We start from the raw sequence: 121896 nt of genomic DNA on the forward strand, positions 1-121896 counted from the left end.
GATCCACAGCAAAATCCGCATCATGTGCACATACCCTGAAGGGTTAATTAACTTCTTGAATGTGGTTTTGAGCACCTTAAGGGGTGCAGCATTTAGAATGGTGTCACACTTGGGTATTTTCTATCATATAGACCCCTCAAAATGACTTCAAATGTGATGTGGTCCCTAAAAAAAAATGGTGTTGTGAAAATGAGAAATCGCTGGTCAACTTTTAACCCTTATAACTCCCTAACAACAAATAAATAATTTGGTTCCAAAATTGTGCTGATGTAGACATGTGGGAAATATTATTTATTAAGAATTTTTTGTGACATATCTCCATCACTGGCATTTATCCACGGTCCTGAGGTCACTGCGGTTCAGCCCGACCTCGATGACATCACCGCTGGTGAATGATGCTGCGCGCTCAGCATCTCATTTACCAGTGGTTTTCAGCCGGGACGGTCACATCTTGGCACCATCCAGGTTTAAGACTATCTAGCCCCCCGACATGGATTACAGCGTGAGACACAATGACTGACAGGTATGGGTATATTGTTGTTTTTTTTTTATTTTTCTTTTATTACAGGAGACCGAGGGCGTCGGGGAATTAGGTGTTGCAGTAAGTATGGTTTAATTTAGAATATTAAAGGAGTCTGTGTCATTTTTTTCAAATAAAGGACTTTATTCTGGCCGTGTCTTTACCATATAACTATAGGAGTAGTGATGGATAGGTGTCTTATAGATGCTTCTCCATTACTAAGCCGTAGGCTTGATGTCAACTGACAATACAAAAGGTGACATCAACCCCACAAACATTAACCCAACTTGCCACCCCTATAGGGCAAGTGGGAAGAGCCGGACAAAGTACCAGAATTGGCCTTTTCTGGGTAGCTGCGGGCTGCTATTTTTAGACTGGGGGGGGGGGGGAAGGTTGGGGCAATATCCATGGCCCCTTACCAGCCTGAGAATACCAGCCCCCAGCTGTGAGCTTTGCCTGGTTGGTTCAAGAAAATATGGGGATCCCACGTCGGGTTTTTCATTCATTAATTTCCTTAACTCGCAGGCGGCGGCTGTGGAATACCCCGATCATCCGCTCCTGCTGTCACTGCGGCAGCAGGTGTCGGATGATGGGAGTAACAGTCACGAAAGCCCCCACCTGCTGTCACAGTTCGGACTTAATTATAACTGTCATCATTCTCTTCTGCTCGCGCCCATCGCCAGCAGAGCAGGGGGAATGATGAGCGCCCGCTTCAGCACCAGCCGCCAGGTGTCAGCGCTTACTGTAGCGCTTCTCCCCCGGCGGCCGTCCATGTGGTACTGATGCGACACAAGTGCTTGCCACTCTTGTGCCACAAGTATTACATTCACAACAAACGGACACGGATAGCTCCGGTACCGTTAATATCTGGACGTGTGAATCCGGCCTAAGTGCAGTGTTATTCCGGTGAGTGTGAGATATGACGGGACACATGAGCAGCCTCACAGCCCGGCACCATCATAGCCAGAGAACGGCCGACTCTCCAATCACCGCGCCCCCTCCGCATGTCTCAGCCTGGCCACTAGAGAGCGCTGTGGGAATGGAGCAGGGCGCGCATCTTCCGGTGCCGCTCTAGCCGCTTGGGCCTCTGCTCTTGTTGGTCGATGTTGTTAGGCGGCTGGTTTCCGGTGTTGGCTCCTTCGGTTCGGTGCAGACTCTGCCCCCGCCATGAGTAACGGTCGGACCGCGGTCATTCAGGTGACCAACCTGTCCGCCGCCGTCACCAGCGAGCAGATGCGGACACTCTTTTCCTTCCTGGGAGACGTAGAAGAGCTGCGGCTTTACCCTCCCGAGTGAGTGCGCTCCCGGCGGCTGTGTCCTGTACATTGTGATAGTCCGTTATATAGGAGCAGTGTGTGATATACAGGGCCCGGGGCGCCTCCCGCTCTGTGCTCAGGAGGAGGAGCCTGTGTGTCCGCCATGACGGATACAGGGTGGTTGCTATAGGCAACTGCGCCCAAAATGCAGTAACTATGGTAACTGCCGACTGCGTAATGTACACTCCCTCCTGCAGCTCATAATACCGCAGGGGTAATGTGCAGCTCATAATACCGCAGGAGTAACGCGCAGCTCATAATACCGCAGGGGTAATGTGCAGCTCATAATACCGCAGGGAGAAATGTGCAGCTCATAATACCGCAGGGGGTAATGTGCAGCTCATAATACCGCAGGGGTAATGTGCAGCTCATAATACCGCAGGGAGAAATGTGCAGCTCATAATACCGCAGGGGGTAATGTGCAGCTCATAATACCGCAGGGGTAATGTGCAGCTCATAATACCGCAGGGGTAATGTGCAGCTCATAATACCGCAGGGGTAATGTGCAGCTCATAATACCGCAGGAGTAATGTGCAGCTCATGATACCGCAGGGGTAATGTGCAGCTCATGATACCGCAGGGGGTAATGTGCAGCTCATAATACCGCAGGGGTAATGTGCAGCTCATAATACCGCAGGAGTAATGTGCAGCTCATGATACCGCAGGGGTAATGTGCAGCTCATAATACCGCAGGAGTAATGTGCAGCTCATAATACCGCAGGGGTAATGTGCAGCTCATAATACCGCAGGGGTAATGTGCAGCTCATAATACCGCAGGAGTAATGTGCAGCTCATGATACCGCAGGGGTAATGTGCAGCTCATGATACCGCAGGGGGTAATGTGCAGCTCATAATACCGCAGGGGTAATGTGCAGCTCATAATACCGCAGGAGTAATGTGCAGCTCATAATACCGCAGGGGGTAATGTGCAGCTCATAATACCGCAGGGGTAATGTGCAGCTCATAATACCGCAGGGGTAATGTGCAGCTCATAATACCGCAGGGGTAATGTGCAGCTCATAATACCGCAGGAGTAATGTGCAGCTCATAATACCGCAGGGGTAATGTGCAGCTCATAATACCGCAGGGGTAATGTGCAGCTCATGATACCGCAGGAGTAATGTGCAGCTCATGATACCGCAGGGGTAATGTGCAGCTCATAATACCGCAGGGGTAATGTGCAGCTCATAATACCGCAGGAGTAATGTGCAGCTCATAATACCGCAGGGGTAATGTGCAGCTCATAATACCGCAGGGGTAATGTGCAGCTCATGATACCGCAGGAGTAATGTGCAGCTCATGATACCGCAGGGGTAATGTGCAGCTCATAATACCGCAGGGGGTAATGTGCAGCTCATAATACCGCAGGGGTAATGTGCAGCTCATAATACCGCAGGAGTAATGTGCAGCTCATAATACCGCAGGGGGTAATGTGCAGCTCATAATACCGCAGGGGTAATGTGCAGCTCATAATACCGCAGGGGTAATGTGCAGCTCATAATACCGCAGGGGTAATGTGCAGCTCATAATACCGCAGGGGTAATGTGCAGCTCATAATACCGCAGGGGTAATGTGCAGCTCATAATACCGCAGGGAGAAATGTGCAGCTCATAATACCGCAGGGGGTAATGCGCAGCTCATAATACCGCAGGGGTAATGTGCAGCTCATAATACCGCAGGGGTAATGTGCAGCTCATAATACCGCAGGGGTAATGTGCATCTCATAATACCGCAGGGAGAAATGTGCAGCTCATAATACCGCAGGGGTAATGTGCAGCTCATAATACCGCAGGGAGAAATGTGCAGCTCATAATACCGCAGGGGTAATGTGCAGCTCATAATACCGCAGGGAGAAATGTGCAGCTCATAATACCGCAGGGGTAATGTGCAGCTCATAATACCGCAGGAGTAATGTGCAGCTCATAATACCGCAGGGGTAATGTGCAGCTCATAATACCGCAGGAGTAATGTGCAGCTCAATACCGCAGGGGTAATGTGCAGCTCATAATACCGCAGGAGTAATGTGCAGCTCATAATACCGCAGGAGTAATGTGCAGCTCATAATACCGCAGGAGTAATGTGCAGCTCATAATACCGCAGGAGTAATGCGCAGCTCATGATACCGCAGGGGTAATGTGCAGCTCATAATACCGCAGGGGTAATGCGCAGCTCATGATACCGCAGGAGTAATGTGTAGCTCATAATACCGCAGGGGTAATGTGCAGCTCATAATACCGCAGGGGTAATGTGCAGCTCATAATACCGCAGGAGTAATGTGTAGCTCATAATACCGCAGGGGTAATGTGCAGCTCATAATACCGCAGGGGTAATGTGCAGCTCATAATACCGCAGGGGTAATGTGCAGCTCATGATACCGCAGGAGTAATGCGCAGCTCATGATACCGCAGGGGTAATGCGCAGCTCATAATACCGCAGGGGTAATGTGCAGCTCATAATACCGCAGGAGTAATGTGCAGCTCATGATACCGCAGGGGTAATGTGCAGCTCATGATACCGCAGGGGTAATATGCAGCTCATAATACCACCGAAGTAATGTGCAGCTCATAATACCGCAGGAGTAATGCGCAGCTCATGATACCGCAGGGGTGATGCACAGCTCATAATACCGTAGAAGTAATGTGCAGCTCATAATACCACAGGAGTAATGCGCAGCTCATGATACCGCAGGGGTGATGCACAGCTCATGATACCGTAGAAGTAATGTGCAGCTCATAATACCGCAGGAGTAATGCGCAGCTCATGATACCGCAGGAGTAATGCGCAGCTCATGATACCGCAGGGGTAATGCGCAGCTCATGATACCGCAGGGGTAATGCGCAGCTCATGATACCGCAGGGGTAATGTGCAGCTCATAATACCGCAGGGGTAATGTGCAGCTCATAATACAGCAGGAGTAATGCGCAGCTCATGATACCGCAGGGGTGATGCGCAGCTCATAATACTGCAGAAGTAATGTGCAGCTCATAATACCGCAGGAGTAATGCGCAGCTCATGATACCGCAGGGGTAATGCGCAGCTCATAATACCGCAGGGGTAATGCACAGCTCATAATACCGCAGGGTGATTCGCAGCTCATAATACCGCAGGGGTAATGTGCAGCTCATAATACTGCAGGAGTAATGTGCAGCTCATGATACCGCAGGGGTAATGTGCAGCTCATAATACCGCAGGAGTAATGTGCAGCTCATAATAGCACAGGGGTAATGCGCAGCTCATAATACCGCAGGGTGATTCGCAGCTCATAATACCGCAGGGGTAATGTGCAGCTCATAATACCGCAGGAGTAATGTGCAGCTCATAATACCGCAGGAGTAATGCGCAGCTCATGATACCGCAGGGGTAATGCGCAGCTCATAATACCGCAGGGGTAATGCGCAGCTCATGATACCGCAGGGGTAATGCGCAGCTCATGATACCGCAGGGGTAATGCGCAGCTCATAATACTGCAGGAGTAATGTGCAGCTCATGATACCGCAGGGGTAATGTGCAGCTCATAATACCGCAGGAGTAATGTGCAGCTCATAATACCGCAGGGGTAATGTGCAGCTCATGATACCGCAGGGGTAATGCGCAGCTCATAATACCGCAGGGGTAATGCGCAGCTCATGATACCGCAGGGGTAATGCGCAGCTCATGATACCGCAGGGGTAATGCGCAGCTCATAATACCGCAGGGGTGATGCGCAGCTCATGATACCGCAGGGGTGATGCGCAGCTCATAATACCGCAGGGGTAATGCGCAGCTCATAATACCGCAGGGTGATTCGCAGCTCATAATACCGCAGGGGTAATGTGCAGCTCATAATACTGCAGGAGTAATGTGCAGCTCATGATACCGCAGGGGTAATGTGCAGCTCATAATACCGCAGGAGTAATGTGCAGCTCATGATACCGCAGGGGTAATGTGCAGCTCATAATACCGCAGGAGTAATGTGCAGCTCATAATACCGCAGGAGTAATGTGCAGCTCATGATACCGCAGGGGGTAATGTGCAGCTCATGATACCGCAGGGGGTAATGTGCAGCTCATGATACCGCAGGGGTAATGCGCAGCTCATGATACCGCAGGGGGTAATGTGCAGCTCATGATACCGCAGGGGGTAATGCGCAGCTCATGATACCGCAGGGGGTAATGCGCAGCTCATGATACCGCAGGGGTAATGCGCAGCTCATGATACCGCAGGAGTAATGCGCAGCTCATGATACCGCAGGGGTAATGCGCAGCTCATGATACCGCAGGGGTAATGTGCAGCTCATAATACCGCAGGGGTAACGTGCAGCTCATGATACCGCAGGGGTAACGTGCAGCTCATGATACCGCAGGGGTAATGTGCAGCTCATGATACCGCAGGGGTAATGTGCAGCTCATGATACCGCAGGGGTAATGTGCAGCTCATGATACCGCAGGGGTAATGCGCAGCTCATGATACCGCAGGGGTAATGCGCAGCTCATGATACCGCAGGGGTAATGCGCAGCTCATGATACCGCAGGAGTAATGCGCAGCTCATAATACCGCAGGAGTAATGCGCAGCTCATGATACCGCAGGGGTAATGCACAGATCATATTCCGATTCTTAATCCACACACATTATTATGGAGTTGTCCTCCCACATTGTAGCTATCACAGCTCTCACTCTGGGAAAGATTTCTACCAGATTTTGTAGATTGTGGGAAGCTTTGCTCCTTCAGCCTGAAGATCCTTTGTGAGGTCAGACGCTGGTGTTGGAGGGTCCGGGCTCACAATCCCTGTTCTAGTTCGGTGGGGTTGAGATCAGGGCACTGTGCGGCCAGGCAGGCTTTCATAACCTTCCCAACCACGCCTGTATGGACCCTGCTTTGTGCACTGCGTACAATCTTGGAGGAGGATTTTGTTTTTCTCCTCCAGTAAGATGGCGCCTCCTGCCCATGCGCAGTAGCAGCTATCGATCACCTCTATATACACATATAGCTGCTACTGCGCATATGCGGCGGGCGCCATTTTCATGTGGATTTTTTTTCAAGCTGAATAACATGAGGAAAATGTATTATTGGCACACTAACCATGTGATTGTGCTGCAGGGCAGGGGCCACGGCCAGAACCTGCTTGAAGAACTGTTTTTTGTCTCTTTCTTCAGTATGTACAGATATTCATTATGTAAACCAGGGGGCCGGTCAGTGAGGGATCAGTGACCTGTCAGCAGGCTGCATTATGAATAGCTAATGAGCGCACCACATGAAGACCCCACACAGGCCGCCACGGGGTATGGGCATATCATTAACACAAAACTGAAAATAAAGATTAACCCCTTTCTGACCTCGGACGGGATAGTACGTCCGAGATCGGATCCCCTGCTTTGATGTGGGCTCCAGTGGTGAACCCACATCAAAGCTGCGACATATCAGTTGTTTTGTACAGCTGACATGTGCCCGCAATAGCGGCGAGTGGAATTGCGATTCACCCGCAGCTATTAACTTGTTAAATGCCGCTGTCAAACGCTGACAGCGGCATTTAACTATCGCTTCCGGCCGCGCGGCTGGAAATGCCCGCATCGCCAACCCCATCACATGATCGTGGGTCAGCATTGCGTCGGCATAGTAACCAGAGGTCTCCTTGAGACCTCTATGGTTACTGATGCCGGCTTGCTGTGAGTGCCACCCTGTGGTCGGCGCTGATAGCAAGCCTGCAATTCAGCTACATAGGAGCGATCTGATGATCTCTGCTATGTAGCAGAGCCGATTAGGCTATGCCAGCTTCTAGCCTCCTATGGAGGCTATTGAAGCATGGCAAAAGTAAAAAAAAAAAAAAAAGTTTAAAAAAATATGAAATAAATAAAAAAATATAAAAGTTTAAATCACCCCCCTTTTCGCCCTATTCAAAATCAAACAATAAAAAAAAAAATCAAACATACACATATTTGGAATCGCCGCGTTCAGAATCACCCGAACTGTCAATAAAAAAAAAAGGATTTACCTGATGGCTAAACGGCGTAGCGAGAAGAGAATTCGAAACGCCAAAATTATGTTTTTTTTGATCGCCGCGACATTGCATTAAAATGCAATAACGGGCGATCAAAAGAACGTATCTGCACCGAAATGCTATCACTAAAAACGCCAGGTCGGCACGCAAAAAATAAGCCCTCAACCCGACCCCAGATCACGAAAAATGGGGACGCTACGAGTATCGGAAAATGGCGCAATCTTTTTATTTTTTTTAGCAAAGTTTTGAATTGTTTTTCACTACTTAGATAAAAAAATAGCCTAGACATGTTTGGTGTCAATTAAACCGTAATGACCTAGAGAATCATAATGGCAGGTCAGTTTTAGCATTTAGTGAACCTAGCAATAAAGCCAAACAAAAAACACGCATGGGATTGCACTTTTTTTTTTTAAATTTCACCGCACTTGGAATTTTTTCCCATTTTCTGGTACATGACATGGTAACACCAATAGTGTAGTTCAAAAGTACAACTTGTCCCGCAAAAAATAAGCCCTCCCATGGCCATATTGATGGAAAAATAAAAAAGTTATTGCTCTGGGAAGGAGGGGAGCGAAAAACGAACATGGAAAAACGGAAAATCCCAAGGTCATGAAGGGGTTAAACAACTACAAGACGGATTTCACCAACCAAAGTGTCATTGTAATCAGTATAACGGTGCCGACCTGACACTGTGTAGGTTACTGTGCACAATCGTGCTGACAGGTTCCCTTCAAATAGGAAACTATTTACCGTAATCTCATACATTTTATTAATTGATGCCATACGGATGTAAAGAGCAGACATATAGATGTCAATTCAGATGAAAAATCATCCATTTTTCCAGGATGAAAATCGTTTTTTTTATATACACTTGTGTGAATTTTTCCAAACAAAGGTAACACGGTTCGGATTAATTGTTCCTCCTTTTGTCTTCCAGCAATGCGCCCCTTGCTTTCTCCTCCAAAGTATGCTATATTAAGTTTGGCGACCCTTCGAGTGTCGGCGTGGCCCAGCATCTTACCAACACGGTTTTTATTGACAGAGCCCTCATAGTGGTCCCATGTGCAGAAGGTGAGTATTGATCTCCCACCACATACAATGTCTGTATATGATATTCTATAATTATGTGACAACTGGTCAGTGGCCGCAGTCATATGTATATGCGGATAGACATGCATTTGTAGGCTGACACGTTCCTGGAAATGTGCCTAAGTGTAACACTATGGATTGTTCTCCTGTACCCACATGCTGATATTATTATAGTCACACATGCACTGCAATAAACCCCCCATGTTTGCTGCAATGTAGGAAATAACACGTACAAGAACCATTCTACTAGACCTGTAGATGGAGGGAAATCCCTGATAGCGTCATCTGTAAGGAGTCACAGTACATAGAGATCCCCCTCCTCTCCTAAATGTTGTTTTTCTTTGACTTACCATTGTCACCCTCACATTATTTCCTGTCTATCCTACATTAATCCTCATTAGGGTGCAGTCAGATGGCTTTATAAATTGGACCAAGATTGGAACGTGGTGCCTGGACTGGCCGGAAGCCCTCCTGACCCAAGCGTGGCAGCTGCACAGAAATACATGAAGCTGTAACGCTCGGGTTGGGAGAACCGCCGATCAGTCCATGCACTGCGTTCCGATTTATGCAGCCATTTGGCTGGGGATTGTTTTAGAGCAGCCCCTGTAATACGACAGCTCAGCTCACTAGGCCCCCTTCCAACAACTGATTTTGCAGAGACCGGTTTCCATCAGATGCTCTTTTACCCTTTGCCAGCTGCTACCAGGGAGATATGAATAGCCGCCTATATACTTGGACAGACTGGAGCCGCCTGAGTGAGTGCTCGGTCCTTGCCAGTGGTCCTCTGGGATTATAGACGGTGATTACAAGCACAGCCCCCATTTATGATGTTGAAGTACCCTGTATAACATGTATTGTAGACCACAGTAAGAGTATATTATGTATGCCCTGTCATATTACAATACAGTCAGGGCTTTCCTTTTTTTCACTGGCTCAGATATTTTTCCCAAATAAAACTGTGTGAACATGTCGAAGTGCACAGCCAAAGGAGGTGTAGTAAGACGATGAGACTGGAACACTGTAGTAGATGTTAGGAAATCCGAAGAGCACATCTATACTTATAAATGCTCTAAATCATTTCAAAACAATAGTGGCCCTTGTGTCCTCCTTAGTCACCAGGTACTGGTATAGGACATCGGCTGCAGGCGGAGGGCGAGAGTCTACTTACATCTCAAATATAACGCTGCAGTGTTCAGTGAGACCTTTATCTATAGCCCTATATTAGTGTCGCAGAGCAGCCCCTGCTGCTGCAAGCCCCTGGGTCTGCAATTTTGACAATACCAAAAAAGTTAGAATTTTCATTGCATTTTGACTATTATATTGCCCTATTATGTGCTACTAAAATTAATGGTTGTTTTTTCTTTTTTTTTTTTTCTTTTTTTTTCTGTGTTTATACCTTTTTCTTTTTTTCTTTTTTTCCCCTTTCAATCACTGACATCTTATCAAAGAATGAAGTGAATTTTATTTCCGGGGTAAACAAGGGTTCTTATACGCAGTTGGTATGAGGACGTGACTGACGGCATCATGAAGTGTTGGCTCCACACCGCCGGCACCATTGTGATGTCCTCCAGTGTTGTCATTGTAGTCCGGTGATGAAAGACACGGCAGATAATCCATTTTCTGAATATCACACAACCAAGAATATGCACTGCTGAGTCTATTTCACCAATAGTCAGATTTATACATTTATTGTGCTTAAGGAAGATTTACCAAAACTGGTGCAAAGAAAAAAAAATGTAGAAGTTGTCAATAGAACGTCCTCAGATTTCAGGTTATTTTGTTGGAAAACGTTTTGAAACTTGGGAAAGAATTTGATTGGTCGTTACACCCACTTTTTCAGTGCATAAGTTTTGAGAGATCTCCGACATTGAACAGTTTAGCTTTACATCACATTTTATATGCAAAAAGTAATGTTTAGTCCTATGTAGTAGCAATAAAAAACATAGCAATTATTCTTACTTGACACTTTAAGGGGTTGCTCACTACTTTATTGATGACTTTTCTGCAGGTCAGCAATAACTGGCTGAGGTCTGACACCCAGAACCCCCATAATTCAGCTGTTCCCAGGTTGATTGGTGGCCAGATGTACATAGTAGATGGATATACATTGTACATCTGCAGCACGGCTTCCGTTCAGTTCAGTAGGAGCTGAGCTGCAGTACCTGCAGTGGCCACCAAGCAGTGTGATGGAGCTGTGCTGTTCCTGCTCTGTACACTGATTGAGCCACAGCCAAACAATGGGGGTGCTGGGTATCGGCCCACCACAGATCTGATGCCATCAGAATAGGTCACCAATTACAAACTAGTGGCAACCCCTTAAACCTAGCATAGGATTAGTTTCTGGGGTATGTTTACCCACTTCCGGTAAACGCTAGCGTGCTAGAAGCTGCTATATAAAAGTCCAGGACGGTAGTAGTGCTGGACATCTTGCAGCTGTCTGGCTTGACGATTATATTTTTTAGGATTGTTAGGTGACCTCAGGACCCACAGTGTAACACAGTGCATGAGGATTGCAGGAGAGCATGTCTGAGGCTTAAAGGGGTTGTCCAGCCTCAGGCTATGTGACTGCAGACTTGTGGATTCTCAGATCGCTTGCGCTCTGCACAGTGAGGATTCTCCGCTGCTGAATAGATGGGCGCTGCCTCTCTTGAAGCAAGTGTGCTGAGCGAGGCCGGACACACTGTAGTCGGAGCGTGGCTGGAAGGACGAAAATCGCCGACACTTCCAGTGCCGGCACCAGATAGTCCTCACAGCGTGCAGTGCGCGGGATGTGAGGATTCACAAGTCTGCAGTCAATATTGAGGAACTGCAGACTTGTAGCCTAAGGCTGGACAATCCCTTTAAACCCCTACGGAGCCACTGAACTGGTGCCTGAACGCAATGTGAAAGTACCCTTAGGAAAAACATTTCTCTGCCTGTTTAAAAACTTGTTTTACCTCACAGAAAGAATCCGCTGTGATCCCATACTGTCCTGTCTGTATACTCTCTTGCTTCCTCACCTGCCCATGAGCTGTGGTATCACCAGACCTGTACAGTCAGACACAGACATTACACAGGGGCACATTTTATAAGGTTATCTCAGGACAGGAATTTTTTTTTTTAACATATTCAATTGTGGAACCTATTTTTTTTCTAAGATTAAAATGTACTTTGTTTTTGGAAAATCCCTTTAGGGTACGTTCACACGATCCTGAATTCCCTGCGGATTTTTCAGGTCCTTTTTTGGAAAATCCGCAGTGCAAAATCAGTGCATTTTGCACTGCGGATTTTCATGCGTTTTCTTCTGCGGATTCCTCTGCGGGTTTTCACCTGCACTTTCCCATTGGTGCAGTCGGAAACCCGCTGTGGAATCCGCAGAAAGAATTGACATGGTACTTCTTTTTTTCCGCAGCGTTTCCGTGCGTTTTTTTCCGGGAAATTCAGGATCATGTGCACAGCGGGTTTCGTTTTCCATAGGGTTACATTGTACTGTACACCACATGGAAAACGGCTGCGGATCCGCAACGGCAAATCCGCTGCGGATCCGCAGCAAAAACCGCACCGTGTGAACGTAGCCTAAGTTAGAGTTCTTGAGATTGGAGTTCATGGTCTGAAGTATGACGGTCACAGTGTCTTTATGGTTTTTATTTAGGCCCAGTACACTCTACATTTGGCGTATCCTCCGTGAGCGGCTCCCAGCTTGTATGTGACCTGTATCCATAGATCTCCATTCACATCATAGAGGTTGACAGGTTTCCCTTTTGGCTGTGTTGGGTCACTGTAGCATAAGTATTTTAGTGGTAGAGAATAGCTCAGTCAGCTACACTATCACGTGCCAAGGTACGGTATATGGTGATTCATATACAATGTTTTTCATATACAATGTGAACCTATCTGCGGTGTTTCTCGCTGTATGTGGATACACTGGGTTATGTTGCATCACTCCTGTAGGAATTATACGTAAGTAGCCTATTCATGCGTGTGCCGCCAATGTATGCGCTGAACGTGATATATATAATATAAGGCATGTCCGTTATTGCAGATGCTACTGCTCTCTGATCGGTAACTGAAATCACACCTAAGACTGCGGTCGACAAAAGTATTGCTTGGTCGCCATATGGACCACAGTGCGTGTCCTGACCTGAGCTAACTGCCACATGTGTACACGGCTCCTGCTCGGGTCAGGAGGCCTTAGGTCGGTCCGGTCATATATGGACCATATATGTTTGTGTCGACATAACCTGTCAATAGTGTGAACAGAGTCTGATATTCATGGTCCCATGAGTCCTACTCCTTCTGCTCCCTACCTGTATCGCTGGAAAGTGGTAGGGTACATTATATTCAATTGGGAATACAGAAGGAAAGTTTAGCATTTTTATTACACATGCACAGGAGAAGGTAATACAAAAGAAGAAAGACAAGAACAAGGATGGCCACAAATCCGATGACTGGAGCACATTGCAGAGGGCCATTCTCCAGGATGTCCACTCAGGCTTCCCGTGTGTTCTTATATAAGTATATGAGCTGTTAGATATATGACATATTTCTCATAATGAATGACTCGTTATCACACCATATGCAGCATTTCTGTTTCTTCTGATCAGTGATTATAACCTCGTCCTGTTATATCCTATTGTGTAAGTAAAACAATGCCTCAATGTCTCCGTATTTCACCAGTGCCAGTAGCCATTGTTATAGGATCTATATAACCTGAGCTACAATCAGAACATTCATTTTCTTTTATGTCCATGTTTCCAAACAGACAGATTTTAACACTTTGGTTTTGTATGTTTTTTCTTTTTTTTTTTTTTTTTTCTTTCTTTCTTTTTTTTTTTCTTTTCTCTTTTGTGTGATTATATGTGCATTATTAGATGACTAGCCTGGAAAAGGCAGATCTGTTACACATGCCTGAGTAAGGCACTGTTTGCCGTGCCACTAAGCCAGCCGTCAAGGGAAAGCCTACATGTGAGGATGAGCTCTCGGAGTCTGACTACCGAAGATGGACGCCCTGTCTCTGTGTGTTTTTGTTTTTATTTTATTTTTTTTGTTCTTTTTTTGTTCTTTTTTTTTTTTAATCCTTTCCAACCCCTTTTCTTTTACTTTGCTATTTTTATCCCTCTTCCTATTCATACCAGGTGTTTTGTTTATGTAAACTAGCCAATGTCTCGTGTGATTAATTTCTTTGTTGCCATAAATCATACCATCCGATTATCACCAGGGTTGGTATTATGAAATGCTGCTTCTACATGACGCTAGCGTCTTTGATTCTTCCTTATTCTGGTAGTTGCTGTGACTGCACCCCAGGATCGCCTATTGATTTAGAGTGGAAATGGTTTACCTATAGTTCTACTTGTTGTTTATTTTATTCATTTTTTTTTTACGGCTGTGTCTAATCCTGCTCTTAGAGCTAACTATTATATATGAATATTATATTCATTTATCAGATTTGTTTTGCAGCACATGGTTATATACTGTAGTATAGTTGGTATTTTTTCTTGTATTTTTGTACTAGTCTTTTATCATTTATTTATTTTATTTTTATTTACTCAGGTTAGTATGATTAGCACATACTTAATGGATTTTGAAGGCTAGTGGGTAGACTAGTCTCTGCTATAACCAGGAGCACATAAATGTCGTAGATTATCAACTTTAACCATAATTATGCACCTATAGAAGACTGGGACAGATACCAAGCAAAATGCACCAGAATTGTCTTTTTAAAGGCATTCTCCAGGAATATACTGTATGATGTTGGTAACCAGTCTTTAGGATTAAAAGCCAATGAATCTTGGGGGAAAACTTGGACTGTGCGTTGTTGTAATGGACCCAGTGCTTACATCCAGCCACCACTGGAGCTGCAAGCAGCCGATTGGTGGGGGGTGTTTTATTATCTGACCCCCAACTATTTGATATTGGCCACTTATCATAATGATAGGTCATCAATATCATATGCCTGGAAAACCCCTTTAAAACGAACCTGTCATCCGGATTTTCCTAAGTAAACTACAGGCACTATTAGGTTGGCGCCGTTATACTGACTATAATGATACCTGGGTTGATGAAATCCATCTTGTGGTTGTTGTTTAATCTATATTTGCAGTTAATGACATTCTCGTGCTTCGGGGCGGCCTGTGGGAGCCTTTGTGGTCCTCTGTTCCCATATTCATATTTATGGGCTAATATGACAGGTCACTGATCCCTCGCTCACCTGCCTCCTGCTTTAAATACTGTGTTAACTGTAAACTGCAAATACAGATTACACAACAACCACAAGACGGATTTCATCAACCCAAGTATCATTTTAGTCAGTATAACGGCGAAAACCACAGTGCCTGTAGTTTACTTAGCAAAATCCTGATGACAGGTTTGCTTAAGGCTGTGTGCACACGTTCCGGATTTTTCGTGTGTTTTTTCGCTATAAAACCGCAAAACAAACGCATCCATTAAGCATCCTATTAAATAGAATGCAATCCGCAATTTTTGTGCATACGTTGCGGTTTTTTTTCTGTGAATAAAACGCATCGTGGAAAAATGCAGCATGTTTATTAATTTTGCGGATTTCCCGCTATTTAATGCATTGGGAAGCTCTGGAACAAAGCGCGAAAATCCACGCTGAATTATCTCGGTTACTACCCAATTACGCTCAGATTACACCTTATCCAAGTATGTTCGCTCATCACTAGTCTCCACCCATCAAACCTGACTGACAGCTGCAGATTGTACTGAGCAGTGGGAGAGCTCAGTGGAAGGGAGGATGCTGTGGAACGGTCAGGAGGGTAATCAATTGTAGAGCAGGAAGGAGCAGTCACGTGTGTATTAAGCATGCAATGGTTGTAATGCTTCTTTTCACCTATGGAGGCACTGCAGAGAAATGGGACACTTGCTACTAAGATTACAGCTGATCACTTGATCCCAGCAGCGTGATGCCTTCTGATCAAATTATTTTTTAGAAACTCTTCTAACATAGAAAAGGGTAATGAAAAATATATACTTCCTTGAATACTTAAAAAAAATAAGGGAATGTTATTTGATGTAATCATATTTCTTTTTAAACTTAAAAAGTTTGAGCATTGTAAACGATCAGTGGGGTGCATGTTAGATTCTACTATTGCCTCATACAGACAACATATTTTTGTATCTTTTTTTTTAATCTGTGTTTTGAATGGAATTTACCCCACAAAAGCCTTTACGTTTAGTTGAAAAAAAAACAAAAAAAAACTGCCTTTACTCACACCATTTTTGTTACTGGCAGAACATTTCCCACTTGACTAAATAGGTTCCACTGCGCTTATTAGAGGGTTCACACCCCTGTTATAGCGAGAGGAAGCCACATCTGAGTATACAGATCCTTGTGTAGTGCCTAGAGATGTGGGGAATGTAGAATTCCATGCCGTCCAATGAAACAAATCGCCCTGTGATTCCGTGCCAGCTAGGAGGCAGGGGTCCTCCTTGTGCCACCACACCTTTAGGCCACGCGCATACTGCAGTGTCCGAGGGTCTGGTGTCCTTATGAGCTCTTTGTGTAGCTTGGAATACACAGTAATATATCGCATGAACAAAAACTTTTGTGCAACTAATTTTAGAGCTACAATGTTTTTTTTTTAATTGAAAAAAAAAAGCCAAATTACAAGCAAGTCATTTGCAAGTTGCAGTCACATGCGACTTGCATTAAAGTCTGTGGCAGGTGAGGCAGAAAATCGAGAACATTTGTGGCTTTATGTGAGTCACGGTAGGTTGCAGGTGAAAATCATGAGATGTAATGTCACAATAGGACACCGTGATCTCATTGATCCACAGCTCTGTTTTCCATGTAGTCTCAGCCTCCATGTTGCGTCCCAGTATGTACTGCACAGCATACCGTCCAGAGCGCTGTTTGCCAAGGGGATCAGAGGTCAGAGTGCCGCAGTCATTCCGGAATACCCTAACTATAAGAAAACCCCTTAATGGTTACATGCCCACATGGACACCCCCTAGTATAAAAATAATCTCAATGAAATCCACTCTTTACTTGGAGGATCTTGTAAAACCCCACTAACTTGTACAGCTCTGGCAAAAATTAAGAGACCACTGCAAAATGTTCAGTCTGATTTTTTTTCTCTCTTATCGGTTTACATTTTGAGTAAAATGTAAATTGTTCTTTTATTCTATAAAACTTCTGACAACACGTCTCCGAAATTCCAAGCAATACAGTTTGTATTTTTTTTTCTGACAAAGAAAAATGGTCAAAATATAAAAAAAAAAAAAAAAAAAAAAAAAAACCCACAGTGCTTTCAAACCTCAAATAATGCAAAGAAAACAAGAATCATTTAGAAACAACAATACTAATGTTTTAACTTGGGAAGAGTTCAGAAATCAATATGTTGTGGAATAACCATGATTTTTAATCACAGTTTTCATGTGTCTTGGCATGCTTTCTTTCTCACTGCTTCTGGCGCTTCTGACTATCCATCATCCTCTTGATTACATTCCACGCTTTGTTTGATGGCTTGTGACTATCCATCATCCTCTTGATTACATTCCAGAGGTTTTCAGTGGGGTTCAGGTCTGGAGATTGGGCTGCCCATGACAGGGTTTTGATGTGGTGGGCTCTTAATTTTTGCCAGAGCTGAATTTTGACGTGCTCTGTTGGCGATTTTTCCTTACATATGCCACATCAAAATTTAAAGGTATCATTATGGTATTTCCATCTCATAAAATGATGTCCGGTTCTTTAGGATCTAGGTGGGGGCCTATTGAGCATGAGAATGAAAGGAAACCATGTTTGCCCACACTGCTGTTTTCCCCGCAGGGAGCTGCACTAGAGCCACATTGCATTGAATGGGCCTGGCTGCATTTCCATGCACAGCATGTGAACGGGGGCATCTCCATGCACGGAAACCTGCGTCCCCTTCATTTTTAGCATCAGTAGGCATCTTAGCAGTCCAGCACTGTCACTTTATAAGATGGCCATACCCTTGTAGTGTAAATTACTTGTGTAATTATCAGTTACCAAGTTCTCTATTGAGCAGTTATTGCAGAGTTTAGGCTACTTAGTAATGTGTGTTATCCATATTGTGTCTGTGCCTAATGTTGCATCTCCCATGCTTTTTCTGGCTAGAAGACTTTGCTATAGTTCTGCAATGACTTCTGAAGCAATCTGCACGTCTCGGGGTATTGCGAATACTATGATCACTACTACTTCCTCTGTGGTAGGACTGCGCCCTTCCTTAGCTGGCTTGCATGGTGTTACCTAATCGCCCATAATCACACCGATGAGCACTAAATTCATATTGATTTGTATGGAAGTTTAATTCCCACGCTACTTTGCAGTCCAGTAACCTCAATAATAATCCTACTGAGAAGGGACCATTTATGAGGACTTGTATTTTATTCTCCCTGTTTTTTTTTGTTTAGTTTTTTTCTATTTGCTTTTATTATTTCTTTTGCTTCATTTTTATTTATTACATTTGGTAACTTGCATTTTTTTGGGGATTAAACTTTAAAAAATGTTCTTCTTTTCTGTATCTGATGTTCTGTGTGCTATTAGTGATGCAGCCAACACGAACGGTTGTCATGTGTAACACAACTTTCGATCAGCGTGAAAACAGCGCCCAGGAAAATGGCTCCATGCTTGATATCGTTTGGTTCATGAACCTTAAGTTTCCAGTACAGGTGACCCATAGCTCAAAGTGTTAAATACTTGTCTATTCAGTTTTGTAAGTAAAATTCCAGTTGATGAGATTTAGTGTTTTGAAGTTTTCCCTCACTTTTATTTTATTTCCTTGTAGATCAGGGTAATTACAGAAGAGGTGAAAATACCTTGAGTTTTTATTCTTTCTTGATAAGGAAATACTAGTTCTTTTCTTTTTTTTGCTTTTGTTTGGTTTATGTAGTGGTTTAAAATCAGAAATCTTAACGAAGCTGCAGATTTCCACATAATAACATTAAGATTGTTGCCTCTACAGGTAAAATACCTGAAGAAGCCAAGGCACTTTCTCTCTTGGCTCCAGCTCCAACATTATCCAGTCTTCTCCCTGGTGCAGGTCTGCTACCTATACCTACTCCTACACCTACTCCGTCTTCTCTGGCATCTGTGAGTATTATAGGACACTCTGAGAAGGTTTGAATGGCAGATTTGCTATATATGGAAAGTTTTTTTTTTTTAAATTTGACACTTGAATAATGTACAAAATCTGATTATTCAATATTTATTTAAGGCTTATTCCCCAAATCACAAAGTGGTCTTATAATAATGTACTCATATATTTATTCATTTGTGCCAATATAACTGGGCTTTTAATCTGCCCCATATTGCACATATCACCCCCCAAATAATGTCCCCCGGGCCCTATTTACCTTCTAGTTTCCATTTTAACTGTCCTGCAGTAGTTCCAGATGATCAAGTGCAATGAAGTCTTTCAGTTGGCACCCTGTCAGCATAGCCCTTAACTGGGACATGTCTAGAGCCGATCTTCTACTGTGTGTGCTGGTAACTAAGAGGAGTGACGTACCCCAGGATGGGCTATGTATAGGAGGTTGAGAGCATAGAAGGACTGAAATGAGTAATGCAGGATGGTGCTCTGTATAGATGGACTTAAAGGAGTAATATTCTACAGGGTGGGGTTGTACATACAAGGGGTGAGAGGAAAGAAATACTGCAGAATGCGGGCTGTGTATAGAAGGGCTAATTGGAGAGATGTTTTGCAGGATGGGGCTCTGTATAAAAGGGCTAAAAGGACAGATTTAATGCAGTATGGGGCTGTTTATTGAAGGCATGAAAGGAGAGAAAAACTGCAGGGTGGGGTTGTATATAGAGGGGCTGAAAGGAGGATATACTGCAGGAGGGGGCTTTATATATAGTGGCAGAAAGGAGAATATACTGTAGTATGGGGTTGTATATAGAGGGACCAAAAGGAGAAAAATACTGTAAGATGGGGGTGCATATAGAAGTATGAGAGGAGAGATGTTCTGCAGGATGGAGTGGGTATATAGAAGGGCTTATAGGAGTGATACACTGTAGGATAGGGCTGAGAGGAGTTAAACGGTTTGGTTCCTGCTGCTTCTAGGAGGTTAACGATGTGAAATTCCAAGTTCCACTCTTGATGCATATAGCAGAAGACCGTTTTTGAACATATGCATCAACAGATGAGGATTTTCAGTTTCACTTCACTGATAAATCAGCCATAGTCAATAAACACAGCTCTGCACTGCCTATCAGGAAGAGTACAGGAGAAATCAGCTACCAATTATGTAAAACCACACAATCAAAAAACAGAGCAAGGAATTGGACTACAGTGGCATGAAAAGTTTGGGCATTCCGTGGCAAAATTACTGTTATTGTGAACAGTTTAAGCAAGTTGAAGATGAAATGATCTCTAAAAGAGCTAAAGTTAAAGATGACAAATTTCCTTTGTATTTTAGCCCCCCCTCCAAAAAAAACCAAGCAAACAAACAACAACTCGTATTTCTTTACTTTTTAAAAAAAAATTCCAAACAGGAAAATGGGCCAATACAAAAGTGTGGGCACCTTTTGAGATTTGCGTGCTCCGATAACTTTGACCAATGTTTCAGACCTTAATTACCTGTTAGGGTTATAGCTTGTTCACTATCATCGTTAGGAAAGGCTAGGTGATGCAAGTTTCCCAGTTTTATAAAAACCCAGCTTCCTCTAACCTTGTGTCAGAAACAGAAGCCTTGGGTTCCTCTATGCAGCTGCCTAGCACTCTGAAAATGGCGAAGTTCCACTAAGCAAGAGAAGGCTATAAGAAGATAGTAAAGCGTTTTCAAGTTGCCCTTTCCTCATTTCAGTTGGAAATGTAATTAAGAAATGGCAGTTAACAGGAACAGTGGAGGTCAAAATAACGTCTGGAAGACCAACCAAAATTTCAGTGAGAGTTGCTCGTAGGATTGCTAGAGAGGCAAATCGGAACTCCCTGCTTGACTTCAGAAGACCTTCAGAAAGGTTTATCAGACTCTGGAGTTGTGGTATATTGTTCTACAGTTCACAGACCCCTGCACAAATATACCGTATTTTTCGTATTATAAGACTCACTTTTCCCCAAAAAATTTTTTGGGGAAAATGGGGGTGCATCTTATAAATCGAATATACCTTACCGGTCGTGGTGGAACAGGGTGCCAGGGTCGCTGCTGGAGGAGGCAAGAGTGTTGCATTGCTGCAGGCTGGGATGAGGGGGTGTTTGGAGGTGTGACACTGCAGATGTTCGGTGGTACGGGAGCACTGCCGGCATTTTGTGAAAGCCTGGGAGCCCCTCATTTCCATGGTTTACATTGCGGTGGACTCCGGGAAAATGGCTGCCGGAGGCAGCACATGCACAGATGGAGATCTCGGCACCAAGATCTTGGGAGATGAGATCTCGTGAACTCCTGGCTTTCACAAAATGTCGACTGAGCCCCCGCACCACCAAACACTCGCAGCGTCGCACATCCGAACACCCCTTTCTCCCATGCTGGGGTCTGCAGCATCGCCCCACTCCTGCCTCCGCCAGCAGCGACCCTGGGACCCCGTTTCACCGCAGCCACCACCCCCGGTAAGCAATAAGACACGTGGATTGTAAGAAGCACCACCATTTTATTAAAAAAAAGGTTTTTTTCCTATTTTTCTCCTCAAAATTTGGGTGCGTCTTATAATCCGGTGCGTTTTATAAACCGCAAAGTAAGGTAACCTTCATGGAAGAGTCATCAGAAGAAAACCTCTCCTGCATCTTCACCATAAAATTCTGCATCAGAAGTATGCAAAAGAACATCTAAACAAGCCTGATGCATTTTGGAAACCGAGTCCTGTGAACTAATGAGGTAAAAATAGAACTTTCTGGTATGATCAAAGGTTTGTGTGTAGAAAAAACAGCGCAGAATTTCAGGAAAAAAACATCTCGCCATCCATTAAAGAAGATGTCCACTACTAGGACAGCCCCTTCTCATACCCACACTTGGCCCTGATAAAACAGCTTATTCTCTCCCGTGCCGGCGCCGTTCCCGGCAGTCCACTGGCTCTCCCTGGTGCTCCTGTGCAGTCATTGTGACACGTTAGCCTGGCACTTAATCAGCACTGGTGCCGCTGGCACCCCCTTCTGTCAAATTGAAGAGGAGGAAGTCATAGATCAGCTGGAGCCCTGCCTACCTTTTCAAGTTCAAAATCCCTCAAACAAGAATTGAAAGACTCTTGTCTGGCTGCATAAAAGCGTTAAACTGATATTTGCAAAATTGGGTGCCACTAGGTAGTAACCATGTAGGGTGCTCCAACTTTTGCATCAGCCCACTTCCTTTTTGTAATTTTTAAAATTATATATATATATAGATGTTTTGGGGGGCAAAAGTGCAAAGCACAGCTAAAGTGCAAAGCAAATATGTAATCTTTATCCCTTTCAACCCTCAAGCCTGTTTTAACCTTCATGGCCAGGCCGAATTTAACAATTTTGACCAGTGTCACTTTCTGGTAATACCTCTGGAACACTTCAACGGATTCCACTGATTTTGAGATTGTTTTCTTCACGATGTAATTCATGATAGTGGTAAAATTTGTTCGATAAGACTTGTGTTTATTTGTGAGAAAAATTCGGAAATTGGACTAAAATTTAGACAATGCTGCAATTTTCATACTTTTAATTTGTATTCCCTTAAACCAGAGAGTTGCGTCACACAAAATAGTTGATAAATAACATTTCCCACATGTCTACTTTACATCAGCACAATTTTTGAAACATAATTTTCCCACATGTCCCCACATGTGAACCCATTTTGGAAACTTGATCTGTCATGAAACTTACCTAGATGTGTGATGAGCACTTTGAACCCTCAGGTGCTTCTCAGAAATGTATAACATTGAGCCGTGAAAACAAAAAAAAATCGAATTTTTTCCACATTTTTTTCTTTAGCTCCAATTTTTTATTTTCACAATTGTAACGAGAAATTGCACCATGCAGTTTGTTGTGCAACTTCTCCTGAGTACGCCGATACTCCATATGTTGGGGAAAACTGCTGTTTGGACACACAAGCAATCTCACATGGGAAGGAGCGCTATTTGACTTTTTGAATGCAAAATTTCCTGGAATCATTAGCGGATGCCATGTTCCGGTTGCAGAGCCCCTGATGTGCCTAAACAGTGGAAACCCCCTGACAAGTTACCCCATTTTGGAAACTAGACTCTTTAAGGAATGAATTTAGTTTTGTGTTGAATCTCCAGGTGCTTCACAGAAGTTTACAATGTAGAGCCATGAAAATGAAAACTCATATTTTCCCCACATAAATGATCTTTCAGCCCCAATTTTTTTATTTTCACAAGGGTAACAGGAGAAAATGGAACCCAAAATTTGTTGTGGTTGATCAATCTCTCCTGAGTACACAAATACCCCATATGTGGGGAAAAACTACTGTTGGGCGCACTGCAGGGCTTAGAAAAAGGAGGCGTGACGTTTTGGAACGCAGACTTTGATGGAATGGTCTGCGGCTATCATGTCCCATTTGGAGAGCCCCTAATGTGCCTAAATGAAGGACCTCATTTTTTAAACTTGACCCTTCAAGGAATTTATCTAGACTTGTGGTGAGCACCTTGAAGGCACAGGTGCTACATAGATTTTGAGCGGGCATCGCTCCTGGCAGTGAGTGCCGAGTATCAGCTGAAAAGCTGGCGATTTTGCGCACAAATCCTGTGCACACGAAAGTCGTGAAGCCGTTAACTTTAGTCCTTTTAGAGATAGTGCATCTTCAACTTGCTTCACAATAGCAGCCATTTTGACCAGGGGTGCTCAATCTTTTACATGCCACTGTATACTGATGTAGCTGGCAGATGGTAAGATCGGTCAGGCAGGATATCCTACCCTTAAGGTACCGTCACACTAGACGATATCGCTAGCGATCCGTGACGTTGCAGCGTCCTCGCTAGCGATATCGTCCAGTGTGACAGGCAGCAGCGATCAGGCCCCTGCTGTGCTGTCGCTGGTCGGGGAAGAAAGTCCAGAACTTTATTTCGTCGCTGGACTCCCCGTAGACATCGCTGAGTCGGCGTGTGTGACACCGATTCAGCGATGTCTTCGCTGGTAACCAGGGTAAACATCGGGTTACTAAGCGCAGGGCCGCGCTTAGTAACCCGATGTTTACCCTGGTTACCATCGTTAAAGTAAAAAAAAAAAAAAACGCTACATACTTACCTATCGCTGTCTGTCCTCGGCGCTCTGCTTCTCTGGTCTGGCTGTGAGCGCCGAGCAGCCGGAAAGCAGAGCGGTGACGTCACTGCTCTGCTTTCCGGCCGCTGTGCTCACAGCCAGACCAGAGAAGCAGAGCGCCGAGGACAGACAGCGGTAGGTAAGTATGTAGTGTTTGTTTTTTTTTACTTTAACGATGGTAACCAGGGTAAACATCGGGTTACTAAGCGCGGCCCTGCGCTTAGTTACCCGATGTTTACCCTGGTTACCGGGGACCTCGGGATCGTTGGTCGCTGGAGAGCTGTCTGTGTGACAGCTCTCCAGCGACCAAACAGCGACGCTGCAGCGATCCGGATCGTTGTCGGTATCGCTGCAGCGTCACTTAGTGTGACGATACCTTTAGATTAGCTTGATGGTAATTCAGAGGAGTAGACTACTCAGGAGCACACTAAAAAGGGTGGAGGGGCCTGCAGCACTGAAGAGAAAAAAGTGCTGCTGGGAAATTAATTTTAGCAAATAAGAAAGGGACTGGCCATTCATCTGTTTGAAGCTGAGTGCACAAATGGACAGATGAAGATGAAAAAAGACACAAAGGTACAAGAAAGAAACCGCAAGTGAGTTGCATGCAACAGAAAATCGAACACATTTGAAGATGTTTGTGCTTCAATTTCCCGGTAAGTTGCATGTCACAATACTAAATCTTTAGATGCAATGTGACACTCCTACCTTTTGTTTCTTCACTACTTGTCAGCAAATGCTTTGTTCACTTATTTGCATATCATCAGCTCGTAATTTATCTGATCTTAGGTTCTGCGAAGAGAGAAATTGGACGTACCACTGGTAAGTAAAACTAAAAGCTAAAGTTTGAGTATGTTCAGACAGTATTTTTTATGTGGATTCTACTCCATAGCCACAATCAAAATCCGCTTAAAAAACTCATTGAGAAAACCTCCTATTTTCAAAGAGAAAATGCACATGGTGCTCTTTTTCTAAATCTATTTTTCAGCTTAAAAATACATGTCAATTCTTGAGGGCTTTCTCTATGGAAACCGCACCAAATTTGACACAAAAGTGTGTTAACATCCACGCCAAAAACAGCATTGGATTTTTTAGCCAGTAAATCCCTATGGAAACAATTCTTATGTCAACATACTCAAATTGTTATTACGATTAAAGGAATTTTCCTCTTCTCCAAAACCATCTCTTTCGCTGATCATCGGATTACTGTGGTTACAACTGTGGATTCCTTTGGCTAGTGATTACCATGATTTACTACTATCTTTCTTGAAGCCTAAGCTCTAAATAAAAAAATAAAATAAAAAAAAAAGTGACTTTCCTCAAATTACAGATGAAACCATTGCTTCTTTTACCGATTGAGTAACCTGACTTTTCATTTTGTTTGTAGCTCACTGTCCCATTCACCACTTTGGCAGCGACATTACCAACACCACTGGAACCAGTTATTCCGGCTCTTGCACCAGTTCTTCCAGCTCTAGCACCTGCCGTATCTTCACTTTCTGATTTACAGCAGCCACCTTTAATGGGAAACGTTGACCCCACAAAGGTTGATGAAATCAGGAGAACGATTTATGTTGGAAACCTAAATTCCCAGGTAGTCAGTTTCTCAAATTGTTTTGCAGCACCTTACACTAGCTACAAAAGATCTCATTATTTTTCATTAAGCCAGGAAATACAAATGGCTGAATAAAAATAATAAATGATGTCCCCATCCACTCACGATGCAAATAAATGTAAATAAACATCAATGTTTATTGATTCATCAGGTCACTACCTTCCATTGCTCCATGGTCCAGTTTTGATGCTCATGTGCCTAGTGTGCACTTTTGGCAGTGGACGGGTTAACTCTGGCTTTAGTCTTCCATCATGCAACTTCATTCTCACTGTGTGTTCTGATATCTATCTATCATAGTTAACAATCATTTTTAGCAATTTGCTACAGTTCGGGTTAAGCTTTGTTTCCCACATCCATTAATAAGCCTTCGGTGCCTATGACCCTGTTGTTTCACTTATACTTTTGCTAGGAACTAACCACTGCCTAGGGATCAACCTACAAGAACTGCTGTTTTCGAGATGCTCTGACCCGGTCGTTCAGCTATCACCTTATTATTATTATTATTATTATTATTATACTGTAAAAGCTTGATTTCATTAGTAACTGACATGCACGTTTATGATTTTCTTGATTTTTCCATGTTTTTCAGACGGCTACAGCAGAACAGCTACTAGAGTTTTTTAAACCAGTAGGAGATGTCAGATTTGTCCGGATGGCTGGAGATGAAACACAGCCGACTCGTTTTGCTTTCGTAGAATTCTCTGACCAGAACTCCGTGATAAGGGCCTTGACATTCAATGGCGTTATGTTTGGTGATAGACCTCTGAAGTAAGTAGAAGTAATCTAAATAGTTTTTCCTATCTTGACATGTAACGTGAATTTAAGGCTCAGTTCACATATTTGTTTTATACTATCCATCAAGAGGATTCCAGCATTTTTTTTTGTTTGCAAAGATTATTGCAGATTACAGTATTATTAATGACGTCAGAAAAAGCTGAATCCTTACTGAAACTGGGCATAGCTGTTATAGCCATGTTAAGAACAAAGTCGTAATGTGTGAACATAGATTAAAGTGCAGATATTACTACTATGTGGAGATGCTGTCAGCCCAAACTTTCAGTTTTATCTAAGCACAAAGAATTGTATAGGAAATAGTACCTATAAAAATTGCACTCCGGTTGCTGCCTGGGTTCTGCAGAATCTGAATTTCAAAGGGGTTGTCTCCGGATCTAACTTTAGGAACGCATCACTCCTCTTCCTCTCAGCCTCCTGCTTTGCTGTGGACAGTGCACACTTGAAAATTTACAGTTCAGACTAGCAGCATGGACATGCTGCTGGTCTGATCTGTGCTGTCACCCCGTCTGCTAACAGAGACATCTTTGCCTCTGCTGCATGGGGGAAGTGTAGGAGGACTGAGTCTGGTCATAGCAAGCAATTCGGCCAGCTTCAGAGTAGCGGAAGCAAACTGTAAAGCATAGAGCCCGATCAAGCCGCATGCTGTTTGCCTAGGTAGCCGTCCATGTTGGAACTGCATTGTAGCCAGTAATTTTGGCAATGAGCTGTAAACTAAAATTAATCTGTATTTCAGTAGTAATGAGCGAGTGTACTCGTTGCTCGGGTGATTTCTTGTAACTGCTCGGAGATCTAGTTTTCATATCGGCAGCTGAATGATTTACAGCTGCTAGCCAGCTTGAGTATATGTGGGGTTTGCCTGGTTACTAGGGAATCCCCACATGTGTTCAAGCTGGCTAGTAGCTGTAAATCATGCTGCTGAGGCGATGAAAACTAAATCTCCGAGCAGTTACAAATACTCGGAGACCACCCGAGCAATGAGTACACTCGCTCATCACTATTCTTGAGGATAGAGAGTATTTTTAACCCCTTCATGACACGTGATGTACCTGTACGTCATGGTTGAGCAGGGGTTCCCGACTAACGACGTATAGGTATATCATGGCAATCATGCCCAGCACAGGAGCTGTGCATACTCAATGGGTGCTGGGAGCTTGACTTAAGTAATGGCTGAGCTTCGGCAGTTTCAGCCGGGAGTGTTGCCTGCATATCTTCGTCTGTTTAACCCAATATCGATTGCAAGATTTAGGAGGCATTATATCAGTGATCAGAGTAATAAAAGGTAGTTCCCAAAGAGGGACTAATTAAACATTTTTTAAAATATATTATACCAATAAATACGAATATTTATTTAGACACTTATTTGGTATCACTGTGTTCGGAACTAACTGATTTCTAAAACTGTCACGCTATTTAACCCCTTCAGAAAACTCACCAAAAACAAAAAGTGGAATGAAAAATGATCAAAAAGTTGAATGTAAATTATAATGGTATAGCTGAAAACAAGCCCTAATAGAGCTCCATCAGCTGAGACCTAATAAAGCTGTAGCTCTCAGACTAAAGCAATGCAAAAACTATTCTTGTACCTGTAAAATAGTTTTTATTGTGTAAAAGCACAAAAACATTCTGAATGTGGTATTGCTGTAATCGTACTGCCCCGGGGAATATAGCAGTCGTATCACTTTTACCACACGGTGAACTGCATAAACAAAAAAGGAATATTTCTGAATTGCTGCTTTGTTCCTTCTGCCTCCCAAAAATTGGAACAGAAATTGGTCAAAAAATTTTATGCCTAAAAATTATTTGCCTTAGAATGGAAAATGGTACCAATAAAAATGTCAACTCGTTCTGCAAAAAGCAAGCCCAAATATGAGTCTGTCAGCAGTAATATAAGAGAATTGTATATCTCAAATATGGCGATGCAAAAACTTGCTTTTATAAAAAAAAAAAAAACATTTGATAGTGTGTCAGCAGCCAAATATAAAAAACTGATATGAATCTGTTATTGCTGTAATAGCACTGACCCGAAGAATGAAGTCATCTAATCATACCCACGAGGAAAGGCGTAAAAAACAAAGCCAATTCTTCACCTGCGGTTGATTTGTTCATTTTGCATCCCAATCATGGGCTCACAATTATCCTGTGCTGAGCGCTTACACCGGGGTTTCCGTGTAAATCTCTGAAATACGTGATTCAAGCCGTACCTCTGGTGGAAGATTCACTATAATGAAGCAGATGGAGGCACTGTGGACACTGGCCTATGATCCAACAGTGTCCGTCTTTTTGGGTGTGCATAAAAGTGCGGTCGGCCACAGTTTTATGCAATTCAGAAAAGAAGGACACCGCTGAAGAGAGGCCAGACGAGTCCAGAGTAAAATAGATCCTTCGGATTTCTTCTGAATCACGTCATTCAGAGATTTACTTGTGCGAATTCACAAGTTTGCAGTCATATAGAGTGACTGCAGACTTTTAGATCAAACCTGTACAACCCCTTCAAGTGGCAATTTTCCTATAGGGGCTAAATCCCCTGGAAAGCTTGCATATGTGAGTTTGGGCTAACAGACTCCATTTGAGTACATATTTCTTATTGCAAGCTTATGTAAGCTTTAGTGACCCATGCTCAACACCAGAGCTGCCACCACGAATTTCAGGGCCCCCTTGAGACTCTGCCCAGGCTCCACCCCAGGTCCGCTTCCACCACTTGACCCTTCCACAGTCCCACCACCCACTCTTGGAAAAACTCCACTTCTGCACTGCAGTCTCCTCAAAAACACATTAACAGTTCCTAGCAAACACCATATCACATACATAGTAGTCAGCTTTTTTTTGGCCAAAAGATTTTTTAAGCGTGCAACCACAACAAGGTAGACTCTTTCAGCAGGGCTCTACTCTACTCTAGCCTATTAGACTTTTCTTATCATTTCCAATACTTTTTTTATTTTTAGGGTATATTTTTATTTATTTTTCTTCAACCGAATGTGTCACAAACCTTTAAAATGACGAAAAATACCACATACAAGGTACAAATACCACCACACCATGATCAGACCACATATTACTACCACATAGTGATCAAATAATACAACATACAAGGAACAAATACCACTACACCATGACCAGACCACATATTACCACCACTTAGTGACCAAATAATACCACATACAAGGAACAAATACCACCACAGCATGACCGGACCACATGTTACCACCACATAGTGACCGAATACTACAATGCTGATGATAACAAAAAAAAAATACTAATATTACCATAAGTGCCATTATACACAGGAGCTCTGCAGGAGCTCTGCACGTAGTACACAGTGTATAGTGTCAGTGTACAGGTAGCACACTGACTCACCTGTGACGTCTCTAGTTGGTCTTTGATCTTCGCTTTTTCTTCATCCAGCGCAGACCGCCATAACTTCTTAAAACCAGGAATCGTCTCTGCAGAAAATAAGTTTATCTAGAGCACCGCTACCAGAGCACATTCTCCAACTTCTACCCTACGTCAGATGAAAAAAGTGACATAGTGCCGCCTTCCACAGTAACAGGACCCCCTCCCTATTGAAAACAGCATCCTTTAAAATAAAATCATCACAACATTAATAATATCCCTTAATTAGCCCCTACATTTATAGGCTAATGTCCCACATCCTGGCCCCCATTTGTCCCACATCCTGTACCCCACGTGTCTCATTTCTGGCCCCCATATAAACATTATATACGTTATACATATACACATACATATAAGTCCATGAATAAGGCCATGTGCACACGTTGCGGATTCCATTGCGGATTTTTCCGCAGCGGATTTGATTAAATCCGCAGTGCAAAAAGTACTGCGGATTTATCGCGGTTTTTTTGTGCGGTTTCCACTGTGGTTTTAGACACCTGCGGATTTTTAATATGGAGCAGGCGCCAAACCGCTGCGGATTCCGCACAAAGAATTGACATCCTGTGGAAAATAAACCGCAGCGTTTCAGCGCGTTTTTTTCCGCAGCATGTGCACAGCGGTTTTTGTTTTCCATAGGTTAACATTGTACTGTACACCGCATGGAAAACTGCCGCAACGTGTGCACATGGCCTTACCTAAACCACATAGTTCACACTCCATTTCAAATTGTTTAAGAGAAACCAAACAGGAAACATAGAATGTATATTGAAACAGCAAAATTGTATTAATTCATAAACAAATGGATAAAAAATGGATGCCTTATGTCAGACTAAAAAAGGCAGAGCAACAGACTAGCAACCTGTACTAGGTTAAAAATATAGGATAAACATGTCTCTCACAGGTGAAGTTTACCTACGATAAAAATTACAGACCTCTACATTCTCTGCAGGTGAGAAAACTTGCAAAATCGGCAGTGAATCAAATACTTATTTTCCCCACTTTGCATACACATCATACAAGCACATGACCTGCACATATACACATTATATACATACAGTTGTGGGCAAAAGTATTGACACCCCTGCAATTCTGTCATATAATACTCAGTTTCTTTCTGAAAATGATTGCAATCACAAATTCTTTGGTATTATTATCTTCATTTAATTTGTCTTCAATGAAAAAACACAAAAAGAATTGTCCTAAAGCCAAATTGGATATAATTCCACACCAAACATAAAAAAGGGGGTGGACAAAAGTATTGGCACTGTTCGAAAAATCATGTGATGCTTCTCTAATTTGTGTAATTAACAGCACCTGTAACTTACCTGTGGCACCTAACAGGTGTTGGCAATAACTAAATCACACTTGCAGCCAGTTGACATGGATTAACCCCTTCCCGACCTGTGGCACAGCGTATGCGTCATGAAAGTCGGTGCCAATCCGACCTGTGATGCATATGCTGTGTCACAGAATGATCGCGTCCCTGCAGATCGGGTGAAAGGGTTAACTCCAGTTTCACCCGATCTGCAGGGACAGGGGGAGTGGTAGTACAGCCCGGGGGGGAGGGGGGGGTGGCTTCACCCCCCTGTGGCTCCGATCGCTCCGATTGGCTGTTAAAAGTGAAACTGCCAATCAGAGCGATTTGTAATATTTCACGTATTAAAACTGGTGAAATATTACAATCCAGCCATGGCCGATGCTGCAATATCATCGGCCATGGCTGGAAACACTGGTCTGGGTTGGAATTAGGGTTGTGGTTAGGGTTGTGATTAGGGTTATGGCTACAGTTGGGATTAGGGTTAGGGGTGTGTTGCGGTTAGTGTTGGAGGTAGAATTGAGGGGTTTCCACTGTTTAGGCACATCAGGGGTCTCCAAACGCAACATGGCGCCACCATTGATTCCAGCCAATCTTGTATTCAAAAAGTCAAATGGTGCTCCCTCACTTCCGAGCCCCGACGTGTGCCCAAACAGTGGTTTACTCCCACATATGGGGTACCAGCATACTCAGGAGAAATTGGACCCCAGTAATTGTTGCGCAGTTTGTCCTGTTACCCGTGTGAAAATAAAAAATTGCTTGCTAAAACATCATTTTTGAGGAAAGAAAAATGATTTTTTATTTTCACGGCTCTGCGTTGTAAACGTGTGTGAAGCACTTGGGGGTTCAAAGTGGTCACCACATATCTAGATAAGTTCCTTGGGGGGTCTAGTTTCTAAAATGGGGTCACTTGTGGGGGGTTTCTACTGTTTAGGCACACCAGGGGCTCTGCAAACGCAACGTGACGCCCGCAGACCATTCCATCAAAGTCTGCATTTCAAAAGTCACTACTTCCCTTCTGAGCCCTGACGTGTGCCCAAACAGTGGTTTACCCCCACACATGGGGTATCACAGTACTCAGGAGAAACTGGACAACAAATATTGGGGTCAAATTTCTCCTGTTACCCTTGGGAAAATTAAAAAATTCTGGGCTAAAAAATTATTTTTGAGGAAAGAAAACATATTTATTACTTTCATGGCTCTGCGTTATAAACTTCTGTGAAGCACTTGGGGGTTAAAAGTGCTCACCACACATCTAGATAAGTTCCTTTTGGGGTCTAGTTTCCAAAAAGGGGTCACTTGTGGGGGGTTTCTACTGTTTAGCCACATCAGGGGCTCTGCAAACGCAACGTGACGCCCGCAGAGCATTCCATCAAAATCTGCATTTCAAAACGTCACTACTTCACTTCCGAGCCCCGGCATGTGCCCAAACAGTGGTTTACCCCCACATATGGGGTATCAGCGTACTCAGGACAAACTGGACAACAACATTTGGGGTCCAATTTCTCCTATTACCCTTGGCAAAATAGGAAATTCCAGGCTAAAAAATCATTTTTGAGGAAAGAAAAAACAGGATTTTTGGTTGCTTACCGTAAAATCTGTTTCTCGGAGCCTTCATTGGGGGACACAGGAACCATGGGGGTGTATGCTGCTGCCACTAGGAGGCTGACACTATGCAAATAAAAAGTTAGCTCCTCCTCTGCAGTGTACACCCCACCGACAGGAAGAAAGATATTCAGTTAGTGAGAAAGTAGTAGGAGAAGCAACGTGTAAAAGAGAAATAATAATATAATAATAATAAACTTTATATAGCGCCAACAAAATCCATGGCGCTTCACAGATTAACAGCTTCAAACACTCAGAGTGTTCAAAGAACTCAAACGTAGACAGTAAACAGAGCTGTTCAACTTGGGAGGGTGCTGTGTCCCCCAATGAAGGCTCCGAGAAACAGATTTTACGGTAAGCAACCAAAAATCCTGTTTTCTCTATCGCCTTTCATTGGGGGACACAGGAACCATGGGACGTCCCAAAGCAGTCCCTGGGGTGGGAAAAACAGACTTCCATCAGGTCAGAGGACTCACCATTGCCGCCTGCAGGATCCTTCTGCCCAGGCTGGAGTCCGCCGTAGTTCGGCGAAACGTGTGGATGGAAGACCAGGTTGCCGCTTTGCAAAGCTGTCTGCGAAAGCCCTGTGACGTACCGCACTGGAAGCGCCGACTGCCCGGGTAGAGTGAGCCTTCATCTCAGGAGGGGGCCCTCTGTGCTTGACCCGGTAAGCTTCCAAAATTGCCATTCTGATCGAGCGAGCAATCGTCGCCTTGGAAGCCGGCAGGCCTCTACGCACGCCATCAGGGATGGCGAAAAGAGAATCCATCTTTCGGAAAGCGGCCGTGCTAGCCAGGGAGATCCTTACTGCCCTGACAAGGTCCAGCCTGTTCAACGATCGCTCCAGAGGATGAGTCGGAGCTGGACAAAAGGAAGGTAGAACGAAGTCCTCGTTGAGGTGGAAAGATGAAAACCACCTCGAGAAAGGAAGGAAGGCGGAGGCCTGGGACCACCTTATCCTGGTGGAAAAATCAAGAAAGGAGGTCGGCAGGAAATGGCCGTCAACTCAAAAACGCGGCGGATCGAAGAGATGGACCTGAGAAAAGCCACCTTCCGAGATAGAACTGACAGGGAAAACTGCCTGAGAGGCTCAAAGGGGGGGAACCCCTAAGAACAACCAACACAACCTTTTAATCCCATGAATCCACAGAGGCCCTGAGCGGAGGGACAGCGTGGACTACTCCTTGAAGGAAGGTCTTAACCTGTGGCTGAGAAGATAAAGTCTTCTTAAAGGGAAGAAGAGCGAAGGAAACTGGCCCTTTAGGGAAGAGAGCGAAGCCCGAATCCAGTCCTGCCTGAAGGAAAACCAAATGGAAGGCAGCGAAAAGGGACATAGGTGAAAAGCGGTTGGACTCGCATCAACGAAAGTAAGCCTTCCAGGTACGATAGTAGATCCTGGAAGAAGACGAAGGCTTCCTAGCCTGGATTATAGTGTGACTCATCCGGGCCGAAAGGCCGGACGCTCTTAAAACTGTGGAGTCCACAGCCACGCCGTTAAACTGAGCGACCGATAATGCGGGTGGCAGATCGGACCCTGAGACAGCAGATTGGGTCTGTTTGGAAGGCACCAGGGGTGTCCGCGAGAAGATTGACGATGTCTGCAAACCAAGACCTCCTGGGCCAATCCGGGACGATCAGAATGACCGACACCCATCCTGCCTTGATCTTTCTCGACAGCTTGGAAAGCAAGGGGAGGGGTGGGAACCGATAGGGGAGCAGGAACTGCGACCAAGGAATGGCCAAAATGTCAACACCACTGCGAGAGAATCGCAGGACCTTGGGACGACCCGAGGGACCTTCCTGCTCAATCGGGACGCCGTGAGGACCACCTCTGGAGTCCCCCAACGAAGAGCAATCCGATAAGAGACCACCTGAAGGAACATTCTCCTGCCGCGAGGCCCTCGCGGCCGAGGAAGACGGCGGCCAAAATGTCCACGCCGGGGACCTGCCCTGAGGATCTCACCAGGACCGTTGCCTCTGTCTAGAAGAGGATCCTGGAATCTCGGCCGGAGCCAGAGAACTCCGCGTCGACCCCTGGTGGTTGACATATGCGACTGCTGTGTCATTGTCTGTCTGGATTCGAATTGGCAGGCTGCTGAGAATCCTTACCCAGTGAAGGAAAGACAGAAGGAAGATCCGGAACTCGAGGACATTGATCGGCAGAGAGGACTCCTGTGCCGACCAACAAGCATGAAAAGAACAGGTGACAAAGCCCCACACCTCCGCCGAGAAGGCTGGCGACCGTCGTCACCACCTGCCAGGAAACTGGAAGGAAGGGTATGCTGTGAAGGATCTGCTTTGGGATAAGAGCAGAGACCTCGGCCACCAGTGGAGGAACCGTTTGATCCCGGTAGAAAGACGGATTGGACGATGCAGGGAGAAGACGGACCTGTCCTCCTGTGATAGAATAGCCTGCTGAAGAAGTCTTGAATGAAACGGGCAAAGGGGAAAAAAGCTTCCGATGTTGCAACCAACCTCCTTAGGACCTTTATGGTCCATCAGAAAGGAGGGGAGCCGAGAACCCTGGAGCAACAAGACGGAACTTCTTCCTGTTGACGAGCCACCGCAACGGCTAGAGTGTCGGGAGACTTTCGGGGGCCTGAAACCGAAATTCCTGAGCCTCCATGGAAGTGATTACTGAACGAGGGAATATCCTCCTGAAGAGTCTCAGACGAAACTTCCTGTTCAGCAATTTGAGATCCGGACTGGGACGAACCTTGTCGTCCTCTTTCAGTACAAATAGGTTCGAAGAGAAGCCTGTGAACCGTTCCTGTTCAGGGACGGGAATGTTACCCCGGATTTAAGGAGGGAAACAATGGCTGTAAAGAAACCCAGGACTAGAACGGGGTCTCTTGGAGGTTGGGATTAGAGAAAACGATCCCAGGACCGTGAAATTAATCTATTTTGTCTCCAGAGGATACAAGTTCCCTGGCCCATGCGTTCTCTGTTGAGGAGACAAAGACATCCCTGGGGAACAGGAGAACGGCTGCCCAGCCTAGGAAACTGGCTGGGGCCTAGTCGTGGGTCCTGCCTAGGTGGAATCTCCAGTCCTGGACCTGGAGAATCCACCTTAGGAGTAGCGGGAACACCAGGAAGGAGTGAGTCGAAGAATACCTTCTTCTCTTAATGCGCCTGTGGCCTCTGCTGTTGCGAAACAGGAGTCAGATGCCGCGAAAACGACAAAAAAGAGGGCCGAAAGGACCGAAGTTGCCGCCTAAGAAGAGAACTGGTGCCACCAGTGGCGTCCTTGATAATTTAAGTCCAGCTTGGAACCGAAAAGACGTGGTCCTTGAAAAAGGCAGGCTCATAAGGGACTTCTTGATGACCCTTGAGCCAAACAGAGCGAGTAATCTGTGTGGTAACTTTCGCCAGCCAGTCTGGTGGAGCTCCGGCTTGAATGCCCCAACGGAGTTGTTTAGCCCCTTCGCATAGACTTCGAAACCCAAATGGAAGCGAAAGCCGGGCATAGAGATGATGCGGCAGCTTCGAAAACCGAATTCGCGAAGGATTCCATGATCTTATCGATGGAATCTGTCAGATTCGCCCCACCGGACAGCGTGAGGACTGTGTTGGTGGCAAGTCTAGCAGTCGGCGGATCCACAGAGGGAGAGGTCGTTCTCTATCGCCTCTCGTTCCGGTTGGCGATGAGATCCGGAGGAAGGAAATAGGAGACTCCAAGACGCTTGCCTCTTTGAGAACGTCTGGTCGAATTCTCTCTTTCTCTGGCCAGAAGCTCCTCGAGTCAGGATGAGGAGCGAATCCCTTGGGAGGTAGTTTAGACCGTCTAAACGAAACCGCCTGATCTGCAGGTTCCGTAGAGGGATCTTTGATGCCATAGGTCAGACTGGACGCTCCAATGAAGCTTTGAACCATATCCCTCATGCTATGGTTTGGTTCAACTTCGGCCCCAAATTATCCTCCGAGGCCTCACCTGACTCCGGGGAGGAGATCAGGGGGAAGTCGACCACAGAGAAGGACCGTGGGGTGAGATGGACCGAGAAGAGAACTCAGACCGGCGTTCCCGTCTGGATCTTTCGCGGCCTGCATGGAATACCCGGACTGAGCTACTAGCGACCCGCTGGCTACTACGGAAGGCTGCAGGGGCAACTGATCGAGCACGGACACAAGGGTCTGGGACACCCGTGCGAGATCCGCTACTGATAGAGATAGAGGGAAGGCCCAGCCTGGGGAGGAGACTTCGCTCTGAGGCGGAGCAGCAGGGGAGTCTTAGGCGGTGAACATAATGTGGGTTGCTGCGGGCCTGCCTGAGGGAAGCTTGGGGTCACAAGACGAACCCTGAAAGTGTTTCAGTAAGGCACAGGAAAAAGTAGGAGGCCGGGAGAGACCACCTTTAAAATTAACCCGAAGGGGCCCCTGAGGGAAATGTCTGGAGAGTAGGGGACGGGGGGGGGGCCTGGCAGGGGATTGAGTCAAACTGCGGTGCAGAGGTACTCACGGCAGACGCTGCGGTTTCCGGATGGAAGGCTGCTCGACTTGGAAGGTGCTCCTCAGGAACGATAGCCCCTAGGAGAACAGGCAGACACATCTGATGCACTCTCTTGTCCGATGTAGCTTGCCTGCAGGCCAGTGGGGAGATGTGAAAACGCCAGAAATTTGCGCTCTTAAGATGGGCGAAGAAAAACATTTCTGGCGCAGAAATAAGTATCTGTGGCTGCCTGGGAGTGGTGGGCGGGATTAACCGCCAGGCCAGGAGCACCAAGATGGCGACGGTGGGCGGAGCTTGCCGTGATAATCGGGCGGGAGAAAAGCCCGCCCGAGAGAGAGGAAGTGGGAGGGGACGCGGCGCCGGAAGTAGGCCCCGGAAGAAGCCGGGGCCTAAATTAGAGGCCGGTGGCCGCCAGGAAGGGCCGCGGCGGCGGGAACAGTGCGGACGCCGGGAAAAGCGGCGCGGTTGCCTGCAAGGCTGCCGTGCCGCGGCAAAAAGGGCACGGTGTGGCCAGAGGAGGAAGCCGGAAGTAGGCCCCGGTAGAAGCCGGGGCCTAAATTTGAGGCCGGTGGCCGCCGGGAAGGGCCGCGCAGCGTGTAAAGTGCCGATGCCGGGAAAAGCGGTGCGGTTGCCTGCAAGGTCGCCGCGCCGAGGCAAAAGGGCACAGTGTGGCCGGATAGGAAGCGGCGCGGTGCCAGCAAAGCCGCCGCACCAGAAGAAACGGTGCCACCGTATGCCAGCGCGCAGAATAGTGCGGCCGTAAGAGGGAATCGGTGCGGCTACCTAAGGCCGCCGCGCCGGGGCAGAAACAGTGCGACCGCAGGGGAAAAGAGGCAGCGGCTGCCACACGGCCGCCGCACCAGGCCAGAGCACAATGCGGCTGGGGGAAAAAAGGGCAGCGCGGCCGCCATAGCGCGGCTGCCACGCGAATGGGGCGAAGACCCCCGCCCCATGTGAAAGTGAAAAACCAAGTCAAGGCAGCCTGGAAAAACATCCCAAGGGACCCCCAAATGATTGCCCTGGAACTGAGGAAGGACTCAGAGGTACTTTGGATACTTACCTAAAACATCCCACGCCGTCCTTACTAACCTCATTCTGGGGAAAATATCAAGACGTCCAGGGAGCTGATGGACGTCCTCGTCTCCTCCAACCGACAGGCTCTGGTGGGCGAGTGGGTGAGGGACGGAGCCAGGACCGGACTTCTAAGCACGCTTGTGTGCTAGGATCTTGGTCCTGGTGAGGGATCTATGAGGATACGGGGTAGCAGTACACGCCGTACTCATAGTCCGCATAGTGGGACTACAGGTGTGACTGTTCACCCTGTATCCCTCCGGAAAAAACCTGAAAGGAAACGACGCACATTGAGGTAGATAAGGGTCTAATGAAAGACCCGTGTCCACCTCCTACTGACACTAAGCTAAACTGAATATCTTTCTTCCTGTCGGTGGGGTGTACACTGCAGAGGAGGAGCTAACTTTTTATTTGCATAGTGTCAGCCTCCTAGTGGCAGCAGCATACACCCCCATGGTTCCTGTGTCCCCCAATGAAAGGCGATAGAGAAATTATTTTTTATTTTCATGGCTCTGCGTTATAAACTTCTGTGATGCACCTGGGGGTTTAAAGTGCTCAATATGCATCTAGATAAGTTCTTTGGGGGGTCTAGTTTCCAAAATGGGGTGAATTGTGGGGGAGCTCCAATGTTTAGGCACACGGGCTCTCCAAACGCGACATCGTGTCCGCTAACAATTGGAGCTAATTTTCCATTCAAAAAGTCAAATGGCGCGCCTTCCCTTCCGAGCCCTGCTGTGTGCCCAAACAGTGGTTTACCCCCACATATGAGGTATCGGCGTACTCGGGAGAAATTGCCCAACAAATTTTAGGATCCATTTTATCCTATTGCCCATGTGAAAATGAAAAAATTCAGGCGAAAAGAAATTTTTTGTGAAAAAAAGGACTTTTTCATTTTTACGGATCAATTTGTGAAGCACCTGAGGGTTTAAAGTGCTCACTAGGCATCTAGATACCGTATTTTCTGGCGTATAAGACAACTGGGCGTATAAGACGACCCCCAACTTTTCCATATAAAATATGGAATTTGGGATATGCCCGCCGTATAAGATGGGGGTCATCTTATACGCCCAGTCATCTTATACGGTGTGTGGATCCCAGGGCCTGAAGGAGAGTCTCCTCTCCTCCAGACCCTGGGAACCACACGCCGAAATGCAGGATCGCTCCCTGCACACGCCGTACCCGGCGTATAAGACGACCCCCGACTTTTGGGACAATTTTTAGGGGTCAAAAAGTCATCTTATACGCCGGGAAATACGGTAAGTTCCTTGGGGGGTCCAGTTTCCAAAATGGGGTCACTTGTGGGGGAGCTCCAATGTTTAGGCACACAGGGGCTCTCCAAACGCGACATGGTGTCCGCTAACGATGGAGATAATTTTTCATTCAAAAAGTCAAATGGCGCTCCTTCCCTTCCGAGCCTTACCATGTGCCCAAACAGTGGTTTACCCCCACATGTGAGGTATCGGTGTACTCAGGAGAAATTGCCCAACAAATTTTAGGATCCATTTTATCTTGTTGCCCATGTGAAAATGAAAAAATTGAGGCTAAAAGAATTTTTTTGTGAAAAAAAGTACTTTTTCATTTTTACGGATCAATTTGTGAAGCACCTGGGGGTTTAAAGTGCTCACTATGCATCTAGATAAGTTTCTTGGGGCGTCTACTTTCCAAAATGGGGTCACTTGTGGGGGAGCTCCAATTTTTAGGCACACGGGGGCTCTCCAAACGTGACATGGTGTCCGCTAAAGAGTGGAGCCAATTTTTCATTCAAAAAGTCAAATGGCGCTCCTTCCCTTCAAAGCCCTGCCGTGCGCCCAAACAGTGATTTACCCCCACATATGAGATATCGGCGTACTCAGGACAAATTGGACAACAACTTTCGTGGTTCAGTTTCTCCTTTTACCATTGGGAAAATAAAAAAATTGTTGCTAAAATATCATTTTTGTGACTAAAAAGTTAAATGTTCATTTTTTCCTTCCATGTTGCTTCTGCTGCTGTGAAGCACCTGAAGGGTTAATAAACTTCTTGAATGTGGTTTTGTGCACCTTGAGGGGTGCAGTTTTTAGAATGGTGTCACTTTTGGGTATTTTCAGCCATATAGACCCCTCAAACTGACTTCAAATGTGAGGTGGTCCCTAAAAAAAATGGTTTTGTAAATTTCGTTGTAAAAATGAGAAATCGCTGGTCAAATTTTAACCCTTATCACTTCCTAGCAAAAAAAAATTTTGTTTCCAAAATTGTGCTGATGTAAAGTAGACATGTGGGAAATGTTATTTATTAACTATTTTGTGTCACATAACTCTCTGGTTTAACAGAATAAAAATTCAAAATGTGAAAATTGCGAAATTTTCAAACTTTTCGCCAAATTTACGTTTTTATCACAAATAAATGCAGAATTTATTTACCTAAATTTACCACTAACATGAAGCCCAATATGTCACGAAAAAACAATGTCAGAACTGCTAGGATCCGTTGAAGCGTTCCTGAGTTATTACCTCATAAAGGGACACTGGTCAGAATTGCAAAAAACGGCCAGGTCATTAAGGTCAAAATAGGCTGGGTTATGAAGGGGTTAAAGTTGACTCAACCTCTGTCCTGTGTCCTTGTGTGTACCACATTGAGCATCGAGAAAAGAAAGAAGACCAAAGAACTGTCTGAGGACTTGAGAAACCAAATTGTGAGGAAGCATGAGCAATCTCAAGGCTACAAGTCCTTCTCCAAAGACCTGAATGTTCCTGTGTCTACCGTGCGCAGTGTCATCAAGAAGTTTAAAGCCCATGGCACTGTGGCTAACCTCCCTTGATGTGGATGGAAAAGAAAAATTGACAAGAGATTTCAGCGCAAGATTGTGTGGATGCTGGATAAAGAACCTCGACTAACATCCAAACAAGTTCAAGCTGCCCTGCAGTCCGAGGGTACAAGAGTGTCAACCCGTACTATCCGTCGGCGTCTAAATGAAAAGGGACTGTATGATAGGAGACCCAGGAAGACCCCACTTCTTACCCCGAGACATATAAAAACCAGGCTGGAGTTTGCCAAACCTTACCTGAGAAAGCCTAAAACGTTTTGGAAGAATGTTCTCTGGTCAGATGAGACAAAAGTAGAGCTTTTTGGGCAAAGGCATCAACATAGAGTTTACAGGAGGAAAAAAGAGGCATTCAAAGAAAAGAACACGGTCCCTACAGTCAAACATGGCGGAGGTTCCCTGATGTTTTGGGGTTGCTTTGCTGCCTCTGGCACTGGACTGCTTGACCGTGTGCATGGCATTATGAAGTCTGAAGACTACCAACAAATTTTGCAGCATAATGTAGGGCCCAGTGTGAGAAAGCTGGGTCTCCCTCAGAGGTCATGGGTCTTCCAGCAGGACAATGACCCAAAACACACTTCAAAAAGCACTAGAAAATGGTTTGAGAGAAAGCACTGGAGACTTGGCCAGCAATGAGTCCAGACCTGAATCCCATAGAACACCTGTGGAGAGATCTAAAAATGGCAGTTTGGAGAAGACACCCTTCAAATATCAGGGACCTGGAGCAGTTTGCCAAAGAAGAATGGTCTAAAATTCCAGCAGAGCATTGTCAGAATCTCATTGATGGTTACCGGAAGCGGTTGATCGCAGTTATTTTGGCTAAAGGTTGTGCAACCAAGTATTAGGCTGAGGGTGCCAATACTTTTGTGTGGCCCATTTTTGGAGTTTTGTGTGAAATGATCAATGTTTTGCTTTTTGCTTCATTCTCTTTTATGTTTTTTTTTTCATTTAAGACAAATTAAATGAAGATAATGAATCCAAAGAATTTGTGTTTGCAATCATTTTCAGAAAGAAACTGAGTATTATCTGACAGAATTGCAGGTGTGTCAATACTTTTGCCCACAACTGTATGTACAGTCATGGCCAAAATTTTTGAGAATGACACCAAAATTATATTTTCACATGATCTGCTGCCCTCTGGTTTTTATTAGTGTTTGTCTGATGTTTATATCACATACAGAAATATAATTGCAATCATATTATGAGTACCAATAGGTTATATTGACAGTTAGAATGAGTTAATGCAGCAAGTCAATATTTGCAGTGTTGACCCTTCTTCTTCAAGACCTCTGCAATTCTCCCTGGCATGCTCTCAATCAACTTCTGGACCAAATCCTGAATGATAGCAGTCCATTCTTGCATAATCATTGCTTGCATTTTGCCAGAATTTGTTGGTTTTTGTTTGTCCACCCGTCTCTTGATGATTGACCACAAGTTCTCAATGGGATTAAGATCTGTGGAGTTTCCAGGCCATAGACCCAAAATCTCTATGTTTTGTTCCATGATCCATTTAGTTATCACCTTTGCTTTATGGCAAGGTGCTCCATCATGCTGGAAAAGGCATTGTTGGGCGCCAAACTGCTCTTGGACGGTTGGGAGAAGTTGCTCTTGGAGGACATTCTGGTACCATTCTTTATTCATCGCTGTGTTTTTAGGCAAGACTGTGAGTGAGCCGATTGCCTTGGCTGAGAAGCAACCCCACACATGAATGGTTTCAGGATGCTTTACAGTTGGCATGAGACAAGACTGGTGGTAGTGCTCACCTCTTCTTCTCCGAATAAGCTGTTTTCCAGATGTCCCAAACAATCGAAAAGGGGATTCATCAGTCCTCAGCAGTCCACTCCCTGTACCTTTTGCAGAATATCAGTCGGTCCCTGATGGTTTTTTCTGGAGAGAAGGGGCTTCTTTGCTGCCCTCCTTGAAACCAGGCCTTGCTCAGAGTCTCCGCCTCACCGTGCGTGCAGAAGCACTCACACCAGCCTGCTGCCATTCCTGAGCAAGCTCGGCACTGCTGGTAGTCCGATCCCGCAGCTGAAACAGTTTTAAGATACGGTCCTGGCGCTTGCTGGTCTTTCTTGGGCGCCCTGGAGCCTTTTTGACAACAATGGAAGCTCTTTTCTTGAAGTTCTTGATGATGCGATAGATTGTTGACTGAGGTGCAATCTTTGTAGCTGCGATACTCTTCCCTGTTAGGCCATTTTTGTGCAGTGCAATGATGGCTGCACGTGTTTCTTTAGAGATAACCATGGTTAACTGAAGAGAAACAATGATACCAAGCACCAGCCTCCTTTTAAAGTGTCCAGTGATGTCATTCTTACTTTATCATGACTGATTGATCGCCAGCCCTGTCCTCATCAACACCCACACCTGTGTTAATGGATCAAATCACTAAAACGATGTTAGCTGCTCCTTTTAAGGCAGGACTGCAATGATGTTGAAATGTGTTTTGGGGGTTAAAGTTCATTTTCTGGGCAAATATTGACTTTGCAAGTACAGTAATTGCTGTTAAGCTGATCACTCTGACATTCAGGAGTATATGCAAATTGCCATTAGTAAAAATGAAGCAGTAGACTGTGGAAAAATTATTATTTGTCTCATTCTCAAAATTTTTGTCCATGACTGTACACACACACACACACACACACACACACACACACACACACACACACACACACACACACACACACACACGTATAAACATTAGACACATGACCTGCACATACTCGCTCACTTCTTCATTAGTATTTATCCAGTGTCATCAGTGGGAGAGTTCTGACGTTGAAAATCAACAACAAGAGGGAGGGTTGTACACAGGAGACCCCCTTTCAGCCCTACACACCCTCCCTTGTGACTGCTGAGCTGCCTGTACATTACAGGAGGGAGAGGAGGTGCTGTGCAGCCACAGAGGAGAAAGATAAGTTATCTCTCTCACCTCTCCCCAGGATTCTATATATGATACTATTGCATAATCTAAGGGGGTATTCCCCACATTACCTTTATTGTTTCACCTTTCCACCTTTGCTAATCCAACTGCTTCTGCCTATTACAGCACATGAGGTTTTAGTCATTGGACGTGATTTTCAATATCATTGATTTTCTTTAGCTCAGAGACATGGGCAACAATGGAAAACTTTCTATAACCGTTCAAAATATGCTGGAAATATGACGAGCAGAAAATATTTAATTTTTTTCTTTCCCATGTAAAAAAAAAAAAATAAAAAAAAACTTAAGGCTAAGAATCGTTTTTACCCCCTTCTAGAATAAATCACTCCAATAATGCAATTGTTAAGCCTCCCGAGCTGACGCCACAAGCTGCTGCAAAGGAGCTGGAAGAAGTGATGAAGCGTGTACGAGAAGCCCAGTCCCTGATCTCAGAGGCCATCGAACCAGGTACGTCACCTGCTGCTGACTCCGGTCTCTGATATCGCTGGGTAGGCGTCCGCTATTTTCTCTTCTAAATAATGTCCGCTGTCATCGTCTGTATTGTACTTTGTTAACATTCATGGACAGGTCAACCTGACACGTTCAGATTTGTCATCTTTTAAGATGGGATGGTTTATTCCGAAAACACACTTTCAAATTCCCCAAGAGAATTTTGAATTAATGTCTTGTCAATTATTTAACACCCCCATCTGTAAGCTGCAGAGAGAATCACAGTTTTCTCTGCTAGAGATTTTGCAGAGCTCGGAATACTGAGCCTTGAACAAACCCGTCCACACTGTGGATTGGCAGCTTACTCTGTACATTGTATATTGACAGGAAGCTGCTGATCAGTGTAGGGTTCAACCAGGAGAAGGCAGCTTGTCCTCTACTGATAATCTCCTGCTGATTAAACATTGAATTTATTGAAATAGAAAGACAGCCCAGTAAGTGACATCGCTGGAATCAGGGTCTCAGCTCCTACATCATACAACAAAATACGGTATATACGCACATATACATATACAGCTTTGGCAACAAATTAAGCGACCACTGCAAAGTTTTATAAAAATCAGCTTCTCTACATGTCTGACAGCCATTCCATTCCAGTGTCAGTTGAATTCCAACCAGAGTACACCTCATTCTACTTAATGTGCTTCTGATTAGGTGATCACCTGAACCAAATCTTATTTAGCAAAGGAAAGTATAAAAAACCCTGCTGTGGTGTTCACAATCCTCTTGCAATAGGACAAGCTGGATGGCAAAACAAGTGCTAGTAATATCCCAAAAGTAATAGGAATGAAAAAAATAACTTTTAGCCATGCCGAAGGAGTTGAAAAGTCTTGAGTGAGGAAAAGAAAAAGCTCAATTCTGGCTGTACTAGCAGAGGGACACAGTGAGCATCATGTTGCCTCCATCCTTCAAATTTCTAAGATGGCAGTCAATTACAACGAGGTCAAGCAGCAGACATTTGGGACAACAAAGCTACAAACCGGCAGACTGTCTACTGACAGGGATGACCGTCATCTTATTCGAATCGCACTCATCAAGGGACCTACAAAATAAATGGCAAATGGCATCTAAGAACAGTTCGTAACAGGCTCCTAGAGGCAAGACTCAAGTCATGTAAAGCTAGAAAAAAGCCTTTCTCCTTTGCCTCATTGAGGGACACAGACCATGGGTGTTATGCTGCTGCCACTAGTAGACTGACACTAAGTTGAAACAAAAAGCGTTAGCTCTTCCTCTGCAGTATACACCCTCATGCTGGCTCCCAGACAATCAGTTCTTGCTTAGTTTCCGTAGGAGGCACACGGGCGGGTCTGCTATTCAGACCCAACTACTACAGACGAATGGGGCGACAGAGCCTTTCAAGGTTCCGATCTCCCCGAACCATCAACAGGTGAGCACGGAGAGTGTCGCCTCTCAGTATCCTCTCCTGCGACGTGCCCTTTTTTAGGGGCGACGGGTCACTTAAAGGGCACCGATCTCCCCGCACATTACGGACGAGCACATGGAGTCTCTTCCACAGCCAGGCCTAATGCCGGACTACTAGCCATGTCCACCCGGGGGCTGGAACTCTGTGGATGTACAGAGGCCCCTCTTGTGTCCGAGCAGCCCCCACTGCACCACCACTGTTAAAGCGGATGGCACAAGGAGGCGGACGGTCCCTCTCCACATCCCTGTTAAAGGGAGGGTGGATCGAGGGCTCCTTCTTTATACTTGCACCGTCCAAAACAACAGCAACAGCACTCTGAGGGACCCCTGCTGTGTACCCTGACATCTAGCACCCGCACTAAAGACGATGTCACGCTAAGGCGGCTCCGGCAAGCAGCTGGACTCTGCATCTATGCTGCAAGCAGAGCTGTCGAGCTCTGCATTTTTCCCCAAGGCCAGCAACTCCGGCAACTAACCTCAAGCATTTTGCTCCACGGTCCTTCTGGTTCCCAGCGGTGAGTACCCGGGCCCTCTCCACCTCCCCATTAAGGGATGGTGGATTGAGGATGATCCCCTTAACCCTGCACAAAACCAGCTGCAGCAGCAGGAGCATCGACCCGCCGCATACCGCTGGCTTACCTGTCACCCGGCAGCTTCTCCGGGTAAGTGCTGGGGCTGAAGGGCTCTGGGCAGCTGATCTGGGACGGCGCTGGATAGAGGGGGGTCTTCTCATTGTAGCGGCAGCCCTCCCTGCTCCTTCTGGTACCGGCACCGATAAATTTAGTCCCCGGCTTCTGCTAGGCCGCATTCAGTAGCTCTGCCCCGTCTGACACTCCCCGGCAGCTCCACCCACGTTTCTAGCGCTTCTCGCACAGGACCAGGACGAGAAGCGCCTTTCCAGATCTCGGCGCTACCTTCCCCTCCTCCAACCCTCTCATCTGAAGGGGGCCCTACTCAGCCCAGAACAGCTGCCAATCAGCAGTATCCAGGGCACATGACCTAGGTACGGGAGCTCTGCGCTATACCCCCCTCTCCCCTGCGGTATCCTTTTCACACAGGAATACTTTTTCCCAAAAGGGTCACATACAGGGGTACGATATCTCAGCCCAATGGGTCTTTAAAAAAAAAAAAAAGAAGGGCCACTGGACTATGGCAGTCTTCTTTACTTTATGTACCTCTGGCCAATCCAGTTTCCTAAGGCTCAGGCTTCGTCGCTCCGCAATGCCCGTGACCCCAAATGCGCCCAGGAGCCCTCCGTCGCCACCGAGCCCAGTGTCCTAGCTTCTCTGGCCAAAGAGATTGATTCCCTCCGTGATTCCCCCCGGGGATCGGAGTATGCGCAGGTCTGATATTGACGGATCCTCCCCCATATGAGGGCAGTCGGCTAGCAGGGGCCGATAGCAAGCTAGAAGCCTACAGGCGCCCAGGAAACGGTTCCATAACAGTACAACAATCACCTGCCTCCTTGTCCGCAAACTCTGATTCTCGCTCTCCCTCTCCAGGGTCCAGTAGTGAAAGCGAGTCGGAGCATGAATCGCATGATTACTTGAACCTGGACTGCCCAGACTTCCAAAGGACAGAGGATTTCACTAAATGGAGGAAGCTTCTGACTCCGTTCAGGACCAAGCAGTGCCTTTTAAGAGGACAAAACAACCTCATAAGGCATTTGCCGTGCACCTTGAGTCTACGACCATAATAAATCAGCACAGGGAAAGACCAGATAAACACATCACAGGTCAAAAGCATCTTAAACCAAAACCTTTTTTGACTAAGCTGAAGGAAGACTTGTCCGAATCCCCTGTAGTAGACCCTACAGTGTCTCGCCTGCTATGCAAACCCTTTCTCTCCGTACCGGATGGATCTTCCATTAAAACCCCATAGACCGCTAGATGGAACAGCTGGCTCGCTCTGTCTACGAGGCCTCAGGCTTAGCCCTCTGTCTTTCATTTGTGCGAGCTGGAGATTACGATCAAGAAAACACTATGGCTTAAGGTACCGTCACATTTAGCGACGCTCCAGCGATCCAGACAACGATCCCGATCACTGCAGCGTCGCTGTTTGGTCACTGGAGAGCTGTCACACAGACAGCTCTCCAGCGACCAACGATGCCGGTCCCCTGGTGACCAGGGTAAACATCGGGTTTCTAAGCGCAGGGCCGCGCTTAGTAACCCGATGTTTACCCTGGTTACCAGCGTAAACGTTAAAAAAACAAACACTACATACTTACATTCCGGTGTCTGTCCCCCGGCGCTGTGCTTCTCTGCACTGACTGTCGTCACCGCTGTGCTCTGCTTTCCGGCTGGCCGGCGCTCACAGTGCAGAGAAGCACTGCGCCGGGGGACAGACACCGGAATGTAAGTATGTTTACCCTGGTTACCAGTGAAGACATCGCTGAATCGGCGTCACACGCCGATTCAGCGATGTCTGCAGGAGGTCCAGCGACGAAATAAAGTGCTGGACTTTCTGCTCCTACCAACGATGGCACAGCAGCATCCTGATCGCTGCTGCCTGTCAAACTCCACGATATCGCTAGCCAGGACGCTGCAACGTCACGGATCGCTAGCGATATCGTTGAGTGTGAAGGTACCTTTAGAGAATGGAAAGCGGACTCTGAGTCCAAAAAGTCCTTGACATCTTATCAGTGTGGCCGCTTACTTGGTGAAAAGCTGTATCAGCTTATCTCTGATGCTAGAGGGGGGGGGGAGAGTAAATTTCTTTCCCAACAGAGGCTTAGGCGCCCTCTTCATGGCCAATTCCTGCTCTGCTTCCAATCCTTTCGTTATTCTCTGGGATGGTCCACTTACTCTACCCCTTTCCAGCCAGAACACGCAGGAATGGAGGATTCGAGGCCCCTCACAGATCTAACCGACAGTGGAAAACTCGCCCCAGATAGGGATCTAGGTCTCAGAGACTCTCTGCCCGCTGACTCATTTGTTCGGTCGACTCTGGCGGGGTAGGCAGCCGCCTTCTTCTGGCCCATCAAGCCTGGCTTTTACATCATCCAAGACGAATAGGTCAGAGACTTGGTGTCCTCTGGATTTCTCCTAGCGCCCCCCCTTCGTCTGTGGCAGGGGCAAATTATTTTTCCCTAGCCATAGCGGCATTGCGTCACGACGGTGTCATCTCCCACGTCCTAGAAAACAAAAGATTTCAAGATTTCTACTCAAATCTTTTTGTCGTCCCAAAAGAGGACTGGAAGGGGCGTCCCGTTCTAGACCTCAAACTCCTAAAAAAAAGTTTGTCAAGGTCTGTCATTTCCGCACGTTATCTACACGTTCAGTCCTCACTTCTATGGAAGAAGGAGAGTTCATGGCATCCATCGACATCCGCGATGTTTGCTTGCATATCCCGTTCTTTCCTCCTCACCAAAGATTCCTGCTCTTCGCCATTCTCGACCAGCACTTCCAATTTACGGCCCTGCCTTTTGGTCTCGCCACCGCTCCCACAGTGCTCACAAAAGTCATGGTGGTCATTTGGTCCATCTTACACTTTCGGGGATTGTTCGTTCTGCCCTACCTGGGTGACCTATTGGTGAAAGGGTCATCGTTCCATGATTGTTAGGACTCGGTTCACATTACTTGCGACACCCTTTCTCGCCTGGGCTGGCTCATTAAACTTGACCAGGTCATCGCCTGTCCCAGCACAGCAGATATCTTTCTTATGGATAATCCTGGATTCCCCTCGAGGTCTGTTGCTGCTTCCTCGAGACAAGGTCCTGGCCCTTCAACAAAGGTCCGAGCCCTTCAACAAGGAGCCCGCGCCCTTAACCACTCATCCCGTCATTCTATCCGGATTGCCATGAGGACACTGGCGAAAGATGGTGGCAGCAACAGAAGCGGTCTTTTTTCGTTCAGCTGCATCTCCGCCCACTGCAGCATCAACCCGTTCCCCCTCTATCACCGGGGTCGCTTGCCCCGTTAGTCAGGCAACCTCTCTGGTGGTGGACTTTGAGGTTTTCTCTCTTCCAACGAAAATCCTTTCTCCCGATTTATTGGCTTTAATGGCTAGTAGTGACTACCGTGGCCAGTCTCCTTGGCTGGGGAGTAGTCTTCGTCACCTCAGGGACGCAGGTCAACTCGGGAGTCGAGCCTTCCGGTTAATGTCCGGGAAATCCGAGCAATCAGGATAGCCCTGCAGCAGTCCCATTATCTCCTGGTGGGTCACCCCATCTGAATTCAATTGCACAAAGCCACGGCTGTCGCATGTATGAGTCGTTGAAGGGGATACCCGCAATAGGGTGGCCATGCACGAGGAAGCACATAGTCTTCAATGGGCAGAGAGGGAGCACTCTGTATTTTTAGCGGTCCATATCCCACGCCTTAAAACAAAACCTGAGCAGCAGTTTATCCTAGGTGTCAAGTCTCGCTTTGGGGCAGTGGGAAGTCTTTCGACAGATAGCCTTCGAACCATTGCAGGATCTCTGTCAACGTCGTCTTTTTCTTGTCGCAGTGATGTCTATTAGACAAGTCTCAGAGCTAGCCACTCTGTCCAGTCGAGTTCCTTTCCTGATATTCCTCCAGGACACGGTGGTCATTGAATCGTTCTCTGTTTTCCCAAGGTGGTCTAGTTTTTCCACTTTAACGAGGACTTTGTCCTTCTCTCTTTTTGTCCAGCACTGTTACATCGAGTGGAATGAGCTCTTCACACCCTAGACGTAGTACGGGCTCTCAGAAGGTGCATCTCTAAGACGCCGAACTTCGGTAGGTCAACGCCCTATCCGTGTTTCCTGAGGGTCTCAGGCAGGGTTTAGCCGCTTCAGGGCCACAATACCAAATGGATTAACTTGGCTATTCAGAAGTCCTACCGCATTAGAGATTAGCCTATCCCAGCGGGGATTAAGGCACACTTACTCTGTCGGTGGACGCTTTTTTTGAGCCGTTCAGCATCAGGCGTCGACAGAACAGGTTTGCTAGGCTGCGACTTGGTACAGCCTATGCTCTCAGACTTTTGCACATGCAGCCCTTCGCAGACGTAGTTTGCCAGCGGCGGTAGCGCAACTTTAGTCAGTTGGGACATGGGGGTCTCCAGACCTGAACCCCATTGAAAACCTCTGGAATGTAATCAAGAGGATGATGGATAGTCACAAGCCATCACACAAAGAACAACTGATTACATTTTTGTACCAGGAGTGGCATAAGGTCACCCAAAAGTAGTGTGAAAGACTGGTGGAAAGCATGCCAAGATGCATGAAAGCGGTGATTAAAAATCATGGTTATTCCACAAAATATTGATTTCTGAACTCTTCCTGAGTTAAAACATTAGTATTGTTATTTCTAAATGATTCTGAACTCGTTTTCTCTGCATTATTTGAGGTCTGCAAGCAATGCAATTTTTTCTTACTTTGATCATTTCTCATCTTCTGAAAATAAAAACAAAATTTTATTGCTTGGAAATTCGAAGACATGTTGTCAGTAGTTTATAGAATAAAAGAACAATTTACATTTTATTCCAAAATATACCTATAAAGAGAAAAATCAGACGAACTGAACATTTTGCAATGGTCTAATTTTTTGCTAGAGCTGTACACATACACACACACACACACACACACACACACACACACACACAGACACACCACACATGCTGTACACATGTATATACACACCCCCCGCAAATACATACACATGTATATACGCACCCTGCACGTACAGTTCATACAAGTCTATTTCCTCTAGGCTCCCACAGTTGGAGGGCCTTTAAGGTACTGTTACACTAAACGACTTTCCAACGATCACGAACAGCGATACGACCTGGCCGTGATCGTTGGTAAGTCGTTGTGTGGTCGCTGGGGAGCTGTCACACAGACCGCTCTCTCCAGCGACCAACGATCAGGGGAAAGACTTCGGCATCGTTGAAACTGTCTTAAACGATGCTGAAGTTCCCCTGCAGCACCCGGGTAACCAGGGTAAACATCGGGTTACTAAGTGCAGGGCCGCGCTTAGTAACCCGATATTTACCCTGGTTACCATTGTAAAAGTTAAAAAAAAAAAAAACACACTACATACTCACATTCCAATGTCTGTCACGTCCCCCGCCGTCAGCTTCCCTGCACTGACTGTGTCAGCGGCGCCGGCCATAAAGCAGAGCACAGCGGTGACGTCACCGCTGTGCTCTGCTTTACGGCCGGCACTGACACAGTCAGTGTGGGAAGCTGATGGCGGGGGACGTGACAGACATAAGAATGTGAGTATGTACTGTTTTTTTTTTTTTTAAACTTTTACAATGATAACCAGGGTAAATATCGGGTTACTAAGCGCGGCCCTGCACTTAGTAACCCGATATTTACCCTGGTTACAAGGGAACACATCGCTGGATCGGCGTCACACACGCCAATCCAGCGATGACAGCGGGTGATCAGCGACCAAAAAAAGGTCCTGATCATTCCCCACGACCAACGATCTCCCAGCAGGGGCCTGATCGTTGGTCGCTGTCACACATAACGAGATCGTTAGCAGGATCGTTGCTACGTCACAAAAAGTGTGACATTGCAACGATATCGTTAACAATATCGTTATGTGTGAAGGTACCTTTAGTGTCATCAAGGTCACATGAGTTCAGAAAAAAATCACTGCACACGTACAAGAAAAATAATGCTTCAGGTGAGTATTTATTTGATGCTGGTAGGTGAAGCCACAATGTAAAGACATTTGAGCCAATTAATGGCCTATATCATATAGTCGCCTTTTTAAATAAGCATCATGGGAAAACCAGGTAAGTCGTGTCACCGCAATGAAATATGTTATAGCGCATATTAAGCCCCGGTAGAGTCAATGCCCAGTGTAAGCAATGGGTTCAGGAGGAGCCGGTCTCCAGGGAATACGGGCTTGTCATGTGTGGCGCAGTGGAAGATTCAGACACTCCTGTGTCTTTGCAGTGAATGAATAGTCCATTGCAGATGCTTTGGCATCCATGATTATGCCCACTCCTAAGACTTGTGCCCATCACCGTTAAAAAAAAGAAACGAAAAGTGAGACGAGTGTCATGCGATTTTCCTGGGGCAACAATGCAATTTTTATTACCTAGCATCCAAATGCGATCCGATTGCAATGCGATTTTAACATGAGCTTTTACATAGAGAAATGCTCTTATAAACACACAGTTTTTCCAGGGAAATATTAGGTCTATAATTATTAGACCTACTATATATTGGGATAGGATCTTGAAATGGGAATACCCCCCTTTAACCCCTCTGTGACCTTAGACGTACTATCCCTTCGAGGTGCCCTGGGCTTATCTGACCCTGGACGGGATAGTACGTCATAGCCGATCGGCCGCGCTCACGGGGGGAGCGTGGCCGATCGCGGCCGGGTGTCAGCTGCTCATCGCAGCTGACATCCGGCACTATGTGCCAGGAGCGGTCACGGACCGCCCCCGGTACATTAACCCCTGGCACACCGCGATCAAACATGATCGCGATGTGCCGGCGGTGCAGGGAAGCACCGCGCAGGGAGGGGGCTCCCTGCGGGCTTCCCTGAGACCCCCGGAGCAACGCGATGTGATCGCGTTGCTGCGAGGGTCTTACCTCCCTCCCTGCTTCCTCCAGCCCCGGATCCAAGATGGCCGCGGATCCGGGTCCTGCAGGGAGGGAGGTGGCTTCACAGAGCCTGCTCAGAGCAGGCACTGTGAAGGCTGCAGCGCTGCATGTCAGATCAGCGATCTGACAGAGTGCTGTGCAAACTGTCAGATCACTGATCTGTGATGTCCCACCCTGGGACAAAGTAAAAAAGTAAAAAAAAAATTTTCCAAATGTGTAAAAAAAAAATAAAAAAAAATATTCCAAAATAATGAAAAAAAAAAAAAAATATTATTCCCATAAATACATTTCTTCATCTAAATAAAAAAAAGCCCAATAAAAGTACACATATTTAGTATCGCCGCGTCCGTAACGACCCGACCTATAAAACTGTCCCACTAGTTAACCCCTTCAGTAAACACCGTAAGAAAAAAAAAAAACGAGGCAAAAAACAACGCTTTATTATCATACCGCCGAACAAAAAGTGGAATAACACGCGATCAAAAGGACAGATATAAATAACCATGGTACCGCTGAAAGCGTCATATTGTCCCGCAAAAAACGAGCCGCCATACAGCATCATCAGCAAAAAAATAAAAAAGTTATAGTCCTGAGAATAAAGCGATGCAAAAATAATTATTTTTTCTGTAAAATAGTTTTTATCGTATAAAAGTGCCAAACCATAAAAAAATGATATAAATGAGGTATCGCTGTAATCGTACTGACCCGAAGAATAAAACTGATTTATCAATTTTACCAAACGCGGAACGGTATAAACGCCTCCCCCAATAGAAATTCATCAATAGCTGTTTTTTGGTCATTCTTCCTCACAAAAATCGGAATAAAAAGCGATCAAAAAATGTCACGTGCCCGAAAATGTTTTCAATAAAAACGTCAACTCGTCCCGCAAAAAACAAGACCTCACATGACTCTGTGGACCAAAATATGGAAAAATTATAGCTCTCAAAATGTGGTATTGCAAAAAATATTTTTTGCAATAAAAAGGGTCTTTCAGTGTGTGACGGCTGCCAATCATAAAAATCCGCTAAAAAACTCGCTATAAAAGTAAATCAAACCCCCCTTCATCACCCCCTTAGTTAGGGAAAAATAAAAAAAAATGTATTTATTTCCATTTTCCCATTAGGGCTAGGGTTAGGGCTAGGGTTAGGGCTAGGGTTAGGGTTAGGGCTAGGGTTAGGGCTAGGGTTAGGGTTAGGGTTAGGGTTGGGGCTACAGTTAGGGTTGGGGCTAAAGTTAGGGTTCGGGTTTAGATTACATTTACAGTTGGGAATAGGGTTGGGATTAGGGTTAGGGGTGTGTCAGGGTTAGAGGTGTGGTTAGGGTTACCGTTGGAATTAGGGTTAGGGGTGTGTTTAGATTAGGGTTTCAGTTATAATTGGGGGGTTTCCACTGTTTCGGCACATCAGGGGCTCTCCAAACACGACATGGCGTCCGATCTCAATTCCAGCCAATTCTGCGTTGAAAAAGTAAAACAGTGCTCCTTCCCTTCCGAGCTCTCCTGTGTGCCCAAACAGGGGTTTACCCTCACATATGGGGTATCAGCGTACTCAGGACAAATTGGACAACAACTTTTGTGGACCAATTTCTCCTGTTACCCTTGGGAAAATACAAAACTGGGGGCTAAAAAATAATTTTTGTGGGAAAACAAAAAGATTTTTTATTTTCACGGCTCTGCGTTATAAACTGTAGTGAAACACTTGGGGGTTCAAAGTTCTCACAACACATCTAGATAAGTTCATTGAGGGGTCTAGTTTCCAATATGGGGTCACTTGTGGGGGGTTTCTACTGTTTAGGTACATTAGGGGCTCTGCAAACGCAATGTGACGCCTGCAGACCAATCCATCTAAGTCTGCATTCCAAATGATGCTCCTTCCCTTCCGAGCCCTCCCATGCGCCCAAACGGTGGTTCCCCCCCACATATCGGGTATCAGCGTACTCAGGACAAATTGGACAACAACATTTAGGGTCCAATTTCTCCTGCTAACCTTGGAAAAATACAAAACTGGGGGCTAAAATATAATTTTTGTGGAAAAAAAAAAATTTTTTATTTGCACGGCTCTGCGTTATAAACTGTAGTGAAATACTTGGGGGTTCAAAGCTCTCACAACACATCAAGATGAGTTCCTTAGGGGGTCTACTTTCCAAAATGGTGTCACTTGTGGGGGGTTTCTACTGTTTAGGTACATTAGGGGCTCTGCAAACGCAATGTGACGCCTGCAGACCATTCCATCTAAGTCTGCATTCCAAATGGCGCTCCTTCCCTTCCGAGCCCTCCCATGCGCCCAAACGGTGGTTCCCCCCCCCCACATATGGGGTATCAGCGTACTCAAATTGGACAACAACTTTTGGGGTCCAATTTCTCCTGTTACCCTAGGGAAAATACAAAACTGGGGGCTAAAAAATAATTTTTGTGGGAAAAAAATTTTGTTTTATTTTTATGGCTCTGCATTATAAACTTCTGTGAAGCCCTTGGTGGGTCAAAGTGCTCACCACACATCCAGATAAGTTCCTTAGGGGGTCTACTTTCCAAAATGGTGTCACTTGTGGGGGGTTTCAATGTTTAGGCACATCAGTGGCTCTCCAAGCGCAACATGGCGTCCCATCTCAATTCCTGTCAATTTTGCATTGAAAAGTCAAACGGCACTCCTTCCCTTCCGAGCTCTCCCATGCGCTCAAACAGTGGTTTACTGCCACATATGGGGTATCAGCGTACTCAGGACAAATTGGACAACAACTTTTGAGGTCCAATTTCTTCTCTTACCCTTGGAAAAATAAAAAATTGGGGGCAAAAATATAATTTTTGTGAAAAAATATGATTTTTTATTTTTACGGTTCTGCATTATAAACTTCTGTGAAGCACTTGGTGGGTCAAAGTGCTCACCACACATCCAGATATGTTCCTTAGGGGGTCTACTTTCCAAAATGGTGTCACTTGTGGGGGGTTTCAATGTTTAGGCACATCAGTGGCTCTCCAAACGCAACATGGCGTCCCATCTCAATTCCTGTCAATTTTGCATTGAAAAGTCAAACGGCGCTCCTTCCCTTCCGAGCTCTTCCATGCGCCCAAACAGTGGTTTACTGCCACATATGGGGTATCAGCGTACTCAGGACAAATTGGACAACAACTTTTGGGGTCCATTTTCTCCTGTTACCCTTGGTAAAATAAAACAAATTGGAGCTGAAGTAAATGTTTTGTGTAAAAAAGTTAAATGTTCATTTTTATTTAAACATTCCAAAAATTCCTATTAAACACCTGAAGGGTTAATAAACTTCTTGAATGTGGTTTTGAGCACCTTGAGGGGTGCAGTTTTTAGAATGGTGTCACACTTGGGCATTTTCTATCATATAGACCCCTCAAAATGACTTCAAATGAGACGTGGTCCCTAAAAAAAAATGGTGTTGTAAAAATGAGAAATTGCTGGTCAACTTTTAACCCTTATAACTCCCTAACAAAAAAAAAATTTGGTTCCAAAATTATGCTGATGTAAAGTAGACATGTGGGAAATGTTACTTATTAAGTATTTTGTGTGACATATCTCTGTGATTTAATTGCATAAAAATTCCAAGTTTGAAAATTGCGAAATTTTCAAAATTTTCGCCAAATTTCCGTTTTTTTTCACAAATAAACGCAGGTACTATCAAAGAAATTTTACCACTATCATGAAGTACAATATGTCACGAGAAAACAATGTCAGAATCACTAGGATCTGTTGAAGCGTTTCGGAGTTATAACCTCATAAAGGGACAGTGGTCAGAATTGTAATAATTGGCCTGGTCATTGACGTGCAAACCACCCTTGGGGGTAAAGGGGTTAAGAGCCTAAAAAAGCCCTGGTAGGAGAATCGCAAGATTTTTATTTTTTATTCATATTGTGATATGCAAAAATATATAGGTAATTTTCTCATACTCCCTTCCCTTTATGGTTCTGTCAAAAAGTTCAGGTCTCAGTTTCTTGGGTCACAGGAAGGACATTAATGAAAATGGCAGTCAAATCTGAATTTCCAAGTGCTTTTAAATTGGAAGAGATTGGCTCTTGTGTATGTTAAAAAACAAAAAAAAAAAAACAAAACCTCAGTGTGTGAATAAGGGCAGACAAAAAGACCGGGTCCCAACCAGTGGACACCAGTCTGGGAAAGCCTATAAATGTAATTTCTCTATCGCCTTTCATTGGGGGACACAGGAACCATGGGTGTATGCTGCTGCCACTAGGAGGCTGACACTATGCAAATAAAAAGTTAGCTCCTCCTCTGCAGTGTACACCCTACCGACAGGAAGTAGGATCTTCAGTTTAGCTTAGTGTCAGTAGGAGGTGGACACGGGTCTTTCATTAGACCCTTATCTACCTCAATGTGCGTCGTTCCTTTTCAGGTTTTCCGGAGGGATACAGGGTGAGCAGTCACACCTGTACTCCCACAATGCGGACTATGAGTACGGCGTGTACTGCCACCCCGTATCCTCATAGATCCCTCTCCAGGACCAAGATCCTAGCACACAAGCGTGCTGAGAAGTCCGGTCCTGGCTCCGTCCCCCACCCACTCGCCCACCAGAGTCTGTCGGTTGGAGGAGACGAGGACGTCCATCACAGCTCCGTGGACGTCTCAATCCCCTCAGGTTAGTAACTGCGTGGGATGTCTAAGGTGAGTATTTCCCCTAAATCTCCAGATCTTCCCCCCTTACTCTCTCGCTGTGTGGGGGAGTAGTAGTCCCTAGATGCGCTGCTCTATCCTCTATGGCGGCGCTGATCTCATTTTAAAAGGAATCCCAGGGGCAGCAAGACGTGCAGTAGCTCTGCACTACAGGTTATCCCCTTCTTCGGGGCCGCAGTGTCCTCCCTGCGGTCGCGCTGCGGCTGCAATGTCACTTTTCTGGCGGCGTCGGCACCGCTCCCCCCGGCGGCCGCCCTGCAGGCTTCGGCGCCGCAATCCTCTTTCCGGCGGCGCCGGCCTCTAATTTAGGTCCCGGCTTCTGCCGGGGCCTACTTCGGCGCCGCCTTCCGACCTCCCTGCGGCCCTGGCAGGCTGCCGTGCTGCTCTGCGGCACATTGTTGCGGGGCCGCGATCTCTTTTTCCGGCGGCGGCGGCCTCTAATTTAGGTCCCGGCTTCAGCCGAGGCCTACTTCGGCGCCGCCTTCCGACTATTCCGTCCTCCCTGCGGCCCTGGCAGGCTACCGCGCTGCTCTGCGGCACATTGTTCCGGGGCCGCGATCTCTTTTTCCGGCGGCGGCGGCCTCTAATTTAGGTCCCGGCTTCAGCCGAGGCCTACTTCGGCGCCGCCTTCCGACTATTCCGTCCTCCCTGCGGCCCTGGCAGGCTACCGCGCTGCTCTGCGGCACATTGTTCCGGGGCCGCGATCTTTTTCCAGCGGCGCCGGCCTCTAATTTAGGTCCCGGCTTCCGCCGGGGCCTACTTCCGGTACCGCGCTCCTCAACTTCCGCTTGCTTTGGGCGGGCTTTCTCCCGCTCGACAAACTGTGCCCTGCAATCTCCGCCCACCGGTGTCATCTGGGCGGACTCCGCTCCTTCCTCCACGTCGCAGCTGAGCACAGGGCAGGAGATTTCACACGCGCATTTTCACTGAGAGCGTTCATTTCTGGGGGCACAGCACATCTTCTGTGCGGATTACAACCAGAGGCCGCAGGGCAGCAGCTCCATCTTTCTGTTCCACTGTTGTTCTTCAGGCCTGCAGCAAGTTCCGAACAAGAGTGCCCCAGATATGTCTACCTGTTCTCCTAGGGGCTATCGTTCCTGAGGAGCATCTTCCAAGCCGTGCAGCCTTCCATCTGGACACCGCAGCGCCTGCCGTGAGTACCTCTGCACCGCAGTTTGACTCAAACCCCAGCCCCCCCCCCCCCCAATCCTCTGTCTCAGGGGCCGGAGTCACTTTTTCCTGTGTCTTAGTGAAACACTTTATGTTCCCTGCTGCTCCGCCTCAGAGCGAAGTCCCCACCCCAGGCTGGGCCTCCCCTCTGTCTCTATCAGTAGCGGATCTCACACGGGTGTCCCAGACCCTTGTGTCCATGCTCGATCTGTTGCCCCTGCAGACTTCCGTAGTAGCCAGCGGGTCGCAAGAATCTCTGTCCGAGTCTTCCAATACAGGCCGCGAAAGATCCAGATGGGAACGCCGGTCTGAGTTCTCTTCTCGGTTCATCTCGCCCCACGGTCCTTCTCTGTGGTCGAGTTTCCCCTTATCCTCCCCCTCTCGGAGGGAGAGGCTTTTTATGATGTACCTTCGGAGGATAATTTGGGGCCGGAGTCGGACCATATCATAACATGAGGGATATGGTTCAAAGCCTCATTGGAGCGTCCAATCTGACCTGTGGCATCTAAGATTCCTCTACGGAACCCGCAGATCAGGCGGTTTCGTTTAGACGGTCTAAACTACCTCCCAAGGGATTCGTTCCTCATCCTGAATCGAGGAGCTTCTGGCCAGAGAAAGGGAGAATTCGACCAGACGTTCTCAAAGAGACAAGCGTCTTGGAGTCTCATATCTCTTTCCTCCGGATCTCATCGCCAACCGGTATGAGAGGCGATGGAGAACGACCTCTCCCTCTGTGGATTCGCCGACTGCTAGACTTGCCACTAAGACAGTCCTCACGCTGTCCGGTGGGGCGACTCTGACAGATTCCATCGATAGAATCATGGAATTCTTCGTGAATTTCGGCATCATCCCTATGCCCGGCTTTCGCTTCCACTTTGATTTCGAAGTCGGTATCCGAAAGGGCTAAAACAACTCCGTTGGGACATTCAAGCCGGAGCTCCACCAGACTGGCTGGCGGAAGCTGCCACCCAGATTACTCACGCAGGGGTATAATTTGTTTCCCTGGACGTCGCGTCTTCTGCCGCTCAGACACCCAGTAATGTTGTTGCCAGCTGTCGCTCTGTTTGGCTCAAGAGCCATCAAAGAAGTCCCTTACGAGCCTGCCCTTTTCAAGGATCACGTCCTTTTGGTTCCAAGCTGGACCAAATTATTAAGGACGCCACTGACGGCACCAGTTCTCTTCTTAGGCGGCAACTTCGGTCCTTTCGGCCTCTTTTTTTCGTCGTTTCGCGGCATCAGATTCCCTTTCGCAACAGAGGCCACAGGCACGTTAAGAGAAGAAGGTATTCTTCGACTCACTACTTCCTGGCGTTCCCGCTAGTCCTAAGGTGGATTCTCCAGGTCCAGGACTGGAAGTTCCACCTAGGCATGACCCACGACTAGACCCCAGCCCGTTTCTCAGGCTGGGCAGCCGTCTTCTGTTTCTAAGGGACGTCTGGGTCTCCTCAGTAGAGGACGCATGGGCCAGGGCACTTGTATCCTCTAGATACAAAATCTTCATTTCCGGCCCTGGGATCGTTTTCTTCAAATTCCAACCTCCAAGAGACCCCGCTCTAGTCCCGGGTCTCTTTACAGCCATTGTTTCCCTCATTAAATCCGGGGTAATCGTTCCCATCCCAGAACAGGAACAGTTCAACGTTTCACAGGCTTCTCTTCGAATCTTTTTGTACTGACAGAGGACGACAACGTTCGTCCCAGTCTGGATCTCGAATTGCTGAACAGGAAGTTTTGTCGGAGACCTTCAGGATGATATTCCCTCGTTCAGTAATCGCTTCCATGTAGGCTCAGGAATTTCGGTTTCAGGCGCCCGAAAGTCTATCCATCTTTCCCGACACTCTAGCCGTTGCGGGTGGCTCGCCAACAGGAAGAATTTCCGTCTTGTTCAGCGCCTCGTAGCTCCGGGCATATTCTTCGACGCTTGTCGGACCAGTCTCTTCCTTCCCAAAGACAGGATATTCCTCCTTTTGTCAGGAAGTTCGCTTGCTCCCCTCCTTTCCGATGGGCCTTAAAGGTCCTAAGGAGGTTGGTTGCAACATCGGAAGCAATTTTCCCTTCGCCCGTCTCATTCAAGACTTCTTCAGCAGGCTATGCTATCACAGGGGACAGGTCTGTCTTCTCCCTGCATCGTCCGATCCGGCTTTCTCCTGGGTCAGACGGTTCCTCGACTGGTGGCCGAGGTCACTTCTTTTATCCCACAGCAGATCCTTCACAGCATTTCCTTCCTTCCAGTTCCCTGGCAGGTGGTGACGATGGACGCCAGCCCGCTCGGCGGAGGCGCGGGGCTTTGTCACCTGTTCTTTTCAGGGTTGTAGGTCGGCGCAGGAGTCCTCTTTGCCGATCATTGTCCTCGAGTTCATCTTTCTGTCTTCCTTCACTGGGTAAGGATTCTCAGCAGCCTGCCAATTCGAATCCAGACAGACAATGACACAGCTGTGGCATATGTCTACCACCAGGGGTGGACTCGGCGTTCTCTGGCCTCGGCCGAGATTCCAGGATCCTCCTTTGGACAGAGGCAACGGTCCTGGGTAGCTCCGCAGTGCATGTCCCCGGTGTGGACATTTAGGCCGCCGACTTCCTCAGCCGCGAGGGCCTTGCGGCAGGGGAATGGTCCTTACTTCAGGAGGTTTCCTTTCATATTGCTCTTCGATGGGGGACTCCAGAGGTGGTCCTCATGGAGTCCCGATGGAACAGGAAGGTCCCTCGGGTCATCCCAAGGTCCCGCGATCCTCTCGCAGTGGTGTTGACACTCTGGCCATTCCTTGGTCGCAGTTCGTGCTCCCCTATCGGTTCCCTTGCTTTCCAAGCTGTCGAAAAGATCAAGGCGGGATAGGTGCCGGTCATTCTGATCGTCCCGGATTGGCCCAGGAGGTCTTGGTTTGCGGACATCGTCAATCTTCTCACGGACACCCCTGGTGCCTTCCAAACAGACCCGATCTGCTGTCTCAGGGTCCGATCTGCTGTCTCAGGGTCCGATCTGCCACCCGAATTATCGGTCGCTCAGTTTAACGGCATGGCTGTGGACTCCACAGTTGTGAGAGCGTCCGGCCTTTCGGACCGGATGGGTCACACTATAATCCAGGCTAGGAAGCCTTCGTCTTCTTCCAGGATCTACTTTTCGTACCTGGAAGGCTTACTTTCGTTGATGCGAGTCCAACCGCTTGTCACTATGTCCTTTTCCCTGCCTTCCATGTGGTTTTCCTTCAGGCAGGACTGGATTCGGGCTTTGCTCTCAGTTCTCTAAAGGGCCAGGTTCCTGCGCTCTTCTTCCCTTTAAGAAGACGTTCTCTTCTCAGCCACAGGCTAAGACCTTCCTTCGAGGAGTAGCCCACGCTGTCCCTCCGTACAGGGCCTCTGTGGATTCATGGGCTTTAAGGGTTGTGCTGGTTGTTCTTAGGGGTTCCCCCTTTGAGCCTCTCAGGGAGTTTTCCCTGTCAGTTCTATCTCGGAAGGTGGCTCTCATCAGGGCCATCTCTTCGATCTGCCACGTTTTTGAGTTGGCGGCCATTTCTTGCCGACCTCCTTTCTCGATTTTCTTCCACCAGGACAAGGTGGTCCCAGGCCTCCGCCTTCCTTCCTTTAACGAGGTGGTTTTCATCTTTCCACCTCAACGAGGACATTGTTTCTACCTTTTGTCCAGCTCCGACTCACCCTCTGGAGCGATCGTTGAACAGTCCGGACCTCGTCAGGGCAGTGAGGATCTCCCTGGCTAGCACGGCCGCTTTCCGAAAGATGGATTCTCTTTTCGCCATCCCTGATGGCGTGCGTAGAGGCCTGCCGGCTTCCAAGGCGACTATTGCCTGCTCGATCAGAATGGCAATTTTAGAAGCTTACCGGGTCAAGAGCAGAGTGCCCCCTCCTGGGATTAAGGCTCACTCTACCCTACCCGGGCGGTCGGCGCTTCCAGTGCGGTACGTCACAAGGCTTTCGCCGACTGCTTTGCAAAGCGGCAACCTGGTCTTCCATCCACACGTTTTGCCGAACTACAAGGTCCGTACCTATGCTTCGGCGGACGCCAGCCTGGGCAGAAGGATCCTGCAGGCGGCAGTGGTGAGTCCTCGGACCTGATGGAAGTCCGTTTTTTCCCACCCCAGGGACTGCTTTGGGACGTCCCATGGTTCCTGTGTCCCCCAATGAAAGGCGATAGAGAAAACAGGATTTTTGGTTGCTTACCGTAAAATCTGTTTCTCGGAGCCTTCATTGGGGGACACAGCACCCTCCCAAGTTGAACATTTCTGTTTACTGTATATGTTTGAGTTCTTTGAACACTCTTTGAGTGTTTGAATCTGTTAATTTGTGGAGCGCCGTGGAATTTGTTGGCGCTCTGTAGATAAAGTTTATTATTATTATATTATTATTCTTTCTCTTTTACACGTTGCTTCTCCTACTGCTTTCTCACTAACTGAAGATCCTACTTCCTGTCGGTAGGGTGTACACTGCAGAGGAGGAGCTAACTTTTTATTTGCATAGTGTCAGCCTCCTAGTGGCAGCAGCATACACCCATGGTTCCTGTGTCCCCCAATGAAGGCTCCGAGAAACAGATTTTACGGTAAGCAACCAAAAATCCTGTTTTTCAGCTCAGGAGAGGGAGGCCACACCCCGGCTTGCACAAAATGCAAAAATACAAAGAAAAAACATATGTTTACCAACTCAAACTAATCTCAATTTTTGTGTTTTTTCTTTGTATTTTTATATAAGACAGCGTAGGACCATCCCGATCAGATTCACCTTGTCGACGGTGGAATGGCTTTTATGCTATTTTTGATCAAAAACAGTATTACTAAGAACTGTGTTATTTAAATGCACTTTTGCTTTTTACTTATTTAGTTACAGCAGGGTTTTTACTCATTTTGTTTCTTGTAGGTTTTGTATGTTTTATGGCCAATATGAACATGCGTTTATGTGCTGCATGTATACCAACTCAAACTAAGCTCAATTTTTGTGTTTTAAGAAGCTTGTAGATTGCTTGTGAGACCCCCCCCCAACAATTGCTCAAGCCACAAGTAAAGGTACCTTCACACTAAACGACGCTGCAGCGATCCAGACAACGATCCGGATCGCTGCAGCGTCGCTGTTTGGTCGCTGGAGAGCTGTCACACAGACAGCTCTCCAGCGACCAACGATCCCGGTAACCAGGGTAAACATCGGGTTACTAAGCGCAGGGCCGCGCTTAGTAACCCGATGTTTACCCTGGTTACCATCCTAAAAGTTAAAAAAAACAAACGCTTCATACTTACCTTCTGCTGTCTGTCCCCGGCGCTCTGCTTCTTTGTACTGGCTGTGAGCACAGCGGCCGGAAAGCAGAGCGGTGACGTCACCGCTCTGCTTTCCGGCCGCTGTGCTCACAGTGAGTGCAGGAAAGCACAGCGCCGGGGACAGACAGCGGGAGGTAAGTATGAAGCGTTTGTTTTTTTTAACTTTTAGGATGGTATCCAGGGTAAACATCGGGTTACTAAGCGCGGCCCTGCGCTTAGTAACCCGATGTTTACCCTGGTTACCAGCGAAGACATCGCTGAATCGGTGTCACACACGCCGATTCAGCGATGTCAGCGTGAGAGCCAGCGACCAAAGAAAGTTCTGGCCCAACCAGACCAACGACATCACAGCAGGATTCTGATCGCTGCTGCCTGTCATACTGGATGATATCGCTAGCGAGGACGCTGCAACGTCACGGATCGCTAGCGATATCGTTTAGTGTGAAGGTACCTTTAGAATCTCTCACCGCTTGTAGGAGCGCACACCGTTATATGGGCTTAGAATGATTGAGTCCATACAATGCTGTGCCAGCCCTCTTCTAGGAGCTGAACGTCTCTATTCGGAGATTTGATTGATTGACAGAGCTCTCGGAGATCTACAGGGTAAAAATATATGTAAAAAAATATCAAAATGTATATTAGCTATGCTTTGTTCTGGTTGCACACAATACGGTGATTTCCATGCCGTCTGGAAAAATCGACAGCAGTGATGTACAAAAATTACTTTTTTTTTTCTCTCCTTGTTTCCTCTGCAGAAACATGATTGGCTTTAATAACGGTCAGTCAAGCAGACATTATACTGATGAGAATATTGCCACTGACACTTGCAGGGGTGGATGGGACACTGGACCGTCTAGGGCTGGTATTTGTAGCTTACTGCTAATTGCATTATAAGTGTACAGGACTGGGAACAGACTGCCATTTTCAGCACTCATAGCATGACTGCAATGTGAGTTGGGTGCTTTTTTTTAATCTTTATATTTAGTTATGTTATTATAATAGATGCCCTAGAAAGGGTATATTATGTGCTGCTTGTTAGTAGACATATACCAGCATGACAATATGGCTGCATGTGGATGATACAGTATGCATATGCCAGTGTGTTATCAGTACACAATAACCTATGTTATGAAGGTAGGTCCCTGAAAAATACCAATTTGTGACAGCCATATTTCGTCTTCTGCTTGGACTGCACTGATGGTAATGTATTCTGGGATTACTCTTGCTCGTATCAGCACTAGTGATGGGCGAACCCATGGATTTCCGAGTTCAGCTGAACTCATCACTGAAAGTGCGCTTGCAGCACCTCATTGTTTTCCTGGTCTTCAGCCTGGGCAGTGGCATCATGGCACTATATCGCAGCGATGGATTACGACGTGGGACAGTATTGCTAGTCTTCACTTCGGACAGGTAAGGGATATCGTTTATTATTATTAGTAGTAGTAGTATTTTTTTTATAGGGGACAAGGGCTTCAATGGATTGGGCGTAAAGTGAGTACAACTTTTATTTTTATTTCAATTAAAGGACCTTTCTTTGGCTGTTTATTTTTTACGGTCTAACTATAGGGTTAGTAATGGTGCATCTTATAGAGGCCTCTCCATTACTAATCCCTGCGCTTGATCTCAGTGGCCATAAAATAGCTGAAATTAACTCCACAACAATTACCCCACTTGCCGCTGCACCAGGGCAAGTTGGAAGAGCTGGGTAAAGCACCAGAATTGGTGCATCTAATGTGCCTTTTCTGGAGCTGCTGTGGTCTGCTATTTTCTCCTTCGCCACATTGGGGGACACAGAACCATGGGTGTATGCTGCTGTCACTAGGAGGCTGACACTAAGTTGAGACAAAAACAGTTAGCTCCTCCCCCGCAGTATACACCCTCATGCTGGCTTCCAGAGACCCAGTTCAAGCTTAGTGTCCGTAGGAGGCACACTGGGTCTGCTATTCACACCAGAACTTTTTCGGATTTCTAATTCCTTTTGGACGAAGGGGCGACGGAAACCTTTCAAGGCTCCGATCTCCCCGAACCAACAACAGGCGAGCACAGGAGTATTACCTCTCCGTATCCTCTCCTGCGACGTGGGATGCCACTGCCTGAGCTGATTTTAGGGGCGACGGGCCCCTTCAAGGGCACCGATCTCCCCCCCTCTCTATCAGACGAGCACTGGAGTGGTACCTCCAGTATCCTCTTCTGCAGCCAGGCCATATTGCTGGACATTTTGCCCTGCCCACCAGGTTTTACCCTCGGCTGTTCAGAGGCACCTTTTCCATCGTGGCGTCCGTGCAGCCCCCACTACATCACCACTGTAAAAGCGGATGATGGAAGGAGGCTGACGGTTCCTCTCCACCCCCCTTTCAGGGCGATGGTGGATGGAGGCTCCCCAACCCTGCACCGTCCTCATTACCCCAGGCGCAGCTCTGACCTGCTGAACCATCCCCTTCATATCAGGGTAAGTGCACCAGCAGGGGTCGTTTTTCCGGCGGCATACGAGGACTCCATAGCGGCAGGGTCCCCACAGATCTCCGCGGCACATTTCCCGGCGGTCCGCAGGTGCGCGCCGGCCGAAGCCATAAACTTAGTCCTCGGCTTCGGCCTTGTGTAGGCCGCGTCCCGGTAAGCTCCGCCCACCGCCTGCATCATTCCGCCAGCTCCGCCCCCAGTCCTGGCGCTTCTCGCTCCGTGCGAGACTACCTCCCAGCTCTCGGCAGCCATCTTCTTTCCCACTGCAAGCAGCTCTGCCGCCCTCTGCACGTGTCGCCCTGGATGCCGGTTTACTCAGCGCCATCATCTTCAGATTGCGGGACACAGGACCTGGGTAAGGAGACGGCACTATGTGCTTCCCTGCAGCTTTACCCCACATCGCTTCCATAGCAGTGTTTTTTTTCACTTATATTGGGGTACATCATGTCGCAGTCAAAGGCTAAAAAGACTGCGAGGCTCCTCTCCCTCGGCCTCAAAGCTCCCCTCTCTTCTCGGCCTGTGATACCCAATATGCCCAAGAGCCATCCGCCGCTACCGACTTCAGTGTATCTAGCCCCCCTGAATCCCTCCATGACTTCTCTGGGGAGCGCGGCACTCATCTACCTGGGTTAAGAGACCCCTCCATTATAGGGGAATCATCGGCCAGCAGGGGCCGCTCTCACCTGAAGGAGGTACGGACATCCAAAAAACGGATCCGCACTACCTGTCCTGAGCATTCACCACGCCATTCAGCCTCTGGTAGCTCCACTTCTCGCTCACCCTCTCCAGGGGTTCGCAGCGATCATGACTCTTGAGCAGGGGTGGGCAATTAATTTTGCCATGGGGCCGCATGAGAAATTGGGATGGTTTTAGAGGGCCGGACTAATATAATTAACTCATTTTCACCCATACTGTAGTATACATATGCTATCTTTTCATAAACAAACAGACAGGGATGGCTCTGTTTTTGGAGTAATGCAGCCATGTTTTCCTAATCTTGGACAACCCCTTTAAGACTGTACTAAAACAGCAAATCCACCCACTGTAACATAAAAGCACTATGGATTTTCCAGTTGGGGTCTGATCACTGCTTAAAAAAGGGAAACCTACCCCCAGTGACTGGATGACAAGGTAAAATGCTTAAAGGGGCCCGTCAGCGCGTCTTTACAGCTGGCAGTAGGAATATTGCTGTGGAATAGCTTTTTGTCCCCAATAACAATACACCTTTTGTATAGCAATCCAACGGACCCATATTGAGAAATCTAGTATAGACGTCACATGCAAATCAGGCTGGACGTGCACTGGGGGCGTGTCACTGCAGCAGTATTGTCTTTTAAGTGCATTGACATTCCACAGTGCACTTTTTGCATGATTTGCATATGGTTTCTATGCAAGATTTCTCAAGATTAGCACATTGGATCATTACAAAAAAAGTCTCATTTTTTATGGGGGGACAAGCACTGACACATTTACACCACTGCTTCCGTATTTAAAAGAAAAAACATCCAGGAAGTTCCCTTTTAAAGGGGTTGGCCCGTGAAGAGCAATTATGACCCCTCTACAGGAAAAGAGCTGTCTGTCTGATCACAGGAGGGATCGTCTGCTCACAAGATCCTGCGCCCAAGTGGTCGAACACATACTGTATGTGCAATGGCTATGGGGCTGACAGGAGCCCCAAGTGCTGAGGTATCTGTAACAGCCTCATAGTGTCCTGGGGGACCACCCAAACACTGAAATGGGGTCTCCGCACCCCCCGAGATCACACGCAGCACTAGATGTACAGAGTTTGTATCTGTTATATAGAACACACAATGCATGATACAAAGCAGGAGCTTTCTATACAGGTGCACAGGCATGGAGCCCTCCTATCCCCCCACACAGAGACAGCAACTGCCCCCCAGTCACCCCTGCTGGCAGGCTGCCCCGAGCCTTGCATGCACCCCTCCTCTCCCACCTGCAGCCCCCATGACCGGCCCAGGACTCCCCTCTTCTGCAGCTCTTACTTGCTCTTGTGTGCAGACTCGACATGTTGACTTCTGGGATGCGGGGGGAGGGCAGAAGATTGAGAAGGAAACAGGAACCTGGCGGCGCTGCTGCTGCATCCTCCTGCACAAGGGAACATGGCTTCTCATCACCCGCAGCTCTGCTCACACAGCACAGGGGAACATGGCTCCTCATCACCCTCAGCTCTGCAAGCGCAGTTCCGACAGCGTGTCGCCTTCACTCCAGCCGCCAGTGGTCTTCAGAAGCGGCTGGCCGAGCGGTGCCGGGGGCGGCTGTCAGAAGTGACAGCTAGCTGGCGGGCCGTTTAAAATCATCAGGCGGGCCGGATGCGGCCCGCGGGCCGCATCTTGCCCAGGTCTGCTCTTGAGTATAAATCTAAGGCATCCTTGGACCCGGATTCTCCGGAGTTTCAAGCGACTGTGGATTCCGTCATTGAAGCTGTCAATCATGCGCTAAAGGTTGATGATGACCCTAATTTGGCTCCGAATCATGTGGTTTCTTTTACAAGAACCAAGTGATCCCATAGGGTGTTCGCCTCTCATCCGGACTTTCTGGAGATAGTCAGGCGACACAGGGAGCGACCGGATAAGCGCTTTACGGGTAAAAAGACCCTGGGAACGAAGTATCCCTTTTCCGCAGATCTTGTCAAAGATTGGCCGGAACCTCCATTAGTAGATCCTCCGGTATCGCGTTTGGCTACCAAAACGCTTTTGTCAGTACCTGATGGTGCTTCAATTAAAAATCCCACAGAATGCTAAATAGATTCCATGGCTCGCTCAGTGTATGAGGCCTCGGGTTCCTCGCTATTCCCTTCCTTCGCTGTGGCATGGGTTGCAAAAGCAATGGTTTTCTGGGCAGATGCCCTTGCAAAATCCATTCAGGACCAGACTCTTCTGTCTGTGGCGGCGGATCTCGCCAAACAAATCGCTATGGCTGGAGACTGTGATGTACGCGTCTTTAGACGCAGCAGACTGTGCGGCAATTGCTGCCTCAAATGCCGTCACCATTAGAAGAGCACTATGGCTTAGAGAGTGGCGCGCGGATTCTTCTTCTAAAAAGTCTCTGATTTCTTTGCCTTTTCAGAGTGGACGTCTGTTTGGAGAAAAACTAGACCAACTTATTTCCGATGCTACAGGAGGGAAAAGCAAATTCCTCCCGCAGCACAGGCCTAAGGCTACGTTCACATTTGCGTTGTGCGCCGCTGCGTCGGCAACACAACGCAAATAAAAACGCACGCAAAAACGCTGCGTTTTGCGACCCATGCGTCATTTTTTGCTGAAATTTGTACGCAAGAAAAATGCAACTTGTTGCGTTTTCTGTGCCCGACGCTTGTGGCAAAAAAAACGCATGCGTCGCACAACGCAGCACAACGCAGCACAACGCATGTCCATGCATCCCCCATGTTAAATATAGGGGCGCATGACGCATGCGTCGCCCGACGCAAACACGCAAAACGCTAATGTGAACGTAGCCTAAAACTGCTTTTCATCGTCAGCAACATTTTCGCTTTCGGCCCTTTCGCAGTAGCCCTTTCTGGTCCTCCTCCACAGCCTCGTCCAGATCAGAACGTTCTCCACGTACAGACAGAGACTCTCGGCCGTCATACAGGCCAAATCAGTCCTGGCGAGGTAAGCCTAGGCAACCCAGAACTAGGGGATCCAGGCCCTCCAGATTTCCTTCACAATGACTGAAGGAGTCTTCCGATCGACACCACCAAAGTAGGCGGACGCCTGCTTCCTTTCTGGCTTTCCGTCATTCACGACAAATGGGTCAGAGACCTGGTGTCTTCCGGTTACAAAATAGAACTCATCGCCTCCCCTCCAGCTTGGTTTTTTCCCTCTCGTCTTCCAAGTTCAGGAGCTCAGTCTCACGCGCTTCACCGCGCCATCGAATCTCTCCGCCAAAGCGGGGTCATTGTTCCGATTCCAGAACACGAGAGATTCAGAGGTTTTTACTCAAACCTTTTCGTCGTTCCAAAAAAGGACGGGACGGTGCGCCCCATTTTGGATCTAAAGCTCCTAAACATATGCAAAGGTCTGGCATTTCAGGATGGAACGTCTCCGGTCAGTCATCTCCTCAATGGAGAGAGGAGAATTTTTAGCATCAATAGACATCAAAGATGCTTATCTCCATATCCCAGTCTTTCCGCCACATCAAAGGTTCCTGCGTTTTGCCATCCAAGAGGACCATTTCCAGTTCACGGCCTTACCCTTCGGCCTTGCCACCGCGCCCAGGGTATTCACAAAGATCATGGCGGCAGTCATAGCCATTCTTCATTCCCGAGGAGTGGTCGTGTTGCCATACTTAGGACGTACCTTTTGATCAGGAGGTAGTCTATCAGGCCTGCGAAGCAAGCGTCCGTATTACCTTGAATACCCTTTCACGCCTTGGCTGGCTAATCAACTTAGACAAGTCCTCCCCTTTTCCATCCTGACGAATCTCCTTCCTAGGCATGATCCTGGACACGTACAAGGGGCTGGTACTACTTCCTCGGTCCAAGGCCCAAGCGCTTCAACAGGGAACCCGGACACTTTGTCGTCCCTTCCCTCTTTCCATTCATTTTGCCATGAGGATCCTGGGGAAAATGATGGCCGCAATGGAAGCGGTTCCCTTCGCCCAACTGCATCTCTGTCCCTTACAGTAGGCTCTACGGGACAATTGGGACAGGAGTCCCTTATCCCTCGTTCGGCCATGTCCTCTGCCCCCGCGGATCAGGCAAGCGCTCAAATGGTGGACTTTGGAGTCAACTCTCAGCCAGGGAAGGTCTTTTCTCCCAATTCACTGGCTGGTGGTAACTACCGATGCCAGTCTCCTCGGTTGGGGAGTGGTATTTCGCCACCACACTGCCCAGGGACGTTGGACGATTCGAGAGTCGAGACTTCCGATAAACATCTTGGAGATTCGAGCGATCAGTTTTGCCCTTAGACATTTCCACTTCCTCTTTGCGGGTCACCCAATTCGGATTCAATCAGACAACGTCACAGCTGTGGCGTACATAAACCATCAGGGGAGTACCTGCAGCAGGGCGGCGATGTGGATTTCTGCAGTGCACATTCCAGGCGTCGAGAACTGGGCGGCGGACTTCCTCAGCCATCAGGGTCTCGCCTCGGGGGAGTGGGAACTCCATCGGAGGTCTTCCAGCAGATTTGTCTTCGCTGGGGGACTCCGGACGTGGATCTGATGGCGTCCAGACTGAATGCAAAGGTTCCCAACTTCATAGCGCGTTCTCGGTATCCTCGGGGTGGACGCACTGATATTCCCATGGCATCAGTTCCATCTCCCATATGCTTTTCCTCCGCTTCTTTTACTACCGAAGGTAATCCGGAAAATCAAGATGGAGGGGGTTCCTTTGATCCTAGTCGCCCCGGATTGGCCATGTCGCGTGGTACGCAGTGCTCGTTCAACTCGTATCCGACGTTCCCTGGCGGCTACCAGATCGCCCAGACCTGCTTCGCCAAGGGCCGGTCTACCACCAGAACTCAGAGGCCCTACGTTTAACGGCGTGGCTGTTGAAACCTGGATCCTAACTCAAGCTGGTTTCTCACAGCAAGTCATTGCCACCATGATTAGCGCTTGCAAGACGTCTTACGCTCGCATTTATCACCGCACCTGGAAAGCCTTCTTATGTTGCAGAGTCCGTGGACGTCCTCCTCTCGCCTTTTCTATTCCCTCCATTCTGGAATTTCTCCAGTCTGGCTTGGATTCCGGTCTGGCGCTCAGTTCTCTCAAGGGTCAGATCTCGGCATTATCCGCGTTGTTCCAACGTAGGTTTGCTGCTAACCTGCAGGTCAGGACTTTCGTTCAGGGGGTCTCTCACGTGGTACCCCCCTATAGAATGCCGTTAGAGACTTGGGATCTCAATTTGGTTCTGAGTGTTCTTCAGGAGTTCCCTTTTGAACCTCTGCAGGATGCTTCGTTGATTGTCCTCTCCTGGAAGGTCGCCTTCCTTGTGGCAGTAACCTCTATCAGGCGAGTCTGAGTTGGCCACCCTCTCTTGCCGGGCGCCCTTCCTTTCCTTCCACCAAGATAAAGTAGTTCTACGTCCATCTCTGTCTTTTCTTCCCAAGGTGGTTTCATCCTTCCACCTTAATGAAGATCTCGTTCTTCCCTCCTTTTGCCCACAGCCAAGACAGGGTTGAAAAGGCCCTTCACTCCTCGGACGTGGTAAGGGCCCTCAGGAGGTACGTTTCTAGGACTGCCCAGTTCCGCAGGTCTGACTCCCTCTTTGTGCTCCCAGAGGGTCACAGAAAGGGTTTAGCCGCTTCTAAAGCCACAATAGCCAGATGGATTCGATCAGCTATTCAAGAATCTTATTGGATCAGGGGCAGACCTATCCCGGCGGGGATTAAGGCACACTCAACTAGGTCGGTGGGTGCTTCCTGGGCCATTCGGCACCAGGCATCGGCAGAGCAGGTTTGCAAGGCCGCAGCAGGGTCCAGCCTGCATACCTTCACGAAGCACTACAATGTCCACACTCAATCTTCTGCGGATGCGGCCCTTGGCAGACGTGTTCTGCAAGCGGCTGTTGCACATTTATAGTCAGATGTAACACGGAGTTATTGGGTTACATTGTTTCCCACCCAGGGACTGCTTTGGGTCATCCCATGGTTCTGTGTCCCCCAATGTGGTGAAGGAGAAATAGGGATTTTTGTGTACTCGCCGTAAAATCCTTTTCTCCAAGCCACTCATTGAGGGACACAGCTCCCACCCTGTTAGCCTTATGGCTTGTTTTCTTTTTGGCTCTTTGCTTATGCTTATGTTGTACTCTAATATTGTTATGTTTATATGTTGTTAATAATCTCCTACTGCTTTTACACTGAACTGGGTCTCTGGAAGCCAGCATGAGGGTGTATACTGCAGGGGAGGAGTTAACTTTTTTGTCTCAACTTAGTGTCAGCCTCCTAGTGACAGCAGCATAACACCCATGGTTCTGTGTCCCCCAATGAGTGGCTCGGAGAAAAGGATTTTACGGTGAGTACACAAAAATCCCTATTTTTTAGGCTCGGTGGGCCAATATCCATGGTCCCTTACAAGTCTGAGAATATCAGCCCCCAACTGTCTGCTTTAGTTTGTCTGGTTGTGAAAATTAAGGGGACCTCACGCCTTTGTTTTTTATTATTTAATTAAATAATTAAAACCCCTCTGTTTTTGATAACCAGCCATGACAAAGCTGACATCTGAGTTTGCAGCCTGCAGCTGGCAGTTTTGTCTGCTCTGGTTATCAAGAATAGACCCCGCATAATTTAAAAAATATATATTTTTAGCACAGGCGCCGGCTGATGAATACTCCCATCAGCTGTGCCTGCTCTCGCTGTTACCACTAACCGGAAACTGATATTCTTGTACTCAGTATTAGGTCGGCCTTAAAGGCTATGTACACTGTTGCACTCATTTTATTTTTTTTTTTTTTTATTTATTTGGCTTTTAAGTTCAGAAATTATTTAATTTTCTAAACAGCTTTTATTGAGAATCCCAGCCCTTAATTATTTATTTTTTTGCTGCAGAGTATGTCTAATTTCTCCACATAGCTAGTTGTCCTTCTGCATCAGTCGTAGATCGGAAGGTTTGCAAAACTTGGCTCTTTCTACTCTTGCCTTCTTCTGCCAATGTTCATGTTCACAGACCGCACTTGGATCAGAAGACCCGTTACGACTGCCAAATCTACCTGCTCGTATATGTCTATGAGGCAATTATTTCAGGTCCGAATACCTGGTGGTTCAGCTGGGTCTTCCGATCCGAGCTGTACACAGACAGTGTAAAAACGGTCTCGGATATACCAACCAGGAGGAGTGAAAGTACATACAAAGTGTGGAAAGTATGCAAGTCTTCTGAAAAGACAGATAACCCAACTGAAGTTTGTGTGAGGACACACACAAGGCAATGTGGCGAAGGGAGTGATTACAGAGACTCTGTATGAGTGGTAGGTCGAGAGGGAAATCACACATTTCACAGCCTTAGGCTACTTTCACATTTGCGTCGGTACGCGGCTGTCGCAAAGCATCGTCGCGACGTACCGACGGACGTTGTGCAAATTCGGCACAACGTGGGTAGCGGATGCAGTTTTTCAACATATCCGCTGCCCATTCTAAGTCCCGGAGAGGAGGGGGTGGAGTTCCAGCCAGGCATGCGCGGTAGGAAGTGGCGGATCTGACGTACGAAAAAACGTTACATTGAACGTTTTTTCATGCTGACGGTCTGCCAAAACACAACGCATCCAGTGCACGACAGACGCGACGGATGGCCATCCGTCACAATCTGTCGCTAATATAAGTCTATGGGAAAATGCAGGATCCTGCAAATTTTTTTGCAGGATCCTGCATTCTCAAAAAACGACGGATTGTGACGGAAGCTGAAAAACGCAAGTGTGAAAGTAGCCTTCGTTTACATTAGCACAGAGGAGAACGGACTCATCATGGGCTGTAGCAGGTGAAAGGAATGAAGCTGAGCTGACAAAAGTACATGACACAGGCCTCACATGCAGCATGTATTAGGGTATGTGCACATGTTCAGGATTTCTTGCAGAAATTTCCTGACAAAAACCAGGCATTTCTGCCAGAAATCCGCATGCGTTTTTATGCATTTTTTGTGTGTTTTTTTGCGCGTTTTTTTGCCAATGCATTAAATAGTGGGAAAAACGCAAAAAAATCCGCAAAATTAATGAACATGCTGCTTTTTTTTACCGCGATGCGTTTTTTTCGCGGAAAAAAGCGCATCATGTGCACAAAAATTGCAGAATGCATTCTAAATTATAGGATGCATATGTATGCGTTTTTATCGCGCAAAAAACGCGAAAAATCCAGAACGTGTACACATAGCCTTACCGGGAGAGATACGTCCACATGAGACAAGTCTTAAAGTGGAAACGGGCTACAAACTGCATGTCTGGAAATCTGCCCATGAATGAAAGAATAGATGGCACCCTTAGACTTTCTGACACTTTTTAAACTCAATGCAGCTATTAACAAATGGGAACAGACAACCTTGATAAAGGGGTTCTCCACTGCCGCTAAGTTTTGCATCAGGAGGTGACTGGTGTCAGCAGATGACCACCAGGAAATGTACATGATGGTTGCATATCGTGTGTTAGTCCTAGTGACTGAATAAAACATGTGAATGATACCTGTCATGCATGACTCCTGTCAAGCGCCTGTCAATTCCACATAATGAACGCTGCTCACCACCCAATGCAGAAGTAAGCCGGAGTATCTCCTCTGCATCGGGAGGTGTAGCCCAAAGCTGCAGGATGGAGGCTAAAAGTTCCACTACGCAGTGTATTGTAGCTAGTACACTCCCTGACAGAAGTTATGTCGCTTAAACCATGTTATGTTAATAAAAGCTTATAACCTGACGTTAAATTCATCCATTGGGTGTATAAATTATTCTTTTGAAAGCTGAAACCCTCCGGAATGTGGTTTAGGTTAAGAAAATAAATTGGCATCAATGCAGAAATATTGATCAGCTAATGGACACAGAATGGTCAGATTTTAGAAAGACAAAAGTGTTGTCGCCAACAGAAAGTAATGTGATATTCAAACAAATAATTAACTTAAAATGCAAATATATGTTGTATAACATTGGTGAATGAAGCTGTGGTGCTATTAATCATATTTAATATTTTGTGTGACTTCCATGAGCTTGAAGGACTGCTTCCATGCTGTTTAACAATAATTCATACAATTTATTAATGAAGTCATCAGGAATAGCAAAGAATGCAGTCTTACATGCCTCCCAGAGTTCATCTAGATTCTTTGGTTTGGTCTTCCAAGCTTCCTCTTTCATCCTACCCCAAACGTGCTCAATGATGTTCATGTCTGGTGACTGGGCTGGTCAGACCTTGAGCACCTTGATTTTTTTTTTTGCCAGGAGGAACTTTGTTGTAGAGATGGAGCACCATCCTGCTGTAGAATTTGACCCCTTTTATGATTTGGAATATAAGAGGTAGCTAATACTTCTTGATATTTTAGGCTATTGATATTGCCTTCCACCTTGCAAATGTTTCGCACACCCCCATACTGAATGTAACCCCAGACCATGATCTTTCCACCACCAAATTTAACTGTTTTCTGGGTGTATTTTGGATCCATACGGGCTCCAGTAGGTCTCCTGCAGTATTTGCGGAGCTGGAGGTGTAATTCTACTGAAGAATCATCAGAGAAATCCACCTTCTGCCACTTTTCCAGCGTCCATCTGTTTAGCAGGCTTTGGGACTTTGCAAATGCCACATGGTTTTTATTTGCCTTTTGTTTAGTGCTGGCTTCTGGGCACTGATTCGACCATGGAGGCCATTTCGAAACAGAATCCTTCAAACTGTTCTAGTTAACACAGGGACTTGAGGTGACCAGGCCTGTTGGAGCTCTGCTGCAGTGGAATAGGGGCTTGCTTTGGATTTTCTTACCAACAAACGTTCCTCCTGAGCAGTTGTCTTGCGGGATCTGCCGGACCTGGGCTTGTCAAACACATCTCCAGTCTCTTAAAATCTTTTTTTAATTGTATGTACTTGACGCTGAGACACATCAAAGGTGCCAGCCACTTCTGCAGTGGATCTTGTCTTCAGCCTCTTGATAATCCAGGTTTTGGGCGCAGGGTGGATTTTTGGCATGTTGTCAGAGCTCAAGTTGCAGTTCAAGTGAAGGTCTGGGGTGCTGGGTTTCTTTTTATACACACACTAATTTACCGATCATGTACTGAGCACAGGTGAGGATGTAAACTAGGATTGGGTGCATTATATGACCAGGCGACAAAACTTTTGTCTTGCCAAAATCTGACCATTCTGTGTCCATTAACTGATCAATATTTCTGCATTGATGCCAATTTATTTTCTTAACCTAAACCACATTTCGGAGTGTTTCAACTTTCAAAAGAATAATTTATACAACCAATGGATGAATTTAACGTCGGGTTATAAGCTTTTATTTACATAACATGGATAAGCGACATAACTTCTGTGAGGGAGTGTAGTTTGTGCTAAACTCACAAGCTAATGAGCATATCTAGTTTCCCTATTTTTCTCGTTTGCAGTATTCTCATGTTCCTGATATTATGGTATGTCTTTTCTTAAAGGGAACCTGTCACCCCGTTTTTGAAAGATGAGATATAAATAGTGTGAAATAGGGGCAGAGCTGGGCTTTACATTAGTGTCCTTTTGGTGCCTTTATTCCCCCGGGATGCTGCTGAAATACCTTTGTGAAGTGTCCGTTTTGTCCTGTCAGTCAAGTTGGTCAGGTCGAATGGGCGTTGTAAAATAGCGGTTCCTCCCCCACCTCATGCGATTCCCTGCGAAGTTTAGTTCCGCCGTTGGCGTTATGTTTAGCGCTTGCGCAGTGAATTTGCCTCCGGCGCCTGCGCATTATGTTTTGCCCATCTGTGGGCAAAGCATAATTGACATCATTGCGCATGCGCGGGCCTTCACTTTAGCCGGGGTGCCCCGGAAGTTGTCATATCGGCAAAGTGTTATTCTGGATGCCGTATCTCATCCCACACTGCGAGCGTAAGGCAGGCGAGCGATCTTGGCACAAAACTTACGCTCGCAGTGTGGGATGAGATACGGCATCCAGAATAACACTTTGCCGATATGACAACTTCCGGGGCACCCCGGCTAAAGTGAAGGCCCGCGCATGCGCAATGATGTCAATTATGCTTTGCCCACAGATGGGCAAAACATAATGCGCAGGCGCCGGAGGCAAATTCACTGCGCAGGCGCTAAGAAAAAGCGCGATCTGTGCTATTCACAGATCGCGTTTACGAAAGACAAGCCGAGAATCAGGGGGAGGAACCGCTATTTTACAACGCCCATTCGACCTGACCAACTTGACTGACAGGACAAAACGGACACTTCACAAAGGTATTTCAGCAGCATCCCGGGGGAATAAAGGCACCAAAAGGACACTAATGTAAAGCCCAGCTCTGCCCCTATTTCACACTATTTATATCTCATCTTTCAAAAACGGGGTGACAGGTTCCCTTTAATTAAGGTGCTTTATTTTATTTTCAACAGAAACCGGGTTACCCATTGAAAATACAAAGAATCCCTCCAGAACTCGATCCCGTTCTCATTCCAAGTCCAGATCTAGTTGGAAACGGTCACACTCAAAGCACAGGTAACAGCATGTGTCGCTTTGGTGATTTTTGGGATACATTGTGGGATGTATAGCTGGGTATTCCTAATGTCAGTTATTTTCTTCTACTGTTTTTGTGACTGTCGTAGCAGTGACTAGACATCCGAAACCAGTGCAACACAGCCAGCTGTGGAAACATCACATAGCTGATGTCCAATGCTTGTCCATCCCAAAACCAATATGTGCTTGGCTCTACTGATCATGCATGTGTGCTCAGTAGAAAAATAAGGAGATTCCATTTTTCTTATTTTTTAGGCCTTTTATAACCATGACATGAATTTTTTAGCTGTTTAACAGGTCAGTATTGTTTCAGAAGCAGGTCACAGAACCGTTCACGGTCAAGGCATAAAGAACGCAGGAGATCCAAAAGTCCCCATAAGAAACATTCTATTTCAAGAGACAGACGCAAGTCAAAAAGCAGATCGCGTTCAAGGTATGAACAAACTTGATAAGAATTAGAATTTAGATCTCCGTTTATGATTCTATTAATGCACCATTAGTACAAGGAGAACATCCCATTGAATGGAAAGAGTGACCATCAGGACAAGCTGGGTTGTAACCTGATGAAGTTGGATGACTTTGAAACGCTTTGATAATGAATTCACATCAAGTGTGTGTCTCCTGAATTTCTCTTTTGGATCTTCAGCAGCAGCTGCAGAGGAACCACATATTCTTTGTACTGCTGTCTATGTGGAGATCACAGTAGCTCATCTGCGGGCTCCCAGTGGGATGGAGATAATAGAGAGACCGCGGAGGGGAAAACCGTTAAAAATGCGGGACACAAGTCTTATTATGACCAGAAATGGTGTTTTCTCTATCGCTTCATTGGGTAACACGGGAAACCATGGGAGTATGCTGCTGCCACTAGGAAGCTGACACTATGCACAAAAAAATTAGCTCCTCGGCAGTGTACACCCCACCAACTGGCACTAGGTTAATCAGTTTTTACCTCAGTGTCCGTAGGAGGTGGACACGGGTCTTTTACTAGAGCTATATCTACCTTGGTTTTTGTTGTTTTCCAGTAATGTCTCCCTCTTTTATTTTTGAGATGGACCTTCTCCTTTACCTCTGGAGGAATACAGTGTGAACAGTCACACTGTACTCCCACGTAGAGACTGAGTACGGTGGGAACTGCCACCCTGTATCCTCATATGTTTAGCCAGCAGGCCCCCAACCCCTAACACAGAAGAGTGTGTACGTGATCTGGATTTTGGTCCTGGCCCCTGTCTCCTACACACTTGCCCACCAGAACCTGGTCCCACATCCCCAAGAGGCTCGGATGTCTAATGAAGTCTTGTCGTCTGGATGGAGAGGTACATCTCCTTTTTCTCCTTCGCCTCATTGGGGAACACAGACCGTGGGTGTATGCTGCCGCCAATAGGAGGCTGACACTAAGTGATACAAAAAAAAGTTAGCTCCTCCCCTGCAGTATATACCCTCCTGCTGGCTCTCAGCTAACCAGTTCTTGCTTAGTGTCTGTAGGAGGCACATGGGTCTGTTTCAGACCCCAACGTTTTTTCATCCGGGCAGACTTTACTATCAGGGAAAGTCGTCCCGTTCTCCTCTGCGATATTCTCACTCTGACGAGTCTTCGGAGCTAGCTTCTCTGCTCTTTCAGACTTTTTTCCCTTATTACCTTCGAGGCAAGGTTGTCCTCAGGCCATCTCCATCCCTTGTTACCAAGGTGGTACTGTATTACCACTGTTATGAGGGCATAGTTCTTCCCTCATCTCTTTTGGCTCCAGTCCACAAAATGGAATAAGATCCCCCATATTCTGGACGAAGTGAGTGCTCTGAGTAGGTACGTCTTGAGGACAGCGTCCTTCTGAAGGTTGGACATTTTATTTGGGCTTCCTGACGGTAGAGGAAGGCTTCCTGTCATTTTCAGGAAGGGTTTAGCCGTTTCATCGACCATGATAACATGGTGAATTCTTTTCACCATCCAGGAGTCCTTCCGTGCTAGATGTCAGCCTATCTCCCTGTCTATCAAGGGTTCTAGGCACCAGGCGTCAGCAAGGCACGCCTGCAAGCTTGCGGATTCATCCAGTCCGCATGCATTCTTGAAGCACTATAATTCCCACACTTCCACAGATGTGAGTCTGGGCAGGCGGACTCTGCAGGCCGCGGTGGCGCACTTGTAAGTAGCGGTTACACAGGGCATGATCTATTGTTGTCCCCACCCAGGGACTGCTTTGGGACGTCCCACGGTCTGTGTCCCCCAATGAGGCGAAGGAAAAATAGGGATTTTTGTGTACTCACCGTAAAATCCTTTTCTCCGAGCCATTCATTGGGGGACACAGCTCCCACCCTGTTATTAGCTTATGCTTGTATTTTTAGAATATGACATGCTATACGCTCATATATTGTTATTGATCTCCTACTGCTTTTGCACCGAACTGGTTAGCTGAGAGCCAGCAGGAGGGTATATACTGCAGGGGAGGAGCTAACTTTTTTTTGTATCACTTAGTGTCAGCCTCCTATTGGCAGCAGCATACACCCACGGTCTGTGTCCCCCAATGAATGGCTCGGAGAAAAGGATTTTACGGTGAGTACACAAAAATCCCTATTTCCTCTCTCTGCCAGGTTCTGGTCCAGAGGTGATGGAGGAGAAGATTCAGATAAAGAAGAAGGTGAAGATTATGAAGACATGGATGAAGATAGAGGAAGATGGAAGAACATGATGGAAGAGATCTTCCTGTCCCCCATTCCTTTAATTTAGGGTTTTTTAGTTAGATATTGGAACAGGTTTTTTCCCTAGGGCCTTTTGTTTAGGTATAGACCTTTTTGGTCTATATGGGGCCTGTTTCTCTTTTATATCTGCGAGATTGGTGGTGCAGGGTTACCTTACAGGTAATGTCTGGGCCTCTGCGCCACACTCCCGAGCCTCAGAGGATGCTGTTGCTACTCTAGGCCCCGGTTTCAGCGCGGTCTAGTCCCCGCAGCTAGGTCTGCTCCCTTCATCTTGGGACAAGCTTTTCTCCTGCCCGTCAGTAGCATGCCTCCTCTTCCTGTTTCCAGCGGTTAGCTCCGCCCCCTCCTCCGAGCATCTCTGATGGCCTTTGGCTCCCGCCCATCGGTGTTAGTGTTACTCTCCCTCCCCTTAGTGTCGGCGGTTAGCTCCGCCCCCCTCCCGGCCTCATTGAGCAGGCTTTTTCAGTCACGCCCCCTCCTCACCCATCGGTAGCATGGAAATATGCACGCTGGGCTTCTCGGACCTTTCCCGGCGCCTGCGCACTGCAGTACCCACCTCCCTGGGCACTGCTTCATGTGCTGCTCAGGCGTCCAGCAATATAGTGGCCATCCAACGGACCATTGCCTTAAGGCGTGGCAAGCAGACTGATCTTCAAAAAAGTCCCTTACCAACTTGCCTCTCCATGGTTTCCGTCTATTTGGCTCCAAGCTTGACCAAATTATTAAAGAAACCACTGGAGGGACGAGCTCTCTCCTTCCTCAGGCCAAACCTCGCCATCCTCCTTTAAAGCATAAGTTTCAGTACTTTCGGCCCTTTCTCTTCGATGGAGGATTTCTCCCTCCAAGCGAGGCCACAGGCTTGCCAGGATAGGAAAAGGGCTTCCTTTAAACTCACCCCCTACTGGCATCCCAGTGACACGCAGGATAGATTCCCTAGAACCAGACCTGGCAGATCTTCCTCTGCATGATTCATCTCCAGATCCCAGGGAAACTCCCAGGCTGGATAGCCGCCTCTGGTTTTTCATGGACGTCTGGTTTGCGTCAGTGGAGGACGCATTGGTCAGGGAGGTTGTATCTTTAGGATATAAAATATCTTTTGTTTCGTAGCCCCGAGAGCAATTCTTCGAATCCCGTCCTCCAAGAGATGCTTCTCTTTTTCCGGGGTTCTGCGCGTCCTTTGCCTCCCTTTTCAGTTCAGGAGTCATCACTCCCATCCCAGCCCAGAAACTGTTTCACAGGGTTTTATTTAAACCTATTTGTCGTGCTGAAGAAGGACGGCGTGGTTCTACCCATCCTGGATAAAATAAGGGTCCGTCTGTGACATTTCAGGATGGATTCCCTACGTTCATTAATTGCTACCATGGAGTCGCAGGAGTTCATGTGCCCCATAGACATCCAAGACATCTATCTCCATGTCCTTATTTTCTCAGGGCATCAGAGATTCCTGCATTTTGCGGTGCGGCAGGACCATTTTCAGTTTGTCACCCTGCTGTTCGGGCTTGCTACCGCTCCCAGGGTCTTCACAAAGATCATGGCAGCGATAATGGCAATTCTACAGCTCAGAGGTCTAGTGCTCATCCTGTACCTCACCGACATTCTCATCAAGGCTCTGTCCTTTTACCAGGCCCAGGAAAGTCTGTCCATCGTTCTCGAAACAGTGTCTCGACTCGGCTGGCTAATCAACAGGGCAATGTCTCGCCTTGTCCCGACTCAGTGCCTCATTTTTCTAGGCACGCTGTTCAACACCCATCAGACAAGGCTTTTTCTTCCCAAGGTGAAACCCCTTTCAGCAGGGGGGTTCGCTCTCTGCAGGGTCCTCAGCCTCCATCTTTCCGCTCAGCCATGGCGGTCCAGGGAAGTTTGGTGGCAGCGTTGGAAGCAACTCCTTTTGGCCAATTCTGCTCCAGACCGCTTCAGCAAGCCATCCTATCGCAGTGGAAGAACTCTGCGAACTCAGACTCTCTGGATCGTCTGGTTGGGTTCTCCACCCGAGTCAAGAAGTCTCTCAGTTGGTGGCTGTCATCCCCTCTCATCTTCCAGGGTCAGTCTTTCCTTCCCGTTCACTGGCAGGTGGTGACGAAGGACACCAGCCTTCTTGGCTGGGGTGCTGTCTTTCGCAACCTGACCGTCCGGGGACCTTCGTCGGCAGAAGAATCTTGCCTGCCGGTCAACATCCTCAAGATAACGGCCATTCTTCTGTTCCTCCAATGGGAGAGGGTTCTCAGGGGCCTACCAATTCGATTTCAGACAAACAGTGCCATGGTGGTGTCATACAGGTCCTTCTCAAAAAATTAGCATATAGTGTTAAATTTCATTATTTACCATAATGTAATGATTACAATTAAACTTTCATATATTATAGATTCATTATCCACCAACTGAAATTTGTCAGGTCTTTTATTGTTTTAATACTGATGATTTTGGCATACAACTCCTGATAACCCAAAAAACCTGTCTCAATAAATTAGCATATCAAGAAAAGGTTCTCTAAACGACCTATTACCCTAATCTTCTGAATCAACTAATTAACTCTAAACACATGCAAAAGATAGCTGAGGCTTTTATAAACTCCCTGCCTGGTTCATTACTCAAAACCCCCATCATGGGTAAGACTAGCGACCTGACAGATGTCAAGAAGGCCATCATTGACACCCTCAAGCAAGAGGGTAAGACTCAGAAAGAAATTTCTCAACAAATAGGCTGTTCCCAGAGTGCTGTATCAAGGCACCTCAATGGTAAGTCTGTTGGAAGGAAACAATGTGGCAGAAAACGCTGTACAACGAGAAGAGGAGACCGGACCCTGAGGAAGATTGTGAAGAAGGACCGATTCCAGACCTTGGGGAACCTGAGGAAGCAGTGGACTGAGTCTGGTGTGGAAACATCCAGAGCCACCGTGCACAGGCGTGTGCAGGAAATGGGCTACAGGTGCCGCATTCCCCAGGTAAAGCCACTTTTGAACCATAAACAGCGGCAGAGGCGCCTGACCTGGGCTACAGAGAAGCAGCACTGGACTGTTGCTAAGTGGTCCCAAGTACTTTTTTCTGATGAAAGCAAATTTTGCATGTCATTCGGAAATCAAGGTGCCAGAGTCTGGAGGAAGACTGGGGAGAAGGAAATGCCAAAATGCCTGAAGTCCAGTGTCAAGTACCCTGTTGTGAATTCTGTGGCTGAATTCACTCCTGTGGTCACAAGTGGTACTGCGGCTTCTGAGCTTCCTCCCTCAGGTGTTCTGGTGAGCTCGTTGGCTGCTTTGTTATTTAACTCCACCTGATTCTGTCTTCCTTGCTCCTTGTCAATGTTCCAGTGTTGGACCTGAGCTTCTGGATCTTTCCTGTGGCCTGCTGCTCTGCTTAGATAAGTGCTTCTTTGCTTTTGTTGCTACTTTTTCTGTCCAGCTTGTCTATTCGTTTTTGCTGGAAGCTCTGAGACGCAAAGGGTGCACCGCCGTGCCGTTAGTTCGGCACGGTGGGTCTTTTTGCCTCCTTAGCGTGGTTTTTTGCTTTAGGGTTTTTTGTAGACTGCAAAGTTCTCTTTGCTATCCTCGCTCTATCTAGAATATCGGGCCTCACTTTGCTGAATCTATTTCATCCCTACGTTTGTCTTTTCATCTTGCTAACAGTCATTATATGTGGGGGGCTGCCTTTTCCTTTGGGGTATTTCTCTGAGGCAAGTCAGGCTTGTTTTTCTATCTTCAGGCTAGTCAGCTCCTCAGGCTGTGCCGAGTTGCATAGTAGTGACAGGCACAATCCACAGCTGCCTTTAGTTGTGTTTAGGATAGGTTCAGGTATTGCGGTCTACAGAGATTCCACGTCTCAGAGCTCGTTCTATTGTTTTTGGGTTATTGTCAGATCACTGTATGTGCTCTGATTGCTGGCACACTGTGTCACTGGATTGCCTACATAACAGTACCCACAGTCAGTGATGGTGTGGGGTGCCATGTCAGCTGCTGGTGTTGGTCCACTGTGTTTCATCAAGGGCAGGGTCAATGCAGCTAGCTATCAGGAGATTTTGGAGCACTTCATGCTTCCATCGGCTGAAATGCTTTATGGAGATGAAGATTTCATTTTTCAGCACGACCTGGCACCTGCTCACAGTGCCAAAGCCACTGGTAAATGGTTTACTGACCATGGTATTACTGTGCTCAATTGGCCTGCCAACTCTCCTGACCTGAACCCCATAGAGAATCTGTGGGATATTGTGAAGAGAAAGTTGAGAGACGCAAGACCCAACACTCTGGATGAGCTTAAGGCCGCTATTGAAGCATCCTGGGCCTCCATAACATCTCAGCAGTGTCACAGGCTGATTGCCTCCATGCCACGCCGCATTGAAGCAGTCATTTCTGCCAAAGGATTCCCGACCAAGTATTGAGTGCATAACTGAACATTATTATTTGATGGTTTTTTTGTTTGTTATTAAAAAACACTTTTATTTGATTGGATGGGTGAAATATGCTAATTTATTGAGACAGGTTTTTTGGGTTATCAGGAGTTGTATGCCAAAATCATCAGTATTAAAACAATAAAAGACCTGACAAATTTCAGTTGGTGGATAATGAATCTATAATATATGAAAGTTTAATTGTAATCATTACATTATGGTAAATAATGAAATTTAACACTATATGCTAATTTTTTGAGAAGGACCTGTATGTTTATCACCAGGGAGGAACTTGGAGTCCCGTGGCGATGGCCGAGGTATCCAATATCCAAGATATTTGCAGTGCATATCCCCGGCGTGGACAACTGGACCACCAACTTTCTCAACCGCGAGTGTCACGTGACAGGAGAGTGGTCTCTACATTAGGAACTCTTCCATCAGATTTCCCATCGATGGGCCACTCCGGATCTAGGCATCATGGCATCCCGGCTGAACAGGAAGGTTCCACAGTTCTTTTCCAGGTCCCGCTATCATCTCTCGGTGGGCGCCAATGCTCTGGCAATACGCTGGTCACAGTTTTCCCTTGCCTATCTGTTCCCTCCCTCTCCTTCCCAGGCTGTTGAAAAAGATCAAGGCGGAAGGGGTGCCTGTCATTTTGATAGCACCGGATTGGCCCACGTGGTCTTGGTTCGCAGAGGTCGTCGGTCTTCTCGTGGACTCCCCCTGGATGCTCCCAGACATATCGGACTTTCTGCCCCAACGCCGATCTTGCACCAGAAATCTCGGTCACTCGATTTAACGGCATGGCTGTTGAAACCACAGTTCTGGTTTTTCAGATCGTGTGATTCAGACTATGAGCCGGGCTAGGAAGCCGTTGTCGTCTCGGGTCTATTATTGGACCTGGAAAGCCTATTTCCGTTGGTGGGAGTCCAATCACATCGCGCCTATGTCCTTTTCTCTCCCTTCTATTCTGGCATTTTTTCAGGCGGGACTTGATGCTGGTTTTGCTCTTTGTTTGCTAAAGGGCCAGGTGTCAGTGCTTTCCATCCTTTTTCAGAAGAACTTATTCTCCCGTTACCAGGTTAGAACTTTTCTCCAGGGAGTAGCGCACGCCGCACCCCTGTACCGGACACCTGTGGACCCCGGGAGCTCAATTTAGTTTTGGAGGCCCTTAGGAGCTCTTCCTTTGAACCACTTCGAGATGTCTCTCTATCTGTTCTGTCTTGGAAGGTGGTGTTTCTTGTGGCTATCACCTCCATTAGGCGTGCCTCAGAGTTGGCGGCTTTCTTGTCGCCCCCTTTCTACCAGGACAAGGTGGTTTTGTGGCCTCTACCTTCTTTCCTTCCTAAGGTGGTGTCCGTCTTTCACCTAAATGAGGATATTGTCCTCCCTTCGTTTTGCCGGCTCAGACTCATCTTCTGGAGCGTTCACTGAATAGGTTAGACATGGTCAGGGCAGTAGGGGTCTATCTGGCTAGGACCACCCTATTTCGGAAGACAAACTCTTTGTCATTCCTGAGAGTGCGCGTAGAGGCCTCCGGCCTCTAAGGCAACGATTGCTCCCTAGATCCGGACAGCAATATTGGAGGCATACCAAGTCACGAACAGACCGCCTCCCCCTGGGAGTAAGGCACACTCTACCTGGGCAGTGGGCGCCTCCTGGGCGATACACCATAGGGCATCCGCCCGGCAACCCGGTCCTCCATCCACATGTTCGCCAAATTTTACAGGGTCCATACCTATGCTTCAGTGGACGCTAGGCTAGTTAGAGGGATCTTGCAGGTGGCAGTGGTTAATTCTCCGAACTGAACGGAGTTTCTGCTGTTCCCTCCCCAGGGACTGCTTTGGGATGTCCCATGGTTTCTGTGTCCCCCAACTAAGCGATAGAGAAAACAGGATTTTTGGTTACTCACTAAAAAATCTGTTTTTCGGAGCCTTCATTGGGGGACACAGCACCCTCCCAAGTTTTACAGCTCTGGTTCCTGTGTTACGTTACAGTCTTGAGTTGTTGTTTTGTTTTTATTTTATTTGTTGCTTCTCCTACTGCTTTCTCACTAACTGAACAACCTAGTGCCAGTCGGTGGGGTGTACGCTGCAGAGGAGGAACTAGTTTTTTTGTGCATAGTGTCAGCCTCTTAGTGGCAGCAGCATACTCCCATGGTCTCCTGTGTCCCCCAATGAAGGCTCTGAGAAACAGATTTTACGGCCAGTAACCAAAAATCCTGTTATGCCTCATGTGCACACACAAAACTGCTTATTCTGAAAAGTTACTTGATAGTACAGTAACCCTTTAATATCTTTATTCCATCAGCGCTTTCATATGCTTCATTATCTGAAAGAATATAGACCAATATGTGTGTCCGGTTTTGTTTTTATTTTTTTCTCACGCTATGTCGTGTGATATTTTATATCTAGGAGCAAAACGTTTTTCCATATGATTCTGTCATTGCATTATTTTTCTTTATTTTTTTCCCTCTAAAATATTGCTTTTAATGTACACTAGATGGCAGTATTGAGGAGAAAATAAAATATGCCATTTTGTAGTGCACTAATTAGCATAACTTATGACTGATATTTTCCATGTGTAACATATCGTCCTTTCCTATTTCTACAAGGGAGTATGTGAGAGGAGGGTGGAAAGTTTAATTTTCATTCATACTTTAACATTATTTTACTCTTGTTTCCTATAGGGAGAAAAAGAGAGACAAAGACCGGAGCAAAGCTAGGGAAAAGGAAAGAACAAAAGAAAAAAATGATAGAAGAAAGAGGGATAAGCAGTCTAGGAGTCCCTCAAAAAGCCACACTTCCACCAGAAAGTCTCGCAGCGTTAGCAGGTCGGACTTGCTTACATATTCCTCCAATGTGTTTTCCATATGGCGGTAGTGGGATGGCTGTATAGGTCTTCAAGAAAACAATCCTTTTTTTTATTGTTGAAAAAATTTGATGTACCAGAGAAATCTAGTGTAGAAATTCTATGCTAATTAGGTTGGAAGTGCACTGAGGGTGTGTCACACCACTTGGACCACTTACTTAGAGGCTAAGAGAAAGAGATTTTACGGTGAGTACACAAAAATCTCCTTTTTTCTTGGACACCCCCAGTGCACTTAGAGTCAGGCTTCTACACTACATGTCACACGACCGGCACATACGACGTCAGAATAATCACAATAGCACGTCTCATGAAAACATTAAGGATACAATCAGAATGGGATTGACTAAAATCCATGGGTGCCACAGAAATTTTTGGTGACAATTATACTTTCACCTGTCTCCTTAATTTTCTGCTATAATGTTTGTATTTTTACGGGAAAGAAATATATCTTGGTACCGTGTTAGCCAGTGGATAGAAAAATATTTAGAATTGAGAGTCCTCAGTGGTTGATACCTTTTAATGGCTAACTGAAAAGATGGTAACAAATTGCAAGCTTTCGAGACTACACAGGTCTCTTCATCAGGCAAAGACTAAAACAAATTCTGAAGAATCACATATTTATGCACAACATAGTATAGGAAAAAAAAAAGGGGGAAAAAAAACCATGGATAAGCCAGGTGACATGAAGCAGAATTACCATGGGTGATAAACAGTTACGTCCATAAATATTGGGCCAATTCTTAGATAAGGATTGTTTTATTCACAGGACAATAAAACAATCCTTATCTAAGAATTGGCCCAATATTTATGGACGTAACTGTTTATCACCCATGGTAATTCTGCTTCATGTTACCTGGCTTATCCATGGGTTTTTTTCCCCTTTTTTTTTTTTTTTTCTGTGCTGTGTTGTGCATAAATATGTGATTCTTCAGAATTTGTTTTAGTCTTTGCCTGATGAAGAGACCTGTGGAGTCTCGAAAGCTTGCAATTTGTTACCATCTTTTCAGTTAGCCATTAAAAGGTATCAACCACTGAGGACTCTCAATTCTAAATATTTTTGTATTTTTACGATCGCACAGCCAGGATGGAGCCTGTTTTTTTTTTTTTTGCATAGTGAAGTGTGTAAGTTTTAATGGGTGATATTAATTAAAGCTATTGTTGTACACACTTTTTGTTTCAGGGAGAGGCGCAAAAGGAGGAGTCGAAGTCTTTCTAAATCCCCCAAAAGTTCTAAAACTGTCAAGAAGGTTTCTAGGTCTCCTTCACCCAAAAGGTAATATCCAATTAGCAAACAATTATTTAGGTATCTTGTTAATTACAAAGTTCTCCTTATCTTATTATTATTATTATTATTAAGGCGTACCATCACATAACAAAAAACTCTTCAGTACAATATTATTCCATGCCAAGTACAGGGCTTGTAAGGGTTCAGGAGTTATGTCCACATAATACAAAATATCCCACACACAAATAAATATGAGGGTACACGAAGAGATCCAGCAAATATATACATTTGTTGATCCAATTAAAAGACACAAAATCAACTTAAAAGACTGTATAGGGGACGCCCAGCAGAAAAATGAGGTGGACAAACCAAGGGAAATGAGTAAATAACTACTCAGTGGTTTACAGTACAGGGAAGGTGCCATCAAAAATAAATTTTCCCAGCGATTGAAAAAATGTAAAGAATTAATGTTTGCATTTTCTTAAAAAATATTATAATTTGTTTATAATTTAGTAAAATATGAAAAATAATTTTAAAAGGTTTGGCATTTCCACTTTTAAACACTAGGGGGAGCAGCTAATGAAATTTGAAAAAACTTAGTGTACAACTAGCTCACATTACAGCACTGCAGTAATTATGGGCGGAGTCTGCTGACGTGTGTGATGTCTCCTCTCCTTCCCTACTGTGTGTTTGCTAAGGAATAAGAGAGGATGATATTCAGGAACCCAGTGAGCAGCCATTTTGTTGGTGACTGCAGAGTAAGGCCGGGATCACACATACGCGAGATATGGCCGAGTCTCGCAGGTGGAAACCGAGCTCTGGCGCCGGCACTCCGGAGCGGAGCATGCAGCCGCACAGCAATACATGGAGCCGCACGCTCCGCTCCAGAGTGCCAGAGCTGGGTTTTCACCTGTGAGACTTGGCCGTATCTCGCGTATGTGTGATCCCAGCCTTATACTGACAAGTAGACAGTCACAGTGGATGGCAGGCAGCAAGGATTCTGGGACATATATGGTGGAGGGAGCAGGGTGACAGCAGCACAGAGTATTTCAGGAGAGCAGTGTGCTGGTGTATTAGGGCACCATGTTCGGTGCGCGGAGCAGCCAGGGATTGTACATAGAGCGCTGTCTTTTATACACATGGATGGACCGTCTGCTTGTCTGCTCCACTGAAATCCAGGAAACATTTCTGTGGATTGAGTGCCTGTTCTGATCCAGACTTTGCATGCAAAGACCCCATTCCCCTCCTCAGCTCCTGTCCTGGCGATGTGTGAAAGTGACGCGACAGGCGCAGTCGGGGTGATGCTGGGGGGGAAATGTAGCCATATAGTAACGATAAAAATAAGACCCCTGTCTTCAGCTCCCTCACCAGCCTTTCCCTGATGGCACCTAACTGGAGGTCATGCTGCCCCCTCTATTACCCCAGACCCGTGTGCTGGTGCTCAACTAGAACCACCCTAGAATGGTTCTTTCTGAAGAAAATACTGCCATAGTGTTCTCACATAATACCGCCATATAGAGCACACATAATACCGCCATATACTTCACACATAATACCGCCATATAGATCTCACATAATACTGCCAGTGTTCTCACATAATACCGCCATATGCTTCACACATAATACCGCCATATACTTCACACATAATACCGCCATATACTTCTCACATAATGACGCCATATAGATCTCACATTATACCGCCAGTGTTCTCACATAATACCGCCATATAGATCACACATAACGGGAGAGAGGAGTGCATAGAAGAGGATTAGATACATGGCTCAACAGACAGTATCACACAGGATAGGATTAGATACACTGCTCAGCAGACTATCACACAGGAGAGGATTAGATACACGGCTCAACAAACAGTATCACACAGGATAGGCTTAGATACACGGGTCAGCAGACAGTATCACACGAGCAGATTAGATACACGGCTCAGCAGACTATCACACAGGAGAGGATTAGATACACAGCTCAGCAGACTATCACACAGGAGAGGATTAGATACACGGCTCAGCAGACTATCACACAGGAGAGGATTAGATACACGGCTCAGCAGTCAGTATCACACATGATAGGATTAGGTACATGGGTCAGCAGTCAGTATCACACAGGATAGGATTAGATACACGGGGTCGGCAGACTGTATCACACAGGAGAGGATTAGATGCACTGCTCAGCAGACAGCATCACACAGTGTAGGAATAGATACATGGCTCAGCACAGTATCACACAGTATATGATTAGATACATGGGTTAGCAGACAGTATCACAGTATAGGATTAGATACATGGGTCAGCACAGTATCACACAGAATAGGTTTAGATACATGGCTCAGCACAGTATCACACAGAATAGGTTTAGATACATGGCTCAGCACAGTATCACACAGAATAGGTTTAGATACATGGCTCAGCACAGTGCAGGAATAGAAACACCACGGTCTGATGTCCTGATGAGGAGCTGCAGTGAAAGGCAGGAGAGGAGCAGCACAGAGACTCCCCTTCCCCCCTCTGTTACCTCTCTGCAGCTCATAATAACGACATAAGCCAGCAGCACTTAATCCTCTCTAGAGATTACAGCCAGCGCAGCAGGCAGCATAGAAGAGACAGAGAATGCCCGCTGATAGTGTGAAGGGGGAGACAGATAGAGCTGCCCCTCCAACAGCGCAGCTCTCACGTGGAGCTCACTGATACACAGCAATCACAGCTCAAGAAAGATGGCGCCGATCTACTGCCTCTGCTGTGATGTGTGGACAGCCCAGGGGGTGTGGCCAGATCACAGCAGGGAGCAGCTCAATGATAGGTATGGGGTCGGCATCCGACCGCAGTCTCCTATGCCCAGGGCTGCCGTATTTGCAGAGTGTAAGTTTCGTGCAGCTACACTTACACTCCTGCAAAGCAAAATGGCGGCGCCCAGTGGCTGAAAAAATAATTAGTAATAAAAAAGATATTAAAGTTAAAATAATTTTTTATTATAAATAATTGTTTATATAAACAATAATTTTTAATGCAAAAAAAAAATTGCGGCACCTTCCCTTTAAGATATTCAGTCCATCCACTCTGTTTATGTGAAGCCTCCAAGTGACAGAATAAATGCAGCAATGTATCAGGCAATTCATATAACAAAGAATGGTCACAGTAGAAAATCTTTTCTTAGCTCAACCAACCAGAAGCAAAATGAAAAAATTCCGCAAATAAAGCTTACATCAGTAATGCTATTAGTGCCGTTCATTATACTGGCATCTGCCCGGTATTCCGCCAGAGTGAAAATATATAATTAGATCTTATTACCTGTATTATTAAGCTATTGCAGGAGCTTTTAATTGGATCAATAATTTTTTATATTTGATGGATCTGTTCGTGTACCCTCATATTTATTTATGTGTGGGATATGTTGTCCTATGTTGTTTGAAGTGCCACTAATATTTGGGACATTGTGTTGAATCCACATAGTACAATGTAGGTTTTTCCCGGTGTGTTCCTTTGAGAAACCATATTTTTGTTCTCTTATTTTTACATTATTTATTCTTTGCGAAAGTGTATTCCAATATGACGGTAAAGGTGTTGTCTGGACATAATCTACTAAGTCTGCAGTGTGCTTTGTGACGATTGTCTGGCGCTGGGAGCGATCATGTGAACGCAAGTTTGCGATTTGTATACTTCTGGCCACATTGCAACTAGACATGTCCAGCCCCACTCAATACACTTGTATTTAGCAAGGCTGCGCAAAACTAGTCTGAATGTGACCACATGTATGCAGATTGTATACTTGCGGTCATGCGCTTCCCACTCAGAGCACCCGAAAATCCTGATGTGCACATGCTGTGAGAATTCACAAGTCTGCGGTCGCATAGAGCGACTACAGACTTGTAGCCTAAGGCCAGACAACCCCTTTAATGCCTATCGACGTGATAGGTGATAACGTCATTTGGTCCCACTGCTGAGACCCCACCGATCGCCAGAAAATAACGCCAGTTGAGCATGCACACTTGCTCTCTGTTCATTCCTTGGGACTCCAGTAATCCCATATTGAATGAGTAGAACGACAGTACAAAGTATACCTTCTTCTGACGATCGATGGTGGTCTCATCTGTTGGACCCTTACTGATCTAGAAGTTATCAGTTATCTTGTGGGTAACTCATATCTTACTGGAGTACCACTATACTTATACTTTCTCCAAGTTGTTGCAAATTTGTAATTTGTTTTTTAAAATAAAGGAAAGAGAAGAAGAGAGGGAAAGAAGGGGATCACAGCGCAGATAGGAGGGAGAGCAGTCGTTCCTCATCAAAGAAAAATAGCAATAAAAACAAAGAAATGAGAGACTCATTCGACAACTACAAGAAATGGGTAAGAGCTGCAAACATGTGCGTCATATTATGTTCTGGTAAGGAGTGCCTGTCACCCCATATATTACCTGTTCCCAGTGACATCACCTAGAAGTGCCTGTCACCCCATATATTACCTGTTCCCAGTGACATCACCTAGAAGTTCCTGTCACCCCATATATTACCTGTTCCCAGTGACATCACCTAGAAGTGCCTGTCACCCCATATATTACCTGTTCCCAGTGACATCACCTAGAAGTGCCTGTCACCCCATATATTACCTGTTCCCAGTGACATCACCTACAAGTGCCTGTCACCCCATATATTACCTGTTCCCAGTGACATCACCTAGAAGTGCCTGTCACCCCATATATTACCTGTTCCCAGTGACATCACCTAGAAGTGCCTGTCACCCAATATATTACCTGTTCCCAGTAACATCACCTAGAAGTGCCTATCATCACCCCATATATTATCTGTTCCCAGTGACATCACCTAGAAGTGCCTGTCACCCCATATATTACCTGTTCCCAGTGACATCACCTAGAAGTGCCAGTCACCCCATATATTACCTGTTCCCAGTGACATCACCTAGAAGTGCCAGTCACCCCATATATTATTTGTTCCCAGTGACATTACCTAGAAATGCCAGTCACCCCATATATTACCTGTTCCCAGTGACATCACCTAGAAGTGCCTGTCACCCCATATATTATCTGTTCCCAGTGACATCACCTAGAAGTTCCTGTCACCCCATATATTACCTGTTCCCAGTGGCATTACCTAGAAATGCCAGTCACCCCATATATTATCTGTTCCCAGTGACATCACCTAGAAGTTCCTGTCACCCCATATGTTACCTGTTCCCAGTGACATCACCTAGAAGTGCCAGTCACCCCATATATTATCTGTTCCCAGTGACATCACCTAGAAGTGCCTGTCACCCCATATATTATCTGTACCCAGTGACATCACCTAGAAGTTCCTGTCACCCCATATATTACCTGTTCCCAGTGACATCACCTAGAAGTGCCTGTCACCCCATATATTACCTGTTCCCAGTGACATCACCTAGAAGTGCCTGTCACCCCATATATTATGTGTTCCCAGAAACATCACCTAGAAGTGCCTGTCACCCCATATATTATGTGTTCCCAGTAACATCACCTAGAAGTGCTTGTCACCCCATATATTACCTGTTCCCAGTGACATCACCTAGAAATGCCAGTCACCCCATATATTATCTGTTCCCAGTGACATTACCTAGAAATGCCAGTCACCCCATATATTACCTGTTCCCAGTGACATCACCTAGAAGTTCCTGTCACCCCATATATTACCTGTTCCCAGTGACATCACCTAGAAGTGCCTGTCACCCCATATATTACCTGTTCCCAGTGACATCACCTAGAAGTTCCTGTCACCCCATGTATTACCTGTTCCCAGTGACATCACCTAGAAGTTCCTGTCACCCCATATATTACCTGTTCCCAGTAACATCACCTAGAAGTGCCTGTCACCCCATATATTACCTGTTCCCAGTGACATCACCTAGAAGTGCCTATCATCACCCCATATATTATCTGTTCCCAGTGACATCACCTAGAAGTGCCTGTCACCCCATATATTACCTGTTCCCAGTGACATCACCCAGAAGTGCCTGTCACCCTATATATTACCTGTTCCCAGTGACATCACCTAGAAGTGCCTGTCACCCCATATATTACCTGTTCCCAGTGACATTACCCAGAAGTGCCAGTCACCCCATGTATTACCTGTTCCCAGTGACATCACCTAGAAGTGTTTGTCACCCCATATATTATCTGTTCCCAGTGACATCACCTGGAAGTGCCTGTCACCCCATATATTATCTGTTCCCAGTGACATCACCTATAAGTGCCTGTCACCCCATATATTACCTGTTCCCAGTGACATCACCTAGAAGTGCCTGTCACCCCATATATTACCTGTTCCCAGTGACATCACCTAGAAGTGCCTGTCACCCCATATATTACCTGTTCCCAGTGACATCACCTAGAAGTGCCTGTCACCCCATATATTACCTGTTCCCAGTGACATCACCTAGAAGTGCCTGTCACCCCATATATTACCTGTTCCCAGTGACATCACCTAGAAGTGCCTGTCACCCCATATATTACCTGTTCCCAGTGACATCACCTAGAAGTGCCTGTCACCCCATATATTATCTGTTCCCAGTGACATCACCTAGAAGTGCCTGTCACCCCATATATTACCTGTTCCCAGTGACATCACCTAGAAGTGCCTGTCACCCTATATGTTACCTGTTCCCAGTGACATCACCTAGAAGTGCCTGTCACCCCATATGTTACCTGTTCCCAGTGACATCACCTAGAAGTGCCTGTCACCCCATATGTTACCTGTTCCCAGTGACATCACCTAGAAGTGCCTGTCACCCCATATGTTACCTGTTCCCAGTGACATCACCTAGAAGTGCCTGTCATCCCCATATATTATCTGTTCCCAGTGACATTACCCAGAAGTGCCTGTCACCCCATATATTGCCTGTTCCCAGTGACATCACCTAGAAGTTCCTGTCACCCCATATATTACCTGTTCCCAGTGACATCACCTAGAAGTGCCTGTCACCCCATATATTATCTGTTCCCAGTGACATCACCTAGAAGTGCCTGTCATCCCATATATTACCTGCTCCCAGTGACATCACCTAGAAGTGCCTGTCACCCCATGTATTACCTGTTCCCAGTGACATCACCTAGAAGTGCCTGTCACCCCATATATTACCTGTTCCCAGTGACATTACCCAGAAGTGCCTGTCACCCCATGTATTACCTGTTCCCAGTGACATTACCCAGAAGTGCCTGTCACCCCATATATTACCTGTTCCCAGTGACATCACCTAGAAGTGCCTGTCACCCCATATATTACCTGTTCCCAGTGACATTACCCAGAAGTGCCTGTCACCCCATATATTACCTGTTCCCAGTGACATCACCTAGAAGTGTTTGTCACCCCATATATTATCTGTTCCCAGTGACATCACCTGGAAGTGCCTGTCACCCCATATATTATCTGTTCCCAGTGACATCACCTAGAAGTGCCTGTCACCCCATATATTACCTGTTCCCAGTGATATCACCTAGAAGTGCCTGTCACCCCATATATTATTTGTTCCCAGTGACATTACCTAGAAATGCCAGTCACCCCATATATTATCTGTTCCCAGTGACATTACCTAGAAATGCCAGTCACCCCATATATTACCTGTTCCCAGTGACATCACCTAGAAGTTCCTGTCACCCCATATATTACCTGTTCCCAGTGACATCACCTAGAAGTGCCAGTCACCCCATATATTATCTGTTCCCAGTGACATTACCTAGAAATGCCAGTCACCCCATATATTACCTGTTCCCAGTGACATCACCTAGAAGTTCCTGTCACCCCATGTATTACCTGTTCCCAGTGACATCACCTAGAAGTTCCTGTCACCCCATATATTACCTGTTCCCAGTAACATCACCTAGAAGTGCCTATCATCACCCCATATATTACCTGTTCCCAGTGACATCACCCAGAAGTGCCTGTCACCCCATATATTACCTGTTCCCAGTGACATCACCTAGAAGTGCCTGTCACCCCATATATTACCTGTTCCCAGTGACATTACCCAGAAGTGCCTGTCACCCCATGTATTACCTGTTCCCAGTGACATCACCTAGAAGTGCCTGTCACCCCATATGTTACCTGTTCCCAGTGACATCACCTAGAAGTGCCTGTCACCCCATATATTATCTGTTCCCAGTGACATCACCTAGAAGTGCCTGTCACCCCATATATTACCTGTTCCCAGTGACATCACCTAGAAGTGCCTGTCACCCCATATATTATCTGTTCCCAGTGACATCACCTAGAAGTTCCTGTCACCCCATATATTATCTGTTCCCAGTGACATCACCTAGAAGTGCCAGTCACCCCATATATTACCTGTTCCCAGTGACATCACCTAGAAGTGCCTGTCACCCCATATATTATCTGTTTCCAGTGACATCACCTAGAAGTGCCTGTCACCCCATATATTACCTGTTCCCAGTGACATCACCTAGAAGTGCCTGTCACCCCATATCTTATCTGTTCCCAGTGACATCACCTAGAAGTGCCTGTCACCCCATATGTTACCTGTTCCCAGTGACATCACCTAGAAGTGCCTGTCACCCCATATATTATCTGTTCCCAGTGACATCACCTAGAAGTGCCTGTCACCCCATATGTTACCTGTTCCCAGTGACATCACCTAGAAGTGCCTGTCACCCCATATGTTACCTGTTCCCAGTGACATCACCTAGAAGTGCCTGTCACCCCATATATTACCTGTTCCCAGTGACATCACCTAGAAGTGCCTGTCACCCCATATATTGCCTGTTCCCAGTGACATCACCTAGAAGTGCCTGTCACCCCATATATTACCTGCTCCCAGTGACATCACCTAGAAGTGCCTGTCACCCCATATATTATCTGTTCCCAGTGACATCACCTAGAAGTGCCTGTCACCCCATATATTGCCTGTTCCCAGTGACATCACCTAGAAGTGCCTGTCACCCCATATATTACCTGTTCCCAGTGACATCACCTAGAAGTGCCTGTCACCCCATATCTTATCTGTTCCCAGTGACATCACCTAGAAGTGCCTGTCACCCCATATGTTACCTGTTCCCAGTGACATCACCTAGAAGTGCCTGTCACCCCATATATTATCTGTTCCCAGTGACATCACCTAGAAGTGCCTGTCACCCCATATGTTACCTGTTCCCAGTGACATCACCTAGAAGTGCCTGTCACCCCATATGTTACCTGTTCCCAGTGACATCACCTAGAAGTGCCTGTCACCCCATATATTACCTGTTCCCAGTGACATCACCTAGAAGTGCCTGTCACCCCATATATTGCCTGTTCCCAGTGACATCACCTAGAAGTGCCTGTCACCCCATATATTACCTGCTCCCAGTGACATCACCTAGAAGTGCCTGTCACCCCATATATTATCTGTTCCCAGTGACATCACCTAGAAGTGCCTGTCACCCCATATATTGCCTGTTCCCAGTGACATCACCTAGAAGTGCCTGTCACCCCATATATTACCTGTTCCCAGTGACATCACCTAGAAGTTCCTGTCACCCCATATATTACCTGTTCCCAGTGACATCACCTAGAAGTGCCTGTCACCCCATATATTATCTGTTCCCAGTGACATCACCTAGAAGTGCCTGTCACCCCATATATTATCTGTTCCCAGTGACATCACCTAGAAGTGCCTGTCACCCCATATATTATCTGTTCCCAGTGACATCACCTAGAAGTGCCTGTCACCCCATATATTATCTGTTCCCAGTGACATCACCTAGAAGTGCCTGTCACCCCATATATTACCTGTTCCCAGTGACATCACCTAGAAGTGCCTGTCACCCCATATATTATCTGTTCCCAGTGACATCACCTAGAAGTGCCTGTCACCCCATATGTTACCTGTTCCCAGTGACATCACCTAGAAGTGCCTGTCACCCCATATATTACCTGTTCCCAGTGACATCACCTAGAAGTGCCTGTCACCCCATATGTTACCTGTTCCCAGTGACATCACCTAGAAGTGCCTGTCACCCCATATGTTACCTGTTCCCAGTGACATCACCTAGAAGTGCCTGTCACCCCATATGTTACCTGTTCCCAGTGACATCACCTAGAAGTGCCTGTCACCCCATATGTTACCTGTTCCCAGTGACATCACCTAGAAGTGCCTGTCACCCCATATGTTACCTGTTCCCAGTGACATCACCTAGAAGTGCCTGTCACCCCATATATTACCTGTTCCCAGTGACATCACCTAGAAGTTCCTGTCACCCCATATATTACCTGTTCCCAGTGACATCACCTAGAAGTGCCTGTCACCCCATATGTTACCTGTTCCCAGTGACATCACCTAGAAGTGCCTGTCACCCCATATATTACCTGTTCCCAGTGACATCACCTAGAAGTGCCTGTCACCCCATATGTTACCTGTTCCCAGTGACATCACCTAGAAGTGCCTGTCACCCCATATGTTACCTGTTCCCAGTGACATCACCTAGAAGTGCCTGTCACCCCATATATTACCTGTTCCCAGTGACATCACCTAGAAGTTCCTGTCACCCCATATATTACCTGTTCCCAGTGACATCACCTAGAAGTGCCTGTCACCCCATATGTTACCTGTTCCCAGTGACATCACCTAGAAGTGCCTGTCACCCCATATATTACCTGTTCCCAGTGACATCACCTAGAAGTGCCTGTCACCCCATATATTACCTGTTCCCAGTGACATCACCTAGAAGTTCCTGTCACCCCATATATTACCTGTTCCCAGTGACATCACCTAGAAGTTCCTGTCACCCCATATATTACCTGTTCCCAGTGACATCACCTAGAAGTGCCTGTCACCCCATATTTCTCCTTCGCCTCATTGGGGGACACAGACCATGGGTGTATGCTGCTGCCACCAGGAGGCTGACACTAAGTAATACAAAGAAAAAGTTCGCTCCTCCCCTGCAGTATACACCCTCCTGCTGGCTCCCAGCTAACCAGTTCTTGCTTAGTGTCCGTAGGAGGCACACGGACGGGTCTGCTATTCAGACCCAAAGAACTCTTTTTTACCGTTTTTTACTTTTTACTACGGTCGAATGGGGCGACGGATTCTTTCATGTTCCGATCTCCTCGAACCATCAACAGGCGAGCATGGGAGTTTCACCTCTCCGTATCCTCTCCTGCGACGTGGGAAGCCACTGCCTGAGCTGATTCTAGGGGCGACGGGCCCCTTCAAGGGCACCGATCTCCCCCCTCCCTTATCAGACGAGCACTGGAGTTTCACCTTCAGTATCCTCTTCTGCAGCCAGGCCTATTGCCGGACATTCAGCCCTGTCCACCAGGTTTTACCCTCGGCTGTACAGAGGCACCTTCCAGCGTGGCGTCCGTGCAGCCCCCACTGCATCACCACTGAAAAAGCGGATGATGGAAGGAGGCAGACGGTTCCTCTCCACCCCTCTTCTGCAGGGATGGTGGATGGAGGCTCCCCAACCCTGCACCGTCTTATCTACCCGGGCACAGCTCCTACCTGCAGCATCTGCCACCCCCTCCATATTGGGGTAAGTGCTCCGTGAGATTTGGATTTTCCGGCGGTCAGAGGAGGGCTCCATAGCGACTGGGTCCCCACAGAGCTTCGCGGCACTTTTCCCCTCAGTCTGCGGGTGCGCGCCGGCCGAAGCCATAAATTTAGTCCCCGGCTTTTGCCCTGTTTAGGCCGCATCCCGGGAAGCCCCGCCCACCGCTTGCTCCCTTCTAGCGGCTCCGCCCCCCTATTCAGGCACTTCTCGTTCCAGACGAGATCTCGGCGGCCATCTTCTTCCTCCTCCATTGCGGTCACTATTTCTTCTGGAGGGGGCTGCGGACGGCGGTTTTTCAGTGCTGAAGTCAGCGCTATTCCAGACGGGGGACTCAGAACCTGAGTAAGGTGAATCGCCCCAATATCTCCCCCCCCGTCACGCATCCCGGCAGCATTAAGGGACTAGCTTTCCCTGTTTTTTTTATATACTTAAGGCTGCAATCTCTGGTGCTCCTGCACACTACAGAATGTATAGTACAGTGTGCAGGCTTGCAAACAGAGAGCTGTGAGTTCCCAGCAATGAAGCTCATGACTCATTCCCTGGTGACTCGTTCCCTGGTGACTCATTCCCTGGTGACTCATTCCCTGGTATTTAATACTCTGCCCGGTAGTCGCTGGGCCCATAGGTGCATCCCCAGCTTTCCATGCCTTTTTATTAAACCCAGGACCAGCATTTCCTGGTCTTAAGGGTCCCCTAGTTTTAAAAGGGTCACATCCCCAGCATTCTCTGCTCTGCCAGAAGCCGGTCTCCTTTTCCTTAGTACTTAATCAGGCCAGTATGCCCTGGTCTTAAAGGCACAGGGCCAGTAGGCACTGGTCTTAAAGGCACATGGCAAGTATGCCCTCGTCTTAAAGGCACATGACCAGCATCCCTGGTCTTAAAGGAGCATGACCAGCATTCTTGTTCTTAAAGGCACATTACCAGCTTTGCTGGTCTTTAAGGCACTTGTTCCAACATTACTTTCATGACCAGTATTCCTGGTCTTAAAGGCACGTGACCAGCATGCCCTGGTCTTATAGACTCGTGACCAGTATCCCCTGGTCTTAAAGACACGTGTCCAGTATACCCTGGTCTTAAAGGCACATGACCAGTATGCCCTTGTCTTAAAGGCACGTGACCAGTATTTCCTGGTCTTAAAGGCACATGACCAGTATGCCCTGGTCTAAGGCACGTGACCAGTATCCCCTGGTCTTAAACGCTATAACCAGTAGGCCCTGGTCTTAAAGGCACATGACTAGTACGTCCTGGTTTTTCAAGGCCATGACCAGTATGCCCTGGTCTTAAAGGCACGTGACCAGTATCCTCTGGTCTTAAACGCAATAACCAGTATGCCCTGGTCTTAAAGGCACATGACTAGTACGTCCTGGTTTTCAAGGCACATGACCAGTATGCCCTGGTCTTAAAGGCACGTGACCAGTATCCCCTGGTCTTAAAAGCAATAACCAGTATGCCCTGGTCTTAAAGGCACATGACTAGTACGTCCTGGTTTTCAAGGCACATGACCAGTATGCCCTGGTCTTAAAGGCTCATGTCCAGTATGCCCTGGCTTTTAAAGGCACACGACCAGTATGCCCTGGTCTTTAAGGCACGTGACCATTATGCCCTGGACTTAAAGGCTCAGGACCAGTACGCCCTGGTCCTAAACGCAAATGACCAGCATACCCTGGTTTTAAGGGCACATGACCATTATCTCCTGGATTTCAGCATGCCCTGCTTTTAAAGGCACATGAACAGTATGTCATCTTACAAAAGGCACAAGACCAGTATTCCCTGGTCTTAAAGGCTCATGGCCAGTAACCCCTAGCCTTAAAGGCGCATGACCAGTATTTACTGGTCTTAAGGGCACATCATCTATCCTAAGCTGGTCACCCTAACTGAGCTCTGGAGCACTCACATGCTCCCTCTCCTACAATGGGAGCCGTCGGCTAGCAGGGGCCGCAAGTATTCTAGAAAAACGTACAGGTTCTAGAAAATCTCCATCAACATTTGACGGTGATGCACTGGAAGACCTCTAAGTAGGATACCATACCTGGTCGGAATTTTATGGGCGACGGGTCCCTTAAAGGGCTCCGATTTCCCCCCACACCTTCAACAGACGAGCACACGGAGTGTCGCCTCCATGTATCTTCTTCTGCATCCAGGTCTATCGCCACAACCTGCCCTGTCCACTCGGAAACCTCAATTCTGGGGATGTGGCGTCCACATTTGTGGCGTCCCAACAAGGAGGTTTTCCCCCCTTTGTATCAGATGCAAGAAAGTGGACGATTCCTCTCCACTTCCCTGTTAAGAAGATGGTGGATCGAGGTTTTTCCTTATTTTCTTCTCTGCACGACGATGGCAGAGACCTGCTGGTTACAGTCCCGCATTCTGTCACTTGGCAGACTCGCCGGGCAGAATTTCTTGCGGTATTCCTACCAGTATCCTGGCAGGTGTATCATCAATTAAGATTCCACAGACGGTCGGATAGCAAATCTAGTTCGTTCCGTCTTGTGGTTTCGGGTTCAGCGCTCTACCCTTCCTTAGCCGCCACATGGGTTGCTTGACCAAAGGGAGAGAATGAAAGTCTCCGGGTCCCAGACCTTATCTACTTCGTTCCACAGTATAGCTGGCCAATCAAATCTTCTGAGCGGGAGACTAGCAAGGGATCGTATCTCTTCTTCAGGCTCAACCAGCAGTGGAAGCATTGGCCAGGACAGTCTAGATCTAAGGGATCTTGGTTCCAAAATGGAGGGAATGAAAAGTATCTCCATTCCTGGACCCCAAACTTCTAACAACCTTTGACAGGGCCCTTTCTTTTTTCGGATGGAGTTCCTCCGCTCAGCCACTTCTTCAACAGAGAAACGTGGTTGTTTTCTGGCATCCATCGTCATTCGGGATTCTTACCCTCACATACCTATTTCTCCTCTCTACTATAATCTCTTTGCCTTTCCATTCGCGAACAGTATTTTCACGACCTGGCCCTTCTGCCTGGCTACCACACCAGAGTGGTCGCAAGGGTCATGACGGTTATCATGTTCTTCTTGCACCTTAGAAGCATGGTCGTCCTGCCCTATTTGGTCGACTTTGTAGCCGCTCTCCTAGGACTACGCTGAGTCGTCCATATCACTTGCAATTACCTCTCTATTGGGCTAGCAGCTAAACTTAGACAAGTTTTTTTTTTTTTTTTTTTTCTACGGAAGCAGTTTCCTTCGCTGCGCTCGTTTTCTGCAAGTCTATCAGGCTCTCAAAGGGTAGTCTCTGAGCTCCTTTCTCTTCCAGAGCCTTCTCCTGGCCCAAAGGCTATTGGGAGATACCATTGCCAATTTTCTTCTCCCGATCATCTCTCTGTAGATCCGAACGGTACGGCTATTCCTTCAGCAGGCCCTCTGCCTTCTGGCGGGTCTTCAGTTGGATAATGCCTCGGCTGTGCCCCAAGTTAGCCATCTAGCAAGTACCCTCAGTCAAGCGCCATGGCTAAGGTACCTCGCACTCTCTGATGGGCCGAGTTCTATCTTCGGTGATCTCAACAGTACATTCCCTGGAGTAGAACACTGGGCGGCAGACATATTCAGCCGTCCGGGTTTTTCCTCAAGTGAGTGGGAACTTCACTCGGAAATCTTCCATCGGACCTGCCTTCACTGGAGTACTCCAGAGGTAGTTCGGATGGCGTCCAAACTGAACGCCAATGTACTCCAGTTCATGGTTTGGCCTCGCGATCCAAGACCATTGCAGTGCATGATCTATTCTTCCATGGTACCAATTTCCATAACCCCTCTTCCACTGCGTCTGAAACCTTTTCAGAAGCGGGTAGGGCCCCAGTGATCCCGGGAGACCCGCACTGACCATGTCAGGTTTTTTTCACGCTTGCGGTACTAGTATTTTTCCGGCTTATTGTCTCAAGCTGGAAATATGGTCTTTCTTGCAGGCCTCAACCTGTAGTTCTTCCCTACCGCGTACCGTTAAATCCGTGGGACCTTAATGGTCCTGGGCATCTTACAGTGGACTCCTTTTCTGATCCGGATAGACTTTTCTATCAGGGAGGGTCTCTCCCCTTCTTTCTCTGCGCTCTTGTCCTCCTGATGAGTCTTCAGATCTCGACGCTCTGTTCTTTATCTTTTTTCCTTATTACCTTCAAGGCAAGGTTGCCCTCTAGCCATCCCCTTCCCTCGTTGCCAAGGGGTATTATATCTCCACTGTTGCAGGGGCATCGTCCTCTCATCTCCTTCGGCTCTAGTCCACAAAGCGGAATGGGTTCTCCATAATCTGGAAGAAGCGAGTGCTCCGAGTGGGTACGTATCGAGGACGACGTCCTTCCAAAGGTTGGACATTTTACTCGGGTTTTTCGATGGTAAGTAGGCTTCCTGACTGTCGCAGGAAGGGTTTAGCCGTTTTTCTTCGGCCACGTTAGCCTGGTGGATTCTTTTCTCCATCCAGGAGTCCTTTCGCGCTAGATGCCAGCCTATCTCCCTGTCTGAGGGCTCTAGGCGCCAGACGTCGGCAAGCACGACCGCAGGCTTGCGAATTCCTCCAGGCCGCATGCATTCTTGAAGCACTATAATTCACTCACTTCCACAGATGTGAGTCTGGGCAGGTGGACTTTGCAGGCCACGGTGGCGCACTTGTAAGTAGCGGCTACACGGCCTGAAGTGATGTTGTCCCCACCCAGGGACTGCTTTGGGACGTCCCATGGTCTGTGTCCCCCAATGAGGCGAAGGAGAAATAGGGATTTTTGTGTACTCACCGTAAAATCCTTTTCTCCGAGCCATTCATTGGGGGACACAGCTCCCACCCTGTTATTAGCTTATGCTTTGTTTTTATCTTTTGATATGTTATACTCTTATATATAATGTGACATGCTTTACGCTTATATGTCGTTATTGATCTCCTACTGCTTTTGCACCGAACTGGTTAGCTGGGAGCCAGCAGGAGGGTGTATACTGCAGGGGAGGAGCTAACTTTTTCTTTGTATTACTTAGTGTCAGCCTCCTGGTGGCAGCAGCATACACCCATGGTCTGTGTCCCCCAATGAATGGCTCGGAGAAAAGGATTTTACGGTGAGTACACAAAAATCCCTATATTACCTGTTCCCAGTGACATCACCTAGAAGTGCCTGTCACCCCATGTATTACCTGTTCCAAGTGACATCACCTAGAAGTGCCTGTCACCCCATATATTACCTGTTCCCAGTGACATCACCTAGAAGTGCCTGTCACCCCATATATTGCCTGTTCCCAGTGACATCACCTAGAAGTGCCTGTCACCCCATATATTACCTGTTCCCAGTGACATCACCTAGAAGTGCCTGTCACCCCATATATTGCCTGTTCCCAGTGACATCACCTAGAAGTGCTGCTGTCATGCTGTATTAATCACTACTGGAACAGGTTATTCACATCAGCATTTTTTATACTGTTCTACCCTGAGAGAGCTTTTTCATGAGCTGACTGGTTACTATAAGGCAAAAAATTAAGTCCTTGTGGGAGGTCCAGTCTCTGGTGAACTATATAAAAAATAGAATTATTCCCAGGGGGCTACGGATTAATATAGTGCCAACTGTGAGGAGTGGAACCCCTGAGCTTATCCAATTGTGGCGAAAAGAACTTATTGATAGTTCCATCAGATTCATGAAAATTCTCTTGACAGAGGAAAAGGCTACTTTAGAACGTACGGGTAAAAAGCTAACAGAATTAATTGAGAATATCACAAAACATAGAAGTGATCCAGACTCTAATAGAAAGGAATCTACATTACAAACAAGACAAAAGCAATATAACAGAGACAGCCTTCATTTCGAAAATAATTAAGTCTTTGGTTCTCTGGCTGAGAATATAGACGGACAACCATCAGCAGGTACTGACATCTCTTCCTCAGATATTGATACATCAGACACTGGGAGGGGTGGGCAAAATAGGAACACTAACTGTTTTCCAGAAAACTAAAATGGAAGAGATTTTTTTAAACTTCACGATCATGCCCAATGTGATGTTGGGCATTGATCCAGAGGATCTTTCGGATGTAAGATTACTAGCAAGGTTTTTGGAAGAGGGCCAGAGACTGGCAGCGATGGGGCCGTTTACACAGCGCAGACCTAAAAGCACGAGAATGCCCCCTTGTCAGATAACTACAGTGTGGATATTTTCACAAAATTGGCTGTAGCAGACCTAATGAAATTGGGCAACACAAGACAACTTGTCTCCTCCAATTTGTCATATCTGGAAAGAAAAGCCTTGAATGATCTAGCGTCGAATAAAGAACTTACAGTATTTTTAGGGCATCTGACAAAGGTGGCAACATAGGGATAATCAACCATGACGGTTATAAAACCATGTGCCACAAGATTCTCTCAGATAGGTCCACATATGGCATTTTGCGAAGGGATCCTACTGATGGCTATAATATGGAACTTGAGACGATCCTTGTTTCAGCTTTTGACCTACAGATCATCTCAATGAGCGAAAAGGACATTATGCTGTTGAGATTCCCCACTATACCTGTCTTTTATGCACTTCCAAAAGTGCATAAGGGGACGTCCCCATTGAAGGGACGTCTCATTGTATCTGGTAATGACTCAATTTCTCAAAATTGTGGGGCATATATCGATATGGTCCTAAGGGAATTTCTTACCGCGCTTACATCAGAGATTCCTCTGAATTGTTGGTTAAGATAGAGGATATTTCACTTGATGATGACATCCTACTAGCTTCTATTGACGTAGAAGCTCTGTATAGTAGCATTCCACATCATGCGGGTGTACAAGCTGTGGAGTTTTTTCTGAGATCACGGGGAACACACTTTCGTCACCATGATGAATTTATCTGTAAATTATTACAATTCGTTCTAACACACAATTATTTTTTGTCTACTACCACCAGCTCAGGTGCACTGTGATGGGGAGTCCCTGCTCGCCCACCTACTCAAATTTGCTCCTGGGCTTGTGGGAGGACACAGTCGTTTTTGGTGATGATGGTGTCCCCAGATCATTTTCTGGGGCCGCTATATTGACGATGTCCTGATTTTTTTTGGAAGGGAGATGTTTCATCTTTTGATAGATTTATCTGGGAATTAAATGTCAACAATATTGGTCTTAGGTTTACTTCGGAGATTGATCCTGATTCAGTCAATTTTTTGGACATCAACATCCGGAAGGGTCGTGAGGGGCATCTTGAAACTATGTTGTATAGGAAACCCACCTCTACCAATAGCCTCCTGAGTTGGAGGAGTCATCATCCCCGAAATCTGTGTAAAGGCATCCCCAAAGGACAATATTTCCGGCTATTACGTTTAGAAGGGGAGGTTCTATTGGTGATCAACTGGTTCATAGTTACTATACACCACCACCCATGAAAACTACATGGCTGGATAGAAGGGAAACGGGTACCTTCAGATGTGGAGGTTGCTCGTTTTGTAGATACATTGGTGATTGCAGACAATTTAGCAGTGCCTTGACTGGGAAGATCTATCAAAGTAGGCACTTTGCTAATTGTAAAACGGTAGGGGTGATATATTTGTTCAAGTGCTCCTGTCCCCTCAACTACGTTGGCAAAACTAAAAGAGAGCTCAGGAGACGCATCGGAGATCACCTGGGGGATATCCGACATGCGAGAGAGACACCTATATCAAGGCATGTTAGGGAAATACATCAGGGTGATCTTGATTCGTTCACTTTCAGTGTGATTGAGGTAATTACCCCGTCTATCAGAAGAGGAGATTGGAATAAGGTAATATTACAAAAAGAGCAGAAGTGGATATATTGCTTGAAATCCACTTCTCCAGATGGCTTGAATGAGCAAATATAATTTAGTTGTTTCCTTTGACATCCTTCACAATTTTTCACCCTTTTTGGCTTGAGCAAAACCTGGTCACATATATCGGCCTGGATTGGTCTATGTGACAATGCTATCTTATCCCTATATAGGGTAATACCTTATCGAGATATGTGTCCCTTTACCCGGGGATTGCAGTATAATTTATGTTTGTTAACTTTATTTCACCTATCCCTCCATATACATAGTATTCCCCAGACTGCTATTGAATATTTGATATATCTTGTATTTTATCATAAATTTATATCACAGTGTTATCCTATGTACTTAATGTCCATTTATTATGTATGACAAGTCAACATGATATTTCTTATGCATATAAGCTCTTGTACATGCGCAGTCACCTCCATCTCTCAGCGCCGGGGGTTTTCTATACGCCGTCAACTGCATGATATAGTCCGTCATGCTCAATAACCTGGAATGCAGTGAACCGCGAGATATATCCGGTCATGCGCGATACTTGTGGAGCGCAGTGAACCGCACAGTATATCTGGTCATGCGCAATGGACCTCAGTCCTCCATGTTTTTGGTGGGATGACGCATAATGTTGTTCCGGCTTAGGGCTGGACAAACCAGCGTTGGTAAGTCACGTGCTGATGATTATACAGCGCACATGAAGGAATTTTACTTGATTGGGGCATGTATATCAGGAGGGTGGATGGTATTTGGAAACACCATGCATCACGTATGAAGGAGGATCGTCTCTAATGTGGGTCTGGCAAGAAATATGAGCGAAGTACTCCTTGCTATGACTATACCATCTGATTATCTTACTCCCGATGAACCTCAGTGGAGGGGAAACGCGTTGAGTGTGATGTACCGTAATTGGAGTATGTAATATATTGTCTATTTATCATCAGTGGACATATCTTGAATTGGGGTATAATCGTGATTTGCAGCAACTTCCATCATGAGTGCTGTGAACCTGGGAGCATTCAATGTGCAGATAATACTGTACTATGTAGGGATCTCTGGATTATGCAGGATATCTTTTTTGGATTTGTGGCATATATGACATTGACATAGAGAGTGATGGAATAATTTACTATCAAAGGTGCTAAAAATTTGGCCATTTACTATTTGAGGATACTGTGAATATCTTACTCCTCTGAAAATATTTTATACCTTTCTTTCTATTTTTTCTGCTCCCTTTCTAATTAAAGATATATATAGATATCTAATGACCCTAATACATAATTGATTATTTTTGCTCTGCAGTAGATCTTTTGCATCATTTAGAGGGAGGGCAACAAAATTATTATCATCTGTTTGCAGGACAGTTCTCTCCCCCCTTGTGATACATGTTCCTGCAGATTTGATAGTTATAGGTTGACTATAGAGCTTATCATCAAGTCACTATGGTATACACCTAGAAAAACTATTCTAGATAATCTCAATCTCTCTGATCTATCTTTTCACCCCTTTTATCTTTTCTCACTCCTCTCCCATGGATAGGTACAACTAGGGCAGATAGGGTGAGCCGCCGACGAGTGGGGGCGCCAGTGCACAGGATATAGGGTGCCAGCCTCCGCTGTCAGGCAGGGTGAGATAGGTTGCTCTTAGGGTCCGGCACCTCCCCCTGGGTGCCTTCCATTTTGATGTATTGTTGTTGCTGTTTTTTCACGTTTAGATTGGTTTTTAGGATTATTATAATAAAATTGATGTTTTATATACTCTATGTTGGAGCTTTGCGGTGGTTACTACCCTGACTGTCATTTTACCAAATGTAATAATTATGTCATTAACTTGAAAAAGTATGAAAGATTGGCAGGCAAGTCTTCCTTTACAAAATGAAAAGTTACAAAACTTAATTCAGCAGGATTGTCAGATGTGGGGCGTTGTAGGTTTTCCAGAGGAGGCTGCGAGCCTCGTTACTGTCTACAATGCATTGGGATCATACACCACAACTTAGTCATCTTAAAATTAAGATCTATGGATTTACGGTAGTTTGTTTCAGTAATCAGCCCCTTCTCGACTTGGTCACTTGTAAATTTTTCATTTTTTCCTCTCTTTCTCCCAAGAGCTATAACTTTTTCTTATTTTTCTGTCTACATAGACCTATGAGGGCTTATTTTTTGCAGCACACGTACTTTTGAAGGACACCATTCATTTTACCTAATAGGGCACTAGAAAACAGGAAAAAATTCCAAGTACATTTAAATTGTGAACCCCCCCCCCCCCCCCGCTCCACTCAGATCTAGCATTGTTTTTTGGGAATTGATTTTAAGGCGTACATTGTGTAGTAAAAATGACTTGGCAATATTGATTCTCCTCATCAGTATTATTACAGAGATACCAAACTTATCAAGTGTTATGATTATTGTAGTGATGGAAAACTTTATTCATTTTCTGAGATCTGTAATGTAATTTTTTTGGTCGATAGAGCTGTGAGGCCTCATTTTTTCGGGGTGAGACAATGTTTTTAATTATACTATTTTGGAATAAATATGATATTTTGTTCGTTAATGCATTTTTTCCAGTGTTGTGGCAAACAAATTTTGGTGTTTTTGAATTTTTTGGGGGGGTTTATCGATTGGGTTAATTATGTTTATATTTTGATAAAGGGGTGGGCAATTAATTTTCCCAAGGGGCCACATGAGAGACCTTGTCTGTTGTGGAGGGCCGAACCAATAGGCAGAAATTAATTATGCTCAGTATTAATATTAGCATATTGTTAATTTTAATTGTATCACTTAATTATGAGCAGAATTAAGTTTGCTGACATCCCTTTTTATACTCTAAGAGTCCACACATGCCCCCTGTATATAATGAGCCCCCACATAGCCTCTTTATACAGTATGAGCCCACACATAGCCTCCAATATACAGTGTGAGCCCCCACATAGCCGCTAATATATAGCGTGAGCCCACCCATAGCCTCCAATATACAGCGTGAGCCCACACATAGCTTCCAACATACAGCATGAGCCCACACATAGCCTCCAATATACAGTGTGAGCCCACCCATAGCCTCCAATATACAGCGTGAGCCCACCCATAGCCTCCAATATACAGCGTGAGCCCACCCATAGCCTCCAATATACAGCGTGAGCCCACCCATAGCCTCCAATATACAGCGTGAGCCCACACATAGCTTCCAATATACAGCATGAGCCCACACATAGCCTCCAATTTACAGTGTGAGCCCACATATAGCCTCCAATATATAGCGTGAGCCCACACATAGCTTCCAATATACAGCATGAGCCCACACATAGCCTCCAATATGCCGAGTGAGCCCACACATAGCCTTCAATATACAGTGTGAGCCCACACATAGCCTCCAATTTACAGTGTGAGCCCACACACAGCCTCCAATATACAGTGTGAGCCCACATATAGCCTCCAATATATAGCGTGAGCCCACACATAGCTTCCAATATACAGCATGAGCCCACACATAGCCTCCAATATGCCGAGTGAGCCCACACATAGCCTTCAATATACAGTGTGAGCCCACACATAGCCTCCAATTTACAGTGTGAGCCCACACACAGCCTCCAATATACAGTGTGAGCCCACATATAGCCTCCAATATATAGCGTGAGCCCACACATAGCTTCCAATATACAGCATGAGCCCACACATAGCCTCCAATATGCCGAGTGAGCCCACACATAGCCTTCAATATACAGTGTGAGCCCACACATAGCCTCCAATTTACAGTGTGAGCCCACACACAGCCTCCAATATACAGTGTGAGCCCACATATAGCCTCCAATATATAGCGTGAGCCCACACATAGCTTCCAATATACAGCGTGAGCCCACACATAGCCTCCAATATACAGTGTGAGCCCACATATAGCCTACAATATACAGTGTTAGCCCACTAATAGCCTCACTATATACAGCGAGCCTCACAATTTCCAATATACAGTTTGAGCCCACATATAGTCTCCAATATACAGCGTGAGCCCCTATGCTACGCAAATCCTCCAATATACAGCGTGAGCCCCACATAGACGCCAACATAAAACGTGAGCCGTACATTGACGCTAAAGGGAGGTGATTTGAACTATCATGTTCTCATTTTTTATCTTTTCACTGTATTTATTACGTGTGTGTGTGTATATATATATATATATATATATATATATATATATATATATATATATATATATATATATATATATATATATATTACTATATTATAGTTCAGACCAAAAGTTTGGACACACCTTCTCATTTAAAAAAATTTTCTGTATTTTCATGACTGAGAATTGTAAATTCACACTGAAGGCATCAAAACTATGAATTAACACATGTGGAATTATGTACTTAACAAAAAAGTGTGAACCAACTGAAAATATGTCTTATATTCTAGGTTCTTCAAAGTAGCCACCTTTTGCTTTGATGACTGCTTTGCACACTCTTGGCATTCTCTTGATGAGCTTCAAGAGGTAGTCACCGGGAATGGTTTTCACTTCACAGGTGTGTCCTGTCTGGTTTAATAAGTAGGATTTCTTGCCTTATAAATGGGGTTGGGACCATCAGTTGTGTTGAGCAGAAGTCTGGTGGATACACAGCTGATAGTCCTACTGAATAGACTGTGAGAATTTGTATTATGGCAAGAAAAAAACAGCTAAGTAAAGAAAAACGATTGGCCATCATTACTTTAACAAATTAAGGTCTGAAAAATTGGGCAAACTTTGAAAGTGTCCGCAAGTGCAGTGGCAAAAACCATCAAGCGCTACAAAGAAACTGGCTCACATGAGGACCGACCCAGGAATGGAAGACCAAGAGTCACCTCTGCTTCTGAGGATAAGTTTATCCGAGTCACCAGCCTCAGAAATCGCAGGTTAACAGCAGCTCAGATTAGAGACCGGGTCAATGCCACTCAGAGTTCTAGCAGCTGACACATCTCTACAACAACTGTTAAGAGGAGACTTTGTGCAGCAGGCCTTCATGGTAAAATAGCTGCTAGGAAACCACTGCTAAGGACAGGCAACAAGCAGAAGAGACTTGTTTGGGCTAAAGAACACAAGGAATGGACATTAAACCAGTGGAAATCTGTGCTTTGGTCTGATGAGTCCAAATTTGAGATCTTTGGTTCCAAACACCGTGTCTTTGTGCGACGCAGAAAAGGTGAACGGGTGGACTCTACATGCCTGGTTCCCACCGTGAAGCATGGAGGAGGAGGTGTGATGGTGTGGGGCTGCTTTGCTGGTGACACTGTTGGGGATTTATTCAAAATTGAGGGCATACTGAACCAGCATGGCTACTACAGCATCTTGCAGCGGCATGCTATTCCATCCAATTTGTGTTTAGTTGGACCATCATTTATTTTTCACCAGGACAATGACCCCAAACACACCTCCAGGCTGTGTAAGGGCTATTTGACCAAGAAGGAGAGTGATGGGGTGCTATGCCAGATGACCTGGCCTCCACAGTCACCAGACCTGAACCCAATTGAGATGATTTGGGGTGAGCTGGACCGCAGAGTGAAGGCAAAAGGGCCAACAAGTGCTAAGCATCTCTGGGAACTGTTTCAAGATTGTTGGAAGACCATTCCCAGTGACTACCTCTTGAAGCTCATCAAGAGAATGCCAAGAGTGTGCAAAGCAGTCATCAAAGCAAAAGGTGGCTACTTTAAAGAAATATATGTATGTATATATATATATATATATATATATATATATATATATATATATATATATATATAGTGTCTGTAAGTGCAGTGGCTTCATTTCATGCATCTTTCTTGGAAACTGACGTGTCCTTGCTTTGCTTACAGGAAAAGGATAACATAAAGGATGGCTTGAATACTGTGAATGAATTCAGTGATGGAAACATTGAGGGTGGAGACTCTCAGCACAATGGGAACTGTACAATGAGTGAATACAGTAGGTCAAGAAGAACAGAAGTGGTATAAGCCTGTCTGCGACTCCTGGATCTTTAGCGAATTCACAGCTAAAATGCTAGATGTGTTCATTTGGTTCCTGAATGAACATGATGTGGGCATTATGTGTGTCCATGTAGAACTCTATTGGTATCGATATATTTTTTTTTGTAAATTTGGTTCACTACAGTGTTGTTAGTATATATTTGCCTGAGAAGGTAATTTTAAACCCGAATCATTTCCATCAAGTATTGACAATTTGTAAATTTGTCACTATGGCTTGATTTTTTTTTTCTTTATATATGTTCACCTCTGTCAGAAAGCTGCAGATGCTGACAGTAACCACTGCCAGTAACACAAATGTATATTTTATTTTTAACATAATCGTTGCACAGCAGAAGAGTCGTATATTACTGTGTTGTAGGATCTTTTTTAACTTGTCAAATATTCCCTCAAAACTCTGAACCTGTCTGACGGCGATTAACAATTGCGTTCACACTTTTACTACTAAAAATGCAAAGTTTATGAAGTATTTTTTTTTTCCTCTGCAATATGAAAACATTTTGTATATGACACTACTATATTGCAGGATTGTCATTTTCTTGTTACATGTGTATTTTCTATTTGCGTCATTCACTCTGTTAGAAGATGGTGCAGTTTTATTGGAACCCAGATTGTTCTATCGACGGCAAGATAAATTAATTCCACTGTTACTGACCTTTTTCTCCAGAATAACTATTTTGAAAGATTTCTTATGGCATGTTCACACTGAGCTTTTTAAGGAGCTTTTGGAGCAGACGTTTTCCAAAATCACTGAGGAGTTCTATCAAAACCACAAGATTTGATAGAAGAGTTGGAGAGTTTCTGCTCCAAAAACTGCAAACAAAAACCCTCAGTTGGAACACACCGTAAGGCCGGCGTCACACTACCGTGTTTTACGGACGTAAGAGAGGTGCTGAAAATACGGATTGCATACGGTACAATGCTTCTCTATGCCTTCTCCTATCAGCCGTATTTTACTGATCCGTATTATACGGTCTTCTACGGCCGTAGAAAATCGCAGCATGCTGCGTTTGTCACCGTATTGCGCAAAAAATACGCCAATGAAAGTCTATGGGGGCGAGAAAAATACGGATTACACACGGACCTACAGTGTGGCTTGCGAGAAATACGCAGCGGTGTTCTATAGAAAAGCCGGCAATTCAGTGCGGTGTACAGTAAAATCACACTGACAGCTTACAATAGAATAGGTAGAATAAATGTGTACACATAGAATAGGTATATATATATATATATATATATATATATATATATGTCATTGAGACACATATATGTATATATATTAATATTTCATACAGCGCTAGATAGCTTTAAAGCCGGTAATTCAATTACCGGCTTTGGCTATCTCCTTCCTAAACCCGACATGATATGACACATGGTTTACATACAGTAAACCATCTCATATCCCCATTTTTTTTGCATATTCCACACTACTAATGTTAGTAGTGTGTATATGCAAAATTTGGTCCTTTCTAGCTAGTAAATTAAGGGGTTAGATGGCGGAAAAAATTGGCGTGGGCTCCCGCACAATTTTCTCCGCCAGAGTGGTAAAGCCAGTGACTGAGGGCAGATATTAACCCCTTACCGACATCGGACGTACTATACCGTCCGATGTCGGCTCCCCTGCTTTGATGCGGGCTCCGCGGTGAGCCCGCACCAAAGCCGGGACATGTCAGCTGTTTTGAACAGCTGACATGTGCCCGTAATAGGCGCGGTCAGAATCGCGATCTGCCCGCACCTATTAACTAGTTAAATGCCGCTGTCAAACACAGACAGCGGCATTTAACTACCGCTTCCGGCCGGGCGGCCGGAAATGACGTCATCGCCGACCCCCGTCACATGATCGGGGGTCGGCGATGCGTCTCCATTGTAACCATAGAGGTCCTTGAGACCTCTATGATTACTGATCGCCGGTGGCTGTGAGCGCCACTCTGTGCTGCTATGTAGCAGAGGCGATCGGGTTGTGCCTGCTTCTAGCCTCCCATGGAGGCTATTGAAGCATGGCAAAAGTAAAAAAAAAAAAAAAAAGTTGAAAAAAATGTTAAAAAAATAAAAAAAAATATAAAAGTTTAAATCACCCCCCTTTTGCCCCAATCAAAATAAATCAATAAAAAAAATATAAAATCTAAGCATATTTGGTATCGCCGCGCTCAGAATCGCCCGATCTATCAACTAAAAAAAAGCATTAACCTGATCGCTAAACAGCATAGCGGGAAAAAAAATTCGAAACGCCAGAATTATGTTTTTTTTTGGTCGCCGCGACATTGCATTAAAATGCAATAACGGGCGATCAAAAGAACGTATCTGCACCAAAATGCTATCATTAAAAACGTCATCTCGGCACGCAAAAAATTAGCCCTCAACCGACCCCAGATCACGAAAAATGGAGACGCTACGAGTATCGAAAAACGGCGCTTTTTTTTTTTTTTTTTTTTTTTTTTTTTAGCAAAGTTTGGAATTTTTTTTCACCACTTAGGTAAAAAATAACCTAGTCATGTTTGGTGTCTATGAACTCGTACTGACCTGGAGAATTATAATGTCAGGTCATTTTAAGCATTTAGTGAACCTAGCAAAAAAGCCAAACAAAAAACAAGTGTGGGACTGCACTTTTTTTTGCAATTTCACCGCACTTGGAATTTTTTTCCTGTTTTCTAGTACACGACATGGTAAAACCAATGATGTCGTTCAAAAGTACAACTCGTCTCGCAAAAAATAAGCCCTCACATGGCCAAATTGACGGAAAAATAAAAAAGTTATGGCTCTGGGAAGGAGGGGAGCGAAAAACGAACACGGAAAAACAAAAAATCCCACGGTCATGAAGGGGTTAATAGCCTAGAGAGGGTCCATGGTTATTGGCCCCCCCTGGCTAAAAACATCTGCCCCCAGCCACCCCAGAATTGGCACATCTGGAAGATGCGCCTATTCTGGCACTTGGCCACTCTCTTCCCATTCCCGTGTAGCGGTGGGATATGGGGTAATGAAGGGTTAATGTCACCTTGCTATTGTAAGGTGACATTAAGCCAGATTAATAATGTAGAGGCGTCAATTATGACACCTATTCATTATTAATCCAATAGCATGAAATGGTTAAAAAAACACACACACAATATTGCAAAGTATTTTAATGAAATAAACACACAGGTTGTTGTAATATTTTATTCCACTCTCAATCCACCTGAAGACCCTCGACCTGTAACAAATTAAAAATAATAAACCAGCAATATCTCATACCTTCCGTCGATATGTCCCACGATGTAAATCCATCTGAAGGGGTTAAATTATTTTACAGGCAGGAACTCTGCTATAATGCAGCTGTGCTCGTGCCTGTAAAACCCCGGGGAATGAATGGAATGTAGGTCAATGACCTGTAGTTACCTTCATTCGCGGTGATGCGCCCTCTGCTGGATGTCCTCATATGAACTCGAGCCTGGGAACTTTTCTGAATATTTTCCCAGCCTCGAGGTTGAATTACATGAATTACCGGCTTTTAAGCTATATCGCGCTGGATGAAATATATATAGATATATATATATCTATATATATATATATAGATATATATATATCTATATATATATATATACATTACATATGTTTTTGGGAGCACATGGATCCATTGTATGTCCGTATGTCGGTTTTGCAAGCCTGCGAGAAAGTCTTGCAGTACGGATGCCATACGGATTACATACGGAGGATGTCATGCGCAAAATACGCTGACACACCCTGCCTACGGATGAGATACGGACCACTATTTTGGGGACTTTTCTGCGTTTTACGGCCGTAAATTACGGACCGTATTTTTATACGCTGAGTGTGACGCCGGCCTTAGACTGTAGAGTCCAGTATAAGTAAGCCTCAATCATTAGGGTTGCTGGACTGAGAGTTGTGGTGCTGTTTTTCTTTCATTACATTAGATCACAAAGTAAAACTTCAGTGCCTTCTAACTGTGTGGCATGTTGTTTTACATGACGGCTTATTATAAGGGATATGGCACACTTAGATATCATGACCTAATGCTAGTAGATGTTCTTCATTAAACTGGTTTCTATATATATAGTGGTCTTTGCTCCTACCAAATTTGTCATTTCACATAGTAACAGTAATATGTAGACATCTGGTTTTTTTTTTCAACAAATGTATCACATGCAAAAATAGATTATAAACCACAGTGAGGGTACATTAAGATGAATTTATTGCTCAGACGTGTCACTGGGGCACTCGAGACACTTGGACGTGGAGGCTGGCACTAAGAACAAAGAAAACGTTGGTTCATCCCATGCAGGCTACAGCCAACGACTGGCACAGAGGTAAGTGGTTTTAGCTTAGTGTCACACAGGAGGCAGACAGGTCTGCGCTCTCTAGATCTGTTTCTTTTTATGTAGAATGCTTGTTAACTGGATTTTCCTTATAGCTGAAACATGTAGTGCTGAACCAGTCACACTGTCTTCCCTGTCTCTGTGATAGCAGGACCAGAACCGCTGGTAGGCCGTTGGTCCATGCAACATACTCCACCGCCTGCCACCCAAAGTGTTGCGGGTAGCAGCGAGTGATGATGGTTATTACAGGCTGTATGTTACTCCCCTGCAGTGCTCCCCCAACGCTCCTTCCAGCTCTTTATCTTGCACTTCCCCTGCGAGTCTCCACTTGAAGCTCCGCTCTGCTTTTCCCCTCTGATTTGCAGCAGTGGCCCGCATGTCCACCGATGGGCTCCAAAAAGTTAACCATTTGCTTGCAGCCTATTTCTATATGCCCCCTCTCTGCTCTTCTGTGCAAGATTATCTTTCCTTGGTCCCTCTATCCTGCTGTGATAGCCTTCACCTCCTCAACCTACGCAGAGAACAGAATGACGACAGGTGTTAGTTTCAACATGCAAAGTATGGCAGTTCACTCCTTGGCCAGTGTCCGTCCATCACTGTGATCGACAGAGTACTGCAAGAGACACATCTCTGCTTCCTGTAATAGGTCTTGAATAGCTATCAACTGGTAGGCATTGCCAGTCTCGTGGGACTATCACTAACCACTATCTCTCTGGGGATTAGTGCATACACTAGCTTGGTCCTCCATCTTCTGTTTGCGTCCACCTCCTCAGGCCAGTGTGAAACCACCTGTACTGCCTGCCAGTCGCAGCCTGGTTGAACACCACCCCTGGTCCCTGGGGGGTAGCTTGTCTCACCATTCTTATTTGGGTGTTTTCTTTATCTTAGTCAATGACAGAGTAACATGGAGAAACTCAAAAAAACACATTGTAAAAAGCAGATTCACGAAAACCTTGTCAAATGACAAATGCACTAGCAAGATGCAGCGGCATCCTGCTAGTGCATTTGTCATCTGACAAGGTTTGGGTGAGTCTGCTTTTTATGATGTGTTTCAATGACAGAATTAACCAGAATTAATTAATCATCAGTTCCTCTTTCTGTAACGCCCTTGGTACTCTGACCACTTTCCCAGGGTGAGTCACTCCCACTGACAGCGACTTTTCGGCAATGTGAATCGCACAAACAGAGAGGGCGGTACACTGACCACTTCGAATACACCAGCAAAGACCAGCCATAATGGTGAATCCCACATGTGGACCAGGTAGCTTTGCTCCAGCTCTTCTCCAAATCACCATTGATGACCAACTCTCCTATAGTGCCTTCCTCATCCCTCTCCTCTCACCCAGAGATTTTTTATTTGACGGTGAATATGTCCTGTTAGAACTCTCTTTTTGATCTTGTCACATGGCGGACTGCTTCATTGAAGCTGCTCGTGAAACCTTTCTGGTAAAACACACTGACTCAACAGCTGCTGTTCTGATCAGAGGGTGGAAAGTCCTGGACAGACATTTTCAGAAGCCCAGATGTCCATCTATTCCTTTACCCTCATGGATACAATATCTTTTAAAGGAAACCCGTCACGTAGTACATGCAGTCCGAGCTTTGAACAGCATTGTATACAGAAGAAGCTGAGCAAGAATGATATACAAGTTTGATGGAAGATTAAATAAACGGTAACTTGCATTTTATTCAGTGCCATCTCGTGCGCTTGTATGTATGAATCCAGTGGGCTGTCCTACTGAATGATTAATAGCTCTCTGCATGCACAGTCATACATGGGGGATTGTCAATCACTGAATAGGACCACCCACTGGACTCAAATGCATAGAACCAATAGAGATTTTAATAAAAAAGTACTGAAACTTTTCCCACAAAAATGATCATTTATCTGCTAAGTGCCTCTTCCTCTGTAACATCCTTCATGCAGATCAGATTATTTCCAACTGACCGATTCCCTTTAATGATCTGACTGACAGATGTACTGAGTCTCTGGCAAAGTCTTCCCTTGTAGCGACTGGCTAAGACTGAACTCACTTTTTCACATGCAAGAAAAACGGATCAGGTTTCATCAGTGATTTTGGTAAG

General features: G+C 46.2%; 1 protein-coding gene across 3 annotated transcripts; it reads left to right on the plus strand.

The window, feature by feature from the left end:
- The first annotated feature begins 1609 nt into the window (after positions 1-1609).
- On the plus strand, positions 1610-119547 carry SREK1 (splicing regulatory glutamic acid and lysine rich protein 1). 3 transcript variants are annotated; one of them, XM_069749578.1, is made up of 13 exons: positions 1610-1812; positions 8750-8883; positions 18825-18952; positions 24825-24857; positions 25423-25629; positions 26240-26418; positions 44333-44463; positions 78988-79090; positions 79422-79541; positions 88866-89009; positions 90228-90320; positions 94499-94628; positions 115334-119547. In XM_069749578.1, the coding sequence occupies exons 1-13, from the start codon at positions 1688-1690 to the stop codon at positions 115469-115471; spliced, it is 1665 nt and encodes a 554-aa protein (XP_069605679.1). In that variant the 5' UTR covers positions 1610-1687; the 3' UTR covers positions 115472-119547. The 3 variants fall into 3 exon arrangements, with proteins under 3 accessions (XP_069605679.1, XP_069605694.1, XP_069605685.1); XM_069749584.1 differs by having other exon boundaries at positions 1625-1812; positions 79425-79541; XM_069749593.1 differs by lacking the exon at positions 94499-94628.
- Positions 119548-121896: the final 2349 nt, after the last annotated feature.

Source organism: Ranitomeya imitator, chromosome 1 (assembly GCF_032444005.1).
Source record: "Ranitomeya imitator isolate aRanImi1 chromosome 1, aRanImi1.pri, whole genome shotgun sequence".
In the NCBI taxonomy this organism is placed as follows: domain Eukaryota; kingdom Metazoa; phylum Chordata; class Amphibia; order Anura; family Dendrobatidae; genus Ranitomeya; species Ranitomeya imitator.

Excerpts from the sequence above, each read along its gene's own strand:
- SREK1 (XM_069749578.1), top strand. The coding sequence starts at position 1,688 with ATGAGTAACGGTCGGACCGCGGTCATTCAGGTGACCAACCTGTCCGCC. Across the intron at positions 18,953-24,824 it reads CTCCGTCTTCTCTGGCATCT|GTTCTGCGAAGAGAGAAATT; the intron begins GTGAGTATTATA and ends ATCTGATCTTAG. Across the intron at positions 94,629-115,333 it reads TCGACAACTACAAGAAATGG|GAAAAGGATAACATAAAGGA; the intron begins GTAAGAGCTGCA and ends CTTTGCTTACAG.